General features: G+C 39.2%; 2 protein-coding genes across 2 annotated transcripts in view; both read left to right on the forward strand.

Annotated features, from left to right (window-relative positions):
- The window catches only part of LOC108872871 (spectrin beta chain, non-erythrocytic 1-like), a 122,671-nt gene extending 96,092 nt beyond the window's left edge, over positions 1 to 26,579 (forward strand). The window contains 20 exon segments of the mRNA XM_018660771.2: positions 213 to 476; positions 2,899 to 3,123; positions 3,889 to 3,978; positions 4,304 to 4,582; positions 6,209 to 6,339; positions 6,604 to 6,649; positions 6,651 to 6,809; positions 6,946 to 7,320; positions 7,825 to 7,887; positions 7,889 to 7,912; positions 12,516 to 12,673; positions 13,750 to 13,888; positions 14,099 to 14,183; positions 14,300 to 14,496; positions 14,591 to 14,691; positions 15,955 to 16,009; positions 22,319 to 22,521; positions 22,850 to 23,023; positions 23,421 to 23,463; positions 24,296 to 26,579. Of these exon segments, the coding sequence (XP_018516287.1) occupies positions 213 to 476; positions 2,899 to 3,123; positions 3,889 to 3,978; positions 4,304 to 4,582; positions 6,209 to 6,339; positions 6,604 to 6,649; positions 6,651 to 6,809; positions 6,946 to 7,320; positions 7,825 to 7,887; positions 7,889 to 7,912; positions 12,516 to 12,673; positions 13,750 to 13,888; positions 14,099 to 14,183; positions 14,300 to 14,496; positions 14,591 to 14,691; positions 15,955 to 16,009; positions 22,319 to 22,521; positions 22,850 to 23,023; positions 23,421 to 23,463; positions 24,296 to 24,505 (3,021 nt within the window). The 3' untranslated portion in view covers positions 24,506 to 26,579.
- A 9,064-nt stretch (positions 26,580 to 35,643) lies between these two features.
- Positions 35,644 to 120,378, forward strand: LOC108872865 (echinoderm microtubule-associated protein-like 6). Its single transcript, XM_018660756.2, has 43 exons — positions 35,644 to 36,704; positions 58,959 to 59,118; positions 66,349 to 66,447; positions 66,558 to 66,626; positions 67,309 to 67,494; positions 67,943 to 68,078; positions 74,991 to 75,064; positions 75,837 to 75,964; positions 78,020 to 78,157; positions 78,310 to 78,451; positions 78,634 to 78,748; positions 80,880 to 81,092; positions 81,177 to 81,344; positions 81,956 to 82,062; positions 84,715 to 84,833; positions 85,185 to 85,371; positions 85,547 to 85,652; positions 86,949 to 87,042; positions 87,578 to 87,678; positions 88,729 to 88,931; positions 92,564 to 92,675; positions 93,516 to 93,643; positions 95,511 to 95,652; positions 97,144 to 97,296; positions 97,409 to 97,540; positions 97,762 to 97,850; positions 98,125 to 98,301; positions 98,608 to 98,842; positions 100,093 to 100,219; positions 106,368 to 106,446; positions 106,521 to 106,650; positions 106,861 to 106,959; positions 108,388 to 108,561; positions 109,344 to 109,552; positions 110,575 to 110,732; positions 111,178 to 111,292; positions 111,378 to 111,566; positions 111,682 to 111,854; positions 112,101 to 112,263; positions 112,428 to 112,531; positions 113,617 to 113,770; positions 114,466 to 114,566; positions 115,273 to 120,378. The coding sequence occupies exons 1-43, from the start codon at positions 36,508 to 36,510 to the stop codon at positions 115,295 to 115,297; spliced, it is 5,910 nt and encodes a 1,969-aa protein (XP_018516272.1). The 5' UTR covers positions 35,644 to 36,507; the 3' UTR covers positions 115,298 to 120,378.
- The last annotated feature ends 1,518 nt before the right edge of the window (positions 120,379 to 121,896 follow it).

Consider the following 121,896-nt stretch of genomic DNA (forward strand, 5'->3'; position numbering starts at 1 on the left):
CCTGCAGGTTCTGGAGCTTCTTAAGGTGTACTTAGTCACCATCAAGTGGGTAGGATGCACTTGTTGCAGGAGATGGATTTCACACCAGAGACTTAAGATGTGTAGTGATTAATGTGGTGACAATTGTCAAATATTATCAAACAGATACTTTGTTGAGGATGCTTTCATTGCCTAATCAGAGCAGAGTATTAAAAACAAATATTGTCTTTCAGGATGGGAAGACACTGATGGCTGAGAAACCAGAGACAGAGGCCATGGTTAAAGAGAAGCTAGCGTCCCTGAAGACGATGTGGGAGGACCTGGAGTCCACCACCCAGACTAAGGCCAAGTGTCTGTTTGATGCCAACAAGGCTGAGCTGTTCACCCAAAGCTGCGCAGACCTCGACAAGTGGATGGCCAGCCTGGAGGGACAGCTGCAGTCCGACGACTACGGCAAAGACCTCACCTCTGTCAACATCCTGCTTAAGAAACAGCAGGTGAGGAGCGGGGGGGGGGGTCACATTTTCACACGGGAATTATGCATTAACATGAACATTAACAAGGGTGTGTCAGCATAGCTGAGCTGTCTGCTGCTTCGCTGACTGTCTTCATTCATACGTGTATCTTATAGAAAAAAACACCATTTCCTGTAAAGCCTTTCAGTTTGACAGTACAGTTTCTCTTCTACCAAGGTTCAGTAAATGGGAACTTAACTTTAACTGTGAAAAAAATTGGTATCATTCCTGTTTTTGGTCCTTCTCCTTTATTTACATCACACAGGTGTAAAAATGCCACTTAAAGTTTCTTTGTTCGTGATCCCACTGTTTGTGCTCAAGTCTATCATAATACAATCCTCACAGGCCTGTATGTACTGAAAAAGTAATCTGTCTTTAGTCATACCTCCTGTGTGTTCATGCTGCCCTCTGGATGAATTGTAATACCTCTGGTAAAGCCCTACCTTTTCAGATTAGAATTTAAATGTGGACCTCAGAGGATGAAGGCTAATGACTTTCGTGATCCCCTTATTTTTCTATATTTGTGGTTTTAAATATTGGATGAACTGCCATGAAATTCAGTTCAGGTATTCATGTCAACCTGGGTATGAATTCTGATATCTCTGATGACTTTTCCTTGAGCTCCATCCACTGGGAATAATTTAAATTTATCCAACACTTTTGGTTTATGGCTGAATGCATGTCAAACAAATTATCATCTGCTAAGGGTTGGTACATTAGCATCGTCAATTTTAGCATGTTAGCATTTAGCTCAAAGCACTTCTGTGCCCACTGTTAGTTCAGCCTCACAGAGCTGCTAGAGCTCTTACTCACGGGGCTATTTTTGCCCAGCATTCAGCCTGTTAGGCTTATAGGCACAAACAAGCTTCAGAAGCAACATTAGTCTGAGGTTTTAGTTTAGACCCCGATGTATTGTTTAATTTCACCCAGGTTGATAATTGTGGTTCTAAATTGAATTATTTTATGTTGGAAGGGACAGTGATCAGTCATATTCGAATGTACTCCCTCAGTTTGACCTGTTTCTGCAAAACAGTGCAGAGAATTGTGAAATGAATTAATTGTTCATGTCTGGAATCCAAAGCTTTTAAATTCCTGAAAGGAGTCTGTTCAGTAATTTCTCCGTTTTTACAGACACGCAAGGAGAGTGCGTAGTCAAACCGCCCTCTACATAATTCATCCACTGGTGCACAAACACAAAACACACACGCAAACACACACACACTCACACTCTACACACTCCGCTCACACAGCGGTTATGTAATCTTTCATTTGATGTGTTACAAGCCAACCCTGGGTCTGAGAAATGTTCTGTGTGTGTGCATGCGTGTGCGTGTGTGTGCATGCGTGTGTGCGTCCCCACCAGTAAGTGAGACAGAGCTGGAGAGTGTGAAGCTGACTGTCTGAAGAATGACGTTGGTATTTTCAATCTATTTGAGCAGCTTCCTCTTATCATCTGTCTTCTCCTCAGATCTGTACTGTAATTTCCTCAGAGTGCGTGTGCGTGTGTGTGTGTGTGTGTGTGTGTGTGTGTGTGTGTGTGTGTGGGAGAGAGAGTGAGTGATGAAGTGTTAGAGGGAGATCATTAGCAGAGTGTTTGATCTGTTACACAGAGAGAGAGGAGAGAAACGATTCCTCCCATCCTCTCCTTCCTCTGCTCTGATTTTAATCCAGACTCTACCTGTGTTTTTGTTTTTTTAATGCCTCTTTGATGCCTTTTCAGACTGTTATTACACTGCCTGGCTGCTGGAGACGATCGTCACTTAGCATTTATTTTAGACTATTTATTTTTATTCGATAATTTTGAGTCTCTGTCAGTAAGATTAACATAGATTTGAACAGGGCTGAGGAGAAGAGGAGTAAAGGCCTGTGAAGGAGCTTTTATCTTTGTAATAGCTGCATTTTTTTCTCTTCATCTATTTATTTATTTATTTTTCTTACCTAACCTGTGTCTCTTGATTTAATTCTACTTTATTTATCTTTTAGTTATTTTTAGTTTTGTTGATTTATTTATTTATTTTTTTTATTATCGCATTTTTCAATATACAAGTACATTTTTCTCTTTATTTGCTCCTCATCATTTTAATCATTTATCAAAAAAAAAAAATCTTAAGTCAAGGTCTACTTACATGCTTTTCCCACGGTTTTCAACTAGCATCTCATGGTCTTCTCTAGCAGATGGCATTTGCTTAGTTGGCGGAGACAGTTCAGCTGAAAAAGACCCTGAGATGTGGTCGAAAGCTCTTCAAAAAGATAGCAAGTGGACACATTTTTCACATTTTATTTTATTTCTTAAATCCTTATTTTTGAATCTTTTAACAAAAAGTCCATCAGTATTTGTGTTAGTTCTACTGATGAAGCTACACGTTCTTCTGTCTGACCTGTGACTGTCCTCGTCTTCCGGCAGATACTGGAGAGCCAGGTGGAGGTGCGTCAAAAGGAGGTTGAGGAGCTTCAGAGCCAGTCACAGGCCCTCAGCCAGGAGGGCAAAGACTCAGAGGAGGTGGACGGCCAGAGGATCAGCGTGGAGAGGAAGTTCCAGTCTCTCCAGGCACCCCTGACGAAGAGACGAGACAACCTCATGGCCTCCCGGGAGATCCACCAGTTCAATAGGGACGTGGAAGACGAGATCGTAAGTGGAGCGTTGAGGGACAAAGTGCAGGAAGTAGAATGTATTTTACTGTTGACGTTAGTGGTAAGGGATACCTGTTAAAACATGAACATGAAGATAGTGTACTTATTTCACAGAAATTATTTTCATTTATCAAAGACTATGACTGAAAAAGGAACCAAAATTAGAAGTGTTGGCAGGGGAAGTACAGTAGTGTAGTTTGTAGAAGTATGGGTTCACAGTTGTGTCACCAATAGTGGTGGCAGCAGCCAAAGTAGTACTCATAGTAACTACAGCAAATATTACTGCAGTGTTATTATCACTAGCAGTAGCAGAAATTGTTGTTCCTGCAGTAATAATAGAAGAAGTTGTTGCAGCAGTAGAAATAGCATCATTAGCACTAGTAGGAGCAGTATTAACACCATTGTTAATAGCATAATGTTGTAGTTGTAGTAGTAGCAATATTAACAGTAACCAACAGCATTATCAGCAGCAATTAGTTGTAGTACTAGTAGTAGTAGCATGAGTAGCAGCAATAATGTGAAATTCTGGCCAGACTGGGTCACAGTGTTCCCATTAGCAGAAGTAGCCACATCAGAAACAGCAGCAGCAGTAGTAACAACAGTAGTATTATTAGAGGAAATAATGATAATAGTAATACTAATAATATGAAATTTATTCTCTGAATCAGCAGTAATGGACGAAAAAATTGTCACAGTGCCCATTAAAGAACCACACAGCACCAGGAATTAATGATTATGTGTATGTATGTGTGTGTCCGTCCAGCTCTGGGTTGAGGAGAGGATGCCTCTGGCCACATCAACCGACCACGGACACAACCTGCAGACTGTACAGCTGCTCATCAAGAAGAACCAGGTACATAGACGTATACACACATATTTACCTGGTTCAATGAAAGTAAATGACTGAATAATTTACTTAACATGCTGAATGTTTGGACTACAAATTTCTCTTTATATCATAAAATCCTTCTTTATAGTTGGTTAAAACTTGTTGAATGAGGAAATGAAAGGAACACAGATGAGGAAGGTATGAAGTAAAGAAGAAGCATCTAAATTTCCCCTAAATTACCAATAAACAAATGTGCAACAAGCTGCAGTGGCTGAATTTTCAAAGTAAAATTTCAGTTTTTGCAGCATCATGCAGCCTCCTCACTTATCCCTCTCTATGACCCTCACAGACCCTGCAGAAGGAGATCCAGGGCCACCAGCCTCGCTACGACGACATCTTTGAACGCAGCCAGCACATCCTGAGGGAGGGCAACCCGACGGCCGAGCTGATTCGCCAGCGGCTCTCCGAGCTCCAGTCTCTATGGGAACAGATCAAGAAGGAGACGGAGAAGCGTCACGCCCGCCTCAGTGAGGCCCACGAGGCCCAGCAGTACTACTTCGACGCCGCAGAGGCTGAGGCCTGGATGAGCGAACAGGAGCTGTACATGATGTCAGAGGAGAAGGCCAAGGTGAGGCAGGGGTCAGAATAGTGAGGTGAAACAGCAGGTTGTTAGTGTTGTTATAATACAGGTAATAAGAGTATTGTGATGATGATGGATGTGTCTTCAAGAGTCAACAGCAGGGCCTGATAACACAACATAACAGGTGTAAAGAGTAGTGTGGACAAATTACTTTACTCAATGATCAAATGAAAGCACATTACTATATTAACATGATAATACAAGGCTGACAAAGACTTTTTAAAGCAACAGAACTGTGCAGAGCAATAGTATTAATTCTGATGGGCTCCAAGTCCAAGCGGCTAAACTATTAATCGTTTGACCAGAACTCTGACTGCATAGTCCCACTCACTGAACTGAAACATGACTAAACAGTGGATATTCATCATGATCCCTGCTGTCTGAAGCCAGAACTCCCGTTGCTGTAACAATCACACCAAACTCTGTTTATAATTGTTGATATTTTCAAAGTTTCCTTGCTGGATATCAGAGGTGAACACAGGTTTTTAATGACTTCTAAGTCTTTTTAACTGAGTTCTGCATTACTCTTGAACTTGCTGGGTGTGATTCCAGCAGTTTACACTGCTGTCAATCACTCAGTTATGCACTTCTTGCAAGAGAGCATGCCCACTCAACAGAAGAGTGAGAATTAATGAGGCTGCATTTTGGGTTACTGTGTATAAAATAACAGACAAGACACAAAAAGTTGGAATAAGATGATACAGTATATGATTGATACTGAAGACAGACATACTGTCAGAGACAGTATCAAGCATAACAAAAAGAAACAAAAGGAGAAAACTGTATTTTATGGGGTTAATAATTATTATTCATCACTTTCGTTACAGTGTTCTATTCAGGATCATGTTGGTCCGAGTCTCTGCCCTCTGGGTCAAAAACTTCCTGTTTCTCTGTTTTAGTTTTACTTTACCTGTCACTTCCTCAGTTTGTGGATTTTCTGTAAGTTTAAGTCAGTTGGTGTTGGTGTCAGAGCGTCTGCTGTATCTCTGCCGGTCGGTACACATTTAATACTTATTTGGGTTATATAACATATTTCACTATTCTGGTAACTGCCTGTAAATATTCTCACTCTGAATACAAGAGATATTTCAAATTTAATCTGAGAGTTTTTTCTTAGTTTTGGTTTTACAGTGATATACTGACGTGCTCATCTTAAAAGTTATTTTGTAAATCTGCTCTTATCGTCAAACTGTTCAGGTGTGTAACTGATCAGACATGTTGATAGGTACACGTATGATTCTGTTTCCATTTGTCTGTCTGTCTCTCTACCTTTGTATTACTCATGTTTTCTTCTGTGTCCTTTTTCAGTGTCATTTTTACTATAATTATTATTAATATTATTTGTATCCCTACTTATATTTTCTTTTCTCTTGGACTTGTCATCACATTTGAGTCTTTTTCTATTTAACTTTCCTGAATCATTTTCCTCCTTTTACTTTTTCTTTCACTTCCATGTCTCTCTTTTATTCCCTCTTGGGTATGTCCCTCTGTACTTTTTCTGTTTCACTTTTCTTTTTTCCCTCTTTCTCCATCAACTTGTATTGGCAAGGAAATCAAAATATGAACTTTTGCTTTACCGAGACATAAAGAGAAATTTGTCCATCTCTCTCTCAGGACGAGCAGAGTTCGGTGGCCATGCTGAAGAAGCATCAGATCCTGGAGCAGGCAGTGGAGGATTATGCTGACACCGTCCACCAGCTGTCCAGCACAAGTCGGGGCCTGGTGGGCGCCGGACACCCCGACAGGTGAGGGTCGGGTCAAAGGTCAGGGGTTACATGACCAGGATTAGGGATTATTTTCCGTATTGTCTATTGTCTAGTTTTCCTTTTAAGAAAGCAAAAGAGGATTGAAAGGGTGACGATTGTTAGCACAGAAAAGAATGAGCAAAGGAAGAAAGAGGGAAAAAATAAGAAAGCAGAAAGGAAGAGAGGAGCAAGGATGAGCAAAAGAAGAACAAAGAGGGAACTAAATTAAGACAGGAATGATTTTCTCTCCTCCTCTTCCTGCAGCGAGCGTATTGGGATGCGTCAGTCTCAGGTGGATAAGCTGTACGCCTGGGCTGAAGGATTTGGCGGAGGAACGTCGTGGGAAGCTGGATGAGCGTTTCCGTCTCTTCCAGCTCAACAGAGAAGTGGATGACCTGGAGCAGTGGATCGCTGAGAGGGAGGTGGTGGCCGGATCCCACGAGCTGGGACAGGACTACGAGCATGTCACTGTAAGTACAGCACAGCAGTTTGGTTATCAGCATTTTCATACTGCATCATCAGAGCCGACTTTTAAAGCTGAGCTGCGGAGGCATTGTTTGTTCATCTGTAACAAACTGGAGCCTTTTGATTTCTTTTCTCCGTCAGATGTTGCAGGAGCGTTTCAGAGAATTCGCCCGGGACACCGGGAACATCGGCCAGGAGCGCGTGGACGCAGTCAACCGTCTGGCGGACGAGCTGATCAACACCGGCCACGGCGACGCCGCCACCATCGCGGAGTGGAAGGACGGCTTGAATGAGGCCTGGGCCGACCTGCTGGAACTCATTGACACCCGGACGCAGATCCTCGCAGCCTCCTATGAGCTCCACAAGTTCTACCACGATGCCAAGGAAATCCTCAACCGCATCCTGGACAAACACAAGAAGCTTCCCGAGGAGCTGGGCCGAGACCAGAACACAGTGGAGACCCTGCAGAGGATGCACACCACCTTCGAACACGACATTCAGGCTCTGGGCACGCAGGTATAGCCACTATATTTGGAAATAGAAGCCTTTTCGTTACGTGAATATCCTGGAACACATTCAGCAGAAATTAGAACTTAAATGATAAAAACTGAGTGCACAGAAGTAAACTAGCTACACTATCTGCCAAAACTATGTGGACTCCCAGACCAGCCACATACTAGTTGATTTGGGCTGTTTCACGGTTTATGGCCTGTTCTTGTCTAATTGGGGTGATTCTCAATGTCCCAGTACACAAAGCCAGCTCAGCCCCATCCAGCATGTTTTGGATGAACTGGACCACCAATTGTCAGCCAGTTATTTAATAGATCAGAGATTCATTCATTTTCTTTCACAGTGGAACAGATGCTGAACATCATTTAGAGCATCATGGGGGAAACAAAAGACAGTTGAAACATATCCTCCCTTATGGATCATCCACCACCTGCTTATGATCTTACTATTTTAAACACATTCGGTGTGTTTTAAACCAACCTGAACCTCCTCCTCTTGCTCTTCTTTCAGGTGCGGCAGCTTCAGGAGGATGCAGTTCGTCTGCAGTCGGCTTACGCTGGAGACAAAGCCGACTGACATTCAGAAGAGAGAGGGAGAGGTGAGCTTCGGTGTTGGGCAGCAGTGAAACATAAACAACATCAGGACTGGGCTCAGTTTACTTTGGATACAATCAGTAAATCTGAGTGATGTATCTGTCTCAGTATGCCTATGGCAGACACCTCAGATATAGCAGCCTTTTTCTATTTGGCACATGAGTTTAGAACTCTGGTGACATACATGCACAATTTTCAGTGTTTTTCTTACATGTAAACATAGCAGAAAACCTCCTTTTTTATTGATTGAATTGGACCCAGCACTGATATCACTGAAGGCCCTGTGTAAAAGGCCCTTTGCCTCATGCATGCTGCACTGCTGCTGCACTAACTTTGCACTGTTCCTCTGCTCCTGAAAAGATCTAATTAAAGAAAAACACTATAAGTACTAGATGGTCAGTTAGGGGTCAGATGGAGAGAGAATCATTTTGAATAAGATGAATTACAAGCTTTGTTTCTATGAGGACATGAACACTAACAGAGGCAAGGGCCACACCCATACTAGTTTACATAGACATTGGTTACTGAAAATAATCTAGAGGTTGATTAAAGGTGTTCCTCAAATCATCAAAAGTAATTTTTATTCATAATTATACAACAAGCCGTAGAATATAAACACATCATAAAATCTTACAGGGTATGGTCAAAATAAAGGAAACACCACGATGAAGTCTCCTCACTAATGTTTCTGTATACAGAGGTAACATTAGTGTTGACTGGGAACTCAGTATAATTATATACTACCTTTTTTATCACTAGAACCATGTTGTATGATTTCCCCTCTAGGCTCAAAATCACTGTTTATCTTAACCTTTTCTGCCCATTAGTTTAAGGTGATTTATCCAGCATCATTCATGTCTTTTATTTTATGTTTATTTGATACAGACCAGCAGTTTACATAGAGCAGCACTTGTAGCTACTGCTAATTTCTAACACCTGTTACTTTTATATTGGTTTGGAGAATTGATTTAGCTTATTATCCCCATCTAATGATACATTTGATTCTAAAAGTACTTAGGTTTCCCAGAATGGTGTCTTGTATTACAGAGCAGAACTGGTTTTCTTGCAGGTTGAATTACTGAATTTGTGCTCAAATACGACGTGAATTTATTTTACAAATTCACTCTAGGTGATACAAATCGGGGGTAAAAACTCATTGAGGTGAAATTGTGTCAGCTTGAGTGAAAACTAAATCTACATTTCAGCAAATCTCAAACTCAAGGTCACAGTTCACTTGACGACCTGTCTCTATACACCATAACAGGGTGCTTTTCATTTAGGTTTACTGCAATGTGCAAAGCCATAACGTCTTTTGAGATGCAGCAGTTGTTGTGTAAGGTTCTCAAACCAAACATCTGTCTTTATTTCATGCATTTTTGTTATCAAATATTGATACAAAGATGAAAAGTGTCTTCAACCTCAGTAAATGCTGTTTTGCATCATAAAATAGGCATTATCCTGAACTCATCATAAATTCTACATCTGAAACAGACATTTTTAGAAAATGTTGGAGAACAATGACAACCTTAAAATTTAAGTGGAATATTTCCCTTTAGTACCACCATGACATGCCAAAGCTTCTGGTCTCCCTGGCGATCAGAGTGGACTGTTAATAATGATAAGCACTGTGAGTGTTTTTGATGGCGTTGTGTTTTGACCATTCCCTGTATGTCCATTTCCCTGCATATCTCCTCTGTCCACCCAGAAGAGAAAGGGAGAGGTGAGACTCCGTTTACCAAAAACATTGGCTTTGCATCAGTGTTCGTTTTGGCTGCAGTTTTAGACTTTCTTTTAATATTTTGACTAAAATGTTGATCAACTTTAATGACATTTTAGTCATTTTCATGCAGTTTAGTCCTGGCCTAGTGTTAGTCACAGACCTGGTGATTTGCAAATACTCAGGGTTTGTTTTTATCTTTATTAGATGGCTGTGTGGGTGGATTTTTGCACAGAGGAAGAGAAACTAAATACAAACTCAAATTATCTGGTTAACAACTTTCCTGATGTTATTACCAATGAGCTGTAAACTTCACCCACCTGGGCATTCTGAGAAGGTTTAAACAAATGCTGCAAGTAATTTGCAAATACAGTTTGGGTCTGGTCAGTCAGTGAAGAAACTAAAAATGTAGGTCTAGCTCATTCTCAAATCAATTTAAAATGCATTTGTAATATTTCATGGCTGCACATAGTGGTGCAATCAAATGTTTTGTTTGCATTTGCTTAAATGTAGTTGCTTGTTAGCTGGCAAAGTATCGTTGCTTGCAGTCCTCTGCAGCCCTATGTCCATCCTCTCTGTGAACAGTGTCTCGGTGTCAGATGGGTCTGTGGCTGAAAATGTTATTGAGAGGGGAGTGAAAGGATTCTGTGCAGATACCTACTGGTTTTCAGTCTGGAGGGGCTATTTGTTTAATTGTAATCAACAAGGCCTGTCAAGAAATGTCGACATTTATTTTGCAGACATTTGCAGCTAAAACCCATGGCAGACTGCCTCAGTCTGATTACTAACTGCAGCTTTGCCTTCTGAATCTCAGACGTTCTGACTTGTCTTGCTGCTTGTGGCTGGAAAAATGCAGTAGAACCATACCAAATATATTCCTTCTGTGCTGTGTTGCAGCAGTAGAACTTGCCAGTCAAAGCCCTGCAACAAAACAGAATGTTGTTTTTGAAATTTAGGTGAAATGGAGTGATGGTTGGTTAGGGGTGGTTAGGGGTGCATTTCAGCCACAAATGTCTGCAAGAATGTATGTCAATTTAAATATGAGTATCAGTATCATCTTAGGAATTTAACTATGTAAGATTAGACAAATCAGCAGAAATTAGTATATGTGTTGCATATACAGCACATGGCAGTGCTGTAACATTAACATCTTGTTTGAATTCAGCACTGACCTTAAGCTATTGACAATAATTCACTAAGCCACAGAGGATTCCTTATGCAGCAATTTTGCCTTTAATCATTTTAAATTCTGCATGACACACCTGATAGTGGCCATGTTGGAGGTCTTGGTAGCTGAGCCATAATGGCTACAAAGATTTTTGTTGTTGTTGCATAATTGATCAGATTGGGTTAATTTTACGTTTCTGACAGGAAACTGATCAGTTTATCACTGAGCCATCTGATTGATTGTTAGAAAATAGCCTGTAGCTAGCTAACCATAGTGTCTGTGCAACTAATCACCACTGTCTGGTTGTCATCCTCACTAGCTCACCTAGCTAGTAGAAGCTAGCATTAGTTTGCTAACATATTAATATGGATACTGGGTATTTAGTTTGCTGACAGTTAGCTCAGATTATGTGAGCTAACACTTTGTCAAGCTCCCACTAAAATCTACCTAAGTGTTGTTCACTTCGGTCTGAGAGCATTAGTGGATCTACAGACACTGGACAACAAGCCACTTCAGCAGGAGGGTCGACCACTAGTCTACATGTAGGATTGGTGGTATGATCCCTCCATGAAACAGAACCCCATGTTGTTTATTCAAGGAGTTGATTCAGCAAAACTTTTGTGAAGACTGAATACTAGCTTTCTATTGAAAATGAAACACTGAGCAAATTAGAGTTTGGCAACAAATCTGCAAAGTGTGCTTGTACTGGGTGAGAAATACAAAACATTTTAATTTACAGGCATGGGTAAAAAAAAACTTTGGAATAGGTCCCTAGCTTGTCAGCTACTGTTACATTACAGTGATTTGTCAGAGGATCTAAATAATGAATGATGGTATCCACATGGTGACAGCAGGTTTTGGAAAGTTTTGGAAAGTGCACGTCTGTCAGAGAGTTGGTCTAAACAGGTGGAGATGCAAGCAAACATAATCCACTGGAAAACTGGAGGCTGTACGCAGTCCTTCATCATGATATATACAGTTCCATAATTGAGAAATTCTCAATGCATAAAATGAAATGTCTGTTTTTGGCTAATCCAAAAGACGTAATACCTGATAAATTCCAATACTGCCATAAAGTAGTTTTGCTCACTGATCACAGCATTTCCCTTTAAGGTCTAATACACCTAGAGATATTAAAAGGAGAGCATCCTCAGTATAATTGGAATGTTACAATCTCAAATATCATCTCAGTGTACATATTGTCATGTCCCCCCCCACCTAATATGTTAGGGGCTTTTGCATCTGCATATATGTTTGCGCTGTTTTTTTATTTATTTATTTTTTTGTTGTTGTTGTTGTTTTTTTCATTTTTTTTTCTTTTCTTTTTTTCCCATTTATTTATTGCCTCGGGCTGGGCTATGCTCCCCTGCAGTACCCTGGTGCCTGACATGTGTATTAGAAGTTTATATAAACTAGAAAGGAAGATATCTCCCAATAGTAAATTGGGTTATCATAAATAAAGATTCTGCACTGATTATAAAACATTTTCAAATTCCTGCCCTTCAGGCACTCTCTATCAATTACATCGATCTTCCTCTCTTTTCTCGAACAGACCATTCTTAGATGTTCCTCCATGATGGAGCCAGTTGTTTTTAGGCTGCGAGATCAATAAAGCAGCTGCAAATTCTTGATATCACTTTGCCATGACATGACTGGTTGAACCAGTTATGATCAGCCTCTCTCTGGTCTGAACCCTGCTGTGTGTCGTCTCATCCCCCCTCAGGTTCTGGAGGCCTGGAAGAACCTGCTGGAAGCAGTGGAGGGCCGGCGGGTAAAGTTGGTCGACACCGGAGACAAGTTCCGCTTCTTCAGCATGGTGCGTGACCTGATGCTGTGGATGGAGGACGTCATCCGCCTGATTGAGGCCCAGGAGAAGCCCAGGTAGGAGACGCATGGGATTCCATTACATGTGAACTTTCAAACAGGTTTCACTTTATTTCCCTCTCGGCTATTGCCACCATATTTCTGATGAGTCAGGGTTTGGTAATGTTCTGATATGTTGTTAAGCTGCTTAGATGAACAGGTGATACACAAGTGAGTTCACACACACAGATATACATGGGCACAGACACAGTTAATCTCCAGCATTTCTGACTGTTTTTCCTAAAATGAGTTTTACCCTCCCTTATTACTTTTTCTTTTTACATTTATCCATTTGAGTCACTGACTTGACTCCAACACATACATAGCAAAAATTTATATGATTGCAATTACATCACTGGAATGAATTAAACATTTTATTTTCAACATAAGTGCAATCAAAATATGCTTAATAGCTGTTTTTCATATTTTAGCATTAAAAAAGAGTGTGAGGCCTCGTGGTCTTTTCATGATGACATTCAGATTTAGTTTGCTGGATTTCAAAGGGGTTTTAATCAGAGGTCAGAGAATTCTCTCCACAAGTATTGCAGCTAAACTAGACAGCAGTTTTCAGCCATTTATTTTAACGTGCTTCAGCACCCAGCTGATGTCTCTGCCTCTGGACATTAGTAAAATTAAAGATCATTAAGATTAAACTAAATGGCAAGGAAATTATAATATATAGAGCCAATAACAACCAATAACAAATGCAGATATTAACACATACAATGGACAGTTTTTATTGCAGTACATAAAGTTTGTTTTTTGCCTTGTGAAAATATTGTTGTTGTTGTTTGTTAGCAGGATGTCTCAAATCATTTCCACTGAATTTGGCCAGAGGTATTAAAAGACTGATATGAGATCAATAGTAATCAGTGACTTAATTCCTAATATTGATTTTGGCACATTTGGAGCTCTACAAACTAAACTTTATTGTACTATTTATTTTTCAATGTCAAACCCTTCTTGTCTGAGCCAGGTTAATCAAAACACATTAGCAGAATTTATCACCAGGTGTGTTTCATATAAAACAAGCTGAGGTCTCTTCTTATTACACACTGCTGAGATTGTTTGTGTGTTTTGTTGCTGGTTTTCAGGGATGTGTCATCAGTGGAGCTGCTGATGAACAACCACCAGGGCATCAAGGCGGAGATCGATGCCCGCAATGACAGCTTCACGGCCTGCATCGAGCTGGGCAAAGCCCTGCTGGCCAGGAAGCACTACGCTTCAGAAGAGGTGGAGAGGCTATCATGTAGTTCGAGAACAAGACATTTTCTTCATGCTCCATGTGTTAATCAGATGTGTTCAGCCAGAAATAAGCAGCATTTATTTTTGGATTTAATTATCGTACTTGTCTTAATTTAAATTCCAGCTGCTGACACCATGTTTGTACCCACACATACATCATATTAAATCTATTAAATCTATGATGTTTTCTCCCCTTAGATTAAAGAAAAGTTGTTACAGTTGACTGACAAGAGAAAAGATATGATTGACAAGTGGGAGGACAGATGGGAGTGGCTGAGACTGGGTAAGATGTTTCATCAGTAAGTCAGTCAGTCAAACAGTTTCCCAGGCTATCAAATATGATGTAAAATAAGCTGAATAAATCTGGTTTAATGTCTAAATTTGCGTGTGTGTGTTCAGTCCTGGAGGTACACCAGTTCTCCCGGGACGCAGGTGTGGCTGAGGCGTGGCTGCTGGGTCAGGAGCCCTACCTGTCCAGCAGGGAGATCGGCCAGAGCGTAGATGAGGTGGAGAAACTCATCAAACGCCACGAGGCCTTCGAGAAGTCAGCTGCCACCTGGGAGGAACGCTTCGCCGCACTGGAGAGGCTGACCACGGTGAGACACAAGAAAGTGCTCACATACCAGTGTTGTGTGAGACCAAATAAAGTCTCAGGACTAAAAAAAATAAAAAATGTGTTTGTGTGTCCAGATGGAGTTATTGGAAGTGAGAAGAAGGCAAGAGGAAGAAGAGAGGAAGAGACAATCCCCGCCCACTGAGGCTCAGCCCGCCGATGCTGCAGCACAGCACAGGTGAGGGTGTTTGTGTCTAAACTGTGTATATTCTTTCGGACTTGCATGGGTTTTGTGGATCTAATGCTTTACCAACAAATATCTGTCTTTCAGGAGGAAAAAATTGAGGTTGACTGAACAGCAGTTAAAACAATCTCACTTCAAGATCAGCTGCAGTTTAAACATCTTCACATTCCATGAAAGGAAATTACCAAAAGCTTGAGAATAGCTCCTAAGTAGACATTGTGGTTAGATTGTTTGGGCAAGACTTACTTGGCTGACAGAGAATAAACTGATTTTGATAATAGATTGTGTAATAAATGTTTCCTTAGTTTAGCTTCTCACAGTTGAAGATTTTTTGCCTTATCACTTCTCTGGTTGGTCACAGACAATAAGTAATTTTAATGCACAAAAGAAAGGATGAATCTCCCACAAAATTTTAAACTGGTGTTGGTCGTATTTTTAGTCATATAGCCATGTCAGTACAGGCTTCTTCATTTTTATTTAGCAGTTTTCCTTGAATTTATGGGTGATTTGCTTCAGTGTGTGGACAGAAATTACTAGTGCATTATGAGCGAGAGTTTCAGTACTGTCAGATGCAATTAACACTTCCTCCATTGTTTTTCAGTTATCACATCCTTGAAAATAACCTTTCAGACCTCATCAGGGCCAGGCTAGAAGGACAAAAATAAATAAATAATAAAAATTGATGGATCTATCAATAATGAAAAAAATCATCAGTCATAGCTGTTGTGTGTCTATGTAGGTGTGAAATCTATGGCCAATCCAGGCATATTTTTATGGATCTGCAATGGCTAAAATAAAGCCAATCAACATCCGATGCTTTCTTTCTGAATACTTCTGTGTTTCGTGTTCTCAGACTGTCTTGCAGAAAATTGAATTCTGTGGATGTACAAAATGATTTGGTGACACTGGTGATTGAAGCTAAACTCAGTTTCAGTCTGTTACAGACAAATCTGTTATCTCCCCTCCTTTATTAGCAAAGGGCAGTGTACAAAGCATTCTGGTTGTAGCTGACGGTCACTTTTACCTGTTAAAATGGCAAGCACCATCAGCTGCAGGTCATATTATTATTAGGTAAAAGATTAAGTAGTGGACAAAGTGTTTTTGTATTCCCAATAAACTCCAGCAGAGTTCTCTTTGTCTTATCAGTTGCTTAGAGTTTCACTTTCCCACTTTACTTTTTCTCATTTTGTCAATTTAAGCTTGAACTGAAATCCATCAAGACTGTGTCTAATTCTTTGTGTACTTTTGTGTTTACAGGGAGGGTGAGCCGGTGTCTCAGAATGGGCTGCCATCCGATCAGGAGTCTCCCAGGGTTAGTTACCGCTCACCTGCCTACCAGAAATACAGCAGCACCCTGCAGAGCCGCAGGGCTACCGCCGCACCCTGACACACACACACACACACTACTGATGTGTACATTTAAGATACATAATATAACTGCACACACTCGAAAGCAGAGACATGAAACATAACAAAAAATACAAAATGTTAACCTTTAACCTTTGACCTCATAGAAAAATATTGCAGACTCTGTTGTTAACAGGTGTGTTGTATCCCTCCTCCTCCTCACACATTCCTGGGATCTACACATGAATATTCTTCCTGTATTTATAACTTGTCTTCAGCATTTATTGTTTGGTCCTCCTCCTTACTGATTAATAATTTCTTATTTACTGAGTGTGTCAAATCTAGCTTTTAAAGGTGATGTGTTTAATTTTACCTTTAACTGATAATGACAACTGCTTGGTTTTGAGATACACATTTTTGAGAGGCCTTTAAATCACCTCTAATTACCTCTTAAGTAAGAGGAAGAGTAAACTGAAAGCAGTGGCACTGATGGGACTTGCAGTTCACATTTAGAGACATTCAACACTTTTGAGAGGACTAATCAGCCTCATTTGTTTATAGTTATCAGCAATTTCATAATAACTTTCCTTGTCTTGAAAAATTGTACTTATTGCACCTTTAAGCTATAGTTCTATTGATTTCTATTGATAGTTTAACTGCAAGTTTATTCCAAGGCCACTGTGTCCACTTGGATCCTCTGTCAGTACTTATTAGGTATTGTGCAGGAAAAGCCAGTTATCATTCTTGCTATAAGACTATTTATCAGAGACAAGAGGGAAGAATCAAACTATAGAGAAACATGGATGTAGTATCTGCATCATGACTTCTAAAGAGATGTTTTGTAGTCTAGAGTTTGCTTTACTATTTGCTGACATCTTTACCTTGAAGCAAGGAAATCCTAAATTTAGTGAAATGGTGGGTGGAGAGAGTGGTAATCATGTCATTCAGGCAAACTCATTCCAAAACATTAGGTTCTTGTAATACTTAACTAATAACTTTGTAATGGGACAGCATTTTTCAAAAGCGTTGGAAGAAGAAAGAAGCTAGTGAGTTTTTGGTAATGATCCTATTTGATGACAAGCTGACGCTTTTATGTTTATCAAACAGTTGCAAAGCAATTTTTGTTTTGATATGGAGCTTTCTAAAACATTTTGTTAAATGCTTCCTGATACAATCTGAAATATTCTAAAACCACTCTTGTCCACTGACAATGAATGAAAGAAGTCATCACTGAGAAGATGATCCAGATGGACACACTGGCTCATTCAGTTTAATTCTGTCTCTGCTATATGAAAAGTAAAGCTGAAGGAGAAGTGTTCGACAGAATGGATTGTGAGGAGAAGTTAGGAACTATTGCTGCTACTACTACCAGATATAGCATATAGCATATAGCAAATAGCATAAGTACATAATGCCTTAAATATTTATTGTGTCCTCTTTTAGTTTGTTAATTTGACACCTTGTCTTTGGGAGGGTGAATATATATCTGTAATGAAATTTGGCCTCATAAGCTTTCTCAAGCTTTCTAACATTCCTTTTTGTACTTAATTTGTTCAATGAAAGAAATTAGAAATTGTCCAACAGAATGGTGCTCTGTACTTTATAAACAAAAGATTATCAGTGTAGCAGTATATCCTGCAAGTGATAGAGAAAGAGAAAGTCATATTAATTATTTATAAACACTTAAACATTTCCTTTTTAAGACATTTAGCAAAATAAGTATGAATCCCCATTTGGTATGACTGTGAGTGTGACTGCATAAGTGGTGAATGGGATGACAAAACACACACAGATATACACAAAAACAAGCCACGTCTGTTTTATCCATTCCTCCCCTCATTTTTATTTTCCCCTTCCCTTCTTCCCTCTGTCTCTCCCAGCTTGACACACCTGTCATCCTCTCCCCTCAACTGTTAATGTTTCTGCTAGTTTATGTTATCATTTATAAACTCACCCTGTGGAATATGAACACCTGAAATGGGAGCAACAAAATATATTCTTCAATACACAGCCCTCTCTTCAAAATCAAGTTTTAAAGCCACAAACAGTAATTTCAAATCTCTTGGATTGTTAAGTTTTGTGGGCATTTGTAAGATTATTATAGATGATATTCATTCTCTAATATAAATCGTGTTGTCATCAGCATATTGAGACATGTGGTAAACAAATAGGAAAGATAACAAATACAGTAAAAAAAAAAAAAAAAAGACACCATTAGATTATCAGGAAAACAATCATTAAGACATTGCAATAGTACATTCTCTTCAGTAGATTCATATTCAGATAAATAATGTCTTACTGTTATTGTCTTAAAATAAAAGATTTTAAGCTCCTTACAGTTTAGTTTAATCATTAACACAATACTGGCAATCTTAATATTACCCAATAACAAATGTTATATGTATCTTATTTTTTTATGTACTACATGAACAAAGAAAAAATAATCTTTGAAAATTATATACAGTATTGATTTAGGAAGGACATAAATATTCTGTTGTATCACTCTGTCCAAGATGCACTGAGATTACTTTCAAAAGATACAATCATAATTTGTTTACATTTGCCATTTTTAAAATACTGAAGTATTGTTAACTGAAAAAAGTACATTAATCCGTCCCAGGTATATCTACGTCATACAGCCCATATTCATCATCCTCATAATGTTGTATGTGTGATGTTTTTCATCACACATACATACACTGTGTAAAGTACCATCCATGTAACGGCATATTTCTATATGTTAAACTTCATTTTATGTGACTAATGGGTGATTTCTGTTAAAAATTAACAATTTGATAGGACAATTGTATAAAAACTGTGAAAAGAATAGCTAACTGTTTAGTGTTACTAATTTGGAAATACTGTAAACAAGTTGTGATGTCCACATAATAATCAGAATTTATGTCTAAAGATTGTAAAGGAATTACAATGAATTCCCTGCTTTTAAAACCCTCTCAGCAGAGATATTGTACCACAGTAAACATTACACCAAGCACACACAGTAGTTAACCGGAGTAATTAAACATTAAACAGTAGGTTTATTATTACTTATTAGTTAAATTAATTCTATGTAGTTATTAAGTATACATTAATACACATTTTACAACAACAGAACAAATTAAGACTTTGCTCATTCATTTTTTCCAGAAATCGATGGTCATCTCTATGACTCAAATGGGGCTTACCATTTACATCCATCATCACATCAACATTTACATCAACATCAGTCCATTCTTCAAAATCACTGTGTGTGTGTGTGTGTGTGTGCGCATGTTTGTGTATATGTGTGCATATCTATCTACTCCATCCTTCAGTTTTACATTCCCCACATCTCCTCATTATATTCAGTTATGATCTCATGGCACTGGAACACTGTTTTATATTATCATTGTTATCAGTCTCTGTTGTTTTCATGGTTTACTGTTATAATTTACTCATTTCTCTTCATGGTTTCTATTGCATGTCCATCCAGCTACTTCAGTCATTCCCTCACTAACACACGTTCCCCAATAAACCCTGTCAGAACCAATCAGTGCACTCTGACCCATTATGGTTTGTCTGCCCATGTATTATCCATGTATAGTTATAACTTCTCTCCATATACAGTGTTGGTGTTGACGTTTTTTGTTGCATGCTGTCACCATCATTAGCATTTCAGTTGCATTTTCTGTCAGTGTCATATTTCTCCACCTCTTGTTCTTCACCGATTTTTATCCTGGGGCTTTATTGTAATACAAAAATATTTTGGTAGGTTGGTCTCAAAAATGAAATCAACAAAAGTTAAAATAATGATTGGATAGCCAGAAAATGATTTTGCATTACAAGCCATTTTCTTTGATGTAAGACTAGAATAAGGGTAGTAGGTTGCCTATTGGGTCACAAGATATTTTCATTATTTTACCCATAGTTTCTCAGAATATGAGCATAACCAGACATACTGGAAGTGCCCACTGATGTTTCCTGCCAAAGTGTGTGATATTGTGAAGAAATTTATTACTGACAGTTAACAATAAACAAAAAATCTTTAAGAACAACAGTCAAATAAGGTGTAAAGCTGACCAGACACCCAAAACTTTCAGGAACCTTAACAATTCTGATGAAGTTCATTATAACAAGACAACTACAGTGTTAACAGTGGAAGTAGGGTTACATAATTCAAATGTTGTTTACATTAGCAGTACTTCTTATGCCTTGCTTTGAAATAAATGTAGGAATGCTGTAAATACAGTTCTAGAAACATGAGCACTAGGAGGTGTCAAAGTTTCTAATTCAAACAAACACACAGTCCTACTTAAGAAGGAAAGTACAAAAAAGTACTCCAAATTGTGAAGTTACAGCTTCTAGAACTGGCCCATACATGGACTGTCTTTCAGTAAGAGTTCCCAGGATTGGTGCAACCTTTGAATGGCTGTCAGGGAAAGTTTTCAGAATTCGTCCAATCTTCATCAAGCTAGTAGAAGCTCTCAGGATTAGTTGACCCCATAAAGTTTCAAATAAAAGCACCCATGATCTGGTTTAGGTATTGCCAGACTCTAAATAAAAGCACCCATGATCTGGTTTAGGTATTGCCAGACTCTAAATAAAAGCTCCCTAGGATTGGTCCAGGTCTTACGGTTCTTCAGTTAAAGCTTCCAGGATTGGTCCAGCCTCTGAACTGTTCTCAAAAGAGCATCCACCATTCGTCCATCCCTTGAAGAACTCAGTAACAGGGTAATAAGCATCCGCTTGGAGTGGGTGTGGTGTGGAAAAATAAAATCTGTTTTGACACTAGGCAAATCGCAATCTCCCCTCACCGATAATGATGCCCAATAATGAGTTCCAAGCAATTTTGTGGATAATTGTTTGAGATTTTTTGTGTTTCTTGTTCTTCCCCTCTTCCCCTCTGCTAGCTTCTCCCTCTCCTCATCTTTCTTCACACTGTCCACCATGTTGTTTGTTATGGAGTGGTGTTGTGATCTATTATGCATGTTCTAAAACCTGTAATCTCTGCACGATCAGACCATGTTGGCTCTCTGTGCTGTTAATATATAATGCAAATGACTTTCTAATCAGTACTGGAATCCAGAGCTGGGCTCACAATGTTACAATGCTTAAGAAACAAAGCCTAACAACACTTTATGAAGGCCAACGTAGCTGATGTCACTGGTTTGTCGGACAGAGCTAAGTTTGGTTTTAGTTGAGTAAATAAAGTTGGTAGATGTAGGTACACCCAGAGTTAAGTTTTTCAACTGTAAAGACTAAAATCCCCAAAACCAAAGAGGAACCAAAACCATATTATTGGATTGTGCAGAAACCATTGACACTTAACACTTTGCATAGTTTGCTTGTTGTATGCTTACTGCCTGGCAACACTGACAGTGTGTTCACCTGAAATGTGGAATCTAGAATTTGATGAATGCAGTAATGAGGTTAATTTGATATAGATACCCTGTTGGTGTTTACATACTGTTATTAAAATTCATTTAAAGAAAAGCTTGTTAGAAAACATTTAAAAGCTGCAACAATTAGTTATTATTGATAGATCAGCCGATCAACAGAAAATGAATCTGTTTTGATAATAGATTCATCATCTAAGTAATTATTCGATCAAAAACTCCAAACATGATGCAGACATTTTTGTTTGTTTTTCATAATTTCATTTTTTTTTTTGAGTTCAGTTTTGCTGTTTTATTATTGTGTCATTTCCTCTTGTAGAAACAAACTGGACACAGTATATTAGATGCATTTACATCATGGTCCTTGGCCTCACAACAAAGACCATTACACTTGATATGTTTTGAAAATTTCATAGATTTGTCAGTAGTAGCCTAATGCTAATTAAAAAATGTTTGGATTTTGCTGTTTGATATGACAGCATGTTTAAATCCACACACCATTTAGTGTTCTAGATTGAAGCGAGTCCTTAAGTTGAGCTGCCAGGATTATATACAGTGAGTCCAGACTTTCTCAACAGTATTATTTATTCAAGTTTTATTTAGTCTGAGTAGATTTTAGAGAAATGTGTTCATGATAGTGTGACTGTCATAAGGGCAGCATGTACAAAACATCAGATATTCCCCATATTCATTCAGGTGCCAAATATAGATAATTTTCAAGAATTGTCTAGACAGTGTCTACACAGCCTGTGATTCTACTCTGCTCTGCATGCTGCAGCTCTGATAACTGATTCACAGCTTCTGTGTGTCTGAGAGAGAAATAATATTTTTAAAGAGATTTTATGTGAATGAGATCCCTCCATCCACAGCCCTCCTCTGACTCTTCCCTCTGTTTCCAGGATAACGTTGAAGGGGGAGAGGTGGTGAATGGGGTGTCGGAGCCCAGCCCCGCAGGGTCTCCCGGGGCATCTCGCAAGGGCAAGACCAGCCAAGCAGCGACCTTGCCAGCCAAAACCCAGCAGGACGCTCCCACGTCCCAACTGGAGGGCTTCCTGCATCGCAAACATGAGTGGGAGGGTCATAACAAGAAGGCTTCAAGCAGGTAGGATTTGCATGTGCCTGTGACTGCTCCAAGTGGACCATGTGATCAAGAGGAAATGCTCAGTTCTTAATTTTCACAAGCAATTCTATTCTTGTTAGAGCTAAATTACACTTTAATCTCTGTTTCTTCATGAAGGAAGTGCATTTAACAGAAATGAAAACAAAATCTAACCTTTGACATGAATTCAACTGTTCATATTTAGACAATACAAGTTTATTACTTCTGTCAAACACATTTGACCAAAAACATAACACCTCTTTTACAGCATAATGCTGGTTGTTAACTGAGGATATTGATAAATTGTCTGACTCTGGCTGTGTCCCCGCAGGTCGTGGCACAATGTGTACTGTGTGATCAATCAGCAGGAGATGGGTTTCTATAAGGATCAGAAGAGTGCCAGTCAGGGTATTCCCTACCACAGCGAGATTCCCATCAGCCTCAAGGATGCCGTCTGCGAAGTGGCACTGGACTACAAGAAGAAGAAACATGTCTTCAAGCTCAAGTGAGTATCTTAATGATGGAAACTCTCACAGTGGTCCATGCTTCATGATGATGACAGCAAGCTGAACTGTAATTGAAAGCTGAATTGACAAATATGTTTGCAAACTGTCTGGTTAAAGGATGATACAGTTCATTAACAAAGGTACACTGAACCTATTCAGAGTGCAAAATATAGAAGGAATTTTGTCATTAGGTGCCTTTATCAGATCAGTGCAGAGGGTTTCAAACTGTGGAGTGCAGGAGGGAGAGACACAAAGAAAAGACACTGTCACAGATGCCTAACTCCAAGATGCATATCACTTGTTCAAAGTGAAGTAAACCATCTGTAGGTGAGACCTGTAAACTTCCTCTAAATATTCTCACTGATTATTATTTAATGTATTCTTTAACTTCCACAGGATTACTGATGGGAATGAGTATCTCTTCCAAGCCAAAGATGACGTAAGTAAAAAACAACCAAAAAAAAGAAATTCACATGCATAATTTCTTTTTCTGAATATTGTGGTGTTTGCATGTTTTTATATTTACAGCAGTAACTTTTGTTTAAGTCCTCCTTTATATCTTGGTCCTCAGTAGTATTTTTTGATTTGTTACATTTTATTGTTATTAGTATCATAATTTCTTGAAAAACTATTTGTAATCATTTGTTTAACTGTTGTATTTATTTGTTTTTACTATCACCTTATTTTTCTATTTTATATTTCTATGTGAATGTGCTTTATTATATATTTATTAATTCATTCACTTTTTATTATACTCAATTATTCCAGCAGCATTCTACTTTTAGTTCCCCTTTTAGTTTTGCATTCACTAGCAGCATATCAACATTTAACAAATGGTTTATAACACATTACAGTGTAGATGTAAGCAGCTCTTAGTGTTTATTATTGTATTTGTTAACAACTCTAACTCCTCCTGTGGACATCCATAAGCAGAGTCTGCTGTATAAACATCATAATGAATGACACTGTAGTAAAACACAGCTGAAATACTATAAAATATGTCCTCAGAGGAGAAGTTACACTTGTCGACAAATACTGCACATTAATAAACACTAAACTATAACTAAAAAAACTGTCCTAATATCTGCTAACAACTACATTATCATGTGTCAGAAACAATTTAGTAAATGTTGGATTCTGCTGATTAATACTATATAAGGGAACTTAAAGTAAAGTTTTACTTATATCCCCATTGACAGTGAATCCTCCTGGGGTCCACATGTGTGCCCAGCTAACCCATCTATACATCTCTCATTCTCTTCATCCTCCAGGAGGAGATGAATACGTGGATCTCGGCCATCTCGGCTGCCATGGCTGGTGAAAAATCAGAGGTCACGCCCAGCAGCCATAGCACGCCTGCCCCCGCCGCACGCGCTCAGACGCTGCCGGCGTCTGTCGTCACAGCGACAGCTGAGTCCAGCCCGGGCAAGCGAGAGAAAGACAAGGAGAAGCGCTTCAGTCTGTTCAGCAAGAAGAAATAGACGCTCCTCCTTCCCTCCTCCTCCTCCTCTTTCCTCCTTATTCCTCTGGTGCTGTTTGGGGTGGTTCCTCTTTAATGATCAGTCTTTGGTCAAACATTTGTTGAAGATGTCTGTGTTAATTGACCGAATTTTCAATTTAAAGTCTGCTCATAGCAACTGATACTGTCATAACCAAGAACTAGTAGGATAATTGCTCAAAATGTAATAAATTTAACCTCTAAATCAAAACTGTTCAAGTCATAAATTGCCATAGTGTATAACATCATATAGCAGCAATGTGATTCAATGACAATGAATACATCACCAGTTTTTATCAAGCATTTTAGCTTATTTAATCTTCTGAATAGTTCTTACAGCTTCTAGCAGTTACAACATTAGCAGTTGCTATGTCAAATAAAATCCCAAACAGCCACTCTTCCTCTTCCTTCTATTCTTTCTTCCTCTTCTTCCTCTCAAAGCGTGACTCCAGCATGCAAGCTCCGAGCCAAAACTCTCCACTCTGTGCCTATCAACCGTCCGGTCTGGCTCAGAGCTACAGTACAGCTACAACACACCACCTGTATCCTCTGTTCAGTTTTTGTAAGATAAGGAGCAGGGAAAATAAATGAAAAAAACAATCTGATTGAAGGAAAAAAAATAAAGGGGCATCTGCAAAAGCTTCAGGCAGCTGCTGTCATAAAAATAAAAACCAGAGTTTGCCGCTGAACAACAACAACACGATGTAGAGGAGTTCCCCAGAATATTCCAGTTTATTATTCTTATTGCTATTATTTGTGTTTTCTATCTCCTACTGTTTTCTTTTTCTTCTCTGCTTTCTCATCATCCCGGCTTTTTCGTCGACTACTGCCTTTTGTGGGTTGTGTTTACGCTCCCCAGCCCTCTCAGTTTTTTTGTTCTGTTTTTGTTTTTTGGAAAGTTGTAGGTAGTTCCTGTTAGGGTCCATCCTCAGTTTTTGCGAGGCCTTGTCTTTGCAAGATGACGTGTATCCCTCTGTAGTGGGGAAAACTGAGACCACAGCAGGATAAACCTCTGAAATTACAGCTGTTACATGTAATTTGAGCTGAAATGTGTAAATCTACAGGACAGTACAGAATCATGTTGTAAAAGTCATTTAAAAATATGCTGAACTATGACTAGCAGAAAAATGCAACCCACAGAACAAAACAACACCCTGAGCACATTACATGTTTTGGAAAGTAAATATGTATTTTTATACTGATGGAAATGTATTATTATTCAGTGCATTTTGTGCACTGAATAATAATACATTTCCATCAGTTAATTAACTGTAATAAGTCAGTGAAAAGTAAATAAATACCATTGTGTTCTGTTACATTTAGTTGCTGTCTAATTCCTGCAGCATCACATAAAGAGCATTACCCCAGAAAGTAGCTGTAATTCGGAGCGTTACCCTGCGGTGCTTTGAACTGTATGTATAACTTGTGTATAACAAACTGTTAAAAATAAACCTGTGTTTAATTTCACCTATTATTACTACTACTAATAAGACCTACCAACCGTTATAAGCTTCATTTGAGTATAACTTTCTTTACCTGAGAACTTAACAATATGTATACTTAACAAATCTGAATGAAGGAGCCATCGAGTCGGTGCAACCCAGCTCGACGGGGGAATAAATAACTAAGACCAGTAGGAATGTTTGTTAACTCATCCAGTAAGGTTTATTTTCTACTCTTTACATTTTTGAAACATGTACTTCTGCCCTTAGTTATTTGGTTAATGTTTTTGTTTTCTCCAGTATGTATTTTCTGTTCCACAGTTAAGATATGTCTAAGGTTTATTTAGTCCGACAAGTATGGAGACGTAGATGTACTATAAAAACAAAATTACTTTAAGCATTGCTGTTAAGTGGACAGGTTGGTTCTAAAAAAGCATTTACTGGAAGTGAGTAGTGTTGCAGAATAATGGTCGCTTGCTTGTTGGCTTCAGCATCCAATTTTTAAGATTTCAGACTTTTACCACCAATGACCTAGCAGTGAAATATGTTGAGTTACTTGATTTTCTGTGGAAGTTTGTTAATGACAAAATTAAAAGAAGAAATTTGCACTGTCAAGGTTCATGTGCGCACGGCAACAGATTTCTAAGCATGATAACACTTTTTTAAGGGCTGACTTGTGACTTATATATATGTTTCAAGACCATATTGCGTGAACAGCTTTCCTGTCGCATGTTTTCTTTAATTTGCATGCTTTAGTTTTGGTAGTTTGTTTACCAAAACTTTGAAATACTACTTAATTGTATTATTTGACCCAGTAGCACCTCCTAATACCAAAATATCTATGGTTTCAAAAGTGAGGTGGTTTGGGGGATTTGGGTGCCATTTTGTATTCAAAAGCCAGCAAACACTCCATGGCTTAAGCTCAAATTTAAACCTAAATTTGTCACCTCAAACTAATTTTATGATAGGGCCAAATGGCTTTAAAGGTCAATAGACTAGCTGTTGGTAATTTCTTCTTATATCTCTAACTGAGCAAAATATCTGATTATAACATCCTGAAGGGGGCGTACTCTATTGAGACATGTTTCCATAATTTGCAAAATCTGCCAGAAAAAGGTGAGTTTAGATTTTGAATTAATGTGCCACAAATCCAGACTTTGCTCTTAAGACCTGCTTGATTAAAGCTTTTTTTTTTTTTTTTTTTGGACCACTTTACTTTTAATTTTGTCATTAATTAACTTTCCGTACCCACCAGGAAAAGTGGAAGCAAAACAGGATGAATCAGCCCAAAAGTTTAAAAGGTGGGTGTGTTTGTTTTTCCACAGCTGGCGGTGGGGTTGTTCAGGTGGAGCACGGGTTTAGTGTTGGTGAGACACTTCAAGTAACTGAGAAACTCTTCACTCTGGGATTGGCCCTGAAATGGTTCCTGATTTCTTTTGTTTTGATTTTTTTTTCTTTTTGCTACCTTCTCTGGCAATTTGATAAATATAGTGTGCATTCCTCTGTCACTGTAATCATAGTAACAAGATATTTCTTCATATTGCACAATCAACGATGCCACGATGGGGTGGGTGGGGGGTGGGGCTGGGCTGGGCTTTGTAGGTGAGGTAGTCAGTGTGATGTGGACCAGGGGTCACTGCTAATTGGATCTGCACCCGTAGACTTCTCCCCTTCTCTGTTACATATGTGCAAAAAGCCATTAAAATGCTTTTAAAATGAACCTAACAGACTCAGTTTTGTTTTGATGCATGTGAAGTTAATAGATCATATTCTCCGTTAGACCTCTGAATCACTACCTGAAATTATACCAATGAGCATTTGAATCTGTCCACCTTTTAATCTCATCAGTTCTCAGATTTATACAGATTTATAGGTTAGTTGTTGAACTGGTCATTTTACCTGATTCTGTGCAGCCACCTGCATTGACCTTTGTGGGTACAGCTAATTACTGCTGACCTCTAGTGTCCCTTAAAGATGGACAAAAAACATATTTGTGTCCCTAAATTTCCAGAACTGTACCATAACAAATTGGTAATGATAACAAATATTGAGACAAGGCTAAAAAGGATATTCTGTTACTGAAATATCAGCATGTGGATGCAGCCAATGTAACAATCTACTGCTGCCAGTATTAGTATTGTACTTAGAGTGGTGCCATTTAGTATAACACCATCTGGAGTTTTTGCCAACCAGCACACAGCGCAAGAGCCTTGTTGGTTTGCTGTAATGTCAGTATAGTTCATGAAAGCAAGCTTGTAAAACAGAGGTTGCAGACAGAAACCTAAATGTTCACACTTAAAAAATTAAGACTAAGCACAGACCTGAATATGCAAACTTGTAGCAGGGAGCTTAACAATGCCAGGCAGTCGCACTGTGCAGGAAAGATCAACTAAAGAAAAGAAAAAGCTAATTGGACATTGGACATCAATCAGTCAACTGATATGAGACAACTGGTTATACTAAGTGTATGACCAAACTGCCTTAAGTGAGGTCTCGCCACATGTTCCCAGAATTACTGGGACATTGTTTCTGTAAAGATACACTGCTGTTAAATGTTTGAAATGTAAATGTTAAATGTTTTGAGCAGAACAAATTTAGAGGTCTCCATTGTATTGGGGAGGAGGCAAGAACCCCAGAGAAAGATATTGCAAGATTAAGACTAAAATAAACTGCAGGGATTGATACCACTAGAAAGAAATAGGAAAAATGTGTTTCTGTGTGATTTGGGTGAAATGATCCTTTAATTCCCAAACTGTGACAATCTGTGTGTGTGTGTGTGTGGCGCGCGCGCATGTGTATGTGCATGCATGTATTACACCACAGGGGGCAGGGATTTGTCGGGATTACAAACTCCATGCAGAGTGTTTAATTAAACGCACACAGTTCACAGAACTGTGAATCTGTCTACTGTTTGTCTACTGTACCTCTCTCTGTCTTATTTATAGTCACATCATTTTATTTAAGTATCATGTAGTGACGAGCTGAGAAAACCGGCTGATAGTGCTGATGTGATCTGTATATTATTTACGCCTGTGGAAGGACATTTTTAAAACACGTCAATATTTTCAGTGATTTACAGGCATATGTAGACGTTCAATGGTAAAGGCACAAAGATTAGTTGGGACAAAATCACTTTTACATGTAAGTATACTTACATGTAAGTATTGTATTATAGGTGCCACTTTTATATTTTGTTAAAGCAGCTATAATCATATTTCTATAGTAACACTGTATGAAATGACAACATGAAGACAGTGCATATTCTGAATAGTGTCTCTGATGGTGAATCTACCGATAGTTATCAGCTGAATCAACAGCTCCCTTCAGCTTTACAGAACTTCACAGTGAGTTTTAGCTCACAGTTTATCTGTACAGACCACAACTTTACTGTACTGGTTCACTCTCACTGCTCTTGTAGTGTCATTTCTGGCCAGAATAGGAAGCTCCTCCCACTCAACAGCATCTCAAAGACTGAGCTGACACGAGAAACTCTTCATCATACTTGAAGGCCTCAAAGAGGAGAAGATTGAGGGTCAGTGTCTTTTTGTATTTTTTCCACTAGATGGTGCAAGATGAGCAGGAGACAACAGATAGTTGACATGCGGAATAATTTGTTCACCATCTCTTCTCTAATATACTGCACTTTATTCCCCATAATTTTTGGCTATCTGGCAAAACCTCCTCACAATTGAGACCATTAGACAAACCATTACTTTTTACAGATTTTTGGAAATTCTGTATATCTTCAAGTCTCTTTATTAACGTGTCACCTGTAAATGAATGTCTTGTCTCCAGCTTATCCACAACAGCCCCCTTCTTTCCTCCTCTCACTGCCCCCTTACTTAATAAGTTGACACTTACATGGGACTTGTGGATAATAACAACAAATAAATCATGATTTATTACTATAGACTGGCCAGCAGAATATAATGTAGTATGTAATGTTCATATCATTGCATCAATAATTATAATCCAATAAAATGATATACATTATTCTAATATAAACCATTTTTCATTAGGAAGAATGTTGCTTTTGGTATTTTAAGTACATTTTGATGCAAATACTTCTGCACTTTCATAACTTGAGTATTTCTATTTCTACATTATTAGTATTTCTACACTGTAATACTTTTACTGAAGTAAAAGATCTGAGTACCTGTTCTACCACTGCAGATCTGAAACAAACTTGAGGTCTGCTTCAACTTTTAATACATTTACATCAAGGCTTTTACATTTGCTACTTCTTTTTGTTAAATTAAAATTTTAACTCATATAAAGCACTTTGAATTGCCTTGTTGTAGAATGTGCTGTACAAATAATCCTGCCTCACCACAGTGTTACAAGTAAAAGGCCTTCTCTGAATATATTAAGTAAAAGTGGGTAAATCATAAAGCAAAATGTAGCAAAAGTAAAAAATAGTTGTGCAGAATATGGCTTGTGAGTAGTGATATGTATTATACTGTATTACACTATTACTGTTACAGATCATTAGTTGCGCATTAATGTTGGATACAAGTGCCATTTTAATGTTGTACCTGGTCAAGGCTGTGCTAATTTTAGCTATTTTATCTACTGCTGGGTAGTTCTATTTTAACAATGCATTATACTGTGTAGTATAAGATGACACTCCATGGTTTGTATGTAACTCTTAATAAGTGGAGTAAAAATCTGAGCTTTTCCCTCTGAAATGCAGGGAAGTACTAGTAGAAAAATGCCTCAAATTAAAAAACTTAAGCAAAGTACCTCAACATTACTTGAGTAAATGAACTGTCCAACACTGGTGATGACCACTGAGCAAATGTCAACTGCTTATGAATGCCATGAGATGTGGGTGAAAGCTCCAGGAGAAATCTATTGAGTGAAAATTGTGCCAAGAATTGTTTGTTGTCTTTTGAGCTTGAATGTGACTTTGTGTTTGTTCAGATTTCTTAATGCTGTTGTTTGTCAACAGAAGTTAACAATGAGGGTTTAAACATTTCACCTCAACATCCAGGCAGCAGCACAGTGTGACCTTTTTATTGTCCTGCTGCAGCAGCTGTTTTCACCTACAGACTGGTGAGTGAGTGTGTGTGTGTGTGTGTGTGTGTGTGTTGTCATGGTGCACAGAGGAAAACACAGCTTTTATAATTAGATCTGTGCGTGCATATGTACGTGTGTGTTTGTGTGTAAATCCTTCATGTTGATGTTGATGTTAAGGTGAGGGCAGACAGGAGGGGAAGTCCTGTGGTAGAACAAAGGTTGGATTAGTGTGTGTGTGTGTGTGTGTTGTTCACTCTGTTCACTTTTCCTGAATTTAGCTCATTTTACTTATGTGTCTTTATGTAAGTAGGATTTTAAATGCAAGACAATGGAGTACTTTTATCATGTGGAGATGTGAGTGCTGCTTCTTCTTCTTCTTTTTTTTTTTTTTTTGATTGCCTCACCACACAAAGACAACATGATATCATGTAGCCAGGTTATTGAAATATTTTTCTTTACTTAAATAATATCCAGATTACTCCACACACAATTTCTCAAATATCAAAGATTGATGATATGTCATTGTATTAGTGCTTGTATTCAAGTAAAGGATCTGAATACTTCCTCCACTAATGATTGTGGTCCTGCCAGAGACAAAAACAAACATTAGGCAGCAAATACAGGGAGTGGTCAGAATAGCAGAAAACCTCACAACACAATAAAGCTCCCCAAGTGTTTAAAGTTCAGTTTTTGCTGACACTGTCACAAAGGAGCTGATCATATTGTGGTGTTCAGGAGTTTCTGTTATTGAGTTCACCCACTCTGTGAGTCTTATAGATTCTTATATAGCTCCGCTGGGTACGATTATCACCTCTGAGGTTAACATAACAACAACAGACTCCAAACCAGCCCACACAAAAATAGCCATTCCCAGATGGTCCATTATAAATAAAGCTCATTTGAGCCTCCGTAAGGATCACAGTTTCCACTTCAGTCTGCAGTGTTACCTTGTAGAAAACCATTAAAAATGTATTTCCAGTCTGAGTGTTATGAAGCGAGCAGCAAGTCACTGGACGCAGGTTTTTGGATCGGAACTAAACTGGGTGGTACAGTGGTTAGCCCTGTCACCTCACAGCAAGAATGCTGTGGGTTTGAGCCCCGGTTCGCCCGGGACTTTTCTGTGTGGAGTTTGCATGTTCTCCCTGTGTTTGTGTGGGTTCTCTCTGGGTACTGAGACTTTTCCCCATAGTCTAGAGACATGCAGGTAAATTGGTGACTCTAAATTGCCTGTAGGTGTGAATGTGAGTGTGAATGGCTGTTTGTCTCTATATGTTGACCCTATGATGGACAGAGGTCTGTTCACGGTGTGCCCCGCCTCTCACCCAATGTCAGCTGAGACTGTCTCCAGCCCCCCAGTGACCCTTAAAAATAAGTGGTATAGATAATGAATGAATGGATGACTTGAGTGACCTGACTAAAAACACAGGAGGGGACCATATACAGTGCAGTATACTGTGTGGCCAAACCATTTAAGAGACATGAGGAGTGGACAAAACACAGTAACTAAATGACCTACACATAAACATTTGTTGTTCATATTTCTAGCGTTACCTCTGCAAACTGTAAACTTATAGAAAGTTGACTGCAAATACACAAACAAAAAATTCTTAAATGTAAATTCTTAAATACAAAATCAGACTTGGTTTCATTATATAAACTTTGACTGTATCTAAATATAAGCCTGAGAGAAAATCTAGACTTAAAGCTTAAAAAGGAATGAGGGAATGGTATCATCAGGCTCCTGCTGTTCCATGCAGTGTAAGGTCACAAACAACAATGTTGATTTTAGGGGTTTTCAGGTCAGTCTGTCCTCTTTAATTATATATGACCTCACACTGCCTGAGTCCTCTCATAGTCTCTGTCTGCCTCATACCACTGATAATAATCTGAATAGCTTATTTAATGTTTAGAACACAGAAAAAGTTCATTTTCTTTTGTTGTTTATGCACCTTATATTATCCTCTTGTTTCTTTAGTTATGGTTATTTTATTTAATTTCATTTATAATATTTTTCTCTGTGCCTGTCGCTGTTTACATTCTAATGTAACACACAGTCAACTGACATGTAATGAAATGTTTTACGGAGATAAAACTGTCACTTTCTCTTCTACAGGTTCCCCATTCAGCGCCTCTCCTGGACTTCAGCACCGCGGACAGCTCCTCCGTCGCTGCTGCTGCTGGTATTTGTAGTTTTTGTATTCCTCGCTGGTAAAAACAAACGAACGGTTTTAAACTGACCGAAAAAACACAAAGTCCCACAAACCTTCGCGGCCGTGCGTCCTCTCCAGCGGAGCCGGGGTGTTTTCTCTCCGTGCGTCGTGGTTACCTCCCGAGTCCGAGCTGCGACAAGCGCGTGACAAACCACCACAATACGAGCGGAAATATGAAGATGCGACCTTCAAAATAAAGTCCTAGATTTGCTAGTTGATATATAACAATATTAATGAGGAGCTTAAACTTGTTGTGTTTCAAGATGTTAAATATATGGATGACATGTGGGCTATGAATAAGCCTATTGTCACCTTTTGAGACTACGGCTGCCATGTTTAAACCAAGAGATTTGACTAGCCTACTTGATAAATAAACATTCAGGCCTACTACGAAAAGAGAGTAAAATAAATCAGAGTAAAATAAAACTGAAAAATGTGAATTTATTCTCCTCTGATCCTCCATAAAACAGGAGAGAAAAGCTGAATGTTACTGTGGAAACAGCATGCACACACACCAGTGGTGGAAAAAGTACTGAAAGCCTGTACTCAAGTACCAGTACACTCAAAGTGTACAAAAGTCTGTTACCGTGGTGGCTGCTTGAGGTGGAGCTAGTTTAAACTGCTTCATATACAGAAAGGTCATTTAGTCCAGTGGTTCCCAGTATAGGTTTCTGGCCCCTCCGAAGGGTCACCAGATAGATTTAAGGGGTCGTCATATGATTGACAAAAAGTCCTTTATTCTAAATTATACAACCTTGTTTACAGTGGAAAGAATTCTAACTATTTTGCTCATTGATTGATATTGATGGTATTTTATAAGATCATAATAGGCTTTTATATAAATCTTAATCTGAAAAGTAAATAGCTCTTGCATCAATATAGTGCAGTAAAAATACTATAATCTTTCCCCCTGAAATTTATTTAAGTAGAAGTATGAAATTGAAGTGATTGTAATAGAGTACAAAATGTAGCATGTAGGTACTCCCCTTCAGTTTCCAAACCACCACCATCCACCCCACACCCCCGCCCTTCCCTGGCCTGGCACTGAATGGAAAGGTCCAGAGGGAACATTATTCCTCGCGAGACCTGGCAGCACTTTAACGCACCCTTCTTACTCGAAGGGCTTTTATTTTTAGGGGCGAACAGCGGAAACACTGTGTAACGATCTGCTGTGGCTCTCTTGATGCTTTCTGCTTGTCAGTCCGAAAACGAGCGAGAAAACATCACTGTGATGAGACTCGGCGGTCAGGGAGGGTCTCCATTAGGCGTCTGAAGTCCGGTTTACTGACCAGCTGAGTCCGTCTGTCTGTCTGTGCGCCTGTCTTTCTGTCTGTCTGCCTGTCATTGGGTGGAGGGACTCAGCGGCAGCGGGGGGATGCGCTCCTCCTGCCGGGAATCAGGACTTTCCTCTCCCGTCATCCGTCCGGGATGCTGCGGTCTGAACCCGGGGCTTCTCCCCTCCTCTGCCCGCTGAAGTTGGATCATCCGCGGGGATTAAACATTTGTTTTTGTCGCTCGCTCTCTCCCTCTTTCTCGTAGGCTCTCTCCGGAACTGCCCGATCATTTCACAGTGGAAATAATCCGCTTCTTTTATTTTGTGATAGGCTACTGGATTATTATACATCCTGTCCCCCGTCGACTCTGGTGGATTTTACTCACGCACAGATTTGTGAATGGGTTTGTGAGCCGCGGCACCTTCTCCACCTCCCATGCTGTGCGTTATTCCGCGCAGGGATGATGTGAACACACAGAGGATACAAGAGGAGAGAAAAAAAAAAACACCCGTGCTGTAGTAACCATGGCTGGTTCCGAGGTCGAGGATTAGTGTGAAGAGGGATTATATTTTCCAGGAGCAGAATCCTCCATCAGTTGTGTGTTCATTTGCTGTTTTTTTTTTTTTGCCCTAACAGTCTCTGTCTTTTTTTGTTTTTTGGACGTGACGAGAACTTTTCCAGAACCGCTAGGATATTTTCTCTGTTTCTGTTTCTTCACTGTTTCATTTCCTCTTCGAAAAGTAAAAAAGAAAAGAAAACAAACAAACAAACAAAAAAAAAAAAAAAAAAAAAACGAAAACATCTGCACCGTGTCGAGGTGAAATGAGGCGGAGAATATTCCAGGCTGAGGCAGAAATTATGAATGAGGCTCGGAGCGCGCTCCTTTGGATTGACAAATCAACTATTGTAACCGCATTATAAATACAAAAAGAAAAGATCTTGTGTCTTAACTGTAGCTAGAATATTAAATACAGCAAGGCTATGAATTAACTCCAGGGTAAAATAAAAACACTATTAGTCCCTTTAGGAATATTAAAGGAAATTACACTCAAACCACAGGAGATAAGAACCACAGAGCGCAGTGAAGTCAGCAGAAACTCTCTGTAGAACTATAATGATTCTCAGTCGGCCCTAAGGTGCGCAGGAGATAAGAGTGATTTTAATGGATGCAACTGTGGAAATACTATAGAGATGTAATAAGAGATGGAAAATGACCAGTGAGCTCTGCAACTATTCTAAAATACCACAGACAAACACAATAACAGTTTCTGTGGTGAAGCTGTAGAAGGTGGTGCAAAATAACACCCAGATTATATAACAGTGTCACTGTAAACTCACTATTTACCTTGACTGACCCGCAAAAGGGAATATTATAGGAACCATAACCAGAGAGCTTCCATGTTAAGTCACTTTATTTCACTGTTGACTGCCGCAGACAGAGGAGGATTAAAATGACATTAAATGAACTGAAGTGATAATAAACTGATTATTAAGCATCAGTTGGACAATATCCCTCCAGGGGGGAGCTTTATATTAGTTACTCAGCCTCCTCGTTCTTCCTGTTTGGATAAGGACAGAGCACTATGACATTTCCAGTGCTGGTTTTGATGAGAGTGTTGATTTTTCAGAATTAAATTATGATAATCAACATATGTGCCGATATATTTTACGTCTCTTCCCTTCTGGTTTCTTTAATGTTGTCCTCGGTGATAAAAGCGTAAATAACCAGGAAATCAAGAATGAAGAATCGAAGAAAATCTCATGTCCACAGCTTTATTCATTAACCGTTAAAAAGAAATGACATGAACTCTTGCGTTGACCAAGAACCACTCCAATAAACCCAAACATAAAGAGAATCAGAATAAACCGAAGAAAAGTATCAACAGTCGTCAGATTATTTGCGGACAAAATCAAAAATCGTCTCATCTTAAGTGAAATATCAGTAAATCTGCTCTTCTAGTTTGGAGGATCTTGAACCGAAAGAAGCAGCAGCAGCGGCGGCGGCGGCGGTGGACACGGTGCCCCCTCAGATGAGTGAACATGTCGGACCGGAGCGCCCCGGGCTGCCGGCTCAGACTGGACTGGGTCTACGGGTACCGGGGCCACCAGTGCCGGAATAACCTGTACTACACGGCCGGGAAGGAGGTGGTGTACTTCGTGGCCGGGGTCGGCGTGGTTTACAACACCAGAGAGCACAGCCAGAGGTTTTACCTGGGACACAACGATGACATCATCAGGTAAGACTGCTGCAACACCTGGACCCGTACAACTCAGTTTATATGAAAAAAAAACACGGGAGTGAGTTTATATTCACCTATTTCCCAGACATTCCCACAGGTGCAGACTAATAAGACCAACCTAATATACTAATGAAGGTGTCTGCACTTCAATGAATGTATAGATTGAGAAATCGATGATTCAGTGACCATTTGTACTGCAGTGTTCATCACAGCCTGAATAGTTGCCTAGTGTTGGAAATAGGATGGTTCCTCTACTCTTAGAGTCTTGCAGGTAGCAGGGCTAAAAATGTAAGTTCATGGGGTCGATAAAAACTAAAGGGTTTGGTCAGCAGGTATAACCACAGAAAACTGGAAACATGGAGGTTTGTCCAGTTGTTGTAGTTGTTCTATCCAAAGTATCCAGAGTGTTGGATTGGGAAAATCATCTGTAGACTTCATGGTAGCAAAAATCACAAACAGCAGCTTTCCATCTCCAAAAATGTGAGGCCACTTATACCTTTTAATCGTATCACTTTAGCCTCTGGTAACAGGTCATTTGTCACAGTTGGTTGCAGTGTAATTACAGTTAGTTGTATTAGTGATATGGTTTGAAATTTTACCTCAGTTGAGCACTAATGAGCTTTGTTGTAAAGGAGCTGATTTGTTTCAGATCTTCAGATTTTTGAGGGAAGTGTAAAAATAGTTGCCTTGTGGTGGTGCAGTAGTGACTGTCCTCTCTCAGGAAAGGTGAATGGTGGAGTTGGAGTGTTGTTATATGGACAGAATGAATGTATGGGTCAGCATTGGCTTCTTTTAACCATTTAACCATTAGCCACCATCTTTTCTAAACCATAACTGGGTAGTAGCATAACCACTGTAGAAGAAGAGAGGATAGAAGAAGAGATGATATGGGATGATGTAATTAACAATGAAAAATCATTTCTAAATATCCAGTGTTTTCACTCAGATTTTTTTCAACAAATTTTGCATGCATAAAACAAGCATAAAAACAAGAGGATGGGCTGAAAAGAAGAAAAAAAAAAGAAGAAAAAAAGCCTGATCCATGGGTTAGGATGTGGCATAAAAAAAACTAATTCCTGCCACTCAAGTGGATGGTAAGAATATAAGGCCTTTATAAATATGGGTTATTACATTCTAAAAATACACCCTGACATAATCTCTTCTGTTGCTTTGGTAGAATGATTTGTTACTTAACACCTTCTGGCCTGAATGGAGATCTGTGATATTACCAGTCATATTTAGGATGACATGCTTTGATGTCTGGCTACATGGCTGAGCATCATTATGTTATAACACACACCTGTGCTTGATAAAGACAGTTTTCAGTATCCAGCTGGTGCCAAAATGTGGTTTTGGATCAGATTCATGTTATGACATGACTGCTTGTGGCACATGTGAACAGGATTTTAATGTTTCTGTGAAGATTAAAGACACAATAAAGCTTCTCTACGGTGAAGCTCATATTTGTATGTTAATATAATAGCAGTTGAATATATGGGGTTGAAAATAGCTTATGCAGTCACATACTTTATTGATAGGAGGAAAAGTCTGCTGAATGAAATAACTGCCAGCAAGTTAAAAAAAAAAAAAAAAAAGAGAGAGAGAGAGAGAGAGAGAGATTTTGTTTGTTTGTTTGTTTCCCTACTTTCACATTGCTCTTCTGATAATTGTCAGATTCTGTCTCGGGGCGACCAGTCCACTTCTCTTGCTCATCTCTGTGTCTCTTTTTTTTCATTTGGGTTGAGATATTTTTCAGAAGCCCTGGTGGGGATTTTATCTCTCCCACACACTTTGGTTTATCCTTCAGTTTCATTGAAGCTAAAACCTAAACAGAAACAGGTCTATACTGTGCCAGAAAACAGCTTTTTAGGGTTTAGATGATTATTTTCTTGTGGGTTTTTTTAGAGGGCTAAAATCACTGCTATCTAAACAAAGTGGATCTTTGTCATGGTTAAATACTGATAGTTTACATTCTAAAATTCAGACCAGCTACCGTCGCTCATTGCCTCTTACAGTTCACCCATCAGCGATGCAGAGAAGCTCAGGAGCAGATGAAGGGAGTTGTTATTCAGGAGTCGCCGTGTGAGCCTCGGGGAGAAACTCGTCTGTCATACATGTAAAACACTCACATTAGTGACTCTTCTCCTGTGTGTAAATATGCCACACTACATTAGATAAACAGGGAGCAGCATAGAGCATTGTTTCAGAGCAGGATGACACTGGAGGAGACTGTTAGCTGTCAGTGGTGATGTAAAATGATGAATTATGAGTGAAATCTCAGTTTATTGCTCACCAAGGAGAATGTAGGTTGTGATGAATGAGTGAATGAGGGAGTGATTTCAGGAGACTGTCCTCCTGTAAAAAAAAAAAAAAAAGGTTGTCTGTGCAGCAGCTTATTATGGCCCACAGCAACAAAATCCATGATGGGAGGAGGTTAGGGTGGATAGATGGGTCAACAAAACAGATCTTTCACACAGGAGAACACTGTTCACTTCCTTTTTGAACCCACTAGTCATTGTTGTTTCTTTAGTCCAATTTTTCACCATTCCACAACCAATTTGAACCCAAACCACAATCAAATCTTTTCCTAAAGCTAACCAAGTACCTTCAATGCCTAATCCTACTCAATCCTAACCATTCCACAACATTAATCACATGTTTATTATTGTTACCATGATGACAAAGCTCTGGTACACCTGCCACTGGTACCCTCCTATAGGTTGTAACTGAGAGTAGGAACAAGTGACCCCTATGGTTGTTTAGTCTGGAGGACTTGTTGGATTTCAGTCATGGCTCTCATGTGAATTTCACGTGTTTAAAATGTAAAAAGTGAAGTAAAAGTGATGGCTTCACATGTCATCCAAATACATATGACCATATGTGAATTTATCATGTAGGCCTATGCGGTGCTGTAAAGTCACATATCTGTGTAAATTTATCACACCTAAAATGTCTCAAAGTCAGACATCTGTTTGTAATGTGAAATGATGTTCGTCATGATGATGAGTGTGTAAAATGTGATTTTGTAAATGATATAATTAAATACTTACTACTAAATTAGGAAACAAACCAATCACTCAACTTGTTACCTTACTTTTGCATTATATCACGCTGAAGTGTTACTTCACGATCACTTCCACTCAGGGAAATATATTCTATCTCTAATAGAGCTACAAGTGACGACACATTTTAAACTTAAAACCTTTTATGTTTTATGTTTCTGTCTGTGTAGCTGTGTTTCCCACATGACTTGAAGGCAGCATTGCTGATTTGATTGCTTTCCACTAATTTTACGCAAATACATAAAATAAGGAGGATAAACAGGATAATGACAGTAAACACAAGAAAGATAAATTCAGAACATATATATTTCTTATATTAACTCATGGCACACCACAGTCTGTGTGGGTAATAACAGATATAATAATATCATGATGTTACCAAATCTGATAAAACAAGAAAACCTGGAGGCTGAGCTGAGATGAAGTCTTAATGAGCTGCTCAACAGAGATCTTGTTAGAGGATGCGAGATGCATTTTCAGGTGATGAATGTGATTTTTCTTACCCAAAGAAATTGAAATTATGAAGAGGAAAAAACACTACAGAGTTCAGATAAACTCATTAAAGAAAATGAAAATGAGAAAATGTAATGCTCTACAATGGATAACCACGGTGATATAATTATAAATTTTATAGTTTTCTGTGGATATGTTGTGACAAACCCCAGAAAACCTTACAAAAAGAAGAAAACATTTGAATGATGAGCCATGTTTCCAAAAAAAAAAAAGCTTCAAAATCCTGGAAAACCCCTTTAAAACCCTGAGCACAGTTTGTGGATCTGTATGAACTAATTAAACATTTGTTCAGAGTGTAAAACCAGTTCACAAACACCCAAAACCTTTAATCTGGGATTATCTGACAATTACATAATGGAGATTCTGTTTCCCAGTCAGGACCAGCTATGAATGGGGTCTCTCACAGTATTGATCCCACAGAGAATCACCAGCATCTCCTCAGATCTACAGAGCTTTTTAGCCTCTGTTAGCTTCTAGTTTTGGTTTTGTGACACATTTACTATCAGGCTTAGTATCTGCATTCCAACTGCCTGCAGCCAGCTGCAAAAGAGACAGGCACAGTTAGAGACTAGATTGTGAACATAGTGAAGCATTTAGTAGCTGAAGAACCCGACAGTTCCCTCAGGAGTTGGTAGAGACCAAAGACAGAGCTAAAAGTAGTAGTAATATTGGACTTAGATTCAGCAGGTGGACACAAACATCACTCCAGATGAATCATGTAGGCCTATGCGGTGCTGTAAAGTCACATCTCTGTGTAAATTTATCACACCTAAAATGTCTCAAAGGTGTTTGCTAAATATGTCAGAACTATACATCTGACCCCAGTGGCAAAAGAATTGGCGTAACTGTTGGTAAAGAAAAATGTATTGTTAGTTAGAGCTTTAACTGTTACTGATTAGCATATCAGTCACATGTAACTCAAGCATAGCTGCGTTAGAGTGAGCAGCTGTACTGATTCAGTCAGTGACAAGATTAGTATAGTCATTCAGTTTGTTAGTGAAGATTCGTTCATACATGAACTGAACTCCTCAACTGCAGTTCTTAAGATGATTGTTGATGTTTAGTTACAGACCAAAGATCTTATACTGTACAGTAAATTCGAATGAACACTTGTTACTTCAATTTATTTTCCCGTTCAGTGTCCTCTTGGGCAAACATTTTTCCAGTCCAGAGTGTTATGTTCTTGTGCAGTGTTGGCAGATTGTTGGGGCGGAGTAAAAGATTTTTAAAGCTCAGGGGGTTCGTGTCGTTATCTCTGCGTGGTTGACTTAGGCTACTGAAACACCTTAGAGCGGGTGGCATTACATTTCATTCAAGTAATTTTGTTGTTGCAAATATGTTGTATGTTAACTAAGTTTTTAGATTTATCTTGGAACAAGATACCTTTTTTTTGATGGTTGTGTTTTAACATCTGTAGCATTTCTGGATGTGGAGTGAATTTCTCCAAGTGTTTGTTTTTACATTTTAAATACATGATTAAACAGAAACCAGAGCTGTGGAGAACAGCAGCAGCAGAAGGGATTTTCTCTGTTGATGACAGCAAATTAGAGCAAGTAGAGGAGGAAGATGATTCAGCGAGGTCACTCATTCATCCTAACATGGTCTCTCTCTCTCTCTCACACACACACACACACACACACCTGGTGTATTCACCTACACTAAACAGCCTATGAGTCATCGGAGCAGCAGGCGTGTTTGGACAGTTTATACAGCAGGCTAGTCAGCTGCGGCCTGAGGTACTCTGTGTGTGTGTGTGTGGCGCGGTGTGTGTGTGTGTGTGTGTGTGTGTGTCACACTAATTGAAAAGCTGGATGCTGCCTCAGCCGGTCATGCTCTCTGATAGGAGTGTTAAATTTGTGTTTGTGCCAAATTATCCCTCACAGCTGACTGCAGGTTCACAGCTGTATCTGAACAAACCACATTCAGTGGTCTGCACATATTTAGACACTAAATCAACTGTCAACAAATGTATCATGAATAAATGAGATCATGTATTGTAATCACTAAATACTATAAAAATACAAAAGATAGATATTTTTAAATTTCCAGTTGTGTGAAGATCAAATTGAGGGAACGCTGTTCAAAGAAACCAGCTGTAATATTCTCAACAAGATGAAGTCACTCCCAGTGACATTTTAGACTTTCCAGTGTCTGCCATCTTTCAAACATGTATCTGTTTTCAGTAATAAAGATAACAAATTTGAAAAGACCCAGTAACAGCAGTATTTGGGTTAGCATTGGCTGCAGGAAATGTCACTGTTACTGGCCTAGTCTGATGCATTGGCCTCTTCATCACTACTGGCACCACAGCCGGTGCTGTTACAGTGGAAATCTGCCAACACACCATTATACTGTAATGGATGGAGACAAGTTCTGGTCTCAGTTCAGAATGGAAAAACTTAAAAATATCCTCAGTGGGCTCAACTAGAACAGATTTAAATGTGTTAACAGTTATTTCCTTCTAGCTTCTGTCGCAACTTTGTTTATAGACATCAAATATGAAGTTCTCCATCTCCCCCAGTCTCATATGTCATAGTGTATTTGTATTTTGTGAAAGCTTCACACAAACATCCTGCTGAAAATAGAGTCTTTTGTTGATTAGGCACATACATAGGAAGAGACACTCCAAGTCAATCCCAGCCGACATATAGAAACAGGCAACAATTCACACTCACATTCACACCCTACGGGCAAAAAAAGAGTCACCAGTTAACCTAACCTGCATGTCTTTGGTCTGTGGGAGGAAGCCGGAGAGAACCCACGCAGGCACAGGGGGAACATGCAAGCTCTGCCAAAAAAAAAAAAAAAAAAGAATCTGAATCGAGGTTTGAACCCTAAAATGAACATTGTTCCTGTATTCAATTTTGTGAGAGGACTGTGACTGTGACTGAAATGACTGAGGTCTGGGAGACTGCCTGCGTGATTGTTATCCATACTATGTAGACCCCGATCAGGGTGAGAGGTGCCTGAGATGTGGTGTTGTTTGTCTTACACTATATTTGGACAGAACCAGTCAATGTTGCACCTAGACCTTATGTTTGTTCCTAGGTTGACTGATCTCTTTATTATAAATTCATCCTATCTTTTGTAAACCCTGGCTTTTTTTTTTTTTTTTTTTTTAGGAAATGAAGCATACCAGAAACACATTGTGAACTAAAATTTCCTTTAATTTCTTCTAATTACTTTTCTCTCTTTTTTTTTTTTTTTGGTGTCAACTGTATTTTGTCACAGATGTGTTGACATAGATCTTAAACAAGCATTTAAAACAGGAGGAGAGGAAGAGGAATTAGTGATGGAAATGAGGAGACAGTTCTAGTGCGACAGGACACAGCCATGCTCTGGTATTCAGCTTGTAAGTTAAAATCTACTAAAAGTCTTCTTTCTCTCTGACTGATGTGCGTGTAAACAGCTGAGATTAAAAGCGACTGAGGAGCCTGTGTAATGAAAACAGCAGCTGGACTCTGTGATTTCTAACTTTATTTGAAGTTTTAGCGTCTCTGGTGAAACACAGACGTCAGTTTTGACGAAGTTGGTGTCTGCTGCACTGCGGCTGCTCTCCTTCTCCTCCCACCAGCTGGAGCTGATGTGGAAAAATCTGCAGACGACTGAGGTAGTAATTACATTTGCATTTTAGTCACTTAGCCAACGCTGTAATCCAGGCTGACTTACAGTGAGAGTGACAGGAGAATGAAAAAACATCAGTCAGCGGGTCAGCAAATTTTACAAGCAATCAGAAGTAAGGAGGTCAAAGGTCACAGTACAGAGTATTTTAAAAAAGCTTTAATTTAATTTGAGCTTTTTTTTGGCTAAAAATAATTTAGCAACAATAACTGGCTTACTGGAAGCATACTTTATTCAGATATTGGTTTCACTTCAGTTAAGCTAAGAAATATTGAATAAAGACAGAGTTACAAACCACTCACAAAATATAATGACAGAAATAAGAATAGTATTGAATAAATTGTTTTATTATATATTTTGTACTCCTTGTGAAATACTCAGTGGTGGAAGAGAAGTACTTAGATCTTTTACTTAACTAAAAGTGCCACTACCTCCAATATCAGTTATTTAAGTATAATCACAGAAGTGAATTTCAAGTACTGAATGTGAAAGTACTCAATGCAGAAGAAAGGGCCCTTTGACTATTACCGTGATATATTATATCATTAGATCATATTCACTCATGTATTAATGCGTATGCAGCATTGTCCTGTTGTAGTTGTTTTTCTGCTATTCCTAATTTTTTTAGCTATTGTATATAGGGCTGCAACTGATAATTATTTTCATCATGGATTAATCTCTTGATTATTTTCTTGGTTAATCAATTGACCGTTTGAGTTGAACTGAACACAAGCTGAGGTTGTGCAGATTTGTCCAATATCATCTTGCTCTCTGGTGACAGGTTTGTTAATCTATAATACACTGGGTCAAAGCATAAAACATTATTACATAATGATTCTATATCATGTGAATTTATAGGGTTAGAAATAATAATATAAGTTATACTGCATGTTGAGTTTTTCATTCCTGCCTGCATTTTTTAAAAAAAAATCAGAAGCTCTCAGTTTCTGCAGCTTCTTGTGTCAAAAGCTCTGAATCATAACTGCTCTCATTTCTCCCTCTGTCCCTGATAGCTTGCTTCAGTAATTGCAGGCTCCATGTTGGCGCATTAAATTCATGTTGAGTTTTTCTGAAAGGGAGAGAGTGGGACTGTCTTTTTCTTTCATTGGCTCTTTCATGGCCAAGGCCTCCCGGGGGGCGATCAGCCTTTATGTTCCTCTGCAGCGAAGCATCAGGCTTCTGCTGAATAGCAGCAATTATTATCACAGGCTGGATGCTGCTGTAAAGAGCTCACATTTCCAGCTCACTTCAGATCTGTTCAGTTCACTTAGTTCACTTCTCTTCAGTTTGCTGGTTTTAATCTAACTTCACTTCAAACTAGAGTTAAAATGGTCTTCCTGAATTCTCTGACTCCTGGACCCAGGTTTAGTATTTCTTTCAGTTTTGCCAATCTGACGTACATTCACTTTATGAAAGACTGAAGCGAATGGTCAGAGTTCAACATCATTTCATCAAATCCAAAGCCAGAATTGAATACGCTTATTGAATTCAAATCCTTTCCAATCCCTTTAAACATTGTGGTTTGGGTTAAAATGACTACCAGTCTTCCATGTTTAAGTGATATTTTGCTGACCCATCCATCCATCTTGACCTCCTCCATATGCAGGCTTTATTTCTCTATAATAATTTAACCCGATTTCCTTTGCAGTCATAATCACTGCAGCTACTAGAGGGCACTGAGATGTAAAGCCTATTGGTTACATACATGCAATGTTTAAGACTTCACCACAAGAAACGCTAAACTTGAGTGATGAGTTGAGCATTGGCCAGCTAACCTTACTAACACTGTTAACATTTCCTGTGGTTGTTTGTGGTACCACAAGCTTCACATTAAAACATATTTATTTTGAGACATATCCAGAGAGTGTTCTGTTGGTAACAGTACCCTTTCAAGTTATCTTTAGCTGACTGCAAGCAATGGGCTCCTGCTGCTGAGACTGTGCTGAAAAATAGTAATAAATAAGGTCATGTCATGCACAGGGGATCATCAAGGAAACTAAATATATACAGACATTGGTGTTGTCCTTAAAGTTAAGTTAAGTGTGCGTTCTGTCCGTGTTTCACTCTGCTAGCTGCTGCAGTTGAACATGCACAGACGATACGGACAGTGGTGGATACATGTCGTTACTGAATATTATATGTAGCTGTTGTGTTAGTTAGGCTATGCTTTTATACAGTACAGTGCTGCTCTATCAATCTCTGTAGCATAAAGTAAAAAAGAATCAAAAGCAAATGTCAAAAAGAGGAAGCAAGACTAAAGTAAAATACAGGAAAAGTCCAGCCTTGTGTGTTTCTTGGAGGATTTACAAATGTTAACTGGCTAGTGTCGAGCTTTGCACAAGAGTACACGCTGCAAGGGCAGTACATGTGTTTTACACATTAGTGACTGTACAGTTCTTATGGTATGAAATCACACGACCAATGAGGATTCAATTACTGCCCAAAGCGTTGACTAGTAGTTTTAGTAGTTACTCTACTAGTTTTGTTAGCAGTAGTGAGTGAGTGCTGCTAAAACTGCATCTAAAAGGATGGTTGGCGACATCATTTTTCTTGGGTGTCAGTGTGTGTGTATGTATGTTAGCGCTGGACAAAAATGAATGTGATAATCCCTGCTACTGGTATTTTTGATAGTTTGACCCAAATTGAGTCTAAACTAGTATATACTGCCTTCACTCATAGTCTGAAAAGAGAGAGGGAGAGAGAGAACGAACGCTAAGAGAAAACCACTGCCCTTCACCTTCAGTGACAGTGAACGGTGTCAGTTTTATGTGATGTTGCTGGTGTGATGTCAGTATGACTATCAACAGACCTTTTCCCTTTTCCGTTTTTGCTGGGAATCAAGTGCGAATGAAGCATATTGTTTTTCATCTACTCGACATATCATGTCAGTGTGTCCTGCACTCTGTGGCCTGAAAGGTGCATAACACTTAAGACTTGAAAATTCAAAATACTTTGTACGTTTAGAGGTCTGCAAAGGGGCGATGTAACTTCCCAACACTAGTGTGTGTGTAATGATGATCATACTAAAGCACTTACACACTTAAATTCAATTTTTTATGTCTGTTTCTGAAGGAAATTATCACACACACATTTTCATGTCATTGTCTCACTTTTAATGTGATAAATGAAGATGAACTGTGACTGAAGGATCTGGTTTAGTGTGTGTTCAATTCATCAGGACAGACTCTCTCTTTCTCTCTGTCCTCTGTTTCTCCTTTCTTTCCTCTCTCCTGTCCCACTTCCTGTTGGTTGCCTACAGGCAGAACCTGACCGACCAACACACACACACACACACACACACACACACACACACACACACACACAGAGGAAGTACTAAACCAAACCAAAGGACCTCATTATGGTTGCTGTGTAGTTTTGATGGTATTTCTGCTTGACTGCATAAAATAAACCAGGAATCTAATAGCTCAGCAGCTGAGGGAGAGAGAGAGAGAGTCAAACTGATGAGGTTGAGTTGTTGTTTAGGTTAGTGACGGCTTATATTTTCCATCAGAAAAAATATTTTGTTTAACTTGACAAATTTGTCTTTAAAAATCTCCTTAACTGTTACAGTAGAAAAGCCTCTTAAGAGCATCAGAGAACACAGACACATTCAGCTAGTAGTCTGACGTGGGTTGCCAGCTGAAGGTAGAACTGCACAGTAATTCTAATCAGTAAAAGAGTGAAGGTCCAAATGCAGTTTTATCAAGTGTGTTTGAACAAACATAACTACCTCTCCAGTTGCACTTGTTCTCAGCAGGAAGAAGTTGTGAAAACAATACTGCTATATCGTGACATTTTAAGTTGATATGTTGAACTTGTTATTAATCATTTGCTTATTTCAACATCCAGCTGTTACAGAGCTACAGGATGATTCATTAGATGTTTGTGTTTATTCAATTAATCTAAGTCCAATATTCGCTTTTAGCTCTGTTTTTGGTCTCTACCACCTCCTGAGGGAAATATCTGTCTTTTTAGCTGGTACATGCTCCACTGTGTTCACCAGCTAGTCTCTAACTGTGTCTGTCTGTTGTTTGCTGCTGAGCAGGTAGTGTACAGTGACTTTTTTTAAGCTTCTTTAAGGGCAGCTTCCTGCTGCAGCTGAAGACAACACTATGAGAGCAGAAGGTGTAAACCGAAACAGTAAAGTTCTGGTCCAGACAGATAAACAACGAGCTGAAACTCACTTTAAAGCTCTGTAAAGCTGTGGGATGCTACAGATTTTAGCTAAAACTGCATTTCATTGTAATTAAGAAAATGCTGAATATAGCCATTTTAAATGGGAAATTTTTGCTTGTGTGCAACCAAATGTCAACTTTCTTCCTTCAAACGTTTCTGATTTGATGTTTTGGCCTTGAAAGCATTTGAAAAACAAACTGTGGAGAATTTGTAGAAGTCACATCTCCAGAAGAGAAAAACAATTATCTCCCAGCTCTCAGACCTGATTCTCTCCCTGTCTCTCTCTCTCTCTCACACACGCACACACAGATTGTGTTGCTGTTTGTGTTTCCAGTCGCAGAGAGTTAAATATCTGTTGGTTTCTGTGTTGACATACAGATTACCCAAGAGACACAATGCAGTGGAAACACTGAAACACACACAATGGAAACAGGAACACACACACACATTTACATATAGGTAACACACAGAAACACACTGTCATTTAAAATAACTCACAAACGAACACACACCGACACACTGAGCTGCACTGTGATGATTAACATTTTTAGTGGATGAGTTTAGATTTAAGTCTTCACGTTAAATCAAAAGAACCATGCTAGTATTTTTGCAATAACATGAATTGATATTACTGCTTACTGCAGACTATTTTCCCAAATTACATTAATCAATAATCTTTTCAATTATTTCAATTCATTCAAGTACAGGAGACTGGACTTAAGTATAGGACTAAAGTAAAGGTATGAGTAAATGTGGATTCAACAACTGCTCCTCTCTGGTTTAGACTATAAAGATGATGGCAGGTTTGCATAAAATCGTGGGTGGATTATTGTGGCTTTAAAAACAATATTAAGATATGATGAATGTACAACTATGATTCTTCAGTCAACAGCCTCCTTTTCCTGTGATATAAATTAAGTGATAGATTACTAATGGTTGAGGGAGTGTTGGGCTTCATGCATCCCTTAACACAGAGGGCAAAGGGGCTGTCAATGTGACCTGCAGGCTCATCATCATCAATGACCAAATCAACCACTTCTGCCAGAACCGCTAATACAGAGCTGAGTCTAACCAGCAGGGACACCCTGGGCACGGAGTGTGCGTGTTTGTATCCCTGAAGGAGGGGAGTCTTCTCAAGCGTAGCATAGCTCATTTCCCTCTCACCAGGGGAAGACACTATGCTAACTGGCTAAGCTGATGAAGAAGGAAGCTAGCGTTAATGTCGGTAGCCCTGCTAGCGGCTGGGCTTGCAGCCAGAGCAGTCAGTGATGCGTTCACTGGCAGCAGAACGATGCTGCCGGCTGTTGTTTCAGGCTGAATGATGTTGTGTGAACTCATGTTTAAGTTAGCAACTACTGTGGTATTGTTTGGTTGAGTCAGAAATCAAGATAAGGCCTTAAAGTCAAGCTGGTATAACAGAGGACAAATCTTTGCAGCCATCTTTTGGAATGTCAGTTTTGACAACTGATGTAATCCCATAGGTGTAGCAAGGCAATAAGTAAGTGGTAAGTTTATTGTTTGAGTTCCTCTGGGAATGCTTGTTAAAATAGCAAGCTTAAATAATAGTATGTAGTGTTTTTCTGTTTTGGGTTTACCTGCTCCTTGCAGTAATTTAGTCTTTTCTAGTTTTATCTGTTTTACTGAAGTTGTGGATAGTTTTTGCAGTTGCAGTATCTGTGTTATTGTATCTCTTATTGACAAGTTTGGGGAAGCAGTTGTGTGCTGCTCTTTGTCAGAGGTGGGAAGTTAATCAGACATACATTTGCCGAACCAACTAGCTAGTCCTCATCCCTCAAAGCTTACTGTTTAAAAAACTTCTGATTAAGCACAAATCCCAACTTTGTGAATCTTGTTCATTTTTATTTCCAAGAGCTGAATGGGCTCTTTGTCTTTGTTTGCCTCCAGTGGCTGATGGGGGAAGAAAGACCCGGTAAGACTGTCATTCTTACTAGCCGTTCATACAGTGGTCTCTGACCTCAGGCGGTGGAAGAGCCTATTATGTCTTAGGGAATGGGATTTTTATTTTTTTTTTTTTAATGTCAGGCTCTTTTTTCTAGGCCCAGACACCGAACACAGTGACACACTTTCACACTTGGAAGCTGCTCAGTACAACCACAGTCTGCACTGGAGCAGTCAGGGTTAAGGGCCTTGTTCAAGTGCACCTCGGTGGTGGTAATGAAGAAGGGCCAGATTTATTCACCTGGTAACAACTGGTGACCTTCTGGTCACAAGCCCTCTTCTCTAACTTGATGAGAATGCAGCCAAGAAGACGCTGCAGGCTGGACAAATGAAAAAGAGCAGTGCTTCCTTAAATCTTCCCATAGAGAGCATGTGACGATGTCTCCCACATGGTGGATGAGATTGTCCCAACCAGGGACCATTATTTTCCACAGGTTGCATTTAGTTATTACATACAAATATGGCTCTGGTCTTTTCTTCTCACTTTAGCCTGCGTTAGGCTAGGGCCACAGACAAGATTTCAACTCTGACTTCTTTGACCAACACACACACTTACCAAATCAGTGCTTACTGGGCTGATAAATAAGTACTGATAATTAAAAATAATTCCAGCGTCTCAGAGTAAGAATTTGTGAGATTTTTGACTGAGCATAAAAAAAGAATCACAGCAAAAGTACAAGTGGGTTGAGCTTGAAATTAAGTCATTATTTGGATTTTTGCCTCTCAAGATCCCTGTTCAATATCTCACAAAGACCTCAGAGAAGAGAGGAATTAATTCCTAGATATATGCTTTTTTCATTTGACAGAGTTTGTTAATGGCAGCAGCGTGCAGCACAGGCCTGGTGGCTCTGTGGATTCACAGCTCAGTGGTCTTCATTAAGATGATGACTAAGAAATTATCTGTCCAGCATCCCACCGCCAATCTGCCCCACAGCCATGAATGTTCCCACGATCTGCTGGCACTCAAACACACTTAAGCACACACTATTCCTACACACAGATTTACTCAAACACACACAAACCCCTCAGGGTGTTATGTCACTCATCAGTGCAATTCTGAAAGGTCTGGAAACTGAATTTAAGCTACTTATTGTAAGGAGAAAGAGAGAGCGATAGACATAAGGGGAGAGAGAGACTGAACTCCTTATCATGCCTTTAAAAGAAGAGAAGATGTAGACTTTATTTTAGGAAAATGTTCTCTCCTCAGAGGCAGTTATTAGACTTCTTATCCATTTTTCTCTGGAGGCAGCAGATACCTAGCAGCAACTTTTTGGGCAAATGTAAAAAAGCAATATTTCCACAGGAGTTCTCCATAAGGCAGCTTCCATTGAGGTTTCTTTTCCTTGCTGCCAGAAAACATGACAATTTCCTGTTGAATGGATTTGTTCCAAGCAACATTTTTTGCCTAGATTACACGATCGAACAGCTCGCTGCATCATTTCCCTTAAAGCCACAATCACATCACTGCTGCTGAAACTGGAGTTGGACAGCGTTCTTACAGATTAGAGTTTTACAGTTTGTGTTTGTGCATGACTAGTTTAACTGTCAGAATAATGTATTTTAAAAGTTATTATATTTCTTACAAAAGCGAACCATGGAGCTGATTTAATCCTCAAGCAAATATAGGCACAGTGCTGATCTGTTGCACCCTGTCAGTGGGACGAACACAGAGAAGCTCACTTCTTTTGAAGTTCAGGCAACCAAAACCACTTGTGTAAGGTTAGGAAAGGGTTGTAATGGTTGAAAGAAGCCGGTGTTGTAGACTTGAGACCTGGGCTTGCGTCAGACTTAGGTCATAAAAATGATGACCTGAAATTTGGCATGGACTTGAGACTTACTCCAACTTGGTCTCAGCCATGTAAAATACTTTTAACACAACTTTGAAAAATAAATGTTTAATAATAAATTGTTGTGTCACTGTCATTGTAAACATTCAGACCTGAAAAAGTGGCATCTTCACCTGAAATTTATATTTGATTTATATTTGAAGCCCTAAATGATATGAAAACTTGACTTGCATTTGTCTCAAGTCTCATTTGACTTGATTTTCAAGTAATTTTGATGATTGACGATGAAATCCAATCCAATTTGGCCATAATTGAAATTTAACTAAAAAGACTTCACAACTGACTTAAGACCCACTCTAGTAGACTTGCCTCAAAAGACATGGGACTTTGGTTGGACTTCCTCTTGAATGACTTGAAACTTGGCTTTTTCTCCCAACTGACTTAAACCACGAAATAAGACCTGCTATAACAGACTTAAGACTCCTCATCAATGTCTGGAATGAGCTGAGACTAGACTTACTGGTCAAGTCAAATCATTCAATTCTTGGTTTTAAATGACCAGAGATTTGATTCAAATTTGTCTTGAATGACTTGATATTTGATTTGGATCTTCATTGAATGATTTGGGATTTGACTTGGGCTTATGTATAATGACTTGAAACTTGACTTGGACTTGCCTTAAATCAAATGAGCTGGAGTTACTTACTTCTTCTGACAGACTTGAGACTTCATCTGGATATTTGTCAGATAGACTTAGAGACTCAGACTTGACTTTATTGATCCCTTTGGGATGACTCCCTCAGGGAAATTAAATCTAAAGATGACTTGAGATTTGAGATTAGATTTTTGATTGGAGTTGGACTTGTCATCATTGTTTGAGATTTGACTTGGACTTCTCTAAGAAGACAAGATTTGATTTGGACTTGGGATTTTACTTGGACATATTCTAAATGGACTGAGGCATGACTTGAATTTAGGCTTAAAGCTTAAAAGCATAGAAATGACATGTGAAAAGTCTTGAAAGTGGCCTTGTATTTGTATGCAGACCCATGAGATCACGTTGGTTTTAGCATGTTTCTGTTCTTGAAAATAAGTTTTTCTATGTGATTTTGAATAATATGCAGCAACATGCAGAACCCACAGTTACTACATATCAAGGGCTCCATACTCAGTACACTATAAACCCACACTATTAATAATAACATATTAAGGATGAAAACTGTTAGTAACAACAGAAGAGAAGCAGAAATCTCAGGGCATTGTAAGATATAAAAATATTATTAGAAGAGACTCTTGTGTGTTCTCAATTACCCATAGAAGGACAACTGGGGAAAACAAGCCATTGTTTTATTACACACACACGCACACAGAGGAGGAGATCCTCTGGGCTATTTATAGAAGCTGTCCTGATTTCACCACCTGCTATAAATAAAATCACCTACACTGAATTTATTCTTAGCTGCATGTCTGGTGTTTATAAAGCTGCCAGAAAGACAGAATAAGCCTAATAAACTACAGTAGCATGTAGCACTGAGGAAGTTAAAGGGCAGAGGTGACAATGTGTTGCTTCTGTGTCTCTGGATTGATGATGGAAGACACGGAGATGAAACAGAGATGAAAGAAAAAGGGTGGGAAGGTAGAGAGGATAATTTCTAAGCACTGAGCACAAACAGGGAGGAAATATGACATCTCACATACACACATACACAAAAAGAGCTAGTTAATTTATTATTCATATGGCATTTACAATATTCATTGGAGGATGTGTGCTCATTCCAGTTTAATTGGCACTATTAAAGTAAGTGCCTCTATATGTGTGTGTGTGTGTGTGTGGTGTGTGTGTTCATTACCAATTAACTCCTGTGATGAATGTTTCCCAGATTGCCCGCTTTCAGTCAGATCTCCCCGCTGGCAGCAGCAGCCTCTCGGTGGCTTGTCTCTCCCTCAGACAGGGCTTTGATCTGCAGAAAACAGACGCTGCCGCTCACTTTCTACAGTTTTCATTCAGACGATTTGTCACTTGGCCCTGCAAGCTAAAGCCAAGTCTGTCACAGCCAACACATCACGCTGTAATTTGGGAAAGGTAATTGAATTTTAGAAAGATATGTAGCTCCACTTTCAGGTGACAACATCACTTAATCAACTGTCATCACAAAAAAAACTACAGCATTGGCTATTTGTTCAAGAACTTAAAAATCCTGTGTGCTCATATCCTTAGCAATGCCCTCTAGTGGTAAGGCAAACAATGACTGTCATCTCTCAGCAGCAAATGCAACAGTTTTCTGTATTGTTCTGGTGACCTGTTTTAAGCTTGATTAATAGTAGATGTAAGGGGTTGAAAGGAGTCTTGCCATAGCTACCTATGGTATAGGTTTTGAATGAATAATAATAGTAATAGAGCATTAGATTTCACCTGTTCATATCACCTCATTCATTCACAGTGTGTGCGTGTGTTAGTGTCCTTCACTCTAAAGACTTCCACTTGATGTCTTTATATAAACCACAAAATTTGCTTCAAGGGGCTTTAAAATCTATATAGCAAACAGCACCCTCTGTCCTTAGACCCTTGATCTGGCTATGGATGACTACCACCATCACCTGTTGGGGGGCCAGGTTCAAATGGGGAAAAAAATGAGTGTGAACATTATACAAGCTGTATGTACAAATACACAAGACAACCCCATGCAGGTTCAACTGTGTCGGAGTCTTTACACCTCGTCTACACTTTCAAAATAGAATGTCAGAAATTGTTTGTCTTTCATCAGTCTCTATATAGGATGCAATAATGTTGATATAAGTGGATTTTACAAAACCCCAGTTTTTTTTAGCATCCAGTGCTAACATTTTTTAAAACATATTCTCTATATAGTCTCAAGCATGGCAACTCTGGAATTGTTACAGTTACTAAGCCACTAAAATAAACAATCAAGGTTTTCTCATGTTGAGTTCATGTTAGTTGCAGGTCTGTGGTTAGACGTGAACCTCTGCAACCTTATCTGAAATTTCTAGAGATGCAAAACATGTAAGCACAACATGCAACACAACACTTTAAGGAACCACTGTGCATTGTGCGTAACTATTAATGTAAAAATATGTAAATAATATACTCTGTTTAAAGCTTTACTCATGCCTTTTCTGTCTGTCTAATCTTAAACAAATCACAGCTACAATAGTCTGTCTCTCGCTCCAGGTGAATCATTAATAAAGCACATTATCACCACTCCACACAGTGTCGGCACACACACAACAGTCTTTTTTTAGCAGCTAGTGAAATTAGTGCAGTTTCTATAAATAATCGAGGGACTCCATTGTGTGTGTGTGTGTGTGTGCATGTGAGTGAGTGAGTGAGAGAGAGAGAGAGACCCCTGGCTGGTGTGATTTCAACTAACAGATGGCGGTTTGTCCCAGGGATATGCACGGAGAGGCGAGGTAGAAATTTGGGTGTAAAGACCAACAAAACCAAAATGAGAGCATTTAAATCAAACTGCAGGAAAGAGGAGAAATGAAAAAGGTGCAGGGAAGAAGAAAAGAAACTAGGATGGATTGTTAGACTCAGAAACAGGGTGAAGGCTGGGGGGGTAGAGTTTTTGGCAAAGGATGGGAATGATTAGAGGAAGGAGGAGAGCCAAGATGAACAGGGAATTAAACTGGATAAATATATCAGAAGAAAATGTTGAAGGACATCAACATCACAATTTGTTGATTCTCACTTGCTCATATTTTGCCTGATATGTTCCTGAAATGTAAACTGTGTGTTGTTATTTGGCTTTTCTGCTGCCAGATTTGTTTGTCTGAAGATAAACTTAAGGTTCATGTGTTTGCCATGCCAGTGCCTTGGCTCTAGGGATAGCATTGTTGCTTGGTCCACAGCTTTGGTGGACTAAAACATCTGAACAACTGTTGGATGGTTTCTCCTGAAATTTAGCGCTACCATAAGGTTGACATTTGTGATGTCAGCAAAATATTTCATCAAGTAATGGATGGATTTCCATGAAATTTTGTTTGTTTTTGTTTTGATCATTTCATGTTCCCCTGAGGATAAATGGTAATAACCCTGGTGATCATCTAGTTTTTAATTTGTCTAATACTTTATACCTCACAGCCTCACAGAGCTGTTAGCATGGCTAAAAATGAAAATGAAAAAAGAACTCTGCTGTCCCACCTCCAAATTGAGTTTATGCTGCACCCACCTGACTTAACAAGTTCAGACTCTTAAGATTGTGCATCTTACTATGGCATAATCTGCTAAAGAACGTTTTCTATCTTTGTTAGTTTTGGAAAAACCTTTACTTAAACTGTAGCCTGTGTGAATTAATTTGACTGTATGGCTGTCTGATCCAGTCAATCAGAACCCACTGTTCTCTGTGGTTATGGTGTAATACATGATAGACATGGAATTCTCAAAACACGTTACTGCAATTTTTATTGTTCTGTTTGGGACATTAGTGAAATATCTGTTCTGTTTCAATGTAACTCTGAGGAACCATTTTGCGGTTCTAAACAGAACCCTTTTTTTCATTTAGGGTGAAAATGCTTTGATGCTCTCCATCAAAACAAAACAAACAAAAAACAGTCTCATTGATTAATGTGATTTAGCCCCTAGGCTATCACACACGCACACACGCACACACACCCTTACAATATAAGGGCCTTCAAGTGTATGTGTGTGTTTCCATAAGCATTAATGGACTATACATAATGTTAATGTTTTTGCATATATGTTTGCAGGTGTAGATAACATTATGTAATGTGTGTGTGTGTGTGTGTGTGTGTGTGTGTGTGTCCTCCACTCTAATGGCCTCCACTCAGTGTCTCCATTATTCTCCGCTCTTTCACTCTCCCTCCTACACAGACGTGACTTCCATCTTCACATCGATTTCTTTTTCATCACATATTTTTCCTCTGACAGTCTTTTAGCCTGACAAAGACCCTCAAAGATTTCTTTAAGGTTTTGTTCAGATAGTGGATGTAAAAGCATGTTGGTGATAACAGATAGCTACACTGGTATTGCAAGTCAAACACCTGATAATACTCCCTGTGTAGGCCTCTGGTCCACTATCTTATATAACTCAATATATCTCTTATTCAGCATTTCTTTCATCTTTCATTCCCCAAAAAAAAATACTGTCTACTACATGTCTTGATTAGTTAAATAACTACAGTAGTGTATTGCTGTCAACACGGTGAAAAAGTATTTCTTTATTATGTATTATTATGTATGTCGCCACAACTTGTTTGGAATAGTATTTCTTAAAGGCAGCTAAAAAAAGAAAAATGAAATAAACAATGATACTATAACATTTTTAACATGTAACAGCCTTATCTAGACATTTGGAATTAACCACAGTATGTATTTTTTAGTTATTTGTGTTTTTATGTATGTCAGTGTGATTTGGAAGGTGTTTTCCTACTTCTGAAATAGACCCAAAGTTCTGGTTTCCCTTTTATATTTATGTACCCTTGCTTTTGTGAGCTGCTAAGTATAATGTATAATGCTGATGTATGCATACACTGGTATATAATATATTATTTGCAAACATATTTGTCAGGTAAGCTGACAGCAGACAGACCAAGCTAGTTCTTAATATGTTTTTAATCTCTTTGAAAGAACAATTAGACAAATATCTAATTGGCAGTTGTATACAGTTTAAATTGGTAAATACAAAATAAATTGATAAATAGCAATAAGTATCTAAACAACCGTCTAAAAGGATAGACAAGATAATAAGGCATAAAAAGCATAAAATTCTTGTATTTGTATTTGTATTTTTTGATTGATTGTGAAGTTATTTCTGTCTCTCATTTTATAAGTGTGAAAACTATTTCATTGGCAGTATAGCTGATAGTAGTACTAGTAGCAGGCTTGTACTAACAGCAGCAGTACTACTCCTACTACACGAACGAGTTGTAGTAGTAGTAGTAGTAGTAGAAGTAGTACAGTAGTAGTAGTACATGTCATAGCCATGTGTCATTGACCAGTGAACATCAGTCTAATGATAGGAATGTAGTCACACGTGCATAGGCAACACAAATACCTGGACATTTTCAAAATAAAAGTCTAAAATGTGTAGAAACAAAACAAAAGCATCAAAAAATGATTCACAGTGTTAATAAAATCATAAATGAACAATAAGACACAAAGGTACCGTGTGTACCAGGTGTTTGGTGTTTTCAGGTGTGTGTGTTTGTTTCTGTGTGTGTGTGTTTTGTGATGTTTGACCTTGACTCTACAGTTGTTGTGCTCAGTCCTCGCCTCCCATGCCCTTGGCGATGTGGTCGTCATGGCAACCACAGGAGCTAGCAGGCTCATTGGCTGGCAGGTTGAAGAGGAGACTGGATGTCGAAGGATGTGTGTGTGTGTGTGTGTATGTGCGTGTGCATGTGCATGTGCAGAGCAGATAGCATCCCTGGGATCAATGGAGCTCTGTGGCTGGCACACCTGTTCCATTTCTGTTCTATTTTATTCTTCTGTTATTTCATACACAGTCTCTCCATGTTCTACACACTTCTGATAGTAACATTGACCTTTCCTGACTATACACACACACACACACAGAGAGAGAGAGAGAGAGAGCGCACTGTGACTTTTCTCTTTTACTTTCTATCTCTGTTGCTCTAACAATAGACTGAGGAGGATGTAAGGACAGACAAAGATCTGTTAATGTCAGATCTGGTTCTCATTGAAGTAAGTGAGAGAAAAGCCAAGGTCACACTGACATGACCCTACACGCACACATACACACACACACGAACTTCAATCATCAGGGATCATTACACCGTCAACAGAGCGGAGAGGAGACTGTGTCTCTGTGTGTGTGTGGTGTGTGGTGTGTGTTGATAATGATGCTATTAAGCAGTGAGTGTATTTATAGCACTCTCTTTGTAAAGGAGAACACACACTGACCCTCTGAGATAAAGAGGGAGATGAAGAGTGGAGAGAGGACAGGTTTATAAAAGTTTATTTTATGATCTTGGAGTTGTTGTTCTTCCTTTTTTTGTTTGTTTCTCTCATTTATTTATAGATATGTCATGTATGTGCAAAATGGAATAGAGTCAAAACATTTATTTTCAGTCCATAGATGACATCAATTTTTCTCTCTCTCCCTCCCTCCTTCCTCCCCTCCCCCCCCCAGCCTGGCGTTGCACCCGGAGCGCTCCCTGGTGGCAACGGGTCAGGTGGGGAAGGACCCTTATGTGTGTGTGTGGGACTCCTTCACTGTCCAGACCATCTCTCTGCTCCGTGATGGACACACACATGGCATCGCCTGCCTCGCATTCAGCGCTGACGGACAGGTGACAAACAAACACACACACACACATGCATACACAAGTTTCGTGTTTGAAGTGGCACACACATGCACACTGCACACATTTAGTGAGCATGATTAATGAACATAATCTGATTCTGCCAGCAGACCCGTGTGGCTGTGTGTGTGCCCAACAGATGGTTTTTGTCGTTAAAGGACACTTGTGCATCAACCTAAAGGTCATGAAAAAAGTGCTTTGCGCATACACACACACACACACACACACTCTGACAGCAGGATAAAAGAGGGGGAGGGAAAGGGAGAGTAATGGGAAAGGACAAAAGAAGTAGGATGTATAATATATGGATGTATAGAATATGGTAGGTCTATATATAGCTGTAGTAGTAGTAGTAAGATGATAATGATGGTTATTCTTCAATTCTTGTTTGGTTCAGTAACTTGAATGAACTGACAACAGCCCTGATGTACAAAAGCTGACACATACAACAAGAAAAACAGAGGCAGATCTCACTCAGTCATATTTCAACATGAGTATTTGTGTTATTGTGTTATTACAGGTCTACCTGATATTTATTCTACATTTAAATTGAGATGTAGGATAAATAATCTGAATTTTAGATTTGGTTGAAATGCTTGATTGAGATTGTAGATACATTTTATTTCATTTTAACTGATCCCAAACATTAACACCAGGGTGTTTTGTAAGATGTTAGACAAGCTACAGGGTGTTAAGCAGATTCTTGAGATTTTGAGTAGGGAGGGTGTTCAGTGGAGTGTTAAGATGTCAGGTACAGTGTTAGGTGAGACTAACATCAGCGCTGTCAGCACAGTGGGTTAACCGACACAGAGGAATCAAATACACGCAAGCACATGTTCCTGATGCTTTACATTACTTTGTAATATATTGTAATATATTTTTTAGCACTGTTAAAGCAAGAAACACAAATTGTTTTCTAGTGCAGGGAAACAGAAACAACATTAAAAATATGCTAACATAAATAGCTGCCTTAATATACTGTTTGTCCAGATTCTCAGAATGGTATAAACTGCTGCAATGTCTTGACATACAGTGGTGGAAAAAAGTTTTCGGACACCCTTAAAATTTTACACAATCTCAAATATTAGCATGAGATATTTGGGGAAAAATCTTTTTTGTGTTTCAAAAGGTGTGGTTGCTATTAGACAGACACAAAGAAATACAAATGATATTATTTTGTTTATTGTTTACAAGAAAAACTAACAAAACTAAATTCTTGACAGTTTCAATATGTCAGTTCTCAACACTGTCGGTATCAAAGTCAACAAATAACAGAGAATGTGTTCAAAACTGAACAAAAAATAAATAAACCACCACATCATCAAATTAATATTTAGTAGTCCTGCCATTAGCATGCAGTAGAGCTCTAATCCTGGCTGGCATGTTCCCCACAAACCTTTCACATTGTTGAGGGGTAATCTTGTCCCATTCTTCTTGAATTACTGCTTTTAACTCTTCTAAGTTCTTTGGTTTATGCTTTGAAACAGACCTTTTGATAATCCACCACAGATTTTCATTGGGGCTCATGTCCGGGGATTGAGCTGGCTACTCTAAGACCTGGATAGAATGCTCCTGCAGCCAAGTTCTACTGGCCCTGGATGTGTTGCAAGGGGCATTATCTTGTTGAAACATCCAGGGAGCATGTGGGTTTCGAGAATGGTACAATACTTGCCAGAGTTCAATGTGCTATCACAGATGACCAACACCAGCAGCACTCATGCATCCCCAAACCATGATACTGCCTCCACCATGCTTGACAGTAGATACTGTACATCCTGGAGATAATGCTTCGCCTGGCCTTCTGTGTACCCTCACATTATCAGGAGGATAAATCTGGAAACTGGACTCATCTGACCACAGAATCTTCTTCCAATTCCTGGCTGTCCAGTTCTTGTGTGCTTGGGTCCAACAACGCCAGGCTAACCTCTGTCTCTCATTGATCAGGGGCTTCTTGACAGCCTTGTAGGACCTTAAGCCATGATCTAAAAGTTGTTCACGTACAGTGCGGGTGGAACACTGGACACCAGTTTGGTTTGACCACTGCTGCTGAAACTCCTGTGATGTCATTCGGTGGTTTTCCCTGCAAATGCAGATCAGGATGCGATCATTTCTTGCTGAAGAAACCCTTGGATGCCCAGATCTTGGTTTGTCTTCCAAGCTGTTGGTTGGAGTGTATCCAACTACTGAAGGACTGCATCTGCACTTCCTGGCTATCTGGCAGCCGCTGTACCTTCCTAGCTGAAAATCTGTATCTTCAGGCTTGTTTCCTGCGTTAGGTTCCTTGTTTTAGCCATTTTTGTCTCTGAAGAACTCTCAAATGTGCTGGCTTTACATAGACACGAAGCACAGCAACAAAAATTGTGTCTTTAAATAAAAAGCACAACCTTCATTAGTGGATCACTGGTACCAAAATGACCCAATACTCAAAATTTCTTATGCATTTTTATGGAACCAATCAATTTTAAGTTTTTAATTTTTTAGGACTTGTTTAGTATTTTGGCTGTGACTGCACTAAAAGAAATTTCACTTGAAGACCTAAGAGTGATTCTTAATGCAATTTTTCACAAATGCATGGGGTGTCTGAAATCTTTTTTTCCACTACTGTATGATGAACGTTCAAATGCACTGATTTGTTACTCAAACTGGACTCCCTAAATTGTATTTTATTGTCTTACTGGTACCTAAAGATTTAGGGTTTTACTTGAGTGGTCAGGTGTTAGTCAGAGTATTAAGCAGGATGTTAAATTTGGGTGTTTTTGACAAGCTGTTTGATTGTTAAGTATAGTGTTAGTGTAGTAAAGGAGTTGGGGTATTATGTCAGGGGGTGAGGTTTTTAGACTGAGTGTGTTGGGGGATTATGAAGAGTTTTATGGTTAGATGGGCATTAGCATGTTAAGAAGGATGGTGTTAAGGTGTTAAGGAGAGTATTATGCAGGATGATAGGGAGAATGTTTGGGTATTAAAGGTATAAGACAGGGTGTTAAGGACAGTGTTAAAGTGTAGTACAACCAAACAAACGGACTTCAGTTTTTTATTGTTGTAGCTGATCCAGATGAAGCAGAATCAAACTACTTAATATACTGTTTGTTGGCTAATTTTGAATTTATAGCAATAGCTTACTTTGATAATTTAAAGGACCAGTGCGTGGGATTTAGTGGCATCTCAGTTTCAGGTGATTATACATTAATGAAAACGTAAGTATAAATATTATATCCAATTCTGCCAGTAGATTGCCCTAAATCCTTTAAATTCTACAGATTAACCAGTATCTCTAGTTGACAGATTACAGATACAGTTGCATCACTATCCTCAAGTAAAAGTACCATAAAAGTGCGTTTGTACCCAAAGCCTTTGAGGACATTTGCTATGCTACTTTCTCCGTCTGGTTTCTACGTTGGAAAAATGTTTTTGTAAAATTGGAGCAACAGATGACTTCAGCCCTCATCATGTGTGCAGCCCCTGCAGCCAATCCTGTTGAAATAATACAGTCACCTGCAGTGTAATGGTTGATTTATATTGTGCGTGGTTACATCATTTCCACCCACTGGCTCTCAATTGTGACTCAGTTCATCTGGTTTAAACGTCACCAAACAAACAGACTTTGAGTCACAGTGAGTTTACAGACAGCCTCATATCTGACAATAGTGTGACAGGCTTTGTTAACACACCAAATTTGAAATCATTATGTTGTGTTGAGTGGACATCAGAAAGGTATGAAATAAATCCCCCTCCCCACTCCATCTCTTTGGTTGCCCCCAACATATCAGTCAACCTGTGGCTGTTAAAATGAAACACAGCTCAGTGTTTCATCAGAGACCAATATACAAAATGACTCTGGCTGTGAGTGGGCGGCACTCACAGTAAATGAACAGAGTTTTTCTGAATCTCTCAGTGCTTCAGTCAGCACAGTGTGTGTGAGAGGTTTGGAGGTGGACTGCTGCTTTCTTTAAACCACATCTTACTCACCTCAGAAAACCTCAGAGGAAAAATGAAGAAAAGCATCTTTTTCCTTGAGTCATAGTTTTCTTTGCATTTATGATTTCAAGGTTTTAAGAGAGTGCCAAGTCTTTTGACCTTTGACTTCATCACCGCTGTAATATAAATTCTCCCTTAAAGTAAGTTACTCTGTCAGCTAAATGCTTGTGCTGTAAATCCAAATTCTGTCTGACAAAGCCTTGAGTTTTCATGCATTCCTGAGCCACCATTCATTACTCAGATGTGCAGGATATAGTATAATACACACAAAAATGCAGTAACATTCCTCTTCCCTTTGCAAGCCATGAAAATCACCACGTTTTCAGCTGAAGTTGCAACAAATTAAGAAATAGAAATATCAGAGATTTTCTACACAGTAGAGTTCTTAAAACAAAGACCTGATCCAACAGAACCCGTGTGGTGCTGATGAATTTGAAACCCAAACCTGACCCAGAACTTATGTGGGCTATATTTTTGTTACTTCTTTTTCAAAGACAAAGTTATATGCTTATATAAGGAAAAGCTTCCTCACACATAAAAAATAACTAATCTAACGAACACAGACTATGGCACTGTGGCCCACTAGCACAAAACATATATATGGCTGATTAACTCAAACATCTCTCCCACTGAACCTGACACAGTCCAGACACTTTATCATAATATTACCATATCATATAATCAGACTTTATTTGTATAGCATATTTTATACAATGTAATATAATATGTTTTTGCTTTGTTTCAATTTATTTCATCCATTCCTGACCACCAGCTGGTGAACAATAGCATAAGCTAGTTCAGGTCAATCAGAGTCTTGCCCTTTTAAAATAATCTAATCTAATCTAATCTAATCTAGGCATCATAATATATAACCAGCCAGTGGATATTTTCTTACAGCTGAGAGTTGAGAAGAACGATGATGAGTTTAAACTGTCAGAGATCATTGATGCTGCCCTTTGTTGTCTACTTCTATACTTTTTCCTCAAATGACACAGACATGCAGCTGTAGTTGTTGAAAGCTATCAAACTTTTTGCTATCTCTGTTAAACAATTAGGTGTTCAGTGAACACACATTTATCTAAAGTATGGATAGAAGACCAGAATCTGAATTATTCACTTATTAGCTGTGCTAAACTCACTTGTCTCTTCCTGAATTTAGAGCTGGGAGATAAAATGTGAGGGAGAACCTTGTGCACATATAACTTGAAAGCCTCAGCAAAGTTAATGTTATGAGCTCAACTGTACATCAGCCTTTGAAGAGCTTTCATACCCCCAGCAATTAGGAACAGAAACATTTAAAGTGTAAAAAGACCAGATTTAAAATAACTGTTGGGGCCACTGCTGAGGTAGAAAACAGCTGAAACTCAGGCTTCCAAAACTAGCAATTAAATGCATGGTTTTGTTTTCTTTGTTTGATTCACCTGATGAATTAAATGACAATTCCTCAGCTGCCTAATTCTTAAAAATGTCCACAGACAAAATCAGACTGAGCAATGAAATGACATAAATGATCAATGCTGTTGTGTTGGCAGTTTTTGCTTCTGGCCGGGATTTTGGTCGCCTGAGTAAATCAGAGTATACACAGAATCAATAAAATAATCATAAATCCAGCTTCATAATAAATCAAGTGCTCAGGCTTTGGGTGCAGCTGATTTATTATTAAGTTAGACCACAGAGTCTGAGTATTCTTCTGAACCTGGAACATTTTACATTCTCTCTGAACTAGTGCTGCTGCTGCTCCACCTCAAAGAAACTGGTCAGAAAATTCTAATTCAGAGTGGAGTGTTGTTCTAAAAAGTTTGATCTGGTTAGAATTTAATTTCCCAAAAGAAAAGAAGAGCAGATGGCACACACAATAACCTTAAGATATGCATCTCCCTTAATCCTGCAAGAAGGACTCAGTGAACCTTCTGAAGTTCTCATTTCAAATTGGACTAAGGATGAGTGAGGATGTGAGATGCTCATGGAGTGTGAGGATTTTCCAAGCAACTGCCAAATTGTCATTTCAAAATACTCATGCCACTGATATAAGAAACAACAATAAATATTGAACCTCTCTGTAAACTGGCAGCCATGACGCCCTTCACACTGATATGGTGGACAGAATATTCATTTTACATTACGTTTTACTTGTTCGGTTCAATTAGTGGTTCTTGCATGAATCCCAGTGTTGTCAGAAACGTATCAGTATGGAAATAACATACATAATATGGTCCCTGCTGCATGTAAAAACAGCCTAGGCTCATTCTGCCCTCAGTCTGTTCTCTGCTGCTATTCTAGTATTGGATTTATTGAGTTTTATCTGCAGAAGTAAAAACAAACAAAGGGCATCAAAGTCACAGAGAATATAGTCTGGAGCGGCATAAAAAAACAAATAGTGAGCGCTGACTAATCCACTGTTATGAAAAGTGACATTATGAGATAAAAACAAGGTTTGAAAAAGGATGTTTTGAAATAAAGAGCAGAATAATGAAATAAAAATGTACTTTCTATTAAATTTCATAAGATTGAATATCTGTTCAGATACAAAAAGTAAACAGTATTTAGAGAACTAGCTGTGCAACACTTAAAAATGCTGTATACAGTGTCGGTAGATAACCATGCTTAATGTGCAATAAGGAGATAAATGTGCAAGGTGGTCCATAGTGCAGTTCCTCTTTTAGCAGAGAAAGGTAACAATATGTAATATAATATAATATAATATAATATAATATGCTGTATGTAAGCTATTTATCTTGTGATGGGGCTCCATGGTGCTAACTTGAAACATGAGGAGGCCATGTTTGCTTCTCCAGTTCTTCACCAAAACCACCATCCTTTCATTATCTTAACCATTTTTAAGCAGAACAGGAAGTTAATCATCATCTCAGATGTCACAGTTCTGCATGTCCAGCCATAATTCTCCAACCTTCTCTCCATGACTTCTGTGCAATATCAGGGTGTCACACACTGGACTTGGGGAAAGCAGCTTTGTCTGTGCATGAAATCCAGGAAGCAGTCACATTTCCTCTAAAACACATTGGCAAAACAAATAGTTTGGATATAAGTTTTGATTTTTTTTGGGCTGGTGTGTGACATACATAGATAAAATGTGAGATGATGTTTTTTGTGTGTGCATGCAATTAGAGGCCTGTTTCTTCTGGAGACAGTCGATTTCTATTCATGATTTTTTTTTTTTCATTTAGATCTGTAACAACCTCTCCTCTCTCTCTCTCTCTCTCTCTCTCTCCCTCTCTCCTGTAGCGGTTAGCCTCGGTCGGCCTGGATGCCAAGAACACAGTGTGTATCTGGGAGTGGAAGAGAGGAAAGATCCTGGCTACAGCCACTGGACACTCAGATAGGGTGTGTGTGTGTGTGTGTGTGTGTGTGTGTGTGTGTGTGTGTGTGTGTGTGTGTGTGTCCGCATGTTATGTTGACTGTGTGTGTACATTAACATCTCCGCTGCCCTCCAGATCTTCGACATCTGCTGGGATCCGTTTCAGCAAAACCGTCTGGTGAGCTGTGGAGTCAAACACATCAAGGTAAGAGAGAGAGAGAAATACATACATATAAAAATCAAGCTGTAAGATGGCATTCAGGGTTCCTGCAGTAAGTGAGTTGAGTTTTGGATTAACACGAATGTGTTAGAAAATATCTGGTCCTTTGATTAAAAAAACGACAAAACAAAATCTCTAAACAAAAAAATATATATATATTTCTGTTGTGTGCTCCACCAACAGAGAACTGAAGTTAAAGATTACACTCGATAAAAGCTTCAGCTGTTTGGATCAGTTCATTTTCTGACTCTGGACCAGTCTGGGATGAATTCAGTTACCATGGTGATGGGTTTAAGTGTTCTGAATTTCCAGCTGACGCTCATGTGCTCACGTGTATCAACAGTATTTAAAGTCGTCCACAAAACTAACAGGAAAAACACATGATTTCTCAAAAATGAAGAAGAAATCATTGACAAAACAATTTTAACTCAACACGTCCGCTTACTAGCTTGTTCCAGAGCTTTCATGGCCTTCATTAGCAGGAGGAGTTGTGAGGAGCTGTGAATTGTAAATGTTCAACTTTCCTTAAGCTGACATTTTTAGGGCTTTGAAACAATATACACACAATAACACTGACCTTTTCACTGTATGAAACCAGAGAGAAGATACGTCCTCTTTATACTCCTGCTGAACATTTAGATCTTTGTGTTCCCCTCTCTCTCCATAGTTCTGGTCTCTGTGTGGAAACTCCCTCACTCCAAAGCGAGGGATTTTCGGGAAGACGGGTGACTTACAGACCATCCTGTGCGTGGCATCAGCTAAGGATGACATCACGTACTCAGGGGCACTCAACGGGGACATTTATGTCTGGAAGGGACTCAACCTGATACGAACGGTTCAGGCCGCCCACGGGGTGAGTCTCATACCTGCTGAGGAGTCTTATTATGGGAGAGCTACAGTAGCAGAAAGTCAGATTGTTCTTTTGGCCAGTCAATTGTCCAAAAACCCCAATAATGTTGATTTACAAATATACAATTATTAGGCAGCGTGGTGGTGCAGTGGTTTGCACTTAGAGCACTTAGCACTGTAATTCTGTCAAGGCAAAACAAAATCTTTTTAATAACAGATAATGTTCCAGATGTTTTAATCTGCATCTGTGGTGAATTAAAATTAATGTGAAAATAGGAAATTAATATATTACAAAGTATGAATACAACATGATGGTGAAGGAACAAAGAAACTGGTCAAACTTTTAAATAAAGTTCACTGACATCTGCAGAAATCCTTCAAACTAACCAACAGACAAACAAACTAGACTGAACATGATGATCTGTGGTGTGGTTGTGTTTGTGTATGCGCAGGCTGGTATCTTCAGCATGTATTCCTGTGAGGAGGGTTTTGCCACAGGAGGCAGAGATGGCTGCATCCGGCTGTGGGACGTCGACTTCAAACCGATCACCAAGATTGACCTGCGAGAGGCTGAGCAGGGATACAAAGGTATGTGGCAGGATGTACGATGTTAGACAGAAAACACACCAATGTACGGTCAAAGTATCAACAGGACAAAAAGAGAGACATTTTTATAGCTTGGACAAAGGAAACTAAACTGCATCAGCATGGCCTCAGGAGACACTTAAGGGTCTGTTACAATCTACAAGACCAGAATCACATGACCAGTGATCAGTAAAACCCCCCTTTTCTCACTGAGTAGTTTGATTGGTTCCAACCAGCAAAAGAGAAGCAAGCTTTGTTTCTATACAAAAGCTGATTTTGACCTTCAGTTAGCTTGTCAAGTGTGCCATGTTGGTCTTGAAAAGATGCAAATATTGTTCATGTTAAAAGTTTAACTCACTGGATGCATAATGTCTCCTACTTCACTGTGAATTCTGGGTGTATGTGACCTGGGGGTTTCAAGTTTCCGCATCAAGCTTAATAATGATTCATACTGGATCATAATTGGCTCCAAACTAGTTATGACACAAATCCTGAAGGTATGTCCAAGTATTAAACTCAGGTTTAATGTGAGCACAGAGAGACTTTTCTCCTTCAGTAGATGCATGTGAAAACAAAGTGTGCATGTCGCTCTGCACAAAGAAGCTCAAATATATATTATGTATAAAGATACAATATCACATGTTATTTGCAAGGTTCATATACTGTAGATGCCTGTAAATAGTGTTTACATATTTCTTTGCCTGGTGGAAGAACTCATGATTTCAGTGTCTTCATTGTGCCCCATTCACTTCTAAACCAAATGACCGATTCTGTGTCAGATCACAGGTTAACACCAGATGGAGATGGGGTTAAAAATGATTTAGCTGTCTCCTGAAAGAAGGAAGGCAGGGGCAATTAAGTGTGTTAGACAAAGACATCTATTGTGTGTGAGACCTTTAAACCAGGACAGACTTTCCCTGGTAATGAAAGCTCTGGCCTTTCCATCTCCATGTCCATTAACACGCCCTGACAGGATATTTAAGCCTTTTCTTCAGTCCTTATTCAACCTGGATAAACCCACTGATCTTAAATATCAGTGTATCACTTTTCTAAAGGTAAACTCTGCCTGTCACCCTCGTCACCTCCCCTCTGTCTCCTGGAGAAGAGAATAAAGAGAAGAGAAAAAGCCTTTTAGACATAGAAGATTCTTTTGTCAGTCGAAGGTTTTGATGCCTCAGTCTCGTCAGAATCTTCTTCCTTTTGAAAAAGTGCAGAGGAGATGGAACCTTGAATCTTTCACCTCCATTTCACTCCCCTGTAGGGAGGTTTAATTGTCATCCTCTGTCTTTAGTGTGAGATAGGAATGACCTGATTTTCTGACTTTCTCTTCTCTGAAGGCGTTGGAGGAGAAGTTTTTGGTAATGAGGTGAGCAGAGGTGTAAAAGTTTGTCATCTTCTGTCTTCAGCAAGAGAAGGGAACTGACCTGATTTTGGAAAAACCCAGAGGTGCTGCATGTTTGAACCTTTCTCCTCCTAAATGCCACTCCCCAGTAGGAGGTAGAGATGTATTCCTTTTGGAAAAGCTTGGGGGTGAACCATTAAGTCCCTGGCCTCCTTTTCACTTCTCCTGAAGATTTCTGAGAAAAAAGATAGAAAAGAAAAGATGAAAGGAAGGAGGTAAAGGTTTTGTCATCTCTGTTCCCAGTCAGAGATGGGAATGGCCTCATTTTGGAGAAGATGGAGCAGGTAGAGGGTTAACTCCCTCACCTCTCAAAAGCTTCAGAGAAAGCTGAGACAGTAGGTGCACAGTATTGTCATATTATTAGCTGTGCTAGTGGCATTGGATGATCAGTCCAATTCCTTGACATATCTGATAATATATAATATATGAAATTTTGTACAAACATTCATGTTCCCCAGAGAATGAATCCTCTGATCCCCTGACTTTCCTCTAGCACCATCATTAGGTTGGTATTTTTTTTCTCTATGAAGGCAAAATGCAGTATCTACATGTTAGACCAAATTTCAGCCTGTATCTGACATTCTGATGTGTTTTATTAAATGAAAAATGTCTTGCCATAGAAATATGTAATTTCTTTGCACCCTGAAAGTCAAAATGTTTGAGTGAATGAATGAAGCACTACATTTATTAACAACAGCAAATTCATCAGCAGATTGTTTGGGTGGATGGCATTTGTACAAAGTCCCATCTGTGGTTTAGGAAACAAAAGCACTTTGGTAAAGGTTAGTGAAAGATGATGGTTTGGTTAAATGTAAATATCCACGTTGTCTGTTGTCTGGAGTCATTGTGAACTTTTTCTGTATTAAACCAGAGGATCTTTCCCAAACCTTAACTAAGTTCTGTGAGAGGCCAAACATAACCATGATAATGATGTAGTCACTACAAGTGGGTTACTGCAAGACCAGATATTTGGCTGAAAACGAGCACAGTATCTGAATCTTTTACTGATATGTTCAGTATTAATGTATTTGTGACTTGCCAAATACGTAAATTAAGTTCTCATTATTTTAACAGAAAATGTAATCTGCTCACAATAACATTTGAATTTTACAATTACAGCTTATTTGCTGTCACACTTTAGTTGTATAGACACATAATTTTTAGGAGACAGGGTTGATTCCTATAGGCCATGGACTGTAGATAATAATCAAACTGAAGTTTATTTGAGGAATGGAAATGAGATACTGTAGCTACGTGAACAGTTTGTTGGTAGATACAGAAGAATTCTCTGAAGGCAGTGTCAGTATCTGCATTTTTAGTTGTTATGTGGGTTCTATGGTAATGATTTTGGGGTAAAATAATCAGCCCTGAAAAAAACTTTTCTATCTGTTTTACTCTTGCCATCCAGCCTGACAACTTTTCTCAACCTCACTCCCTCTGTATTTGCTTTTTTCTGCCTTTGTTGGGAAGATTTGTGATTTTTAGTGGAATGTCTCAACAACTATTGGAGATATTGGAGATAATTAGCCATATGCCAAATCATATATGCTCACTCATTTTATTTATTTATTTATCTTATAAAGAAATACAAGATTTATGTTTTTGCTTTTGTCTGTAAAAAGAGTTGAGAGAGATCTCCTCTATTTCACTTACTTTTACCCTGAACACACGGAGGCTCGCGGCAGACAATGATAAGTACAATTTATCTTTTGTCCATGGCTTCACTCACAGGTTGTGGACAGATGTTTCTCCTCACTAGCCATTAGAGACTGAGCAACCTCAGACTAAACATTTAAAAACCAAGTGATATCCATTATAAAATAAGGTGAATATATCATAGTGTTGTTTTTCAGGGCCAGAGTGTGAGGAGGAAGATAAAATGTCAAAAAAATTTCCTCTGGGTTTAAAAGTGATTTGTTAAGGTGAAGTTTTCCTCTCCGCTGCCTTCTGGTTGTTATTATCACTTCTGAGATGACATTTCAGAGATCCTTCCTATACCTCTCTTACAGTGCAGAGCACACATCCTGTGTTTAAGAAAAAAAAAGTCCTATCCAATTATTTCCAATTTGCCTCATAAACTCCACTGCTATCAGGTTGGTTTGGCTCGTGAACCTCCAGGCAGGAGTTTCTAACAAAGTTACAGGAAACATCACACGCTGAGTCATGCCATCAGCAACACCAGACACTCTAATTGGGGAGCGCCTTGCTGCTGAGCAGTTCTGCTAATTAAGTTTTAGATTCTGGGGGAACAGGACTTTGACGATGCAGTTGGAAGGTAGTAAAAACAAAAATTCAGTCTATTCTCCTCACACAACTTTTCTCTGTAAGTGTGTGTGTGTGTAACCTCCTACAGTCTTGAGAAAAATTAAACTTCTGCTGCTTTCAGTGATCTAGTCCTTCACATCTGAATTCTGTGCTGAATTATGTGCTTGAAGAATGGGTTCACAATTTTTTAAGTCTGTCTGAAAGCTGTAGTCAGGTGAAAGAGGTTTTTCTTGCTGCAATCCTTCCTCTGATTCATGCTGGACATTAAGAAATTCCTCTCCAATGGTTTCCAATGTAAATTTCAACAGTCCTCATTCTGTGCTAAAATACATTAAAAAGTTGATCTTTGTCTGTTAGCATGCTAACTTTTGCTTATTTGCAGGTAACACAATGTACAGTTGAGGTCAATGGAAATGTCATTATTTTTGCAGCTATATATCTACAGTTATACCACTTTATAACCACAGTGACGTGGGATATTAATGTGCAGTGTGTAACAGAATTAGGCAGAAAAGGATGAGGAGGATATAAAATCATCTGGTTTAAGCTAGTGCACGTGTGTTAGCAGCACAGAGTCAGAAACCTGCTTCACATTAGAATAAGTATTTTAGGAATTTAAGTGTAAGAAGTGGCCATAGAGCAACAGGAGGCATCTTAGGTGAGAAACAACTGAAAACTACACAATTATTCAAACTCATTGTTTTATACATTACATTACTCTACACAAACACTCAGACACAAACAAACACAACAGAAAACAGACTAATTACAGAACACTAATAAAGAGGACTGAAGACAAGATGATTGTCCACAATACATATAAGGAAATTAAACATGTTTAACAGTAAATGTAGTTGTCTTGGGAAGATGAATAACAAGCACACATCCAGAAATTTTTCTTTGCAGGTTTTAATGCAAGGGTGCACCAGTCTATCCAATATTTATTGAAACATTTCACTCAAAACCACAAATGCAAACTTCAGGGTGATGTAAGAAAATTAAATTCAGGAACATGAATATCTGTATGAAATTTCAAAATGGAAATTTCATGACAATCCATCTAATAGTTCCAAAAGTAGAACCAACAGTGTGACAGACCAACACTGTCATTTTTTAGAAGAAATTTGTGCAGCACAGCATCGCTCTTGGCCCCTCGTGATTAAAATGACTTTTATCTTTCATTCATCATGGAGCTTTCTGTAGAATTGCTAAAACATTTGCATTAAAATCTATATTAAAACATGTTCAGCTAAGTACTTCTTATTTTTCTTCTCAAGAAAATTAGATTCACTTTTAAACACACTTAATTTTAGTATAGTATTCATTGTGTAAAATCATCTTCAGTCTAGTCCTTAAAGCAACGTTATATATCCTCCTCATCCTGGCTATGAAGCTGAAATGTTTACCTCAGTGTAGAGCAGGATTGTGGAGGTCAGTGTAATGACCCACAGTGAGATTTCCAGCTCATTAACTGGAGCTAATGAATCAGAAACACCTCCTCATCAATACTCATCGATCTGTCTCTGGTTTCCTTCCCTTTTCCAGGTTTTTTTTTTTCCTTGACTTTTGTGTTCCAGCTGGATTTGATCTGCTCTGATCAATACAGCTTCAGCCCTTCTCTGTCTTTATCTCCCAATCTCTGTCTTCTTCCTTTGGCTTTTTCCAATTTTTCATCTGCTAAGATCTTTCTTGACATTTTCTTGTTCTGGGCGGCACAATGGTACAGTGGTTACCACTGTCACCTCACAGCAAGAAGGTTCTGCGTTTGAGCTCCAGTTCGGGCCTGGGGCTTTTCTGTGTGGAGTTTGCATGTTCTCCCTGTGTGGGTTCTCCATGGTACTCTGGCTTCCTCCCGCAGTCCAAAGACATACAGCTTAGATTAATTGATAACTCTAAATTGCCCATAGGTGTGAATATGAGTGTGAATGGTTGTTTGTCTATATGTGTTAGCCCTGTGATGGACTGGCGATCCGTACAGGGTGTACCCCGCCTCTCGCCCAATGACAGCTGGGATAGGGTCCAGCGACCCACGACCCTTAACGGATAAGCAGTATAGATAATGGATGGATGGATTTTCTTGCTCTTTTTCATCCTTTCCTTACTTACTGTGGATTATATTTTAACAGTGTATGTGCATTGGCTAAAGTGCATGGAACAAGTGCATTTAGGGCGTGTCCATATCCACCTTTGCTCAATCTATAGTGGGAAAAAGGTCACAGCATCGTAATCATGGGCTGTGTTTTGAGTGTGTAACATGCAATAAACCAATCAGAGTGCCATCTCCTATTCCTTTTAGAAGCCAGGTGCACTTGCACCTTGGTGGATTGCTGTTATAATGGTGCCAGCAGCTTTTGTCAGCTGATCTCTCTCCACCCGTGCTGCTGATGGTGTATTTGGGTTCACTGACATCAGCACATGCAGTTAAACATCATGCCTTCTCAGGCTCTGTAATGTGTTCTCACTTATGTCCAAGAGACGTCAGTGACACATGGCAATGTTATACAACATGCAACAATACTTTGTTAGAGAAAAAATAAAATCTTTTGCATGTTTATGTGTTACTGCACATCCCTGTTTATGTAACAAGCATATTGCATATTGGTATCTTGACAATATGCCCTTAAAATTACTGAAATACTGCACCTTCGTCTTCAGACCAAGTTTCTGTTGATCAATCGTGCAATCGCTTTCCACTGCCTCAAGATATATGAAGAAGTGCCGACAATGCACTTCACCACACCTCATTTTAAGAGTAGCACTCCTATGGGTGCTCAAATATTTGCCATTTTCACAACATGGGTGCCAGACACGAAGATGACAACCGCATCAGTCTGAAACCAGCAAAGACACAGGCTTGGCACTGCTTTGTCAGAACATTTTCTTCCCTCCATTGTTTTTCCTTACCTTTGCTTTATGTCTATCTTATCTGCCTCTTTTCTTTCTTTTACTTTAGTCACAATTTCCTTTCTCCTCCTTTCCTCCCCAAACTCATTCCATCCTCTTTCCCCCCTTTTTTCTTGTTTTCTTCTCTAATTACTCCATATTTAATTTTTTGGACCCTTCCTGTTCCTTTTCCCTCTCTCATTTTTTTCCTGTCTTTTATTTCTTTTATTTTATAGCCTGATAAGTAGTGTTGGTTTTTGTTGCAGCTCCCCTGTTGTTTCTGCAGATATTCCACATAATATTTATATGCTGATCTAATCCCGTTCTCTCTCCTTTTTCACTTCCTCCTCCTCCTCCTCCTCCAGGTCTGTCTATTCGCAGCGTCTGCTGGCGAGCCGACCGGATCCTGGCGGGAACGCAGGACAGCGAGATCTTTGAGGTGAGGAAGAAGATAAACGATGGGAAACAAAAACTCAGCCCCCTGCTGTTTCTGCCTGTAGAGACATTTTTTAAATGTCTTTATTTTGGTCCAGTAAACCCCTCCTGCTGAACACTGGCTCCTTATTGGCTCACACACAGTTTTCCTTGGCATACAACCAACAATATTAGTCTTGGCATTCATCTAGTAAAAGCATTATATTTGAAAAAATATATATATTTTCACTCCTCCCAGCTTTACTCATTCGAATTAGTGTAACTTACACTTTAATTTACTTCAAATCCCAATATGAAGAATTTTTATTTGAAGTCATAGAAAATACCGCTATGAATATTTTAACACACATCAATGAATATCTGATTCAAACATGACCTTTTTTTATAATCCAATCTCAGAGAAGTTACACACTCACTCAGGTATGATGATCACAGGTGTAGTGTGCAACAGGAGTGCATTGTCTTGTCTTGTCTTTTATGTCTTAGTCTCAAGAGAAGCTGGCCACACATGGCGGTATAACATAGCTTTGAAAAAACTTGCAAATATTTGGCATTTGAAACATGGGAGCTGTCCATTGAAAAGAGCTTTGGAAGCAAGTAACTTCACTTCACTAGACTGATTTTGTGCTGTTTCATTTATAAATTTAGGAAAAGTTTGTTTCAAAAGCATTTCTCATTCTCTACATGAAGTAGATCCTAACTACACATTGAACCCTAGATGTTAAGGTTCCATTGTAAATTGTGTCTAAGACTTGCATCTGTTTGTGTCTGTCCAGGTGATGGTGAGGGACAGGGACAAACCGCTGCTGATCATGCAGGGACACAGCGAGGGTGAGCTCTGGGCATTGGACGTTCACCCCAAAAAACCTCTGGCTGTCACTGGCAGCGACGACCGCTCAGTCAGGTCAGTAAGGGCATGGATGGATTAATGAACGGGCCGACAGCGCACTGTCCCAGGGGCCTGCAAACAAAGTATCCCAGACAGAGACACAAAACAACCACAAGGAGACACAAAACCACTACAAAGACATGCAAAACCACCACAAACATATAGCTACTCCTATGTTTTCTCTGTCTTTCAGTCTGGGGGTCTTGTGTGACTCTAACATCCACTCACTGTTTTCTTTGAGTGTTGCAAATTCCTCTGAGATCAATTATACACGAGAACACACAGTCAGCTCAACACAGGTGATAATGGAAAGATGCTGATGTAATTATTGCTCTGCTGACTGCGTGCAGCTCTTTACTTTTGTTGGCTTCTTCTTCGTCCCTTTTTTTTTTTTTTTGTATTTGACCTTTCACTGCACCAGTCAGTCTTACCTTTTTAGCCCAGCACTTAGCAGTTTACAGTCATAATGGTTAAGATTTCACAAGATTCAGCTGCACTCACCTTGGGGCACGATCCCAAACCAAAGTTTCTTTCTTGTTGACAATTGTAGTGTACCACCTACACTGAGTACATGTGTCAAGAGAAGAAATTAACAATCAAAGGAAATAATTATGGTGTTTGTCCCATTTTTGACTTTAAAATGATGTTTATCCAGAAAGAAGTTTTGTTTTGAGGCCATATTCACAAAGTATCTTATCTCACCACTGGGAGATTCCTAAAGTTCCTAGGGTTTCCTCTTAAGATCTTTTCACTAAATTGCTGAGAGCAACTTCTACTGAAGGACTGAGAGAACTCCTGATGATACAAAAGATGATCAGTTTTTGGATGACATCATGTTGCATGACATGGCTTACTATGACACTAGCAGCAGTAAGTTTGCTCAAGAAGAGCCAGACCTGCACAGAATGAATCACTGGCGATCATTGTACAGTACTGGCTCGCACTGATGTTACCTAAATGTATGCAACAATAACCCCCAACATCAGGGCAGCTGTAGGTTTTGGATCCAGTCACTGTGGTTGCTCGTCACAGAGTGCAAGGCCTCAGGCCTTAGAAAACAACAATTATTGTAGCATGAGTACGAACTGCATAGATTGGTCCGATATAAGTTTATTAAACCAAGGTCAGCTCTAAAAGAATAGGAGTGTGTCTGTGACTTGTAAATTAGGCCACAGACTTTGGCCGTCTGTGAAAACTGCAGCCCTCTTATTCATCTGAATGAGGCCAGTCCCTTGATACAGCAGGTGGTGCCAACACCACCTGCTGGAGGGGGCTCCAGCAAAAAAAGCTGAAATCTGGTTTGTGTCAAAGTCTGTTTCCCCTTCAGATCATGTTTCTCTCCTGTTAGAATAATGTTTTTCATGGTTGGGGTTAGAGATAACTTGTTTGGGTTAGGGTAAGGTGTGGGATCAGATTAACCATCTCACAAGATGACAGGTCGGGGTTAAGAATAAGGTTAACTTCAGGTCAAGGTTAGGGTAACAGACCCTGAACAAAACACTAGCAAGGCTTGGCATAGGGCAAGCACATATTTTCCTGATACATTGTTTCATAATGTGAATGCCATATTACTACTGTTTACATGACAGTTCTCGTGACCAAAGATAAACCAGCTGCTGCTGTAATAACTTTCCGGCATTATTCTTTTAATTATATCAGTACAGTTCTTAAATGACTCCACTAGCTACCTGTTCTTTACAAGACTGACTGGCTTTGTTCCTGGTCTACAAAGCACTGAATGGTCCAGCTCCAAATTAGATAACTAACATACTCCCAGTTTATCAGCCTGACAGAGGATTGCTCCAACACTATCATCTTTTAGAAATCAGCTTAAGATGTTTTCATTTAATTAAGCTTTTCATTAGTTTTTCTAGTTGGTGCATGTGTGTAAGGGTGTTTACATTTACACTCAGATGTTTTGTGATGATGACACCTGGTCTGTAAAACACAGTGGAAGACAAGGAGCTGACAAGATTACAGTTCTTAAGTTATGGGTTGTTAAGTTACCATAGTGCAATTTTTATTTGACTATATATGCTCTCTCTCTCTCTCTGTGTGTGTGTGTGTCAGGTTGTGGAGTCTGGTGGATCATGCCCTCATTGCTCGCTGTAACATGGAGGAGGCGGTGCGGAGCGTGGCGTTCAGCGTGGATGGATCCCAGCTGGCTCTGGGCATGAAGGACGGATCCTTCACTGTCCTGAGAGTCAGGTAAAAGACACACACACACACACACACACAAATACACACACACACACACACACACACACACACACAATATACACAGTTCAACAGTGTTTTTCGAAACAAACAAACATGTTGTGACATGGCATTAATAGGATGTTTTTTTCTGTCTGTTTCAGAGATATGACGGAGGTCGTTCACATCAAAGACAGAAAAGAGGTGATACATGAGATGAAGTTTTCTCCCGACGGAGCATATCTCGCCGTTGGCTCCAACGATGGACTGGTGGACATCTACGCTGTTGCACAGAGATATAAGAAGGTAGGGTTGCAACCACATTGGCAGGTCAGGGAACATTTAGATGATGCCAAAAAGCTTCTTTGTTAATGTTGTTATTCTCAAATGAAGAGTCTGTCATCAAAAAGCATTCCTTAGACATTAACTGCATAGAAACTCGCTGTTGTAAATGTATTCTTTACTTTTATCTGTTTGTCTGTTTGCAGGTAGGAGAATGCAGTAAATCTTCCAGTTTCATAACACACTTGGACTGGTCTCTGGACAGCAAGATCCTGCAGAGCAATGACGGAGCTGGAGAACGCCTCTTCTACCGAATGCCCAGTGAGTCTCTACAATCATATTTCTGATGTAATGTTCCTCAAATTTTAAGGAATTTCCTGATGATGGCGAAATGACAGTTCTGTTCTTAAAGGATCAAGATCACCCAGATTACAAAACAAAACATCTTTTCACACTTATGTCTGGGTGTTGAGTTTCAAAAAAGAGATCTGAGATCAGAAAGTCAGATTGTTAGAATAAAATCAAATTTGAAGAAAAAGGAAAAATCACATTTCAAGATAAAGTTGTTTTATTGGATGTTTATTTTAGGGAGAGTGGTGTGTCAGCTGTTACATGCAAAAAGAGTGATGTGGATGACATGAAATTATCACTGATAAGTCTTATCATCATAAGTTTAATGATGTTAAGGTGAATTATAACCAAATATTTGATGAAACAGATAAACTAGACAGTCTATACAACAAAGTAGCTTGTTTCAGGTATACTCCCATCTCAGCAACGTTTAAATCCCACCTCCATGTGAATGCTGAATATGTACTACACTCACACACCAGAGGGTCCCCTCCTGGCAATTTGGCAATTAGTATTGTATAAAGTATTTCTAGATCACAGCGGATCCGCAAGACAAGCACAACTGCACTTGCAGCTCACAGTGTCAGATTAATGCAGGTACTTATAAAGTGAATATGGTTTTTCCAGTGTGCCTGTTGGAGAAGGGAGGACACAGACACGTGCACACACACATAAACACATAATGTGATAAGACAGAAAATAATGAGGCAAAGGTAGGGATCTGACTGTAATATTAAGTGTTCTAATTAGGAGTTGTGAACAAACCAATCTGTGAAATGACAATATGAATACAATGTGATAGTGTGAAAGGAATCTGCAGCTCCTCTCAGCTTTAATGGGCTTTTATAGCCAGTTTCAGGCCATTGTTTATCTGTTTGGACTGCAACTTTACTCTTCTGGTTCACCCTCACTTATCTTATAGTAATGTCTTTGGCCAGAGCAGGCAGCTGTTTTCAGAGAAGAAGCTGAATATACCAATAAACACTATCTGCTCTGCAGCAAACAGCAGATAGACACAGTAAGAGACTAGCTGCTGAACACAGTGGAGCATTTAGCAGTTAAGGAGACAGATATTGTCCTCAAGAGCTGATAGACTAAAACCAGAGCTAAAAGAGAGGGAATATTGGAGTTAGATTCATACAAACACTGTCTGTAAGAATGATTGTGTTGTTCTGTAACTGCTGGATGTGAAAATAAGCAGCTGTTTTATTACCAGTCCAACATATCAACTGAAAATCTGATGATTTGTCAGTGTTACAAAGTAGCTTTGCAGACCAAGCAGATTTTAGTCCTGGATGATTTGGAGGCACTTATGGTTTCTATTGTAAGAGTAGTTGTGCTAAAATACTGAATTATTCTATTCTCTGGGCAGCAGACAGTGGTTGAGCAGCTGCTCTGTCAGAAATCCATCATTAGAGCACCTGGTGTATCCAGTTACAGTGCAGCCAAACGATGTAGTATTAGCATTAGCAGTAACTTGGTATGGCTGTAGGAGAGTGATCAGATTGATAAACAATGAGGTTTATATCAATATGGATTACATGCTGCAGCATGTCCTGTCAATCCAGCATGCGAATAGTGGAGTGCCACCAAATAAATACATTGAAAGGCTATTGCAGAATAATGGTGACCATAATCAAATATGAGGTTTGATTTCAAGAAAATCTCAGGAAGGAAGGAAAGAGGAGAGAAAGGAAAGACAGGATCATACCACAGAAAATTTTTCTTAGATGACAGATTGAACCAAAATCACACACACACACACACACACAGACTGTGTGTGTGGTGCTGATGTAACAGATGGTTTAATTGTCTCCACACATAAAACACAAAACTTCCAATGACAAACCAGCTCAGCTTCAGCTCAGAACAGATTCCAGTGTGGAAGATTAAAATCTGCTCTCTCCATGAGTTTCCTTAGTTGCCTCTGTCTTTTATAAGTGATTATTATTGATAAAAATGTGCAAATAGGCTGTTTGTTATCGTTGGTGTCGGGTGAGAGATGAACTGGTTGGTGTTAATACATGCAAAATGAGCTACAGAAATGAAAATGAGGTGATATTCACACACTGTTCTCCCTTTTCTCCTCACCCTCCTGCAGTGGGGAAGCCAGTCGTCAGTAAGGAGGAGGTGAAAGGTCAACGCTGGGCATCCTGGAGTGGTGTCCTGGGCTCAGAGGTCAGTGGCATCTGGCCCAAATACTCAGATGTAACTGAGATCAATGCCGTAGACGCCAATCACGCCGCCGCCGTGCTTGTCACCGGAGACGACCTCGGCCTCGTAAAGCTCTATCGCTTCCCCTGTTTAAGAAAAGGTCTATATCGTTTGTTTCTTTCTGTCTCTTTCTTTCATTCTTGTCTAAGTTTTGTTTTTAAATATGACTCATATTTTCTCCAAGGAGCCAAATTCAAGAAGTACATCGGTCACTCTGCCCACGTCACTAACGTCCGCTGGTCACATGACCTGCAGTGGGTGCTGACCACAGGTGGGGCTGACCACGCCCTCTTCCAATGGAGGTTTCTACCAGAGTCTGTCATGAATGGAGGACTGGAAGTCAACATACAAGGTAGGGAAAGTGAAGTGACAGAACAAAGTGGTCAGTAAAAGTAAAAGGTAAACTAGAGGTAAAGCAAATTTGAGGTCAGAAGACCGAGATTAAGATTCAAGGGTCCTTGACAAGGCTCCAGAGGTCTTTAAGGGGGCTGCTGATGTTTAGCAGGTATAATTTATGTCATGTTCAGCGCATTTCATGGACATCCATCCCACATATATAAATAGAACTCTAAGTGATGCACAGACCAACATTGCATTGCCATCCTTAGAGCATCCCTAGAGCTGCTAGTGTGGCTAAGTCAGACTTAAAGCACCAGTGTACACTCACAGAACCGCTAGCTGGGCTGTAGACTCTAGTTTGCACATTCATTTTCTTATAGTTTTTTGAGAAGCTCCTCCTGTAAGTGGTACAAGGTCTTCTTGATTGAAGATACTCATCCATTACTTTACAGGACAGTATAGGAGTGTACTGGAAGTCAGTAGCTCTGCACTCTAATAAGTGTTTTCACTTCATAGTTTGGGTAGTAATTTGAATGTTCACCTCCTTATTTTACTTACCCCATTCATCAAATGAACAGTTTATATAATTGGGTTTAACTGAACTTGTCTGTCTGCCCTCTGTAGACAGTCATGGGGATTCTAACAGTGAAGAGTCGGACAGCGATGTGTCAGATGTCCCAGAGCTCGACTCCGACATCGAGCAGGAAACACAGATCAACTACGACAGACAGGTATGACCTAAATGTCAGCAGCAATCATGTGGGTTGTTGTCATGGTGACCCACAGTCCCTGAGCAAGGCACTGACCTGTGGTCCAAAGTGGTTTTCCCAGAACAGCTTTGGACATGTATGAATGTTTTTACTGCTGAGTGTGTTTTAATGGAGGCTGCACTGTGTCAGCTCTCCTCGTTCTTATTCCCATCAGCCAGAGCACAGCAGGCCTCTGTGCGGTTGCCATGGTGATCATGAAACACGCCTTATCTTCACCACCAGCCGCTGCCTGGCTCCCGTCCCTGTGACTACTGTTAGCTGGGCGCCGCGAGTGCTGCAACAATGTGTTGTTTGGAGATAGAGCTCAAAGTGTGTGTGTGTGTGTGTGTGTGTGTGTATGTGTGTGTGTGTGTGTGTGTGTGTGTGTGTGGATGTGTGTGTGTGTGATAGACAAAGAGAGAGTGTGTTTAGATATATCACAGCTCCAAAGTTAATTGGAAAGAGCAGGAGGACATGGATTTGTTTACTATTATTATTGCATTTCCATATCCTTGGCTTCGCATTAGTCCCTCCACCCTTACTTTTTTAACTATTACCCTCTCATCCTGTTCTTACTATCCTTCCACTCTACCTCCTGTCTCTCTTTATTATTTTTGTTACAGTTCCACCATCTACTTTCCCCTCCTCCCTTCCTTCCCTCCTTTTTTGTTTTTACTCGTGCCAGCAGCATGACTCCAGGGACCGCTACTTTGGTTCAGACTGAAATATGTCAACACGGGGTGGATTATCATGAAATTTTATTTTAATTTTAATTTACAGACATTCATGGTCCACGGAGAACGGAGAAGTCTAATGACTTTGGCTTAATCCGTGACTTTTCATCTAGCACCACCAGCTAGTCAAAGTGTACACTTTTTTAGAGGAATATGTCAGTATGTACTGGATTGACATGCTAATACACTAAATTAAGAAAATGAAAATGGTAAACATTATACCTGCTAAACATCAGCATGTCGGCATTCAACAGAGGAAAACATTGTCTGGTTGAGGCCAACTTTCATGTTTCAGGGGTCTGTTAGACCAGGAGACATTTCCCCTCTAAACATCTCGATATAGTTTTGTGTCAGAACTTGTTTTTCTTTCTTTTCTCTCCCATTAATCAATTAATGACCCCTTAGATTTGTCCAGTGACCCTTTGGAGGAGCCCCACCTCTAGGTTGGGAACCACTGGAGTAGTTAAAACTTTCTTCACCTCGAGCAGCTATAAAATATAAAGCGCTGCTGGAGCATTGATGACTCATCATTAACAATCTATTATCCAATATATAATAATGCACTATATTCTGCAGAATGATTATTATTATTATACTTTTGCACCTTTACTTAAGCAAAGTTGTAAATGACTTTTACTTGTACCAAAATATTTTTATCTTGTTATATTTGTATTTTAACTTAAGTAAAGGATCTGAAAACTTCTTCCATTCATTGGACAAATGCTGAAAATGGAAGATGTGTTTGTCACATCCACCCAGGATGAGGAAGAAAATGTGTATTTTTTAATTTTAATTTTTATGATTTCTCTTAGATTATTAGAAAAAATAGCATAAAGTTGTGGAGTCTAGATTACAGTCCCAGTTAAATGGTCTGTAACTGACGGCACTGATCCACCATGACGCTCCAGAAATATTCTGTTTTGTAAATGGAAAGCAGAGCAAAAGTGGAGCGCTGCCAGTCCCAAACCTCCTGGGAGCAAAGTCTTTCCCTGTGAAACTCTCAGACAGCTGAAACACGCCAACTCACCCTCAACAGAATAATTTGCATGAAAAATGAGCAGGCGTATTCTCTGCTGAGGGTGGAAACACTGCAGAGTGTGTTCAGTTTCATTTTCCAAACAGTGAAGAGAAGCAGAGAAATGTGTTGACAGTAGATGACATAGTGTTATGTATTAATGATTGTGTCGTGATGAGGGGCTTTCATGAAATGATTTATGATTTCATTTTCTTGATGCAAAGACATTTCAAAATGAAGATGATCAATGAAGGAAAGGCAGTCTGCCTGTGTCTTTTATACAATTTGATGCAATAAAATTTCCATGACAGTTGTACCCTCTCACCCCACAGATCGTGTCAGTGGGACAATATGAGCCTCTGTAATGACAAGAAATATTTATCATGCAACATAAAATATGATAATACTGATTAATTTTGTCACTCATTCGCAAAATTGTCTTACTTAATAGGATAATAATTATTTCCACATGCTCTAAATGTCTAAAATGTCACGCTGAATCTAGACATGTGTATAATGTTTGCATATTCAGGGTTGACTGAGGTATGACTCAGAGAAGGACTACAGCTGTTGAAACAAATTGCAGCGCAAATTGAGGCACTTAGGGTTTTGAAGTAACTTAATTGCTTGTATGAGCTGTGTGTCACAGTCAAATTACAATAACTTACTTCATGTTGTTTTCAGAACACCAGCACACACCTGTGTCTTTTTCTGCACATCGCACACTTTTAAAAACCTCTGATCCACACCAACACATCCCAAGTGCAATAAAATTAGTTGTGGATATTCGGATAAACTTTACAGAATAGACCAGTTCATCAGTGATTTGATTATGAAACATGATCGTTGATATAGGTGTGTGTTTGTGTGTGTGTGTTTATGCAGGTATATAAGGAGGACCTGCCTCAACTGCGACAGCAGAGCAGAGAGAAGAAGCAGCAGGTTGGATCTCTGAAGAGACAGAGAGGGCCAGACCAAGGCCTCCGGCTACAGTTTGTTCATGGGTAATATATTAGTTAAAAGTGTGTGTGTGTGTGTGTGTGTGTGTGTTACACAAATGTGATGCCAATTTAACATGTTGGTCTCATGTCTCAAGAAGACACTTTTACAGAAAAGACAGCAACCTTAGGTTGGACACAGCAAACGTTAAATGCTATCAGATATATATATATATATATATATATATATACACGTTTCACTATATATAATATATATAGTGAAACGTGTGTCTCAGCTTCACATGTAAGTTTCGTCTCCAATGTCTACTCTAGTCTTGAACAGACTGGTTAAGATCCAGATGGTTGATAACAGTCATGGTAACAACAAATTCTCCATTTGTGTGCGTATGTGTGCAGGTACCGTGGTTACGACTGCCGGAACAACCTTTTCTACACTCAGGGTGGGGAGGTGCTGTACCACGTGGCGGCGGTGGGTGTGGTCTACAACCGGCAGCTGCACAGCCAGCGCTTCTACCTTGGCCACGACGACGACATCCTGAGCCTCAGCATCCACCCGCTGAAGGACTATGCAGCTACTGGACAGGTGCACACACATACACACGTGCAATCATCCCAAGTTGATAAAAACAAGAATGAACCGACTGAATAACCATATTATTCATGTTAACCTGGGATCAAATGTTTTTGTAGGTTTGATGATTTGGCAAAGCCTGATAATAGAAATAAGTTTGGTAAAAAAGCATTTAATGTGTATGCAGGTGGGGAGGGACCCAGCCATCCATGTGTGGGACATCCAGACGATGAAGTGCCTCTCTTTGCTGAAAGGATTTCATCAGAGAGGAGTGTGTGCTCTGGACTTCTCAGGTATCCTGTGTGTGTGTGTGTGTGTGTGTGTGTGTGTGTGTGTGTGGTGTGTGTACATAAGACTGGAGAGTGAAATCTCCCACATGACATTTTATTGGGGTATTCATGGTCCCCAGAGGATTCATTATAATAGATTTTGTTCTCCCTTTACTCTTCCTTCAGTGCTACCATCAGATCAAAACATCAGTGTCCAGTTTGTTCAGTGCTTTGGATTAAGACCAAATACTTTACTTGCAAACCTAATGGCATTCCCTTCAGCCTCAGCTATAGTTTGTGTGTACTGTGAATTAACCAGTGTTGGTGAACATGGTAAACATAACCTACATAAAATCTGCATGTTAGCATTGTCAGAGTGAACATGTTTGCACACTGGCATTAAATGTTGGTGTCTGTGTTTAATTTACAGCAGCTGTCAGTGTTACACCATATGGAACGAGAGACAAAGTAAACAAACTTGCTCTGTAGCTACTTGTCGTGGACAGATAGTGTGTTGTTGAGGTGCAGCTACACCGACAGCTAAGTGGCTAATTAACTATGTAGCCTGCAAACTGATGTTACCAGTTTACTTTCCTGTGGTGAATGTTTTTCTGGCAGCTCGTTCAACAAACTATGGTGCAAGACAACGTGTTCTCATGTCTGTAAGTTAGATAAGAAAGAGACTTAAGCAGGAAAGCTTGTGTTGTGTAGCAGCTGCTGTCTGATGTAGTGTGACCGTCTGCTCTGCCTGATACAGCGCTGATCTTACTGCTTTACGTAACATTTGATTGGCTGTATCAAAACAAGGTCCTCACTCCAGAAGACAGATATTGGAATGGTATTATTTTAAATGAATGCTAAACCAGGGTGCGCAACCATGAAACCATCCATGGTCATGGTTACTGATTTTTCTCAAAGGAGAACACATGACAAGTGATTTACAGAGCAGATATGCAGACTTTAACGGACACAAAAAAGACACCACGTTGCATCATTTGAGCCACTTCTATGGATGATTGAAGCAAAAAAGCTGAAAGCAAAAGTTCCGAGTTTGGAAGTGGGACAGTGTGTGTGGAATTATGTAAAAACAATAGGTGCAGGTATTTTGATGTCACACACCACTGATATGTGCAACAGTGCAACAGTCACATAATACGTTAGTAAAGGCACTTTGTAATTATGAGACTTGGTAATAAGAACGAGACTGTATTTAGTATGTTTAGCCAAGCAAGGTTAGCAGAGGCCTTTAATGTGAAAAAGAGGCAACCTCTTCATGATATATTTTCATTTCATTTTCATTTCACTGCATTTCTCCTGCAGCTGATGGAAAGAGTCTGGTCTCAGTGGGAGTCGATGACGGACATTCAATCGTAGTTTGGGACTGGAAGAGAGGAGAGAAACTTGCTACTGCCAGGTACTGAAAAAAACAACTAATATTAATAATCAGGCGTTCTTTAACTATTGCTACTTTTGTAACTACCATTTCTCATATTTTTACAACTACTGCCTCTTACGCTGATACCATGACTGCTGCTATTAATAGTACTTTTACTCCTACATATACTATCATTACCACACTGCTACTGAAATTAGTACTCTTACAAGGTCATGTTTTATAACTATCTATAGTAGTAGTAGAGGTACAAACTACTGCTAGGGCTGTTACAGTTACTGACACCACCACAGCTACTGCTACAAAAACAGCGACAGCTACCATTACTGCTATACTGATATCACTGCCATAACTGTTGTTGTAGTGTTACTACTATTGGTCCAACTAATTTTTTGGCTTTTTACTGCTGCCACTGTACTACTGTACTACTTTTGTACTACTGCTGCTACTTTTAACTTTGGTGATGGGACGGTTACTGTTTAATACTGTAACAATGTATATAGTTTGGGTGGAAGCCAGAGTACGTGTCCTTTTAATTGTGTCTCTTTTTCTGCAGGGGTCATAAGGAGAAGATATTTGTGGTGAAGTGTAACCCCATGCTGATGGACAAACTGGTCACTGTGGGAATCAAACACATCAAGTTCTGGCAACATGCAGGTAAAACTACGGGAAGGATTTTTTGACTATGGGTTCAGTCGAACATAGATACCAATAACTGCTGCATGGTCAGAAAGTACACTCACTCCTGTTACTGCAAAAAAGTAGCTTTGTACTCAGGGAATCTGGATCCTTGAATGACAAATTTGACCTGAGAGTTTACCTGAAGAAAGGCCATTAACCACACAGGAAGTTCCTATCAAAGGATGTAAAATGGGTTGAGTCAATTAGGTGTTTTACAGTAATAGCATTTGCCACATCCTTTCTGGTGCTATGCTTGCCACTTGTGTTATATTTAATTCCCCACTTGCTCACCATAAAGTTATTTATACTCTGTTGTCCTTTTCTGACCTTTTGCTGCTGCAGTGTCCCAAAAGAGACAATTAAAGTTTAAGTGAATGTAATTAAGAGTCTTAAGTGAAACATTTGTGAAATTTTGTGACCTTTAGCCAGACTGAAAGTTTTGAAAGTGTGTGGTGTGAATTGTAGGGGATTTGAGAGACTGACTGTAGTTTGTTCTGCTGATGACTGCCACAATTCAAAGCTCATACTCCCTGATATATATATTTTCAGTTTTAGTGTGACTTAGTCTTTCAGAGGGTACTATTAGCCCCCATGTATAAATGACTATAAATCCACTTAGAAATCATGGAAACTTCTCATAACTGCGGAACTTAGCTGTGAATCATCAGGTTCATCAGTAGCTTATTTGGCATACTTGTAATGGTAACAAATATAGACTAAAAACTTTGGGCTTGAGTTGTAGCCTCCAGTGAAGCTCACTGAATCCATGTCAACATTATACACTTGCTGTTTACATCCATCAAAGCCCCTACATTCTGTGAACTGTCTCAGTTTTGTCTGAGAGATGTCACAGTGTGAGACTTTGGAAACCTCTGCTTTAGGCTAATGAAACAGTCACACTTTTATTCTTAAGCAAAGGCAACAACATCATCTGACTGCATATAAGTGTCATTAATCTGACATTAATACTCTCTAATTCCTGTGTGTGTTTATATCCTGGCATTTCATTCTGTCTCTGTCCTCCAGGTGGTGGGCTGACCTTCAGGCGTGGTGTGTTCAGGAGCATCGGCCGGCCGGAGACCATGATGTCAGTGTGTTACGGCCGCAGCGAGGCACTGGTGTTCTCGGGAGCTGCCACTGGAGATGTTTACATCTGGAAAGAACCACTGCTGCTGAAAACTGTCAAGGCCCACGATGGACCAGTGTTTGCCATGTTCTCCCTGGACAAGGTGAGAAGGACAGGATAGAACAGTTTACCTTGTCTTTAAATCAGCCTGCAATGATAATTCATTTCAGGTGGTTGTATCTGTCATTTGTTTGGTCATTGCCCAACAGTCATGGACAGAGATTAACAGGACTATATGAAATATTTACCAAAGGGGATTCGCTTTTTATAGCAATTTTATGACAATTACTATACTATACTATCTGATTTTGATATGCAAATAGCCCAGTGCATCATTTCTGCACTGGGCTATTTTTCCCTTCATAGTGTCCTTATATTATTTTCTATAGTCTGTATAGAGTGTTAGTGTGTATGTGTTGCAGTGTGATCTAGACAGGTAGGATTTAGACAGATACCTGTTAACCTCAGCATTAACAAAATACTGCAGTTTTCACCCAGCAGTGGCAGTGAAGAGGTGTGTTTACCTGCTAAATGTCAGATGCATAACACTCTGTTCACACTGTTCACTGCTGCTCCCTGTTACCTAATTTACAGAAACTGGGTGTTCATACAGTTTGTGGCTCAGCAGGTCATTTGCTCATATTGTGGTGCAGAGGTGTAAGGGACAACTTAGTGTTGTTGTAATGCCTGAATCGCTCCTGATCTTGATCCTGTGAATCCCTACTTTACTTGAATTTCAGGTTTTGGATAATTATTTATGATTATCAGCTAGTTTTTTGTTAAATTTACTCACTTACTGACTATTATACATGACTCTAATACAGCAGTGTGAGCAACTGACCCACAGAGTCACAAAATAAGCAGCAGCCAACAGGTTAATGATACGACAGTGACCATCAACCACCAGTAGAGTCTTTCTACAGAGTCTTCTGTAGTCTTTTCTCAGTATCAGATGTGATGTGCAGAGTGAGCAGTGGAGGTTTTATTCAGGACAGCAGAGATGGACTTAATTAATTTCAACAGATTTCTTCCTCCTCTTTGGCACCCCTCCTGCTGCTGGCACCTCTCTCAAAACGACCCTGTAAAAGAAATGCAATGCTTATCTTTTAGGCTTCTTTGTCTATTCACAAATGCCAAAAATGTATTTTTGTAATAACAATAAGGTTATGTTGACAAAACAAAAAAAGACAGAACTAAGCTGTGAGGGCAGAGAGCAGCACCTGGACGTACAAGAGCTATCCTGTGGGTCATCTTCAAAAAAGGCAACATTTGGGTGCATTTTAGAATGAAATGATGTATGATTAGCTTAGCAAAACAAAGTTGAAGAATTTTGTGAATACTTCGTCCCCTATCACAGATTAACATACCATTATCAGAGCAGAGCAGCTAACTCCAGTGCTAACAAACAAGACCAGCTGACTAACACTAACTTTAACATTACAACATGTCAATCAACTCAGGTGGGGTGGGGAGGGGTGGTCTATCGTCTCTTTAATCAACAGTGTGCCTGTATGGCGTTTTGGATATGATAACAGCATTTTGACTTTAGAGTGATAATGTCAGTTATCACTCTTATTTTGACATAATAAATGTGTGTGTGTGTGTGTGTGTGTGTGAGTGACTCAGTGTTGAAAACAGGTTTTGATTAAACAGAGTGTGACAGGCTCTCCAGACGATCTTCCTCCTACTAATGGGCCCTTTACATTCTGTTAGCTCAGTGTGTGTGTGTGTGTGTGTGTGTGTGTGTGTGTGTGTGTGTGTGTGTGTGTGTTTGTTGAGCGTTGGTTTGTACTCTACTGTTGCACTCAGTCTTAGTCATGTTGAGCAGGAACATCAGCTAAATGCCCAAAACCTAAATGTAGGAGTGAGCAGACGTGTAGTAGATTTACTTTTTTCATTTTTTGAGGTTAACGTTTCTTCTTCCATCTGTTTTCCCTCGCTCTTCCTCACTCTCTCTCTCTCTCTCTCTGTTCATTGTTTTAACTCCCTCTCTCCATTCAGTGCATGACTCTGTCTCTTTATGTAACAAGATTTTCAAACAGATGATCCAATAGAGAAACCAACAGGAGAGCCTGGATTTACCAAAAACTGCCTTAAATCTGCAAAACCTCATTTTTCTGTTAACTCATGTCTGACTCCTCATTCTGTCATTTGTTTTTTGTTTTTGTTTTTTTTCACTTTTTCCAGAATAACTTGATTCTACTTTCTACTTCTAACATCTGTATTTTTACGCCTGATTCTGAGATCTACCTTTAAAATATAAATTAAAATCTAAATAACATTTTTCCTTCATCAAAATGCTGATCATTACCTGTGTCGTATCTGCCAGTAAGGTCTTGACATAATCATTAAATTACATAAGAAACACATTTTAACTAAGATGTTACAGATTCCCAAGGCTCCAGTTGTGTGTGTCCAAGTGTCTCTGTGTCCACATTCCACCAACCTGACATCCGCCTTACTTTTCTCTTCTATTTTGAAATGCAAGTAAATGGCAGTAGAAAACAATTTAATGCTGAAAATACATTATAATCTAAATGCAGATATTTTTGATTTTTTTTTTTATCGCCCTATTTTTGATCCATCTCCTAATCCAGCTCCACTGTTTAACAAACTCTATTTTGTATAGAATATTTTTATTAACTCCGCCAAGGAGATTTTGTTTTCACCTCTTTGTTTTACTGATTTGCACCTAACTTGGTGGAGGGATGAGACATGGGCCAGGAAAGAACCCACTATTTTTTCACTCATTTTGGTGTGAGTCTGGTTAAAGGGGCAGACTCAAGAATTTTTCAAATCACTTTCCTTTGTTTCGCTCTCCATTGTGAGAGAGAGCATTTTTGGACATTTTGGCCTTATGCAGAGGTATGCGTTATTGTCATCATGAATAGGTGGAAATGAATGTTTTATGAGTCTTAAACTTCTACAAGTTAAAAATAGACTCTTTACAACCCGACATTGACTGCGTGAGAGTCTTCAGAGGAAACAGACTGACATCAAACAGCTCTGAAGATCTCAGGCTGAGTGGGAGGACGAGGGAGAAAAATCTGTCAGAGCAGGGGATGACAAGACTGAAGGATGGCAGCACGCAGCTCTGAGAGAGGAAGTAAGGAACACAGGGAGGAAAGAGGGAGGATGTGACAGCATCTGAGTGAGGAAAGGGGAATGAGGGAAATAATGACATGTAGGGATGTGCTTTTCCTACAGGTGCACATTGATAGTTGACGTATTTCTGTTTTGTTTTAGAAGCACAAATAGATGAATTATATTTATCAAAGCTTTTGACACTTTTTGATCACCATCTCTTCTTTTAAATAAACTCCATGCTGTTGACAGATTTATATTGGGCTGCTCTTTTTTTACACAGCATTGAATAATCTTGGCTTAATCTTGATGCAAGATATTTTTAAGAGCATTTAATTAAATTATTCTTGTTTCCTGAGACAGTTTACTTAAATGACTCCCTGAGATGCACCTGACAATCTCCTCTTTATGAAAACTGGAAAAGAAAGCTTTTATGTTAGGGTTCTTTCAGCTTGGAATAATTTCCTCTGTCTTCATTTGGTTTATTTCACTTATCTTAAAACAGATTCCATGTGTTTTCAGTAATGCTTTCTCTCACTGTAACATGTTCAATTCGTTCTTGTGAGTGTTTGTTTTGGGAAACAAAACGAGGTGATAAATCTCAAGGGGGGTCATCCTGATATAATAAATTTGATCGCAATTTGTCTTAAGGGCTTCGTGACTGGCGGGAAGGACGGTGTGGTGGAGCTGTGGGACGACATGTTTGACCGCTGCCTGAAGACTTACGCCATCAAGAGAGCAGCTCTATCCCCGGGCTCTAAAGGTGCACACAATACAGCTATCATAATGAGACAGATAGATCAATAGATAGGTAGGATCTGAACACGTCCAACACCCTCATTTTTCCCCCGATTTGGCACCCTCAGATTACCTCTTCACCATTTTAACAGTGATAGCGACGTCATCGCTGCTGTGGACCATTTTCTCAGACAGTGCTGACCTGCAGTTTTCAATTACTCAAAATAGAAACACCACAACAGTTAATAACCTATAATCACTGAAAGAGTTGAACTTCATGTGCTGTTTAACACATCTCCTTCTACCTGAGGCCAAAAACTTCACCACTCATATAAAGTGTTATCTTTATCCACAATTGTTGATTATAATTGTATTATTAATCTAATTAATGAATTAATTATTGTCTGCTGATTTGTTGACCATCTGTTCATTTTGTGAGTTTCTTTTTGTTACTGGACAAAGTCATAATTGCTGTCCCTGTTTAAGATCACAAGTGAAGCAGCTGTTGCACATACTAGTAGAAACTCTTCTATCCAATACTGCCATCAGCTGGACACATGGGGACACACACCTCTGTTTGTCAAGTCAATTTTTATTTACATTGCGCCAAAACGTAACATTAACATGAGAAGTTAATTTTCATACAGAGCAGGTTCAGACTATATTCTTAAGAATATTATTTACAGAAACCCAACAATAAAACTCCAAATATTTGTTTTGAAATATCAGTATTACATAGTATATGGATCAACTAATTTCTGTTTGCCACTGAAAGGACTTCATCTACAAAAAAATTCCTGAATGTGTGTGTGTGTGTGTGTGTGTGTGTGTGTGTGTGTGTGTGTGTGTGTGTGTGCATGCACAGGCCTGCTGCTGGAGGACAACCCATCCATCAGAGCCATCACCCTGGGTCACGGTCACATCCTGGTGGGAACCAAAAACGGAGAAGTTCTGGAGATCGACAAGACTGGACCCATGACCTTGCTGGTGCAGGTATAATGGGACATGGGAATGAGTGTGTGTGTGTGTGTGTGTGTGTGTGTGTGTGTGTGTGTGTGTGTGAGCAGTCTGCTATGTTTGCATGTTGACAGGTGTCTGTTAAAGTCATATCTGTGGACAACTTAAACATAGTTCAGGTCAAGTCATTATTTGAAAACAGCGTTCAAGGTATGTTAAACTACAGGTAACCATAGCAACAGTTTTCATGCTTCAGATTGTGTTAGCAGGTGAGTTCTCCACAGAACAGCAGGACACAGTAAAAAGAGTTGGTTATGTTGTGAATATGCGCAGCTCTTCATCACGGCTCACTGTGATGCTCGCTGCCCCTCACTTTTCATTACTCCCTGACAGATTTACAAATCATCTGTTCTCAAGAAAAAAAACAAAATGGTGTTTTGTTTTGTAGATACATTTTTAATAATTATCTTTGTCTATGCGAGAACAGATACAATACATTTCCTATTACTCCTTCACAATAAAAACCCCACTGTGTTTGTCCATTTCAAAACAGCAGCAGTCTGTCCAGGGTGTACCCCGCCTCTCGCCCCATGTCAGCTGGGATTGGCTCCAGCCCCCTGTGACCCTTAAAGGATAAGCAGTATAGATAATGGATGGATGGATGAAAACAGCAGCAGTCGGAAATGTTATGTTATGTTAACGTCAGAAGAAACTTAATACAGCTCTGATAAGTCTGTAGGAGAGTGAACAGTAAACAGTGAAGCTGATATCAATCAGATCAAATTACAAACAGTAACAGTGGATGACATGCTGCAGCGTTTCCTGTTAATCCATCGAGCATAAAAGCAATTTGAATCCCAACTACTATTTAGAGAGCAATTACTGAAAATAAATACACTGAAGTACTATTGCAGAGAGAGGACCATAAATAGTATCAAAAATGGATTTTGATAATAGTCCATAAACAACTTAAAGGTTCACTCCACTTGCTCAGAGATTATAAACTGATCACAGTTCTCTCAGGTCACCAGGTGGAGGTCCATTACAACTGTTTCCACATTGAAAGGCAAACTCAAAACTTTTCTAATCCTCCAGGCATATGGTTAATTGCAAGTAATAGTAGAAGTAGTTTTACTCATGCTTATATTCTTATGTTTATATTTCCTATGTTCTATTTTCTTTTGTTTTTGTCTTTTGTTTTATATTTTATCTGTCAGTGTAAAGCACCCTGAGTTTATGTTTAATGAGATCAGCTATATAAATAAAATCGACATTGATTTCGTGAAAATCTCAATCATAACACAATCATGTCAAGTCAGTTTTTGTCTCGCACTTTTCACATAGGACAGGTCGAGACTGTGTTATTTACAATATATTTACAGAGACCCAAGAATTCCCACCATGAGTAAGCACTAGGCAACAGTGGTAAGGAAAAACCTGATTTGTTTCACCCCTCGTGTGTGTGTGTGTGTGTGTGTGTGTGTTACTGAGAATCTCAGAGATTCTTTAAATGTCTGGTAGTCTGGTACAGCACCTGTTGCCATGGTGAGGAGAGCTGTGTGCTGCAGATCAATAGGCAGTCTCACACAGACACATGCATACAGAACAGGACAATGTTGTCCACACCTTTCAGTCAAGATTTGCCTTGTGTGTGCATGGGTTGCATGAAGTTTGTGATGTTTCCGGTGTGATGCACCTGAGTGCTTTTAGAAGCTGGCAATACAGTGACGCAAGTGTGTGGTGATTTGTGCGTGTGTTTGTGAAGGTCTTGTGTGTTTAGGAATGTGTTCACATTTCAGAAGTGGGGGAAGGGCACAATATATACAATGTTCACAACTTTTATTTACCTCATACCTTATGATAATTTGTGTGTGTGTGTGTGTGTGCGTGCGTGCATTTTTAGGGTCATATGGAGGGTGAGGTCTGGGGTCTGGCCCCCCACCCGCTGCTCCCCATCTGTGCCACAGTTAGTGACGATAAAACCCTGAGACTGTGGGAGACGTCAGCCAATCACCGCATGGTGGCCGTCCGCAAGCTGAAGAGAGGTCAGATGAAGGACCAGACCACCAGAACTCTACAAGTCCTGTATATTTAGCATCCCCACTGATACCTGTCCAAATCATCCATTAGATTTAAGACTGATTTCCTTTCTTCTAGACAGCCATTGTTCTCAGGTAGTTTCTATGAAAATCAACTGGCAGCACAGCAGTGACAGCTGGTGATTATTTACCTTGGTGTGGCCATAGGCACTGAAGGCTTCTGCTGACACACTAATTGTTGTATTGTTGTCAGCTATAGAGGGCTGTTATATTACTCAAGAACTGAATCGGAAAAGCAATCACACTCCATCCAGCAGCTCAGCTTCGCTCAGCTTAATCTGTCTCTATTCTACAAAGATACAAACAGTTCATTTAAATTCAAATGTTTTATTTCAGAATTAATATCGACTGTGCAATAATTAATTTTTTTTTTCATAAACACAATCATATTGTCTAGTCTTACTGTTCCTGTCATAGTAATGGCAATGACAATATGCAATAGTTAAGAAAAAAAAAGTGTTGCCAATCACAGCTGTTTACTTGTATTAGACCGAGGCAGATCAGGAGGAAGCTCGTGTTGAATTATTGTATATTGTGAGAATAGGAGAGAGAATATAAAATGTATTCATTTCTGCCATGTAATTTCATGCTTTACAACTTTGTTTAAAGTAATATTAAGATAATTAAAAAGTAAAAACATGCGCCACCACCACTGCAAAGAAATAATCCATCAGAGTCGATGTTTGGTCAAAGTCAGTATTTGCAGATTCTTGCTCAGATCTCAATTTTAATATTGTGATTATGATTTTTTTAAAAGATTTTTTGAGCTGCTGGAAGGAGTGTTTTGTTTTTCTCTTTTGATGGAGCTAAGCTAACAGTTTTCCCCTGCTTCCAGTTACGGATATGAAGCTCATATCCGTGTTTTCATCTAATTCCAGGAAAGACAGAGAACAAGAGGATTTCTCATGTGTTAGACTATTTGAAAACTCTTCATCCTAAAATAAGGATAGCTGAACATACCTGCTTTTTTTACAGCAATTTCCTGTCAAAATTCCAATAGAGTAATACACAGAAAACAAGAAGAGTCAAGAACAGACAAATGAGATAGAGGCTCTGAGACAGCAGTTTTAGGAAGGTAGAGAACAGTGTTGGAGTAGGGTCTTTAAATCTCAGAGCAGTAAGGGTGTTTTCATTTTTAGGTGACATTGCAGATTTTCCCTGATTAGTATGGACATTTTATTGCTGTATTAGGTCGTATACAAGGGAGAGCTGACAGGAAATGAAGGGAGAGACACAGGGGATGAAATGCAACACAGTGGTACCATGGATGCTAAGCCCCACACATGGACGTTTTAAAATGGACTTCTGACAGACAAGTCAGAATACAGACAGTCATCACCGAACACATGAAATAAACTAATAGATAAACTTGTTTATCAACTAACAGGTTAACTGACTGAGCGACTGTGTGTGTATGTGTGCGCCTGTGTTTTCCAGGTGGCCGCTGCTGTGCCTTCTCTCCTGATGGGAAGGCGTTGGCTGTTGGTCTGAGCGATGGCGGCGTGCTAGTGGTGAATGCTGACACGCTGGAGGATCTGCTGAGCTTCCACCATCGCAGAGACGCCATCTCTGACGTACGCTTTACCCCAGGTACAAACATACACACACACACACAGAAAACACAGTCACACAGACATTACTGAAGATATATCCACTTGTCCTCACCCATTCATCTGACATTTTCTGGCACACATGGTCTCAGATTCAGGTAAATACCTGGCAGTGGCATCACATGACAGCTTTGTGGACATCTACAATGTGCTGAGCAGTAAAAGAGTGGGGATCTGTAAAGGAGCATCCAGTTACATCACACACATCGACTGGGACGCTCGAGGTAAAACACAATGCTCTCTTTCTTTATCTACTGTTCATTTTGAAAGTCTTCCACCACCCAAGCACGTCTGAGCTTCACTGTACAGGATGATGCATGTGCAGAGTTTGTTTTGCGAGTTTTAAGGTTTTTTAAGACATTATAATTCAAAGCAGAGAATTTCATTCTTCACACATTCTTTGTATGTGTGTGTGTGTGTGTGTGTGTGTGTGTGTATGCTTCAGGTAAACTGCTGCAGGTGAACACGGGAGCCAAAGAGCAGCTTTTCTTCGAAGCCCCGCGAGGAAAAAGACAAACAATCAGAAACTCTGAGGTCAGTGTGTGTGTGTGTGTGTGTGTGTGTGTGTGTGTGTGCGTGCGTGTGTGTGTGTGTGCGTGTTAACATTATAGGAAGGGTTTGGGAATCTTCTTTGTGCTCCTCTGAAATTTAACTCATCATTCTGGATGACATTTTAACCCTGGTGACACCTGGTCTGTTACAGGCATTGAGCAGGACAAAGACTGTGTCAAAAGTCTCAAAGTTATGCGTATGTTATTATGTGTGTGTGTGTGTGTGTGTGTGTGTGTGTGTGTGTGTGTGTGTGTAGTTGGAGAGAATCGAGTGGTCTAGCTGGACGTGTGTTTTGGGTTCGAGCTGTGAGGGAATCTGGCCGACGCACAGCGACATCACTGACATCAACGCGGCGTCACTCACCAGAGACCGAACTCTGCTCACCACCGGAGACGACTTTGGCTTCCTCAAACTGTTCAGCTACCCTGTCAGGGTACGACAGACTGAGATATTGTTTACTCTGTAAATTCATATTTTACATTCAGGCTGATGTGTGTGTAAAATATGTCTGGTCTGTGTGCTGTGGGCCTCAGGCAAAACTGGTAATAGAAACTTTTTCCTTAGTCCTTTCAGTGTAGAAACTTGAAAGACAATACTTTTTTACTTTTACTCATACTGTAGTGTTTTAATGTGGTATTACTTCCTATAAAAGAATCTGAGTAAATCTGTCACTTGAAAAGTTTGATTCTCTATCACAGGCATAAACAGGTCAGCAGGTATATTTCTCTTCTCCCTCCAGGGTCAGTACGCTCGTTTTAAGCGCTACGTGGGCCACAGCGCCCAGGTGACCAACGTCCGCTGGGCTCAGGACGACTCCACCCTGCTGACGGTGGGCGGGGCTGACACCGCCCTGATGATCTGGGCGAGGGAGCGAGGAGGTGGGATCAGTGGGGAGGGAGAGGGGCATTTGTTTCGCGACAATCGACCACCTGTGGACAGCGAGGAGTCGGACGACGACATAGAGGAGGATGGAGGTGGGTGTTTCTTTGTTTTTTTTTATTTCAGGCTGATTTTAAATGTAAAGGGTTTCTCTGCGCCTTTTATTTTGCGCAGGCCTAAATTGTGCCAAAGACAATGATTCATCAATTAACTGGTCAACTGACAGAGAATTTATCAGCAACCAGTTTGTAGATTGAATAATCACTTTGAGTGATTTGTAACTGAAAACATTCTCCTGATGGTTCTTGCTTCTCAAATGTGAGGATTTGATGCATTTCTCTGTCAGACTTGACAATAAACTCAGTATCTTTTGGTTTTGGATCCAGACAAAACAAGGCATTTGAAGTCACCTTGTAATTGAGAAATTATTATAATGAGAATAATTAAAATAATCATTAGTTAGCAGCCCTAGTGCCAAATTCAAAGACTGTCCTCCTAAGGATAATGACAGTATCAGTTGTTCTGTCACAAACATCATTGTTCACTAAACTTAACCAAGTGTTCATTATTGTAACCTGACAACAAAAGTTCCATAATCTTAACCACCATGAGTTTAAACACATCCATGCCTCACCGTAAAACAGATTTGTTTTTCAGTAGTGGTTTGTAACATGTTTGATGTCACAGCTAAAAATGTCAGACTGGTAGGTGTGTCAGATCAGAGAACAGATGCTTTTTAAAGATTTAAAAAAATATATTTTTTCTTTATCAGACATTTGAGAGTCAGAGTCTCTAGACAGACATAGGAAACAAGGGCCGCAAACACCCTGGAAAAATGAGCCTCTCTTGATATGTTAATGCACTGATACTTTTTATTTCATCAACTTAAAAAAAAAGGGCACCCTGCTAAGTCAGTACTTAGTGACCCCCCCCCCCCCCATTGGCAGATATCACAGCTTGCGAACAGTCTCTGTAGCAGCTGAGAGTCTTTTTGTTCCTGATGAATTTTCTTCCTGCAGATCACTTCAAGTTCGGAGATATTTTTAGTCTGTCCGGTACAGACAGCATGTTTACCCACAGAGAACAACAGATTTTCAGTGATGCTCAGGTCAGGGGACTGTGGGGGGTCTCTTTGTCTCTCTTCCTGCTTCCCTGTGGACATTGTGTATCTACTTGCGACACATGACATGCATTAATACAGACGATTGGCAGAGACAGAGAGAGAATAATCCAGTCTGACCTGGGTCCAAAGCTTTACAAAATATTATTTTTTCATAAGGTAAAAAAAAGCATGTGATTTGGATCAGATTGCAGAATTGTCATTTATGAATGTGTATATTCAAAGGCTATGACAGTGATGTTGCCCGAGAGAAGACGGTGGATTATACCACTAAGATGTACGCTGTCAGCATTAGAGAAATGAGAGGAACCAAACCTCACCAACAGCTGAAGGAGCTGTCTGCTGAGGAGAGGTATGAGCACACACACATACACGCACGCAAGCACACCATGACAACAGGTTGTTGGAGGCACATGGGTGTCAGATTATTTGAACCCAGTTTGTGTCTAGAGTTTAAAGCTGCTTCAGACAACTTTGCATCCTTGTTATATTTCGAACATTTATCCTGGGTTAAGCTTATTTTTATTTGGATTTATTTTTATCAATTCCAGGGGTGTTCATGAGACCCAATGATTCTTTGAGTTAATAATTTATCCAGTGTCTAGCTACAAAAGTTTCACTGAGACACTATTAATCCAGAATGAAGATCAATCTTATTCTTGAAGCCTTTTCTCTCATAAAAGAGAGAAAGCAGAACATAAATCCCACATTTGTGTCACTTTATACGTTTTCAAGCGAAGCTAACTTCTTTATCCTTGTTAATCCTGTTTATTGGTCACATAATTACACTCCCCACTGTCAGACTCTCGTAAAAGGTCATGGTGATTTTTTCTTTACTTTTGTGACTTTGCAACATTGAGACAAACTGAACTGAAACTTTTATTTAAAAAAAAAAATGTATGAATAAATTCATCTTATCCACTGTGTGTGTGATCAGTGGTTACAGTGTGTGTGTTTGTCTGTATGCTTAGGTTTGTGTGTGAGTGTCTGCATCCGTGTAGTTGTTTAAATCAAAAGGATTATGCATTTCATGCATGCAAGGGCTTCTGCATGGTCACAGAGTATTGTTACGGTTCAGTTTGTTGTGTGTTTCCACGTTGCACATGCTAAGAGATTGATATACTTTCAGTGTCAATGAGCATCTGTCTTCAAAACACTCACCAACAAAGGGCACCTTGAAGGTACAAATTTATTCTGTAGTACACAGATGTTGTAAGCTAAAGACATCTAATCTTCCAAAACTCAGTTAACTGAAATACTGGGACCATGGACGGATTATGAGACAATGGGCACAGATATGTGAAAGACCCCCATATTCAAAGAGATGTCTTGGTGTTTGTTATGTCTCATTTTGGTAATTTTGCAGCATTTAGTAGATGTTTTGTGTCTCTTTGTGGTTATTTGGTATCTGTTTGTGGTGATTTCTCTCTGTAATTTTGCACCTCTTTATAGCCTTCTTGTGTGTCTTGTATTTGTTTTACATCTCTTTGCTGTCTTTCTGTGTCTCTGTAGTTGTTTTTTCTGTCTATTTGTAGCCATTTTATGTCTCCTTGCAGTTGTTTAGTATCTCTTTATAGTCACTTTATTTCTCTTTGTAGCCATTTTGTATCTCTTTGTTTTCATTTCTTGATGGGAAGTCAATTAAACTACAGTCACTTCAAACAGAGGCCCATTGGGCCAAAAACCCAAAAAGCACAACTCCTGTGTCAAGCTAGTGATGCCCAAAAGCTCTGACAGAAAGAGCTGTAAATTTACATCAGTAAAGACACAACCTGTGTCAGTTTGTACACCAAGTGCTGAGTGACAAACACTTCTTTTTGTCCCTTTGTGGTACCCTTACTTCTTGAGTGTTGCTGCTTCCAGGGATATTATAAGGATTGCTGCTCTCTGGCCTTGCTTGTAGAAACTCTTAATATCTGTGTTGTGTTTTAACTTGCATTCCCCTGGAGGCAGGGCATTGTCAAGTAAGTATGACCTGATACTTACTGTGTAGATGATTTTCAGACAGGGAAAATGTCAATACAGCAGGTCTGATTGAATTATATGTACTGTATATAAGATTATACAAACAAATAAACAGCATCTGGTGAGGGAAGATAGAAGTTGGAGACTGGGGAATGACAGTGGGAGAGAAAGTGAGTGAATATTATGGATATGACAGAAACTGTTACCATAGCAATAACTTTTTTAATATCACGATGAGAGAGAGAGAGAGAGAGAGAGAGAGAGATGAAACTGTATTAGTGGAACGGGGTCTTGACAGAAAGTGACATTCAGCTCCATATATACAGCATTTATCTGTTTAGATGTTGTATCTGTATATTTTATGGCCACACAGCTGTAGTGGTATTAGTAATAGTAATTCCTATTTCCAACTATCATAGCAAAATGATTTCAATCCATTATACCATTCTTTTCATTGTTTGTTGTCTGAATAAAGTGTTTCTAATAATGTCCTGTTATGCTAGAAATTTGTCTTTCCATCATCTTTGCATTTCTTCTCATCCTCTGCTTCCTGTCTTTAAAACCAGTTCCTCTCCCTCTCCTCCTCTGCCTCTTCCTCCCTTTTGTAACCCATCTTCTAATCATCTTTTCATTCTCTATGTTTCCTTGTCTTTTCCTCCCCGTCTTCTGTCTTGTTTTCTTCCTCTCTCTTCTCCTCCTCCTACTGTAGAGGTCCTGTTTTGTGTCAACAGGGGTGTTTGGGTCTGATCCCTCTTCCCTCCACAGCCTGGTTTCTGTCCTGCACTTGTTCTCTGTTATCACTCGTTCATCCTACTGTAACAGGTTTCCACGCAGAACAATGTAACGCCCCATTCGGACAGGATTACCCTGGTGACATGACAGGATCTGGTCCCTAATAGACATAGATATCCAGCAGAACAAAGACAAAAAGAGAAAGACAAAGTTAATGCGTGAGGTGAATTAGAGTCAAAATCCATTCTCCCCCTCAGCATCAGATCTGAACACACAGACATGAAATATTGATATCATGATATCATTATCTCTGATATTCATCCAGAATGAACCTCCAGAAATCCACTGAGAAATGAGAGAAAAAAAGAGGCTGCGGATCATCAGGCTTTTAGGTTTTCTTTAGTATCACAGTAATCCAGTTATAGTTGTCTGTATATGGGTGCACTGGAGACAGGATCTGATCAGAGCTGGCAGTTGGCAGACTAAAAGTAAAAAATACAGGCTATTTTGTGTTGTCTACTACATTTATGTAGTCGATGTATCCACCTGCAGTTGACATTACAACAGCATATTTGATGAGTTTTTCATGCAGTCCTGCTCTCCTGATGTTTACTGTTGTCATATTAGTTTCCTAACAGGCCTGTACGTTGGTGTTAGCATGTTTCTATACTACATGTGACTTGTTCTATTTTTGACACAAAAGACAAACTTCTCACTAGAGTTGGGTGGATTTCAAGTTTTGCAGGTCTTGTCCAGTGTAGGAGCTTAAACCAGCTGAGCCAACATTTGTCATTATGCCAGGTTCTGGCAAATTATGAAGTAGTAAACATCTGTGCCTACAGTGTCATGGCCCCAAGTCCAATTTGTATTGCATTACTAATAAGCAGCACGACAGTGTGATTAACATAAAATGGACTAATGGAGCCACTACTGTTTGCCAAGCTGTGCATAATTTAAGCTAGCAACATGAAGGAGATCAGTACAGGGAGGGAGAAGATGCACATGGCTCACATTGCGTCTGTTTTCTAGAGAGTATATAGAGAGTGTATGTGTTGTTTGATGACAAGAGGAGACATGGCATACCTAGTCTTAAAGAAAACTAAAACTCTGCCAGAATGCAACATTTTGGATACAAAAGAGATGAGCCGAAAACGTACACAAGGCATCGTGTGACACCTGCAACACCTAGTGGTAAAATTTGGTACACCAGTTCAGTTTGTTGTCTGGCTTAATATCAAACTGGTTTGAAAATTTTTACACTGGCCCAACCCTATTCCACACTGATCTGAAAAAAAGCAGCTCCTCATGTGGAGAAAAACCTCAGAGGTCTATTTTAAAGTTCAAGGTCGAGGATCCAGTTGGAGTTTAAAACATGAGGACCAGCTAATTAACAGAAAAACAGAAGGTCATTTTGGCTGTAATTATTATTGGGGTGTGGTGAAAAATGACAGAATTAAAATCACTAACCAGAGCAAGTAATATTAAAATCACCTCACCTCCCTTACAAAATCCTGTCCAAATGGGGTGTTAAGAATTTTGATAATCCTGGCTTTTTTTTTCTTAAAAAGCTTGAATTTTGCACATTATTCCCACAACCCAGGGTAGTTTCTTTAAGACAGTTTTTGTCTCTCGGGTTCACTTTTCATGTGGATATCTACTGTTTATATATTCATGAGAGGAAAGTATACCCAGGTCCCAAAGCTAAAATGTGATCTGACCAAACTGGGTCTTAAGTCTGACAATCTTTAATCAAGCGAAAATGACAGAGGAGCCTGAGGGTATTATAGCCTTTCAGCTTGTTGACTGAGCATGTGCAAGGCCGAGGCAGGAAAGAACTGTTATATTCAGCTAGTTAACAGTCCTGGGTCTAAGGCAGAAAATTGATATTTGCAGGTTATAACAGGTTTTGCTTGTGTGTGGGTGCCCTGAACAGGACCAGAGGCCAGAAAACAAAATCTCTTATTTATGATGTTGGCTTCTTAGTCGACACAATCACAACAGAGTTTGCTGCAAATTGTGTCAAAACTCACACTCCTTCTCAGAATCATAACTCAGCCAGATCCGAACACACAGACATGACATACATATGTTTAGATTCAGTTTGATTTGTACCTTGAGGATATTATTATTGCCAATGTTTGTTTCATCAACTTTCATACACCTGCTTAGAAATCATAGAAAAAAAGACACCCCTTATAACTACAGAACTTGCCTGAGCCACAGTACCTCACCCAATCCCGTTTGTTTTTGACCCAGGACTGAAAACTGTTCTCTGATTGCCTGTGCATGTTTGCCTGTTAACACAATTAGCTATGCTAGCATGTTAGCCTGACAACCCTAAAATAAAAAGTAGCAATAGCATGGTAGCATTTTGTTGTAGCATGTAGCTAGAGCCACAGCTAGTCACATTATAGTTTCTGTGAGGCATGAGGCCTTTATATGTGTGTGCTTGAGTGAGTTTGTTGCCATGGTTGGATGTGTGTGTGCGCGTGTGATTGTGTGTCTGCGTGCTTTCTAAAGTTCTGTACCTTGGTTCTGTCCCTCTGCTGTCCAGGGGATCCAGGTAACACCTGTCCACCTGACTGTCTGTTACTGTTTGTTTACGCAGTGCCTCTTCATTTTGTGTGTGTGTGTGTGTGTGTGTTTCACACTCCTCTTGGCATTACCTCACACTGTCCTTACCTTGCAGGTCATTCTTTAGGTCACCTGTAAAGCTGTATTTGTACTGCACTGAATGAAATGACAATAAAGTAACTCGTAACTGCAACTGTCAGATGCAGTAAAGTAAGTAAAGTGCAACATTTCCCTCTAAAATGTAGTAAAGTAGAGGTATGTAAGAGCCTAAAATTGAAATACTGAAGTAAAGTACAAGTATCTTAAAATAGTGTGTAAGTACATTGCTTGATAAAGTGTAACTGACCAACTACAACTCAATTTAAACCAACATAGCCCCAGCAGACATGGCAGAGAATAATAAACCTGGATCAGGTGTTTACCTGCCACAATATCATGATCTATCTTCAGCTAGCTTATTCAGATTTTTTGAAACAAACACGTCTACATGTTTGATGCGTAACCAGGATTCTTCAAAAGTTGCAGTATTTCTATTTTGGATGATTGAAAAATTCCAAGTCAGCACTGTCTGAGGAAATGGACAACATCAGTCTTCATGCGGTCGTCCCAGGAATGTGGATTCGAACTTGTCCAACACCCACCCTGTTCACCTGATTTGGCATCGTCAGACTACTACCTCTTCTCTTGCAATTTTTAATTGTCTAACACAGAAATATCACAAAAGTTATTAACAAGGAAATGTTAAAAATACTAAAAGATAAAAGGATGGAAGATCACTAATGAAGGGTGTACTTGCATTTGTTGTTCTTTAATATGGACATTATAGTTTAATTAGTCAAGTGGATTCATTCTTTGGCTTTGGCTAAAAACACAAAAAAGCATTTAAAAGTCAGGAATTATAACTACTTAACATTTATATTAGCAGTATTCAGTTTGTTTGTGTGAACACGACAGAAGGTCACAGGTCAGTTTCTAACTGAAGGAGTACACAGTTCATCACAACCTGCTGCAAGAAGAAACATCTGTCTACATCTGTCCTTTCTTTCTCTACTGATTCTATTGTCTGTTTGATCCCTGTGTGAATTGTCTGTCTGCAGGCCGACCATGCTGTCTCACTGTCTGTCCCTCCACCTGTCTGTCCTCCAGACATCAGCACATTGGGATATGAATGAATGTTTTCTTTGAATGGTTGATTGATTATGTGATTAACAGACTGATTGATCCTCCAGGCCTCCAGTGAGTCGAGCAGCGCCGCAGCCGGAGAAACTTCAGAAGAACAACATTTCTAAGAAGAAGAGACTGGTAGAGGTATGTCTGTCTTTCTCTCTCTGTCTCATTTCTCTCTGTCTGTCCTCCTATTCATCTGTCTCCTCCATGTGCAGGACCTGGTTTTGGATCACGTGTTTGGTTTTCGGGGCTTTGATTGTCGGAACAACCTGCACTACCTCAACGACGGCACAGAGATCGTCTACCACACCGCCGCCACTGCCATTGTCCACAGCCTCAGTACCGGTAACCATGGCAACACAAACACCGTGTTCCTCATGAAAGAAATAGAAGTAGAAATAGAACATTTTTTCGCAGTTTGATGTTTTACTGGCACAATTTTTCAAATTCTTGGCAAAAAATTGTGATAGATTTGGATGGAAATCTGCCCACAGTTGTCTAACCTGTCACTGTTCAGATCACAGTGATGTGTTTATGTGTCTTCTTGTGCTGCAGGAACTCAGAGTTTCTACCTGGAACACACTGATGACATCCTCTGTCTGACCGTCAACCAGCACCCAAAATACAAAAACATCATCGCCACTGGACAGATCGGTGTGTGTGTGTGTGTGTGAGAGAGTGAGAGAGAGAGAGAGAGAGAGACTTATAGAAGTGTTGCTATTTCTGCATGGCAGTGTGTTTCTTTACTAACTCGTCTGTACTAAATGAGTCCTGCTTCTCTCTCCTCTGCTTCCTGTTTAACCTGCCTGCTTTACTTTTTCCCACTGAGAGAATAGAAACACACTGGTAACACTAACATGGAAGAAGCTTTATCTTCAAGAAGAAATACCGCTGAGTACTTTGAGACCAATAAATAGATGCACATTTTAAGAAGGAAAAAAATAGTTTGGCCTACTTTAAGCAGTGAGAATCACCCATAAATATCTCTATTTACTGTCAGGTTTTCATTTGTTTTTTTTTTGTTGTTTTTGTATGTGTGTGTTTTGGCTGGCCTCATTTGTCACCATCGCTCTCACAACACCTCAGGTGACGTCAGTGAACTCCCAGGTAAAAAAACAAAACAAACCGCACCGCCTCTCCCATCACCACAGACACCCTGAAACCCAGAGACAACCTGCCAAAATTAGTCCATGAGGACTATGAACAGCTCAGGAACACTGTCTTTATGTCAAAAAGCAGCTCAGGGTAAAATGTTCCTGTTATATTTTAACATCCTGCTGTCTTACCTCCATAAAGCAGAAAATGTGGCTGCAGCAAAGACTCAATTTTATGGGTCCCATATTTTCCAGCTAATTTTCTGGAAAGTTTCTTTATAATCTTCTAAAACATTAGTTGGTATTTAACTGTTAATCGCTAGGGTTTCCAAGAATTACCTACATGGTTTTCAATTTATTATAAGAAAAATTGAGCAAGTGTTAGTTGTAACAGTTATTAAGTACCTGGTTGTTATATTTGAATTTTCAAGAAAAAAACGATTTATGAATTAGTAGGTAAGGCTGAGTAAACACCATGCAGTACAATAAGGTGTAACCAGTTTTCATCAGTAATACAGGAGGGAACCATATTAGCCTTGTCACAGCACCCATGTTTGCTTATAGACTGTATAAACTCTCAGTTTTCAAGTCTCTGCAAATTGATTTTAGAACAATGAAATCAGCTGAAGCCATAGTCTGCTTTGGAAAAACAAAATTAATCTAAAAGCCAACTGGAAGATGTGGTAAATGTTCAGTGGGAACATCAGTTAGTTTGTAAATGTGCTAAAACATAGAAGCCACCAGTGTGATCTTTGGACTGTGAAGCACTTAAATACTTTGTGCTGGTGCTGATCTGGGTCTCAGGGTGCTTGTAAGCTGCATTGATCCCTCTAACTGCTCTGTTTTTGTCCTGATGGTGTCATAGTTACCCTCCTATTTTTGTCATATGTGTTTTCTTTTTGTGACTTTTTTTTTTAACTATTGTGATCTGATAACAGCTCTGTTTACATCCTCTCTCCTCTTCTCCTGTCTGGTAATCTTTATGTAGGCACCACGCCTTCAATCCACGTGTGGGATGCGATGAGTAAACAGACCATGTCCATCCTCCGCTGTCCTCACACTAAAGGTGTCAGCTACGTTAACTTCAGCGCCACAGGGAAGCTGCTGTTGTCTGTCGGAGTGGAACCTGAACACACCATCACTGTGTGGCGCTGGCAGGAAGGTCAGACTAATATCTGATCGATAACCAATAAGATTCATGCGCATTAATTCACAGAAGAACTGCTGCTGGGTATGGGCCTCTGTTCAGTACATTTATTGGATACGCACAGAAACTAATGCAGGCTAAATGGGACAACAAAATATTAGAAACATCTGTCAATATATTACTGTGTATATCGTATGCATATCCCACCAAACCAAACCTACAACCCCGATTACAGCTATTAATAGTTAAAGCCAGCTCCAACTCAACCAACTACACCAGTAAAATTCTGTGTACACATTAATGTATCAAGAATAATAATTCAACAATATAATATATATCATATAAAACAGTCACAAAGTGCACTTGTCTAAATTATGAGTAGCCTACTTTTAATTTTGATGCGTTAACTACTGCACGACTTTTACTTTACTTTACTTTACTTTTATATTACAGTACTGCAACTCTCATGATCTAAATATTGGCTGGGCCTGTTGTAGATTTAACAAGGTATTTATGTTGACCTTGGGAAAGCTCTGCACTAAAGTCAGGGAACGGCAAAGATTGTGTAACATGATTACCTGTAGCCTGCAAGATATGCACTGATACTTATCCATAGCCATTTTTAGTAAGTTCACTGTAAATCCCCCTGCCCAGAGGTGGGTATATGCCACAAATAGCAGCTTCACAATAATAATCAGCACAGTAATATTCAGTAGAGATGTCAAGCTGTGAGCATGTTAGTGATTTAAGTTAATTTAGCACAGGGAAGAATATTGAATAAAATAACTCCTCTGCAGGATCTAAGGTGTGCAGTAAAGCTGGACACCCAGACCGGATCTTCGTAGTGGAGTTTCGGCCAGACTCGGACTCCCAGTTCGTGTCGGTGGGAATCAAACATGTCAAGTTCTGGACGCTGGCTGGCGGTGCACTGATGTACAAAAAGGGCGTAGTGGGGACGGTGGAGGATGGCAGGATGCAGACGATGCTGTCGGTCGCCTTCGGTGCTGTGAGTTCACTGCTGATTTATTATTGTATAAGTTGTTGTAAAATCTAAATCTGGTATCAGTAGGGCTCTGCTCACATGACCTGACTCTAACTCTCTCACTCTTACCCAAGTCTTAGATTAAATATCCCTAAAACACAACACAGAGTTCAAAGAAATCATGCTACATTACTGAGCAACAACATAAGCACATTAAAAACAGTTCATCTCAACCAGAAACTCTGCAGCTTCAGCTGCTTGTGTTTTGCATGCCATCATATGTCTTTTGCTGTTTGAACGATTAACATATCCTTAGCCACAAAAACTGTTGCAGAACACTTTCTGTCCAGTGTGGACTCTAAAATGCTATGTAAGATCACACTGTTGCTTAAATCTTTTCCCACACCTAAATGGTTTCTCTCCTGTGAGGAACCTAATGTGCGTCGTACAACAAGACCTCCAACCTAAACAGCCATACGGGTTGCTTGTTCTTACCCTTAGATATGACCCACAGGAGCATGCAACTGGTTGACAAACTGGAGCTTGGTATCAATAACAAACATGCAGTTGGAACAATCGAAGTTTTTAGGCTTTTAAGATTGTGGTTTGGATTCAAATTGATTGTTGAATGGTTGTGGATTAACAAAACAACAGTGACTACTGGGTTCCTGGGCTCCTGTGTGAAAGACCTGTGTTTTGTTGACCCATCCATCCACCCCAAACCCCTCCTAATGCAGATCACCTACTTTTCCTGTCATAATTACTACAGCCACTAGATGTCAGTTAACAACACCAAAGACCTATTGGCTTGGTTTTTTTTTTTTTTTTTTTTTTAAACAGAACAGTCTTGCACTAAAAGGCCTACTGGGCTGAGGCCCATGGGCCCAAGGGGTAAGAGTGGCCCAGAGCTTCACATGCAAAATGTCACCAAAAGGAAGACAAAACAAATACAAAGACTACAAAATGACCAACAGTGACTACAAAGAGACAGAATAAGCACAAAGAGGAGTGTTTAAGCTGATTTCTTTGTTAATGTGTGTTTGCAGAATAACTTGACGTTCACCGGAGCCATTAACGGGGACGTGTACGTGTGGCGGGACCACTACCTGCTGAGGGTGGTGGCGAAGGCGCACACCGGGCCAGTCTTCACCATGTACACCACCCTGAGAGACGGACTCATTGTCACCGGCGGCAAGGAGAGGCCGTGAGTCACACACACACACACACACACAACAGCTGATTTACTAATGAATTGAAAATTTCATTTTACTTCATGGAAAATATGTCAGCTTCCAAATGTCATCATAACATAAATACATTTCTTTAAGTATAAACTGTGATACATTTTGTTATTAGTATCTAAATGAGACTGCTCAGGGTATAATGAGGACTAAACACAGATAGTAATTACAGCTTATTCACAAAAGAGCTGAGAGTTCAAATTGTGATTCAGTTATTTGTACAGCTGTAATAATGTATATATCAAAAGGAGTAGGGGGCAACAAGGCTACATACAGTAACTGACCATTTCTTACTTTATGGAAATAATGAATCTGAGATGTACTGTACTTTTGGAGGTGTAGTAGCATAAAAATACTTCAACTGTATTTAGAGGCAGTGATCAAACCAAGTAAATGTTTGTGTGTCAGGACAAAAGAGGGCGGTGCGGTGAAGCTCTGGGATCAGGAAATGAAACGCTGTCGAGCGTTCCAGCTGGAGACGGGACAGCAGGTGGAGTGTGTTCGATCCGTCTGCAGAGGAAAGGTGAGAACTTTAGTTTCTTTCAATTTTCAGCCCTCCATCCTCTCTGTCTCACCTCTCATCCTCATCAGCCCGTCCTCTCCCTCAGGGTAAGATCCTGGTGGGGACAAAGGACGGAGAGATCATCGAGGTTGGTGAGAAGAATGCAGCGTCCAACCTGCTGCTGGACAGTCACGCTCGGGGAGGGATCTGGGGTCTGACCGCTCATCCTGCTAAAGAGCTCTGCATCACCGCCAGCGACGACGCCACCATCAGACTCTGGGACCTCACTGACAAGGTACAGATTAGAGCAGCTAATCATGATTATTTTAATTATGAAATATTCTTTGGTTAATTTTTTAAAATAACACTAATATAGGATGAATGGTGATTCTGTCTTGCTCTCTGTTTAGAAACTGTTGAACAAGGTGTGTGTTGGCCATGCAGCCCGGTGTGTTAGCTACAGCGCAGATGGGGAGATGCTGGCAGTCGGGATGAAGAACGGCGAGTTCCTCCTCCTCCTCGCCAACTCGCTCAAGATGTGGGCAAAGAAGCGAGACCGCAGCGCTGCCATCCAGGATATCCGGTAGTAAAGAGAGCAGAGAGAGTGACAGATACAAAAAAAAAAAAAAAAGAAGATGTGCATTTCACAAAGATTTAAAAGAGAAAACAACAAAACTTCATAAATCTCTGTCAAAACAGTCCATCTAAATTCTTTTCCTGGCTTTTGAGAGCAAATTTCTGATCATCTGTACATCAGAATATTTCTGAGAGACGACGCTCTGTGTGTGTGTGTGTGTGTGTGTGTGTGTGTGTGTGTGTGTGTGTGCAGGTTTAGTCCAGACCGGCAGTTGTTGGCAGTCGGTTCAGTGGAGAACACAGTGGATGTGTACGATGTGAGCGCAGGACCGAGTCTAAACCGACTGATTTACTGCAGCGACATCCCTGCTTTCATCCTGCAGCTTGACTTCTCTGCTGACAGCTGTTATATACAGGTATATACACATACTACTGGTACCTGTTGTATACAGGTATACACACATATATACTCATACCGTTGACAGCAGTTGTATATAGGTGTCAACATAAATATACATGTCACAGTATCTAACATTACCTAACATTTTAACATTTAGTGTTTCTGTGGGTGTATTTGTAGGTGTCCACAGGGGTGTATAAGCGACAGGTGTTTGAGGTTCCTTCAGGGAAGTTGGTGAGCGACCAGACTGTCATTGACAGAATCACCTGGGCAACCTGGACCAGGTAACACACCCACACCCTGAATATAGACAGCATCACAACATCTCATTCTGTCTAGCCTCAGTTCAGTAGCTTCTGAATTAATGACAATCTCTCATTCAGCATTTCTTTCTTTGGTCTTTGGTGTTCCTGACCTTTGATTTCTATATTTGAAGAAAACTTGGCATCTACTAGAGCACCGGACATTGTGATTTTAACAACGTTAAACAATAGTTACTTTGTACTTACTCTGCATGTTTCATCTCTGTTCATAAAACACTCTCTTCTGAAATCAGTCCTCTCAGTCCTGCTGTCATTATAAATATGCCTGAACTTACAACAGAAACAGATTTGATTTACTCCTGGACTCACCCCCTCTGTATTAATCTATCAGTATTATTAAAAATGTTAATGTAATTTTGAATGAGATTTTCTTACTTCTTGAACAGAACAGGAAAACTGTGGTTTCACTGATTTGATTTGAAGGTCATCTCAGTACAGAGGCAGAGTTTCAACATTGCATATTGTGATTTTGATATGAGGCTCATAAAACAAAGATCTGAGTGCTCTGATTCTAACTCTCTTCTTCCTGTCTGAAAATGAGCAGATTCTATTTTCTGAAACCAAACAAACTTCCAGCAGTTAAGTTAAACAGGACAACATACAGCATATCCAAGACACGTTCAGTAACACTGTGCTGATGACAAACGCCTGCAGAATGTATTCATTTATTTTACATTTGTTTACATGTTAAGAATAATTATTATGAGTATATATGCACAAATACATGCACTTATATACATATAAACCTTTACCTGCATTTTAAAGTAAACATGTTTGTGCAGAAGTAAGAAACTAAAGGCTTCTCTCTCCTAAAAACCCAAGGCAAGATAATCATAAGTCTAGGTTTTTAAATTTCACTTTACATTTTCTAATTGTCATTTCACAACAGTCAGTTCAATATTTCATTTCCTCTTTTGTTGTGATTTAATAATAATAATAATAATTTGCCATTTTCTATTTTCCTTTTCAGCTTTTTTTGATCTCTGTCAGAATCAAGGTGAGCTCAGCTGTTTTAAAGCAACACTTTTTCTCCCTCTCTCCCTCAGTGTCCTGGGAGATGAGGTTTTGGGGATTTGGCCTCGAAACGCAGACAAAGCCGACGTGAACTGTGCCTGTGTGTCTCACGCTGGCCTGAACATCGTCACGGGCGATGACTTCGGATTGGTCAAACTGTTTGACTTCCCCTGCACAGAGAAGTTTGTGAGTCACCCTTTTTTTTTTTTTTTTTTTGCTTTTCTTGTGCCTTAATTCACAGTTTGACCGAATATGTGGATTTTTTATGGTCCACATGAACAGTTTCAGCTTTAGCCAGCTGAAATGATAAAGAGTATCATTTAGGATCTTGTAGACCCAGCCCTCCCATACTCATTAGGGGCACCTAGTTAAGAGATTTTTGTTGAATAAATATGCCACGGAAGCACTGGAGGCCTGAGGACTTTTTTCCATGTCTAGTGCACAGGAGTTATTATCTCTTGTGAGCAAGATGAAATATATCCGGAGTACTTCAGCACTTCAGGGGTTCAGCGATAAGCTGAAGTTGACATTGGTTGGATCAGACTGAAGAACTGCCTGCACACATGTAAATCTGAATGACTTGAATAGCTATTACGATTGTATAGAGTTGGTAGAATATCACATTGAATATAGCTTTAGCCATTGATTTCTCTTGTAAGTTTATTTCTACACTTAATTAGATTGAATCATGATTTTTTTTTTTTTTTCCACTGGAGTCTTGTGCCATCTTTCAAATAGTATTTATATATGTCAGCCTTATGTCACTATCAGCAAGTGACAGCACACCACACCCTTTGATTGACAGAATGACAACAAAAAACACAGCTTATTGACTCTTTATTAAGGAGAAATGCGAAAAGTAAGTTGTTTTCTGTCTGCAGGCCAAACACAAGCGCTACCTCGGCCACTCGGCTCATGTGACCAACATCCGCTTCTCTCACGATGACAAATATGTGATCAGCACAGGAGGAGACGACTGCAGGTAAACTGATCGCTCATCGATAGCATACGATCCATTGCGACGCAGCAATGATTCTGCTGCAGTTTTGTCAGTTTGCTTGCCCTCACTGCAGCCACACCGTACTTCAAAACTAACTGCTGTTCAAGTTATGAAACCTCTGACAACAAAACACAGTAAAGTTACTGTTTGTGGTACAAATAATGTACCATAATCCATGAACATGTGGTATCTCCTTGACCTCTTGTGACAGGAATTTCTTTATATAAATTGAGTAATCAAGAAAATAATCAGCAAATGATAATAATAAAAAATAGTTAGAAAAAATAGTTGAAAAAATAATAAAATATAATTACATTTTTAAGTCTTTTTTCTAGAGACTCATCATTTTGTAAATGTAATCATAATATGTATATGTAAGTGTACAAATCTTTGACTATGATTGATCGTATCACTATAAACATTATCTTGTAACAGTTAAGCAAATACAATGAAAAACATGTAAGAAATATAATAATTTATGTTCACTTCACCAAGAACTGGTTTCTGTGCCTTTTCATTGAGCGTCTTTGTATTGTATGCCTGTAACTCACATGGAAACAGAATTAGTTACACTTTTAAACACGTTTTATTCAAAAGGGGAAGCTCCAAAATGCTGTCTCAGATCCAGAAACTCCTGCAGCTAGACAGCTGAGTTTCTAATATGAAACTGTGTTAATGTCTGTTGCAGTGTGTTTGTGTGGAAATGCCTGTGAATGCAGAGATTTCTGCCGTCTGGTGACGCTTTGATCCAGAGCGCCTTAACAGCACCACAAGTGGATCCAGAGGGAATCGAACCCACAACCGGAACCATCAACCTCTTTTTTTTTTTCTTTTCTTTTGGTGACAAGGCGGATTACAGCCCACCGATCCGACACATGTCATGATGGATCGCTTGACTCTGAACGTGAACAAACCAAGAAGAGGCTAAAAGAACTGAACTAGAAGATTTATCAGATTTTCAGGAAAACATCAGATGGTTTTGATGAAAATCATCTCTGATTTTTCTGTCTGGAGCAGAGAAGCAGACTTTGTCAGTCAGTCTCCATCTGCTGCTACTCAGAATGCCTCCCATTTGTGGGATAGCTGCTGAAGTTGCTGCATTTCTGATGACAAACAAACAAGCAGCTGCAGGTCATAAACGTATGATGTGAGCATCTGGAGCTGCAGAAACAGTGTCAGAACAAAGGGGAAAAAGTTCAACACAGTGTGGGAACACAACAACAGTGTTTGTCTCTATTTGAGATTCTCATTTTGGATCATCATGAAGAAAATCTGAACCACTTTCTGATTAGGCTTTTGTATTTGTAAAGGATTAATTAATGGTAACTAAAGAATTTACTGAGCCATTTATATGAACAACATCTGGTTTGCCAGGTTTGTCTTTTAGTTCTTTAATTCATTAGGGAGAAGATATCTTAAGTGGTCAAACAGTCCATTGGAGAGGTCTCCTTAATGAAATAAAGACAGTGTTGTGCTGGAGGAGATTTTCCACAACCTGGCAACCTTGAAGATATTCTCAATAATGGCTTACAATGGATCAATAAAGTATTATAAAATTATTTATTAACCATTAATAAATCAACTCATTACGGCTCATCACCTCTTAACAGAAAGTGGCACTAGAAAATCTTCTCCTTTAAACAAACCATTTGACAAGACTCAGTTTTTCTCATAAATGATTTCCTCCTGTCCAGGGACCAGATGCATAACACTGTGCAAATTCCTGACTGCAACTTTGTGAACGTACAAGACAGAAATATTCAGAGACCTTTTTGTTTTTTCAGATGTATAAAGCAGGGTGTACACATTGGCTGGAGCCAATCCCAACATAAAGGCGGGGTACACCCTGAACAGGTCACCAGTCGCAGGACCGATATATAAAGACAAACAACCAGTCACACACACATTTACACCTATGGGCAATTTCTAATCACCAACTAATCTTTAAACTAAGCTGCATGTCTTTTGACTGTGGGAGAAAGCCACAACAGCACAGGGAGAACATGGAAAGTCCACACAGGTGACCCCCAGTACAAACAACTATGCCCAAAAATGAACTCAAATAATTATACATGGTTGGGGAATTTAGCATTCAACCAGATTCTGTCTCACTCTAGAAAATAATGTCTGGTGTGACAGATTCATGAGGAACACATGCATGCAAGTATATGTTTGTATCTATGCATCATTTATACATCTGACCCCTGGATTCAAGTTTTGAACATGTCTCATGAAAGCCACTGATGCTGCATTTATGTCATGCTTGGAACTAAAACATTCAAATGAAAAAAAAAAAAAAAAAAAAAAAAAAATCACAGAAATCTGATGGGACAAACAAAGGTTAAACAAAGTCAGTTTCTGGTTAGATTTGATCTCACGGCTGTTAGAAATGGGATTGGGATGTGATACTGGACTGTGGAAAAGTTAAGAAATCAAATTTACAGAAACCTCCTAAAGTTTGTCATTACAGAGAAAAGAAACTTGACATTTGATTTAAAATCACTTTTCATTTCAGTATCTCATCACCCTTAAGTGCCTTTCTGGATCTTTCTACCTGTGTTTGTTTGTTTTCTTTTTTTGGGAAGGAGGATATTTCATACGCTGTAGTTTTTTTAAATCCATAATTGAACTTTTTTTGGTACTCTGTCTGGTGCTACACTGAGAATGTTCAAACTTTTATTCATCCAAAACGGACGAAAAAAAGAAAAGCATTTTGCTTTGCTGCTGCTTTTTGTTTTAAAGACATGAAACATCCAAAGCATTGTGATCGTATAACAACACAAGAAAAAAAATATATGTTTCAGAGGAATATTTATGGAAATATCTAGATGTTATTTATGCCTAATTTACACTTGTGGAAATGAGTGTGTGGATGAGTTTTCTGTGTCTGAACTGTTTAATATTAACTGTTGTGAAAAGTGTCAAAGAGTAGGCGATGTGTAAAGATGAACAAAGAAAACCAAGTTACACACCTGATTTGTTGACTTGTTTACCCCTATGTGCTCGATTTCCTGAGGTCACTGAAGTAATCACTGAGGCTGCATTCATCCAAAATGTCAGTTTTTTTTAAGATAAGATGAAATAAGAACACATCAGATCACAGAGGCCCCTCATTTTTTTCTTGAAGGAAAGAAATTTGCACCACTGAAAAATCAACCATGTCAAGATCTCCATCCCTCTTAATTCTTTTAGTTTATATTTGTTTTGTATAGTTTTATCAAATTACAGCAATTTTTCTGTGTGTAAAGTCAGTAACTCACAGAAATCCTCGGGTAAGGTTGTATTATTCCATCACTGGAGGACTGTAAGGCTGCAACCAACAATCATCTTCATTATCAACACATCTGACAATCTATCCTAAATAATCATTTGACTGTTTAGTGTAAAAAATGTGAAATACATCATTCCTTAACATATCCAAATGTCTGACCAATGGTCAAAAACACCAAATACTTACTATCGTGGAAAACTGGAAAAACTGGTAAACATTTGCACTTGATAAGCTGGTACTAGTGAATATGGGGCATATTTTGCTTAAAAGATTATCAGACTTGTTGCCAATTAATATTTTTGTCAATATCCCACTCGATTAATCAACTCATCATCTCTACAACACTGGTTGGTTTCTGGGTGTGTGGGGAAATAATGAAACTACCATATCTTGAAGGGGTCAACAGGGGCCTCTCAGGAGGTTAAACCAACCATGCACAGTCAATCTGATGGCTGGAACCTGAAGATGTTGTATACTCACAGTAGTGATTTGATGATTTTAGCATCAGTCAGTAAAAACAGAGCAAGCTGAAAAAGATTGATCAGTAAAGTAAAACTTTGATGTTGCAGCAGGAAAATTAAGCCAAAAATTTAATTTCTTACAACTCATATTGAAACTGTTTTCTTGAACTTAAGGATTTTCTTTTAAGGATCATACTGCATATTACATAATAATTTCATATCAAATTGATTTTTTTACAATGATTAGCTTAATTTCCGGCACTTGCTGGTTTCAGTTTGCTTCCATGAAATCACATTAAACCTTTTTTTTCCTGTCCGATTGTTTTCAGCAGAAACAAGTTGTCAGATCATCAGCTTTTACCTCTGTAAAGCCTGACACAAAACACAGAATTTTGTGGAATGTTTGTATCATGTGACACATCAGGGTTTTATGGTAATGTCTTTCTCCTTTTTTATATTATACAAATATTATTTGTATTTACATCTAATATATATATATATATATATATATATATATATATATATATATATATATATGCATAATTCCACTCCAGCTGCTGTATACAACATGTTTTTCAGGTGAATATTTCAATGACTGATCTTGTGGATGTCTCAAACATGTCATCAAACACATAGCCTTATGGGGTTGTTTCTTATTTTCACATCCAACAGTTACAACAGTCATTAATTAGAATAAGTTTGTTACCACCTCAAACTGCCAGCTGAGATGCCCCTAAGTCTGAAGAGGTGTTCTACAACAACAGGTTATAAAAGTTATTTTCACTGATTAATAAAAACCATCATTGACTTAGTTACTGAAGATTTAAGTCTCATGATTTCTGAAGCAAGTTGAGTCTCTGAACTGAAACCAGCTACAGCAGAAAATGATGGATAAATTAGTCTTAAATGGTAAATGGACTGTACTTATATAGTACTTTCTTTAGTCAAGTGCTCAAAGCACTCGCATTCACCCATTCACATACACACATTTATACAGCACTTATTCTATACATAAGTGCTCTCTAACGTATTCATACACACTGATGCACACACATCGGGGGCAATTTGGGGTTCAGTATCTTGCCTAAGGATGCTTCGGCATGCGGACTGGAGGAGACGGGGATTGAACCACCGACTGCTCTACCTCCTGAGCCACAGCCGCCCCATAATGATCTAAAATGTGAATTTTAAAGCTAAAATACTTCACTCCTGCTCAACATGATTTTATATTCTGAATCAGAAAAAATATTGATATTTGAGGAAAATATTTGTTTCATTAAAGTTACATCAAACAGAAAAACATCTTGTTCACATTATATTACATTTACAATAAAGGTGCTTTTAATGTAAACATTATTATTAAAATGTCAGAAAAAAACAGAAACACTGACCCTTGACCTGATGTAGTTCAGAAAAGGATTTTATGGCACAAAATCGGTCTAAAAACTTCAATCTCTGACTAATTAATCAGCATAAGTCACTGAATTTGTGACTTATGACCCATAAACAAAAAAATAACTTAGTGAAGAAATATATATAGGTGAAGTCTTAATGATGCCAAAATGGCCCTAAAAAGATTTTTCACTGTGCTGTCTGCGCTTCAGATTTAGTAGTAACAGTCTGATGTACAGGTTGTTTGTGCAGAGTGCATGTGTGGTGTGTTTATTCATGACAGCTGCAGATACTTAAAAAAAAAAAAAAAAAAACACAACAGAAAAGGCCAAGGAACATACACAAAAAATTATGAATAAATAAATGTTGCAGTTGTTGAAGATGTGCAGTGAAAATGTTTTTCTGTGTACAGGTTGTCAGATTGTGTAGCTCTTTTTTGTATCATAATGTACATGAAAACATAAAATGATGCTCAGATGCATGAATTTATTTTTCAACCAAAACATGTCTGTGGATGATGATAAGCAGATTTTATGGTGTGAATGATGTTCACTGGTTGATTTTTTTTATACTGAGTTTATTGTGATCTGTGTGTGTATGCGTGTTTGTGTGTGTGTGTGTGTGCGCGTGTGTGTTAGCCAAGTGTACAAACAGATTAAATGAGACTTGTGAAAAGAAAACTGGCTCGTTTCTTTTTTCATCACCTTTCACAAATATAATAATAATCTTTACTAAATACTTTCAGTTTGCAGCTACCTTCTATTAAATCAAATGTGAGATTTATGATGAGTTTATTGCTCTGAACTGTAACTTTTTATTCTATTTGTTTTACTATGTTTTGGTTTTATACAATTAAGTATAGTTACTGAGGAGTTTAGAGATTAGAAAATGATGCTTTTCAAGTTTTATGTAAAAAGCTAATTGAATTGCTTTGTTGAAACGTGCTGCACAAACACACTTGCCATGCGGCCATTGGGCTCTTTCTCCTCCCATCTGTCTGCTGTTTTTCGCTCTCTCTCACAGCGCAAACGCAATGCACGATGGGATATATTGCTTGGTTGGTGACCATCGGGTGTTCACTACTTTTCATGATGCCTTGTGGGATATTTGAGTCCCTACACTGGGTGTAATAATCCTCATTATACATTCGGACAGCACTACGAACTCACTATATTTGTTGATACCCATCTGATCTTCTTAATCCTTATATTCCTTCCCATGCGCTGCATTCTCAGAGTGCAGGGCTACTATCTGTCCCCACAGTTAAAGAGAAGGCAGCAGGGTGTAGGACTTTTTCCCTATCGGGCCCCCTTCCCATTGATATTAGACAGGTTGACTCAGTTTAGGCCTTCAAGTCCAAACTAAAGACCCATCTTTATGCCTTAACTTTCAGTTAGCACTTTATTCTGTTTCTTATTTCAGGCTTCACTGGTTACCACTCAATGCATTAGTTCAGCTTGGTACTATAGAAAATGCTGTCCATGTTGTCCTGCTGACAAGATTACTGTAAACCGCCTTAAATTCGCTGCATCACTCTAACTCTGTGTGTTTCTTCTCTCAAGCACATTAGCATCCAGGCTGTGTGCCTCTCTCTCTGTTCTGTAGTTTTGTGCTTTTCATCTCTTTTCTTCTGTTGCTTACTGCAGGTTTTCTGCCTCCAGAACTGTAGAGCCTCCTACTGCTCCCACGATCCAGCTCAATGGATGTTGTTACATTTAAAATGTATTACTGTTAATGGTATTGCTATTGCACATGTGGAGTTTTTTTTACTGAGTTATGTAGTCCTTGCCATACTGACATGATTTGAAAATGATTTCAGTGACTCAGTGAAATGGAGTCCAGAGCCATAGCATTTCTCTCACTAATGGCAATACATGATTTTATTTAGTATATACACGGTGGGTGCAAACATGTACAGAATGTGTGGATTGTTGTGTAGTTTTAAAAGAAATAATAAAAAATCTAAGACAGGAGCAGGGTATGAATATTTTTGATGATCCCAGGGAATTAATATAGTAGCATTTCCATAGTTAAGCAAATGAGGTGAACCCATGTTTGTGGTTCATTTACTGGAGACAACTAAATGTATATGACAAAATGTCTGTGTGCATCTGTAAGTCCTTCTCATCACGTGTCATTTACTTTGCAGGAGCTTTTTATCTGCAGTCCTGGGAGCAGGAGTTTCTCC

Source organism: Lates calcarifer, linkage group LG16_LG22, assembly GCF_001640805.2.
Source record: "Lates calcarifer isolate ASB-BC8 linkage group LG16_LG22, TLL_Latcal_v3, whole genome shotgun sequence".
In the NCBI taxonomy this organism is placed as follows: Eukaryota; Metazoa; Chordata; class Actinopteri; family Centropomidae; genus Lates; species Lates calcarifer.

What these genes read in the sequence shown, in the direction of transcription:
- LOC108872865 (XM_018660756.2), top strand. Translation starts at nt 36,508, where the DNA reads ATGTCGGACCGGAGCGCCCCGGGCTGCCGGCTCAGACTGGACTGGGTC. An exon ending in AGGACAGCGAGATCTTTGAG is followed by an intron (nt 75,065 to 75,836) that starts GTGAGGAAGAAG and finishes GTGTCTGTCCAG; the next exon opens with GTGATGGTGAGGGACAGGGA. An exon ending in ACCGGCGGCAAGGAGAGGCC is followed by an intron (nt 110,733 to 111,177) that starts GTGAGTCACACA and finishes TTTGTGTGTCAG; the next exon opens with GACAAAAGAGGGCGGTGCGG.